At 31.8% G+C, this 122,545-nt stretch overlaps 1 protein-coding gene across 6 annotated transcripts; it reads left to right on the forward strand.

The window, feature by feature from the left end:
• Positions 1-7,213: 7,213 nt before the first annotated feature.
• LOC143255903 (calcium/calmodulin-dependent protein kinase type II delta chain-like) lies at positions 7,214-110,790 on the forward strand. 6 transcript variants are annotated; one of them, XM_076512293.1, is made up of 20 exons: positions 7,225-7,385; positions 10,527-10,621; positions 18,176-18,235; positions 62,770-62,824; positions 67,071-67,136; positions 68,776-68,848; positions 70,847-70,949; positions 73,312-73,395; positions 73,929-74,023; positions 76,865-76,987; positions 79,314-79,397; positions 80,109-80,151; positions 82,906-82,926; positions 86,829-86,918; positions 90,841-90,891; positions 94,746-94,778; positions 98,442-98,517; positions 100,154-100,248; positions 103,938-104,052; positions 105,354-110,790. In XM_076512293.1, the coding sequence occupies exons 1-20, from the start codon at positions 7,258-7,260 to the stop codon at positions 105,481-105,483; spliced, it is 1,620 nt and encodes a 539-aa protein (XP_076368408.1). In that variant the 5' UTR covers positions 7,225-7,257; the 3' UTR covers positions 105,484-110,790. The 6 variants fall into 6 exon arrangements, with proteins under 6 accessions (XP_076368412.1, XP_076368408.1, XP_076368410.1 ...); XM_076512295.1 differs by lacking the exon at positions 94,746-94,778; XM_076512294.1 differs by lacking the exon at positions 82,906-82,926.
• Positions 110,791-122,545: the final 11,755 nt, after the last annotated feature.

Raw genomic sequence — 122,545 nt, forward strand, 5'->3', positions numbered from 1 at the left:
TTATTACAAGTGAGTACATGATTTTCGTGAGGGTATTTTTTCTTGCACATATTGTTGGGAATATGGTTATTTTCAATCTTTGTTTTTCCTTAAAATGTAATATTGTTATTCCAAGTTGTACAGTAATCTGAAACGTTTTCCCAAAAATAGGAAGTACATGACACATTAAAAATACGAAGAAACGCTGTACAAACCAACTGGCAAGAGTCATTCAGATAAGGCTTAAGAATAATTTATCTATACCTTTATTATTTCTTTGTATGACATGCAGGTAATGAATAATTTGAATGAAAGGGGTAAATAGGTATTTATGGATGTCCTAATTAGGACTGTTGGGATATAGAAAAGATCTCTGGTGAAAACCTAACACCAACTCCATCACAATGTGTTTTGAATAAAATAGGAGTTTCGTTGTTTTTTTTTAAAAAATAGTACATATTTATTCTAATAAATATGTGTCAACTTTTTTCTAAATATTCTACGGAGCCAGATGTACGTTGAATTTTATTGAATTGGACAAAATTAACGGTTAAACTTGATTTTAAGTGTGATATAAACAAATGTAAAAATGTAATCACCTGTTAAATATTTTTATTCGGTGTTGAAAGTGTGAAGATTTCTTTAGACGTTTATTGTTTTGTTTGTGTAGTTTGTTTTTGTTGGAATGCTTTAAAGGGTAAGGAATAATGTTGTAGTATTTTGGTTGTGTTGAATAAATCATTAAAACTACTTTCCCGCTGTTATGATAACTATGAACTAAAAACATCATCCTTCGCTTTTAGATAATAAAGTGTGAAAAGACGGCCTTTTCACTCCCAATAATTATAAAAACTTTGATCTTAATCGACGTTTCGCCTTTGCTGCTTCTTCGGGGCTACTACATTCATTCAGAACGCACCATAAATTTTGTTTGTTTGTTTTTGAATTTCGTGCAAAGCTACTCGAGAACTATCAGCGCTAGCCGTCACTAATTTAGCAATGTAAGACTAGAGGGAAGGCAACTAGTCATCATCACTCACCGCCAACTCTTGGACTATTCTTTTACCAACGAATAGTGGGATTAACCAATACATTATAACGCCCCACGGCTGAAAAGGCGAGCATGTTTGGTGCGACGAGGATTCGAACCCGCGACTCTCGGATTACAAGTCGAATGTTTCAATCCACCTAGTCATGCCGGGCCTACAAATTTTGCAAGATAAAATATTTCTTTCACTTTTAGTTATAGTTTCGCTAAAGAAGATGTAATATAAATTCATTATTACAGAAACTGAGCTTAACTTACTAATTTTGGGCATAAGAATTAAAATAATCAAAGAACAGCTATGATGGAATAGTTTCGTTGCAAACATAAATATTGTTTCGTTTGATTTTTTTTTTCGGAATTAAATAATTAATATTCAGAATCGGAAGTTTTCCGATGCCAAGTGTGCTGATAAAACTAGAATAAGTCGAAACTATAGTACGTTATATATCATGACATATGACCTTTTCTATGTAAATAATAATTACGCTATTTCTTAGACCATGCAACTGAAAGAGGGGGTGACATTATTGCTAAATCGATCAGAGAAAATGAGCAATTTCAAACACCCATTCACAATGAAATAGTATAATGTAAAGATGGCCGCATGAGAAAAGACTATTTTAGTCTGGAACTGGTGTTGAAATCCAGTTTTAATGGCATAAGCAGATGGAAATGATGAAGCAAAACTACCAGGATGGGATACCAATATATTTTCTAAGTTACCTACTGAAACAATATGGGCAAAGTTTCGTGTTCAAAAGTATAACAACATAGCACGATGAATCTCCGAAGTCGTAATCGACTACGATACCAAAGTACTAGCTACTGACGCCATTTTGCAAACATCCTAACAATGATAAACAAAACAAAAATTAGAGGTGATATGAAAACATAAGGAAACGAATTATTATAAAACTAAGATATTTACAATGTATTATACGAAAACTAACTAAATTCAAACTGATTTAATTCGTCCTGTAACACGCGTGTTATGTTTTATTATGTTTATATATTGGAAAGGGTGTATGCGGTGTGAAAAGATTAACTTTTTAAAATACTAGAAATGTATTTTCAAGTATCTTTTCGTCCATTATAATTTTGGGAAGAACCAGAAAGAATTGTTTTATATGCCTCTGATACAGCTGCATGTAAGATAACTTATTCACAGATATTAATGTTTTAAGTGCTACTATCCTCAATCGAACCTCTGATTTTAGCTTTGTAAATCCGTATACTTACCGCTGTCCAGCAGGAGACTGAACGAAAACACTTTATTATTATTATAATTATTACTATTACTATTATCATCCCATATACGTTGCTTTGACACCTTACAATAATAGTGTATAATGGTAAATACTATTATTATGTATAAAAACTACATGCCTTATAGGGTTGGCAGTACGTTAAAGGGTATACAACCCAAACATCTGGGGCTCAATTTCTTCCGATGGGCAAAATCCAGTTAACTTTTTTCACAGCTTTTCACTAAGAAAATAAAGAGTGACAACCGCGTAAAACTTCGTTAAAATAAACTACAAATGTCTGTTATATACACTTAATTCCAACGTTGGATCTTTCACAACCATCTCTGTTCTTCTCGAACCGTACCCAGCATGGCCAAGTGGTTAAGGTGCAAACTGAGGATCGCGAATTCAAATCACTATCCCACCAGACATGTTCGCCTTTCCAGCCGTGAGAACGTTATAATATAACTGTCAATCCCACTATTCATTAGTACAAGAATAGCTCAATAGATGGCGGTAGTTGATGATGATCAGCTGCCTTCTGTCTGGTCTTGCACTGCTAAATTAAGGACGACTAGCGTAGATAGCTGTCGTGTAGTTTTGCGCTAATTTAGAAACAATCTTCCTGAACTTCTTTCAGTTGTCTGTAGGTATTTTTTCTCGTTAAATAACAGTTAGTTTTTTGCGAAAAAATTAAACATTTTTTTAATAACCATTTCTTTCACGATATTCTGAAAATTCAGTAATTCCTCTTCAACCAACTTTTGAAAACACGATTTATTCCAAGATTTAAGAAGCAAGATTAATGGAAACCACAGCGTAGTTCATATACAGTTATGTTAGTGAACTTGTAGATTTTATGGTTATTTTGCAAAAGAAAAAACAAAAATTAAGCTTTTCAGAGCAACATGCTAAATATATTTCAAAAATCTACACACACGTAAAATATCAAAAAGATCTAATTTATTTAATAATGCTACTATTGAGATTATAGAAAACACAAAACAAACGCAGTCTCACACACACACATACACACTGCTGGCCAAAATCTTAAGGTCAATGAACATAAAGAAAAAATATTCATTTTGCTTTGTTAGACTCAACCACTTATTTCAGTAGAACTTCGAAAGATGAAAATAAGAAAAGGGAAAATAAAAGTAAATACCTTCTTTAGCATTTAATAGGGAAAATGTAAACACTATGAAATTAGCCTAAATACTAGCTGGTCAAAAGTTTAAGACCATACAAAAAAAAGTCCTAAACAGGGTAGGAAATGTCTAACAAGAATTCTCAGTGGTGAGTTGCATGCCCGTCATTGCGAATAACTTCAAACAACCGCTTTAGCATGGTTGATATAAGCGTTTGCAGAAGACTAGCTGGAATGTTATTCCCAGTGGTGAAGATGGCTTTATGGAGATCACGCTCTGTTTGAAACTGACGTCAATTTCTATAGACTTTCCTTGCCATCCACATTTTCAGTTGGGTTTAGTTCGGGCGAACACACTGGTTGGTCCAAAAGAATCACGTTAGTCGCCATGAAAATGTCCTTTGTCCTGCGGGCTTTGTGGATTGCAGCGTTGTCCTGCTGAAAGATCCAGTCATTTCCACACAAGTGAGGGCCTTCAGTCAATAAGGACTTCAACATGCCAATATAGCAAGTTGCTGTTTGACGCTCCTGTATAACCTGAAGCTTCATTGTTCCATGGAAGGAGAAAGCACCCCAGATCATGATGGAACCTCCTCCACTCTGTCATGTAAAAAATGTCTCCGGTGGGATATCCTTATCGTGCCAGTAACGTTGGAATCCATCTGGACCATCAAGGTTAAATTTTTCTCATCAGAGATCAAAACCTTTGTCCACTTTTCTACGTCCCATGTTCGGTGCTTCTCAGTAAAGTTTAACCGAGCTGTTTCTTGGTGTGGAAGAAGGCGTGGCCTTTGAAGACATTTATGGTTTTTAAAGCCTTTCTCTCATAGATGCCGTCTTATTGTCCTTGAGCTGCATTCTGCGTCCGTAAGGGCCTTAATTTGGTTCAACGATCGGCTGGTGTCTTGCCGGACAGCCTGTCGAGTCCTCCTGCTTAACACCGGCGAAATTTTCTTGGACTAACCACTTGAAATTCTCGTTCCGTATCCCTCAGGGTCTTTTAAGAAATTTGCAACAGCAGTTTTACTACGCCCCATCTCACCAGCGATGGCACGTTGAGAGATACCTTGCTTTTGCAGCTCGATAATTCTGCCACGTTCAAACTCTGTCAACGTTTTAGCCTTTGCCATGTTTTTACCCAATGTAACACAGGAGATGTCAGTGGGAGATGTTGACAACGCTAATGCTTGAACACAAATGATTAAATTTCGTTACTTGTTTACCGATTAACGCTTTGTTTCAGTATGGTCTTAAACTTTTGACCAGCTAGTATTTAGGCTAATTTCATAGTGTTCATATTTTCCCTATTAAATGCTAAAAGATTTTTTATTTTTATTTCCCCTTTTCTTATTTTCATCTTTCAAAGCTCTACTGAAATAAGTGGTTGAGTCTAACAACGCAAAATGCCTATTTTTTCTTTATGTTCATTGGCCTTAAGATTTTGGCCAGCATTGTATATATATATATATATTCAATATAAAAGAACGAATTTTATATTGCTAAATAACACATTTTTGTTTGTTTCAAAACTTAACATTTACACTTTTCGTTATTTTCAAGTTATGTTCTTGTAAATAATTACTAATGTCGTTTTCTCCCGTTGAGACACGCTGAAGAAAGAACACGTTATCACAAAACAAGAGGGAATTCTCAATATCCGCGGCTGTTGTTGTTGTTTGGAATTTCGCACAAAGCTACTCGAGGGCTATCTGTGCTAGCCGTCCCTAATTTAGCAGTGTAAGACTAGAGGGAAGGCAGCTAGTCATCACCACCCACCGCCAACTCTTGGGCTACTCTTTTCCAACGAATAGTGGGATTGACCGTCACATTATAACGCCCCCACGGCTGGGAGGGCGAGCATGTTTGGCGCGACTCGGGCGCGAACCCGCGACCCTCAGATTACGAAGCGCACACCTTAACGCGCTAGGCCATGCCAGGTCCATATCCGCGGCACTTGAAATACTTCCAGACAGGATTAAAGTAAATTAATCTATGATACCTTGGGCGTGGTCAAATACGTTTAGCAAATAGATTTGACTTTCTGAGTCCAAAACTGAAATTATTTCTCGAATAGGTCAAGAAATGACGGATATATGGCTAAATCAAACAAAATCAGGGCCATTCTGCCCGGCATGGCCAGATGGGTTAAGGCGTTAGACTAGTAATCTGAGGGTTGCGGGTTCGTATCCCCGTCGTACAAAACATGCTTGCCCTTTTAGCCGTAGGGCGTTATAATTTTACGGTCAATCCCACTATTCGTTGGTAAAAAAGTAGCCCAAGAGTTGGCGGTGGGTGGTGATAACTAGCTGACTTCCCTGTAATTTTACACTGCTAAATTAGGGACGCTTGGCGCAGATAGCTCTCGTATAGCTTTGCGCAAAATTAAAAAAACAAACAAACAGAGTCATTCTATGAGTCGTTATGCCGCGACTAAAAATAATAATTAATGACGTATGGCGTTAAAATACATAAATAACACAATGATGAAATTCATGATGATAGAAAAAATATATGTTCAAGAAGCATTGATAGAAATTAAATAAAAACCCTATAACCTTTCGAAAGGTGGACTTTTTTTTTTTTTTTTTTGAGGGGCAATGTTAAAATTTATACCAAATTCTTATATTTTGTAAAATAAATAAAATTGATGAAAAATCATATTTTATCAACTTAATCCAGTTCACACCACAACAGTTAGTTTCTGGAACATTTGTGATTATTTTAAGCTCTAAATTTAATTGTTATTTTTTAAATCTGAAATCCACCTTCAACAGAACAGACCACTGTATATCTCGTATCACAACCGGCTTGAAAAACACGTGTATTGAGGAAAGACCACTCATAGATTCCAAAAATCGATAAGAAATACAAGAAAAGTAAATTTGTAGAACAGACTAAGTTATTGTACACTCTTTTTTTCCTTTTAATAATTTAGTATGAATAATCTTATTTCAGATTATTTCAACTTTTTTTTTTCAATTAGAAGCTTTAAAACATATTATCACTCACGTGCAAATTTAAACTTAAAAGAAGAAAGTAACAGTCATCTTTACATTTTTCACGTAATTACTAACCACATGTGCTGCAGACATTAAATATTGATAGGCTTTTATTTGGTTTTTGCTTTGAGCTAAGCATATTGCTCAAGATAATTAGTTTTTACGTGCTTATGTTTTTTAGTGGATATTACTCATTTTTTGAAATATTAAACGATTTTTCTTCATTATGCAACCGTTTTGTATATCCGAAGTATTTTAAAATCTACCAATCAAGGAACCAACGTTTTTACGTAGAAAAAATCAAATATACCTCAACAAAGAGATTTAGAACTACTTTCAAATAAATAAATCGGCTTGGCAAGGTCTGGTAGTTAGAACACTCAATTCGCAACTTGCAGATCATAAGTTTGAATCCTCTCATTGGACATGCTGGCCCTTTCATCTTTGGGGATGTCATAAAGTTCGATTAAATCCTATCATTTGTTGATAAAAGAGTAGCCCTAGAGTTAGTGAAGGGTAGTGTTGACCAGCTGGGTACTTTCATCCTAGTCTATCACTGCCTTAGAATTAGTAAAGGGTAGTGTTCCTTCATTCTGGTCTATTACTCCATAACTAGAAATAGCTAGCGTAGATAGCCTTCATATAACTTTGCGTGAAAATCAACATACAGAAATATAAAATACTAATTAAATCTATCATGCTTTTTCTATCCTTACACTCACCGTATTGAAAGAAGTTAAAATGTGTTTGTTTCGTTTTGCTTTTATAGACAAATATTCAATATATAAACGAGCATGCGCATTGACAAGACACCATTTTCTTTTCTAGATACATGCAATGCGAGATTTGACGAAACCTTGTCATTATAATTGTGTGAGTAGATCGGAAGGTGTTGTTATGATGGCTGTTCCTAACATCTGCACGAGGTTTAGTGATAATTATGAACTTAAAGAGGAGCTGGGAAAGTAAGTATTATTGTATTTTCTTTTTTATCATAAAAGAAGTAGTACTGCCAGTACCGAAGTATAATTTAAATTTAAGCTTGAACTGAAATTAAACTTCTAAAGTGGGTGTTTTGAACTATGCATTATAACCTAATCGTTAACGTATGTAATATGTAAATTAAATACTGACAGTCGGTATATTTAAAGTCAAACTTAAATATAACTTTATAGCTCTGACCGTAAGACTAAGAGTTTGAATAAAGTTGCTACCGTACTGTCTGTGGAGTGTGATGTAACTGCAAGTTACTGAGGTCATATTACTATTAGTTTTAATTATTTGCTAGGTATGTGACTAGACCCTACACTCCACTACAGCCTCCAGTTAAAACTACATTTTATATATCGTATAAACTCTTACGTGCACGCGAAAATAGATGAGTGGGCCTAACCCCTGCCTTTCTGTTGTTGTCTCCAAAGTGCCTTTTTTCTCGGATGCATATTTTCCATAACTACTAAAAGATATGCCTTGTCCACTTCTTGACACTGCCACCAGATTTAATCTTATCTTAATTTTATCTTAACCTGAAATAAGATAATTTTAGGATTGGAAATTTAAGCTTGAGGTTACCTGTCTGAGTATGTAGCATACTTTACATGTAATAAACCAACAATTCAAATATAGAAAAATAAAATAACTTTGATAAAAAGTAAATGTTTATTTGTATCTGTTATGTAGTAACCAAAGTAGAAAACGACATTTATTTACTGAAAAACATAACTAGAAATATACATAGTTGTTGCATACTGTTGTATTCTATTTAATTTTTTAAATTTGTGTCTTAATAACTATTTTATATTAGATTTTATGAAACCATTATAAGTAAAAGTTTGCTTATAGTGGATGGGAACTTGTAATAAGGTATACATTAATTTATTTTTATGTAGTCTGCCAATCTGTGTGAGAATTATTATACCAATTAAATCCCAAGTTTCTAATGTTTTTCATCAGTTTGAATATAGATCAAATATAGTATTTTCAACTTATTGGGATACATTTTGTGTCATCTAACAACTTGGCCAAGAGGTGTTTTTTTTAACTTTATTGCTTAGCAATTAAGTTGTTTATGTGTAAAAAAAAAATCTATGGCAGACCTTACAGTATCAATATGTGTGTGTATATGTATATAACATTATGTGAAACTCATAAGAATAACTGTAGTAGAAGAAATGAATGGTTTATAGCTGAATGTGATATCTCAGTAGTAAAGAACAGTAAACATTTTCTAGGTAAAGGATTTAATATTATTCAGTAAAAGCCTGTTGATACTGTGAGAGGGCATACAATACATATTTTATTTGTGAAGAGTCAGAAAAATGATTTAACAGGAAATAACTGAAGATGAAATACAGTTAGATATCCATATATGAAAGTAATGTTCACTTTTTAAATGGTATTCCTATGTTTAGAATAGTAGTACTTGCTTTTAGTTCAAGTTGATCACTTATTAATGCTTTTAACTCATAGACATGTACTTACTCAACAATCTCAAGAATTGATTGAAGTTCACCATTTTTGCTGACTCTAAGAAAGTACATCATACTTTATCTCGGAGTGAAAACATGAGACATAGAATAACACTAGTGTTTAAAACCCAGAGAAATGTCTAGTCCAATAAGAAGAATGATGGGTTAAAAAGAACAGATTTTATGTTACAAATATAATAACCAATAATTGACAGAAAGAATTTATCACCGTATTAAAAACAAACAGTGATGGAGAAACACCAACCTCATCAAGTTCACTTTTTTCCTGCCAAACTAACTACTTAAGTCACCATCCATATATTACCAACATCAATACCATACCACATTGTGAGACAAACTATACATAATTTTATAATGAGTAGTTTTACTCAAGAATAAGGTTATATTTATGCTATCTCTGATATCTAGGCCTTATACTTACAATATTATTTCACTTTTAATATATATAGCCTATAGATAGTTTTAAAATGTCTGAATTTACATGAAAGTAGATCTTATCTGCACTCTTTTGAACTAAATGAAACATTTGTCTTCTACTTTTATTCAAAAATAACTAGTAGCAAACCAAGCTGACAAACATCATCCAATAATTCTGGTTTGTTTGTTTCTTTGTGTGTTTATTTTTGTTGTAAGCACTGCATAACATAGTTTCTTAGTTTTGGAGTTCTATGTTCTACCTTCATTTAAAGTTCAATCTTTCTATAATATTTTATAAAATATAAACAATTCACTTTTGTGGCAAAACAAAATTATTTCTCTTGTTAATGTAGGGATGTTCAGAGTGAAAAATGTGTTTTTATTATTTTAAAAGAGCTTTACTTCTATTAGCTATTGTGTGTTAATTACATTTCAATTTTTATCTTATAGGGAACAGGTTAAGATCTCTTGTTTTGTTTTCTTGAGAAAAGAAGAACCAGAGGTTATTTTATTAAAGTTTAGATGGTTATCCAGGGATCTGAAAGAATAATGACTTTTGTGCTTTATCCCAAAGATTTGAAAAAAGAAAAAAAAAAGAGCAGGCTCTGGTTAATTTGTTAGTTTTCTAACAAGGTAGTTTATGAAGTGAATGATGATTACCAACATTGAAGGGTGGGATCCTTAAGGAAGTGTAAAAGAGGAATAGCTACAATTATGAAAAATAAAGTAAAAGTTTACTTAAGAGTGAATGTACAGGGATAGTCTTAAAGGACCAAATGATTCTTTGCTGTTCATAAATTGTGACAGTTCCACACTTATATTTTAAAAGATTCTTGACAGGTAGACTTTAATGTTCTAAAAATTGACTTTTATTATCTTGCTAACATTGTTTTATAATTTTTTTTAGTGTATTTAATCTAACAATGTGCAAATTCAGATAACTCATCAGTCTAGAAAATATTTTTAAAGTGGAGTTGAAGTGAAAACTGACAAATATATAAAATATTTTAAAAATTAGTATATTTCAAATGTAAATCATATCTTTCATAGAATTATTGCAAAATAAATTGTGCTGATTTAAATTTTCTTCTTTTGTTAAAATAAAGCAACTGTATAGAATAAACTTGCATCTTTAACAAAAGATTATTGTAGATATGTGAAACTGAAGAAATGGAGAAAGACTATTTTCTTGTCTTACAGGGGTGCTTTTTCAATAGTAAGAAGATGTGTTCAGAAGTCTTCTGGATTAGAATTTGCAGCAAAAATTATAAATACAAAGAAGTTATCAGCAAGAGGTGAATGATTATATTGAAGTTTTTTTGTTTTAAATATTATTTTGAGGTGTAGTTTAATTTTCAAATGTTAATATGTTAACATGTGTAATTATATATATATAGTTTTTATTTATTTTTTAGATTTTTGAAAATGAATTTAGAAAGTAGGTTATGTAAAAGTAATGAAGTTTATTAATTTTAATAAGAAAATAGAAAAGTTTATTCCTACTTGGATAAATTGTTTTATTTTGTGTGTTTCTAGTGCAGCAAGCCTTTTTATAGCTTACATCATCCATTTTTTTTTGTTTTTTATTTCCTTAATCAGGGAAGTTGTTGAAATTTACAAAACATTTAATTCAGAACTATTAGCAATGTCGTTGGTTTATGTACAGTACTAATGTATGTGTGTTGGTAAATATTAAGGTAAAAATAAAACAGTTTTGTCTTGTCAGGTTCAGTTAAATAATTATGAACATTATATCATTAGAATACATGTTTTTTCTCTGTGTATGTGTGTGTGTGTGTGTGTGTGTCTTATGATGAAAATATTTAAATGTTGTCTGAAAAAATCATCTTTTTATTGATATTTTATTTAAAAGAATTGGTAGCTGATTTTGCTTCAGAATTGGATGCTTGGATATTTTATAAATTTAGTAAATTACTTGTTTTAAAATATTCAGTTGAAATTGTTACTACATGCTTTAGGCTAAAGTATGTGTTTTTATTAGCTTTGCTAAGTTAAAGATTATGAGTTGGGAATTTGAGAATCAATATGTTTGAATTAATAACTTAAATGTTTTGTTTACTAACATTTAATGTAGTTCTGTACAACTTAAAACAGAGTTATAAATTATCACTGCATCCTTAGGACTACAAAAAATATTTTAATATATTTTAAAGTAATCATTTATCAGTATAAAATATCGTGTATCCTTTTACAACTTCTAAAGCAGTTTGCATGCAATACATTTAGTTGTATCCTCATGAAATAATATTCACTTCATATTTGTGATTATTACACAAATAATTACACAATGATGTACAACATATTAAACACTTTTAACTTTCACATAAGTATACAATACTTGTATATCATAGTTCTATAATTACATAGTTAAATACAATTGTCATGTAAAGTAGATATTAATGTAAAATATACTCTTGGGTTGTAAAATGTTTGACTGTAATTTCATTTAAAATTGTCTTTATATTTCGATGATAAAAACTGTATGTATGTTGTGTGTCAAATGTTTGGTTGCATAATGTATAGTATGAATTATAGTTAAAATGTGATTACATCTGTTTTAATTTTATGTACAGATATTTTTATATTGATGTGACAGTTAAATTTACTTTTTTATATAGATGTATCGTGCACTAAAAAAAAAGTGGTTAATTTTTATTTTGTACATCTAATATGTATAAGATATTAAAATTTGCTTGTTATAGTACCAAGAACAAAATTATTATATTTAGTTCTTGTTATGAATATTTGTAATTTGTAACTATTATACAGTTCAAATGACAAGTTTCATTTGATTTGTGGTAGTAATTATTTTTTATTTAAATTTGTGTGCTGCAAAGGCTATATTCACACTTGGTCTTGTGTGATTGAACCATAACTTCACTGCATAGGTGTACTGTACAGGGTACTACTAGTTTGGCAGGGGCCTAGCAGCATGAAACTGTTCATAAACAGAATTGTGTTAATGCTTAATGGAGTAACTGTGATACTTGGAGTAATAATAGCTGTGCAAGAAACCTTAAAATGCTAAATCTGAAACAAAAGTGTTGTGCTAGATAAGCTAATTTATATTAGAATGAAAAAAAAACAATAAAATAATTTAAACATGTGGCAAAAGAGTTTGTTTGATGTGGCCTTTTTGTCCATCAGTTAGGGAGATATTTTTGTTATAAAATTTAAATTTTTTCAATAAAATGACAATGCACATTTTTACTCTTACATGTGCATAGACATAAAAATAAATTCACCAATGTATTAACCATAGTTTTAGGTTAAATACTTTTCTCTTGTTTTTGGGGTCAGAATTACTGACCTTTGGAAATAGTTAAAATTCTTGAACAATTTCACAAATAATATACCTTAAAATGCTTCAGAAATTCAAATTATCATTAGGTGTGCCATCCAGAAAAATAAAAGTTTTTCAAGTTAAAGTACTGATGAAACAATGACACTTTATTTTTGTAAACCCCTCCTTCTTTGTAACTGTTTTATTAGATTTCTAACTTAACTTAAAATTCTACTTCCTAAACTTGCTTAAAATGAACTAAATCATTAAATAAAATTTGATGATAACTTTCATAGGTAAAATTTGACAATAAGTTTGTTGTTTTTCCTGCAGCTTTCTTGTGGGCTTGTAAAGATCCCATTAAATAAAGCAACAATTAATATGTACATTGTAGGTTAACTGTGTTTCGTTTTGGTATTTGTTTTATTTATTGATTACTTTATAGGGAGATAATTTGATGCTTTTGTTCAAAAAGTAATTTAAGGTAAGATTCTTTAATTGTGAAATTATCACATTTTATTTTTAGAAACTAAAATTCTAGACAACAACAATTCCTTGGACATATGATTTTACCAATAGAAACAGTTTGTTGGGTCAAATGAGTATCTTTAAAACATCACGTCATACTTGCTCAACCTCAGGATAAAATTATTCTAAATATAGTTTTTTTTCCCCACTCTCGCCCCAAAATATATTCAAGTTGTATGTTTTAATGTCCCCCCCCTTCACTTTGAATTATTTCTAATAATGTTTACCGTGGGTACCTAAAACATCAGCTTTAGAACCAGACACCTTTTGCGAAGTAAACCATGCATTTACTGAGGTTATAATTTAATCATTCATCTAAACATTTCCAAACTATTAATTCTATTCTGTGTGAAAATGTAAACAGTTTTTAAAAGTTAACCATTAGAATATCATATTCCAGAAACATTTTGTTCTGTTGGTTTGTATGCGAGTAATGTACTTTTGGTTGCATAACCAATTATACATTATTTTCAGGTCGGCGCCAGCTAAATAAATAACCCAGCAGGTAAATCCTATTATATATTTTACCAAATACTCGTGAGTAGGAAATAATGGTCTATCTGATATTGATCGAGCGGATGGATAGGTGTTTCAGTGCTGTCTCAGCGTTGTTTATTTGTTAGCTCAATAACTAGACGGCGAAATTGTTGAACTTTCACATCTGCTGTGTAGTTAGTTCAATATTGTACTCTGACCATAATATATCAGAATTACATATTTGGTTAGGTTTTTCAGTTAATGTTTACTTCCATTGCTGTTGCAGTAGTCCTAAAAATTACTCAGAAAATCTGTTAAAGACGGTATTTCTTCACTATAGTTCACGTTTCTGTCCCATTAATACAGAATTTGAAAACATTTTATTCTCATAAATGAATAATTTCAATGTTCATTTTCTTGAGCAATTCCGTTTTATAAGACCCTCTTTTTTTTTTTAATTAAAATATTGGTCAGAACACACGTGAAAGTAAAATAGAATGTAACAGCATGGACGACGTCTTAACTTAATACCAGGGCATTAGACTAATTAGGAATCCCACACACGACAGTCATACTAGTGGTGGAGACGGTTTTTGTATCGGCAGTTAGTTGAACAACTGTTTGGGTTTGAACTTAATTATTATCAAATATATCATTACGCATCAGCATGAGGTTTATGATTTTAGTAGCATGAGGTGTATTTATTTAACTTCATTTAATATTTAGAAAAAAGCTAATGACTAGAATGTAAGCAGTAATTTTTAAGTTTTTCCTAACCCTTTAAATACAAATACATAAAATTATTATCAGAGATAACCACTGTAGGGCAAATCGAAAAGTTTTAGTTATCCTGTTGACATAAGTAACGTAAGTATATTAAAAGTATTGTATGAAAATAATGTTTCACAGGATTCAGCAGTTGTCACTGAATTATACCAGTTTAAGAGAATGCTATCCATCGTCGATCACTATGGAAAAGGCCTAGCATGGCCAGGTGATTAAGGCGCCCCACTCATAATCTGAGGGTCGCAGGTTCGAATCCCGGTCGCACCAAACGTGCTCGCCCTTTCAGCTGTGGAGGCATTATCATGTGACGGTGTAGCCCAAGAGTTGGCGGTGGTTGGTGATCACTATTCTTACACTGCTAAATTAGGAACGGCTAGCGCAGATAACCCTCGTGTAGTTTTGCGCGAAATTCTAAAGCAAAACAAACACTCTGGGAAAAAAGAGAGAAGACTAGGTTTTTATAGATTTGACTTAGTACCTTAAACAGCTTACTTTCTGAACAATTTGGAAAAATATATTAGTAGCATTAGTGTTACTTATTCTAATCCTATATAAATTTTACTCAGATATTATACAGATATCATAAGTAACTATAAATTATCGAAATAATTTATGAGACTATATAACATCACGTGGAAAATAGAAGACTACCAACAGAACCAATTAAAGAGAACTTTGTGTTTACAAAGAACATTTTTGTAAATTTAACAAATTACGTTTTCCGTACTGCTTAGTGAGCACGCTTTTTTGGGGTAAAAAATTTTAATTTTTGTATCGTCAGAATTTGTTGAGTTTTGTAACATGTAAAACCTACCTCTTTGGAATAGTTTTGTCAATTTTATCAGTAGTAAAATGGTAGGTTTACTTCATGAATACCAAGGACGTCCTCATCAGCCAAGTGAACATATCGTAGATAGCTTCCATAGTTATTATTTTAACTTCATTAAGAAATGCTGTTTTTATGTGTTGGTACTAATTCTTAACACACTAAAGACAGTTATGTTATGCTGTTTATTTTAACACCTGTATATAATCGCTCGCCAGCGAAGTGGTCTAGAACCGCGTGCGGTCGATGAGATTGACTGTTGTGTTTAAGCTTCGTTTACATTGTTTAACTCGCGTTACGGTTAAGTGAGGATTATGAAATGGAAACTAGTTGTAGATACACGGCTTCCAGGTCTGTCTCGCATAAAAATATACACGATAATAATTAGTTTTCAACACCGATTTCCCCAGTGGCAGTACAACTCAATCATAATCTAAAATTTTCGTTTTTCTAAGAAAGTTCGTGACGAGCGTTTCAGTAATACCTACAAACAAATTGTTATTCTGTTAAAATGAAGTTAAATCTTGTGAAATAACTTTATTCGGTACCGTGGTTTATTTGGGATTTGACACACTTGTGGGAGTTTTCACTGAGAGACTAGCTTAGTGTGTTAGATATGGCCACAATAGGCTTGTTTTTTTCAAAGCTAGTTGTTTCATGCTTTCTTGTAAAGTTTTAATAGACAGTTTCTTATTATTTCCCTACAGTACTTTTATTTAAGTTATTGTTTTACAATTTTCACAGTATATTTCTTAGGGATAGTTAATTTACATTATGCGAACAATATTGCAAAGAATACTTTGAACGTATATTATGTATTTTGGAGGGAAAAAAAAAGTCAGTGCTGAGAAAACGTATAAAGAGAGTGCAGCCGTAAAATATTTTTTTCAAGCAGTGTCTGTTATACATGTGGATGAACTTTTCATATCGGGAACAAAATAAAGCAGTATCGATGTGGTATCACATAAAACCACCGTCTTTTAAACAGTGTAATTATTTTTGAAATTTTCCAGTCAAAATATGTGGAGGAAATTTTAACAATAAATGCAAAATTTGTGGAGAAAATAAAGGAAGTTCTTATGGTAGTACAAGTGGCAGGAGTAAACCTACTAGGTGCAGTCCCACCCCACGTTTGTTTGTTTTTTTAGCTATTTCAATTTTTAGAAAAATAAAATAAACGCACCACGCATCCCTCCGTACTAATGTTGAACTTATTGGGACCATATTCAAATAACCTTATTAAATAATTTGTTTCTTGAATTTCGCGCAAAGGTACAGGAGGGCTATCTGCGCTAGCCGTCCCTAATTTGGCAGTGTAAGACAGCTAGTCGTCACCACCCACCGCCAACGAATTGACCGTCACGTTATAACGCCCTCACGGCTGCAAAAGCAAACATGCTTTCTTTGATTATTCTAAATTTAGAACCCGTTTTTAGTTTTATTTTAGCTCTCTTAATTAAAGGAATATAGCAACTAGACGGCATTTCGGTAATATCGATCAGCAATAAGTTTTTAGAAAAATCGATGTTTAGACATATCTTTCGTTTCAGAGAAATTATGTTGGTGATTTTGTTTTTACTGGCCGGGCGCGCACAGTTGATCTATGCTTTTCAGTTGAACATTGTAATTATTGTAAACCGTCAGATGTCTAACGATTTCGGATGCTTACAAGAACTACAAATGTTAATGTTTCACAAAACACCCAGATAATCGAAACAGAATTTTTGTATTATTTATATATTTAAGGTGAAAGAAAACTAAAGAATTATAAATATTTCTTCACTAATGGCAAAGCGCTGTAACACTAGAACCAGAAGCCAAACGATAAATACTTAAATTTTAAGAGCGGAAACCGTCAAATTCACAACCTTGATGGTTCTGGTGCCCAACAGATCTTTACATATAGTTAGTTATGAAAGCGGTATTACAACATTTGTATACAGTTAACACATTTTTTGTTTTTATTTTTATTTTCACCAGCCTTTAGGAGGGTTAAGCAGTAGATTTATTTTAATATGTATTACAAGATTTGTTGTAATAAGTAATATGGCTTAAGTTTATAATTTACATAGTGTTTCGGTAAAATACAATTAGTTAAGTATAAAATATAGACTATACGTATTGTTTATAGTTAAGGTCAGTGTTTTCAAAGCAAAATGAGATCAGAGTTTAAAGTACTATGTCCAACAACCCTCTGTGAATTAACAATACAGAAATGAAATTGCTACTGTCACAATTTATCGTTCAACAAGAAATGGTTACCTACAAAGAGTCAAAGTGGAAAACACTTCGCCCTTATATTGCAAAAAAAAAAAAAACAGAAAAGAATTTGGTGTTGATGTTCTATTATTGAAAGCTTAAGTGCGAACTTTGTCACGGAACCAGCGATTCACAATGGGATGCCTGAAGCTTGTTATTGAACCGATGCAACAATAAGTTTCCTTAGCGGTCGTCAATGCACACGATCAGTTGTTGGGCGGTTAATGTAGCTAGCCATGGAAAACACGACGTTCATTAGTTCAGGAAAATGTTTTCAAACTTTATTTTTTGTTATTTGATACATCTGAAAAACGTTTTATAGAATGAAATTGGATTTATATTTTAACCTTTTAGAAAATTCTCTATTTTCATCACAGTTTCCTTTGTTTTAACTGAATTTAGTTTTCGCTTTGGGTTATTTTTTTTTGTATCAAGAATAAACAGTATAAACTATATGTAATTAACACGCTTTGGAGGGGTATGAAAATAAAATATGTTTATATTGTACAACTTAATAAAAGCCACATATACTGTTTATTTACAATGTTATGTCATATTTCTAAATGTGTGAGTAAATAGTCACAAATAATTAAAAAATCACTATAATCAATTTTCCATTTTTGACTTTGATTTCCATTTAATTATTTTTGTGTATGTTCTTTCTCATAGACTTCCAAAAACTTGAGAGGGAGGCGAGAATTTGCCGTAAGCTGAATCATCCAAACATAGGTACGTTTTCATTTTACTGTAATTTTTTCAGCCGTGACAGTTCAAACGTTATGGATTGTTCCATAGTATCTCCTGAAGCCGTAGTTCTTTTGTTGTCATGGCAACGTGATCTTAAAGGTGCGAAGCAACGATTCTTTTGTGGCCACGGCAACAGTCTGAAATGTGCAGGTATATAAATAAATACCTCAAATATTTTATGTTTTACGAACTTGTTCCAGTAATGGTAATGAACCTAAAAGAAAAAGTTTGTAAGTAAGAGGTGGTTTTCCATAGTACCCAGTAGATTTTATTAAAATGACTTCAGTGTTGTGTTACCATACCAGCACAGAGCTACCTGAATCTCACAGTAGTATTGGAGATTTTACGTATATCCTGCCACGCAAGTATCAACAATACACTGTCAGATACAACGACCCTGTTGGTATGAACTCTCCGTTCAATACATACATATGTATAACGTGTTTCTATACATTCACACATGCATTTATATCTTTAGCCAATAAAAAAGATAGAAAAGAAATTGATTGGAAATAAAACTGATATTTACAGACGTAAAGCGTCTGTTGCCAATGAAAAAAAAACGCACATTACAATCAGAGTACACGTATTGTTTGTGTAAATGGTGGGATAGAACATTTTTGCACCAATTCACGATAACATTAATCTCTTCTTGTTAGTCGTCGTGTGCAAACTTGGAAATCGCATCGAACGATAACCTCAACTCGCAGCTATTGGTTTCTAAGCAGCAGGCTGGCACGTGCCGAGTTTTAACGACTTTCACTGTATCGTCGTACAGGAATGGCTACTTTCAAACTGGAAAATGTGATGTAACATCGGACTACGTTGTCTTTATTGTTTCAAACACTGTATACTTAATCCAGAATAAATTTCCCATTGAAAAGAAGTGAATTACAGCCCTTTAACGCTTTATCTGTATGTGTTTTTTTTTAATTTTGTGTTCTAATCGGAAGCTGCCGTTAATAATTTTTGACAGTGTTAACAACTTCCATTTGTTAACAAAAATCATCTGATAGTTCTCCTATCTAAAGCCGTATTAACAATGAAGAATCAGCTAATGTCACGTTAAACATTTAATCATTGTTGGGGTGGGGGAAAATTGATATTCATATGGTAAGTTTATGAGGTAAAGATTAATTTGGAAAATATGATTTACGAACACCATGTTTAATTTCTAAAATTTGTTCTACTTTTTTAAACAAATCACAAGCGAAGTTGAAGGTGTGTCATATTAATGCTAGACGATTTGTCTGGTAGCTAGCAGGTTTAAAATAAGAACAATTTTTACATTAGGAAACTGAATGCTTTTTTTAACATTACGTATATCCAAAAAATACCAGTAACACGTTAGTTTCTTAACTTCCATTATTGGTGCTGCAGAAAGACATTATTTTGTATTTTTAAATTTAAAATGGAAAAAGGTGTCTCAGTTTTGTTTTCTAAACAAAATTCTAATGACTTTTGGAACTTAAGTAATTTCTCAAAGTAAAAGTTCTCTCAAGACGTCATTGTTACACCAGTGATCACTTTGATTTCAGGCCTTGTATCTTTACCAGTTAATTTTTGGGCTAGTTAAATTATACTGATTGCTTTTTTCAAATTTGGTCTCTGCTTAAAAATGGAGATGGAGGGTTACACTGATTTATACAAGAGAATTTCCACTCATTACCATTATAATATCTGACCATTGAAAAAAAAATGACAGTAGTGCAAGAGTTATTTTATATTGTACCATTCAATTAGATAAAAAAGAAATATTAACTCCTAAACACTGATGTTATACTGTCATGTTTATAAGGTGCTTCCAGATTTTCCTATTTCATGACCCATCTAAGAAGCTGGGATATTCTCTGACACCCATTCTTGAATTTAAGGTGGGGTGAGGGAGATACTGTTGTGATATATTTCGGAAACGGTAGTAATGATCTGTATTTTATGTATGACATAATTGTTTTTTTGAATAAAGAGAAATAATTAAGGATCGTTATTATACAAATAATTTGACAGTATGTGTATATTTAACTGTTTCTTGTTTCATGACCCATTGAACACTTCTTACAACCAACCAGTATTAAAAGTATAATTACCAATAAAAACGTAACTACCACATTTGTTTTTCATTAAGTTTTGACTTATTTCAACATGGCTCACTTGTACTTGAATTTTGTACTTGTATCCTAATTTATACTGGCCCGGCATAGCCAGGTGGGTTAAGGCGTTTGACTCGTAATCTGAGGGTCACGGGTTCGCTTCCCTGTCACACCAGATATGCTCGCTCTTTCAGCCGTGGGGGCGTTATAATGTTATGGTCAATTTTACTATTCGTTGGTAAAAGAGTAGCCCAAGAGTTGGCGGTGGGTGGTGATGACTAGCTGCCTTCTCTCTGGTCTTACACTGCTAAATTAGGGACGGCTATCGCAGATAGCCCTCGAGTAGATTTGCGCGAAATTCAAAAAACAAACAAACCTAATTTATACCATATGGCTTCCATTGTAAACGTTGTTGGGTGGATTGGACATCATTAAGAGAAGGTTTGTAACCAAAAAAAGAAAGTCAATTATGAATGAGTTTTCAAAATCTTTGTTGAAAATGATTGTTTATTTCATTAAAATACTACCTTGGAACTCTGTTTTCGATGCCACTGGTGTAAGAACAAATAGAGCTACAAATAAAAACAAGAGTTAATCCTCAATAGCTGCGGTATGTGAAATTCATTTATGCAAATTTAGAGTAAATTAATGTGACACCTTTTTGTTTTCCTTTAAATTAACAATATTTTCAAGCGTTTGTGATAAGAGTGGAACGCACATGTACCCTAATCAAATGTATTGCTCATCACGGTCTCTACCAGTCTACCCTCAAATTGAATTTTTTCTTAGGGCAGGACTAAAGTAAATGAGTAAATAAGACCTTTTGGCTTGGTTAAATACACCAGTCTTAAAGGGTTTGACCTCCTGAGTCGAAAACTGTAATTAAATCTCAAAATGGTCTAGATATGGCGCGGACTATGAACTAAAAGTTTGTACTTGTATAATAATAAAAAAAAAAAAAAAAAACGCAAACAAACTCGGAGCTGCTCAGTGAGTCGCGGCTAAAAAATGTTTATTTAATGAAGACAGATGTTATATGAAATCCTAAGAAAAATGAAGGGATACATGGAAGTCAAATTTTGTTCTACTTAGCTTTGTTTTGATATAATACAACTGTTTGTTGTTGAAAGAAAATCCAAGCAGCAACAGAAATGTGCTCGGAAGTCGGTGTTTAACAAGTTAACAAGTATAACCTTTCTGTCGTTTTACACATTATCACTAGATTTGTTGTGTATGTGTGTGTCTTTGGACTAATCTATACGAGTCACTCATATCATGTTTACCATAGCAACAAATCAGTACTAAAATCGACATATTAAAAAATTTACGAACGTCACGAATAGTCTGATTAGTTTAGTAAAAGTTCCGTAGCCATGAGATGTGGGATTTAAATTCCGTAATAGAATCTGTCAAATAACTTATATTAATCTGTATATATCCCGTACAAATAATCCAGATCGTAGTGTAGTGCTTACTTTTGATTTGTATTAGATAATTTTAACTCCATCGAAGCCACCTTGCTAGCATGTAGAGGTTATTTGCGTTCTCACATTATTTTCGTATGGGCTGACATGTGAAACATGCATTAATGGATCTTATTTGTTACCATAGTAACTTTAAGTTTTGGGTTTTGTAACAAAATATATGAATAATTTAAGACTGGTTATTTTGTACAGTATATTTCATAAGTAACTATATTGCAACAAAGCATTGCTTTAACTATACTCTTTTATACCTCGTTAACATTCTTAATGCACCCTAAATACGTTGTTGTGTAAATTGTACGCCATAGTGATTATATTGAGCATAAATGTGATGGAACTTATTCCATTTTTTGGCAAGTACCCCTCTGTTGTTGTTTTTCTGTGTCCCGTATCAGCATTCCTGAGCGAATATTTAATTGTATAATGTTTTACATTTGTTTGTGTATTGATGTAGACGTATCGATGTGTTTTACAGAACTATATATTATCTAATTTTGTACATGTGCATGTCGCACATTAGTGACCGTGGGTATAACATGATATGTAGGTAAGTAATAATGCCGTTTGTTGTTTAAACGTACTGACTGAAACGTGAACCAGTTACAGCTAGTCTTGGTAGATGGAAATGGTGTGTGTGAACCTCTGTGTGAAGTTGGAAAACAAATTAATTACATCAGTATAAATAAACCGTATATCCAAGTTTTGGAGGAACACGGGTACTGGTTTGTATACAATACCAGCACCTTCAGTAATTGTTTTAATTCTGAGAAATCAGCAGAACTTGTGCATTAGAGTTAACACGTTTGTTTAACCCTTGCCCTATATAAAAATATCTGGGGATCTGTCCATCCTGCATTGTAATGGCCAAACCGTGGCCATCGTCTGTTTCTGTAGTATTATCAGCAATTTCGATAACATGTCGATTCCATCTCAAGTGTCAATATTATTGTGTTTACATTTGATCAGCTTGAGATGTAACGTCATAATGTATATATAACAGTTTTGTTTCACAAGTTTCTCGCTTTTATTTTGCTTCAGATAATTGACGTTATCTCGTGTCTCACTGACGTCACTTCACCTAGTTAACTTTCACTCGTGTTAATGTACTTCATTAGTTCTTCTAAGACAGCGGTTCCCAACCTTTTTTATGCTCCGCACCCCTAAAAAAATTTAATGTTCTCGCACCCCTCACAGTAATTATTTATTTAAGAATAAAGGTGAAGGTGGCCAAAACAAATGTTATCTCGCACCCCACCCCTGGTTGGGAACCACTGCTCTAAGAAACGATTTGTTAAGGAAACTGAAGCTTCCTATAAAGTAGCGGTACAGACGTGGGTTTCCAAATTTGGCTAAGGAGCTAAATGTTCATTTCATTATCTGAAACGTCTGTTCTTCAAGCAACTGACGATATTAATAGTGGGTTTACTACTGATATGCCTACCGTCTTCTGGCCGGCCTGATGAGACTTGGTACTGGACAAAAGGCTTTGTTAACATTGGAAATAGAAGGTGTAGTGCAGCTTACATGTATTTTCCGAAAGGGGGCAGAAGGCCGTCTGAAGGGGGGGACTTATTTCAACCACTCTCACTGCTATACAGTAGTGTATTATCTGTCAATAAATCAGCTACTCGACACTAAGATGAAGTCACATAACTGATTCTTAATGTTGCAATTTGTACTGTCGTGGCGTTAGGAAAAATGTGCGTAATTGTGAATCACGAGAAAAATTATGCACTGTAGGTTACAACACAGCATGACATAGGAACGTCAAAAGCAAAATATAGAAATATTTGTTGTTCATAATTTTGGACTTATTTACTCTGGAAGAGAACACTCGGAAACCCTGTGTAACTACATCTAATGCATAAAGTTAAATAATATACCAATCACATTTAAAAGTTTAGTCACATGACTGATATGTTGTAATAAAGTGGAGCATTTATTGAGTATTTTCACCATATAATCCATTTGTAAGAAAAAGCTGAAATGCAGACATGTTTTTGTGATAATACGTTAGGATTCGTACGGTACATAAAAACATAAGAAACTGGGATGGCTACCGGAGGTGCATACATCCGCCATGTTTGAAATCATGTGACTTCGTATGCTGATCTCATTTACCATTTTATTATCACGACATCAAGCAGGTAAAAAGCGGCCTTGGTAAAAATTAAATATTTCGCAAGTAAAAAACCTATGTTTACAAATTTAGTATATACCAGTTAATGTTAATCACACACGTATACAGGAGATTTAGTAGAAACATTCATTTTTGTACATTTTTTGTAAAAAAAAAAAAAATATCCTTATATAGCTAAAGCTCAGATCTTTATTGCATTTAACGTTTTCACCTTAGTCTATATTTTACTGATGAAGCATTAGCGTTTTTTGGCTTAAAATAGTCGCATACAATGGCTTCTGTTGACACTTTGTAATTGAAATCTGAAGCCGTATTACTACTTTACAGTAGGTGTCTGTGACTTGTTGGCGATAAATTTTAACAATAAACAAACAGCAGCACAGTATACTTACTTTAAAACTATTATTGTAACAACTGTTTAAATCTCCATAAATATAATAGTACTTTCTGCTGTATGTCCATGTAACTACTTTGCAAGATGCGAATGGATCTTTACCAAAATTTATATGGACGTTCATTAGGTCCATGCAGGGGGACATGCAAATTTTTAGTTTTGCATTGAGTTTTTTTTTTTACTTTTATGGACTTTTTTACCAATTCTTTGCCCACGGTTGACGGATCTTCACCAAATTTTGTATAAAGCACAGAATAAAATGCACCTATATTTGAGGTTCACATTTTGTGCTTTGCAGTTTTTATAGGCGTTTTTGCGTTTTTGACAATTGCGTACGAGGAAAGTAACTGTCCTAAAATAACCTTTAATTAATAATGAATTTACATATCTTTCATTCAACGAACGGATACTCCAGCTAGTTAGTGGTATAAGCTAACAATTAATAACTACCCTGCATGTAGATAGTACAATACTTTACTATTATAAAACAAATGTTTATGCCATCTTAAGTGGCCTGGTATGGTAAGATGGTTAAGGCGCTCGACTCGTAATCCGAGAGTCGCAGGTTCGAATTCCCATCAAAATATGCTCGTCCTTTCAGCTGTGGGAGCGTTATAATATGACAGTCAATCCCACTATTCGTTGGTAAAAAAGTAGTCCAACAGTTAGCGGCGGATGGTGATGACTAGCTGCCTTCCCTCTAGTCCTGCGCTGCTGAATTAGGGACGGCTAGCGCAGATAGCTCTCTTGTAGCTTTGCGCGAAATTCAAAACAAACCAAACCAACTTAAGTCTAGCTCCACGTGCGGTGTTACAACAGAATGATGATTTGTTGAATTTTCATTGGACTTTTGTGCATTTTATGTGAACGCCTTTCGTCTTCAGGTCAGACCTGTTGCCGTCCATTCTAAAAAGTCAGCCAAGCAGTTGTTTGAGCTATATTTCAACAGAATGATGATTTGTTAACTTTTCATTTGATTTTTATAAGTTTTTCTTGAACAGCCAAATAGTTGTTTAAACTACAATTCTTGCAAAATGGCTTCCAGATTTATTCTCACTTTCATGCTTTTAATATAAATTGTTATTCGCATATTTATTTTGACTTTTGATCTCGTAAGTTAAAATTCTACTTTCAGACATTCGGCGTACAGGCGTATTAATGATTATTGTTATATCCGTGTAAAATTAGATTGAACTTATAGAGCAGTACCTTTAAAATATCAATAACTAGCTGAAGTACATTGGACAGAAGCTGTGTAAATCCATGGTTAATGGAAGGCTACCTTTAGGACATGAAAACTCTCTCACCTTATTTGTAATTTGTAAAAACAAAACAAAAACACCATAAATCTGCAAAACAAAACACGAAATGTAAAACCGCAAATCTGCACGTATCTTCGTATGGACCCAACAACCCTTCATGCCGAATTTAGTGAAGATCCATCTACAAGTAGTGGTTAAAAAAACGCAACAATGAAAATTTGTATCTTTCCCCCTACGGACACATAAACCTCCATACCAGTTTTGATGAAGATCCATCTGTAAAGTAAAACTCCCTTACAAAAAAAATGCAAAACTGAAATATTTTATTCCCCATCAACCCATTACAGATCACACCCTACAAAATAGTTACGTGGACAGTACTATCACATTTATATATATATAAACTGATTTCTATATTTCATGAAGCTATTATGAGAGAAACTATAACTTAACTAGTTTCAACGTTTATCCATTGGATTGGTCTATGCAAATGTTGTACTGATTGATTTCAATGATACTGATGTAAATCAGGTTAATTGTATTGAACACAACTGGAAAGAAGTAATGTTTTGCTCCCTGTGAGCCAGTGGTCAGTTTATGAACTTGCAACGCGAAAATCCAGGGTTTGGTTCCAGGTCAGAGCATAGATAGACCATTGTATTGCTTTGAGCAATAAAAAAGTTAGTCTATTAATAGTTTTGTGAAAATGTACCAACGTTTAGTATACATGTTTAGCGTCAAAACCCAATTAATCTATTGTTTTTTATACGTAGAATAAAAAATACCCGTTCAAAATAAATAGTAAATTAAAGTGGTATAACAATACAAGTGCGAAGACCATGCGTGAGTCATTTACGACATGACTTCCAGTTCATGTAAGGTTATAGTAGCACGTGTCCCTGAATATTTGAGATCATTCTCCATGTATTTTAACTGTGTGGAAGAGTGATATTTAGGTCTGTAGGGTTAACTTTATTTGTTTGAATCCCACGAGAAACGTTGAACGTAAAATTTGCGCCAAGTTGAACTGACGTAAAATATGATAATTACCATTTAAATACAATTTCCATATAGATTTGTAAATGTGTTATATTTTGTTTCGTTTTCATAATTTTCAGTTGCCTAAAATTATTAACGAGTCCAATTAATAACAGTTTTACGTAAGTCAGACAAATCTAACTATATAAATAAATACCTTGGACATTCACCACACTTAAAAACTGAAGTAACGTAAGTTGAGAACTGAAATAAGAATAAGCGTGCTATATATATTGAATGTAATTAGTCAGGTTAGAAGCTTTGTTTGGTTGACGTATTACTTGTTTATTGTAAAGTCTTTAGTGAATCTTTTTCTCTTGTTTCTTATAATTATGACATAATTTGAAGTGTCCACACATTTTATTGTCCATAAATACGTGTGTAAGTGTTTGCTTGTACGTGTCTGTGCAAATATTAATATTGTAATGGAGACTGCTTGCTTTCACAGTGTGCTAATGTCTATACTCCCACAGAGAGTGTAAACCCGTAATGTATTTTTCATGTTCTACCTCTGGGAGTGTATAGAGGTTTACTTATTCTCTTGTGGTTTCTTCAGGCTCTGTGGTGCTGTGAAACCCCCATTTACTACCCCCTGTATCAGCCTCAGACATTGTCTAGGTCGAAAGAAGAAAGATCGCTGATTAACCAATGGAACTCTCGTAACTTAGATATAGGTCGATAAATTTTAGTGTTCGGGCTGGCCTGGATTAAATTCCTGCCAATTGGTGAGAAAACGACAAGCTTATGCATATGTATTAGCTGCGTAAGACATTTAGGTCTATTAAGATATTCTCGTTTGCGTATGTTTTTTTTTTTTTTTTTTGAAACCTGAATGTATTTGTTACAGCTTTACTAAATCACACTTAACGATATGGTGAAACATTATCAAGGAGACCAAATTCATTAGACGCTTTACAAGCTGTAACAGAGACGTAGAACATAAAGCATTTGAAAGTGATAAGGTAATGCAAATAAAGTGAAAATTGTGGATCGGTTTAAGTATGCGTAAAATAGGGGAGACTAATTGTTGTGGGGTGAGAATATTGTGGATTGTTTTCATATGTATCTAAATGGTTCGTGACTATTTTCTTTTTTAAAGTTGTGTTCCGTGTACAACACTGTGAGCATAGCCACCTTACTTCTGTTTTATAAAATCGCACAGTAAACTTAAAATAGAACTTTAAAGTATTTTTATAGATATAATCCTTTAAATGCGCGATTGGCATCGCTAACCATCAAATCCGTTTTTCGACTGTTTTCGATTATTTATTTATAATTAAAATGTTTAACTCGCATACAAGAATCGTTGAAAGAACCTTTTTCATTCATATTTTGTAAAAATAACTCCCCCTTGCTTGTTTTTCTACACGGTTCTGTAAAAAAACTTGCACTACTTTAGGGTTTCTGACATTTTCAGCTACACATGCTAAGCATCTGAAACTATAATACGTATTAATGTCGTGTGCGATTTTAAATTGATGTAAAATCTATAAATGATGCCCTGCTGGCCTGTTATAGTGACGTCATGGTTGGTAAGGAATCTGACGTGCCGTCATTTATATTGTTTATTAAACGATTAGGCCTACGCTGAGTTAACATACCGTGACGCTTAACAGTTCCCCAGTTGGACCACTTAAACCAGGGGTTCCTAACCAATGAGTCGCGATCCCCTAAAAGGTCGCGAAGCCTTGGCAGGGGAGTCGCGTTGCCTTGTTAGAAATAGCTAGGGACAACATTATTTTTATTTCATCAATTACATTTTCATGCTCTTACATTTTTTTTTGTTTTGGTGCAAAGCAAAACGTGTGCTACGTTAGTTCAATGTCATTAGGTGGTATTATGGGTGTATGTATGCGTGCCTGTGAGTGAATGTGCCTGTGTGAATGTGTATGTGTCTGCAACTGTATGTATGTGTGTACTAGTGAGTAGCGAGTATGTGAGTGCTTGTGTGTCTGTTTAGCCGTGATTAAGTGTGTGTGTGCTCGCTGTCGACACGTGAGTCACATGTCCGTTGCTGATTGGTGGATGACGAATCGCGCGACTGGCCACGCTCCCTTCCCTCCCAATACTTACCCCATCATTACTCTACCTGCACCCCCACAAGTAGTCAGTGTAAGATCTACAGTTGCCAAAGCGTTCATTATTCAACATTTTTATTTTATTTTAACAAGGAGATAAGTAAGCAGTAGAGGTGAGTTGTGTCCATGGCTAAACGGCGCAGATACTCAGAATGCTACCTCAACATTGGCTTCACCACTGTGCTCGCCAACGACGACATCGAGAAACCACAGTGTGTTTTGTGCCATGCTGTCCTGAGTGCAGAGTTAATGAAACCATCAAAACTCAAGCGTCATCTCGAGACGAAACATCCAGAACACGTAAAGAAGGGTTTAGATTTCTTCAAACGGCATGAACGGTGTCTTAAAAGCCAAAGAATCGATAGAAGTGGGTCGTTTCAGCAGCAGAGTGCAGCTGTAGTGGAAGCTTCATATGAGATTGCATTCGAAATTGCTAAACAAAAAAAAGCCTCAAACGATTGGAGAAACACTTCTTAAACCCTGCATGATGAAAGCAGTAAATCTTATTCTTGGAGAAGCCAGTGCAAAGAAGATGCAGCAAGTATCCCTGTCAAATAATACTATACAGAGGCGCATTTCTAAAATGTCGATGGATGTGAAGGAACAGGTTTTGACTGAAATCAAGGGTTCCCCTTTGTTCTCCTTTCAGCTCGACGAGTCAATAGATGTAAGTTCATGTTCTCAGGTGCTTGTCTTCGTGAGATACATTAATTCAGGTGACATCAAAGACGAATTCTTATTCTGCAGTGCACTTGAAACCACAACAAAAGCTGATGATGTCATGGAAAAAGTTTCAACTTTTTTTCAAGACGAAGATCTTTAATGGGAAAACGTGTGTGGGGTTTGTACGGATGGGGCACCGGCTATGCTGGGATCGAAATCAGGATTCCAGTCGAGAGTGAAGAAGCTAGCACCTCAAGCAAAGGGCATCCACTGCATGATTCACCGATATGCTCTCGCCAGTAAGACTCTCCTGCCTCTCTGCAGGAAGTGCTTGAATCTGTAATCAAAATTGTAAATTATGTGAAGACTCAAGCACTCAACACTCGCCTATTCAAAGAACTATGCAAAGACATGAATGCTGACCACGAAGTCCTTCTCTTCTACACAGCAATACGTTGGTTGTCGAAAGGAAACGTTATTAAAAATAAGGCTATTCCTGGAGACTCAAGAAAGGAAAGATCTTGTAGCTCACTTCGAAGGTGAAGCATGGAATAAAAGGGTTGCGTACCTAGCCGACATTTTTGACCAGCTGAACAAGCTCAATTTGAAGCTTCAAGGAAGGGAAACACATGTTCTCCTTTTTCAAGATAGTCTTCGGGCCTTTGTTTCCAAACTGCAGAATTGGCGTCAGAAAACCAATCTTGGAAGCATCGCTATGTTTGAAAAACTTTGTGGAGTGACGGATGAGTCTCAGATCCAACTGGATCAGTTCCTCAAAGATGAGATTACCGAACATCTTCAGTCTCTAGATAAGGAAGTCGAGCGTTACTTCCCTGAGCTATCACAGGAACAGGAGGCCCTGGTAAGGAATCCATTTTGTACTGAACTTGATGTATCCAGCATCCCAGATGATATCCAAGATGAATTTCTGGATCTAAGGAACGACTCTTCAGCTCGTGATCTCTTCATGGTGAAATCCGTGACTCAGTTCTGGTGCGCTATGTATCAGTCATACTCCAAAGTCAGCATGATAGCTTTACGTGTCCTTGTTCCATTTGCTTCTACCTACTTGTGTGAGGCAGGATTTTCCACTCTTGTCAATATAAAAACAAAGAATAGGAACAGATTGGATGTTGGAAATGACATGAGACTGGCTCTAACAAACGCTCGGCCACGAATTTCAAAGCTTGCTGCTGAAATGCAACATCAGGCATCTCACTAGCTGGGTTGGATAGCTGTTCAAACCTATGTTAATATTATTTTAAGAAATACATGTTCTTTTTGTGAATTCAGGTTGGACCAATGTGATTTAATTTGCTAATAAATAATTGCAGAATTTTTAAATATTTTTTTAAGATGTTTCTTTCCCTCTCCTTCACAGACAATAAAAGAAACATTAAGCTGCTGATAGTAAGCCCTAAGTAGGGGGTCACATGGGTTTCAAACTTTTAGGTAAGGGGTCGAGAGTGCCAAAAGGTTGGGAACCCCTGACTTAAACTTTATGGTCACCGTAACCATGTGTAATCCTAGAAATTATTTTTAAATCTTCCTTATATAGCACCATTAAATTATTAACTGCTAAGATACGTTTGCCACCGTGTGACCTGGTAAATATATTGTTTTATATATCACCATTACTGGTGAGAAGTTCTACATATAAATTAAATATTTTTATGTGTTATGTTTCACCATCCAAGAATATGTAATTTTAGAGTATCTTACGTCACATAATATTGTAAAAGATATCTCTACAGTCCCGTATTTATTACCGTTACAACTTCTAGTAATACATTTTATATACTGTCACTCTGTTGGTCCATACTTTGCATTTTTATTTTAAGGAACTTCCTAAAGGACGTAGTTCTATACACACATTTTTCTGAAGCTTATGTTTTACCGTTACAGCCACATGAGGAATTTTCTAGAACAGATTTACGAACTATTTCGTTATTGCCTCACGTTTTATCATTATGACTCATTCGCCTGCAACATCCATACGTTACTACTGTTCCAGAATTGTTATACAAAAAACAACAACAACCAACAGATATTTCACTTAGTCTTATAAAATATAATTTCATCATATTTCCGCATTTCCGAGATTTCTGACAAACTACGTGATCCAAAAGTATTAAAGAACTACTAACCCTTATATCCCAAGTAATTATAGTTGATTTTGTTGTTTTTGTTTTTGTGTGTAGTGTGAAATTATAGTGGTATTGTATAATTAAAATGGAGTTTACAGTTTGGGGGTTCCACCAGTTTATCTGAATTACAGTTATTTTGTATGTGACTGTCGTATTATCACGTATAACGAACGAGATAACATTGCTTGAGAGTAACGTCGGTGTAACTTCTAGTGTGTATATTGTTAATCTGACACGGGTTGTCTTTTAAGCTATTAGCGTGTCTGTTGTCTAGTGTGTGATCCTTTGTCTAACAATAAGAGTTTATAAATATTTGTTATTATAATAGTCATTGTTAATGAGATATGGCAGTATATGCAACGGGCTTTAAGCCCGATTCTTTTGGGACTGACAGGTGACTCAAAGATAAAAGCATTATGATTTATGAGTGAAGTACGAATAATTAATCAAATTTTAATGAACAAATTTCTTTGAAAGTTTTGAATTTGTTTTACACGGGCGTTAATTTTGTCAAGCTGTTACCAACTCATTCTTTGTGTTTTCTTTAGAATTTTAATCTACTTGGGGTTATTATATATCCCAGACTATGGTTCAGTACTTGTTTTGTATAACCTCAGAAAAACCCAGCATAACTGATGTTTGGACCATTAATCCACCACAGTGCACGTCATATGCTTTATCGTATCTATCAGTTAAAGTTCAACGTTCTGGAATTAATATGTGATATTTTCACACAATTCCACAATAATACTATCCTTTCGTAAGACAGCGTAAAGTCTGTAAACTTGGAACGCTAAAATCTGGGTTTCGATTCCTCTCGATGGACGCCACAGGTAGTCTAATGTGACTTATTATAAAACACACACACACACACACACACACACACACGTTTTCCTTTTCAATGATGTAATTACACCTATTTTGTCAGTGCTAGCATGCTGCACTACTTAGAGATGTAATGATCAAAGAATAAAATGCCTTCCAAAAATGATTTTATAAATGTTCAACGGATACTTTCCATTGACGTATGTGTATTCAATTAACGTTAAGAATTACAATCATTTCTTTAATAAACCAACCGACAGAGTTCACTTCAAGCGTAGATTTTTCTTCCGCAGTATATTTTTGTTGTATCACGTGAAAGATACATTATTTTAACAGCCTTGATTGGTTGTCAGTGTGGTTACAACTAATAATTACTTTCGTTTATTTGTTGATTCGTTGAAACTGTCTTCTCCCAATAGCTAAGCAAAAATGTAGAAGCTTATAACTCTAAAAACAGAGTTTCGATACCCATGGTGAACACAGTAAAGTTAGTCCATTATGTAACTTTGTGCTTAACAAAAAATAAAACATTGAAGTTATTAAATTCATCAAATTAGCATTCACGCACACATTTGGTTGTCAAGAAGTGTTGGTAACACAAACTACAATACCAAAGTTCGTTAAACAGTGTTTTGAAATTGTGATATAATCACGTTTATAAATTTTGCTCGAAATTTAATTGTTATAACTAGTTATGTTTTTTTTAATTTAAACCAAATCTTGTCAATAAATTGTGCAAGGGAAATTGAATAAAAAATACTTATTTGGATTCTCTAAAGTTCCGGCTGAGTTTTTATTGTTTGTTTTTTATAGTTATTAACAGTCTGGTTTTAGAGCAATGAGATTAATATTTAACAAAAGTGGAAGTAAATGTAATCGAATTCTAAAAGGGAAATAAAAATTCTGTTTTACGAACCCCACCCCGCTGATATTACATTACAATATTGTACGTTCACTTTTGGTGTAATAAAGATTTCCTCTCAAACTGAGTTCTAATAATCTTAGCTTGTAGTTTTATAAATATTTGAAATCAGACCATAGAAGTTAGGCGAAAAAAAAACTTATCGTTTTCATTTATTCTGAAGTAATTTTCGAGTTCCAAGCAAAGCCGTAGGTGTAGCTAGTGACGTGATACAGACAAAAGAATAAGCAAGCAGACGATTTGTGTGGTGCATCAGCTGTATTCTGCTTTGTATAAATAGTTGTCAACGATTTTACTTTGACTTCTTTTTTATAATTTTGCGAAAACCAAAACGAATAAAGAACAATGAAATAATTATCTGATAAAGTTTGTAGTCAGTGATTACATTTTCTGATGCTCCTGCTGAGTGTTATTCATAATTAATTAGTTTAATTACTTTAGTGTTGTAGAACGAGAGTGGCCTAATAGTTAACGTTCCGCACTTGGTGAGTTATAAGGGTAACTGTCAAATGCCATTAATCGATCAGATAACGTAGTCTAAAAACTGGCGATAGGGTGCTATTGACCATCTTCCTTTCTTGTAATTTATCAGTTCAAAGTTAGAAATTGCTAGCGGGTATAAAAGGAAGAAACAAATACATCAGCGTTATACATTTTGAGCATATGTTATTGTTTATCTGGTAACGATGGAATAGACTTTTACCACCCCCACCTCATAATGTTCTCGCAAGCCGAAAATGTTCGTGTAAACGTACTGCCGTTCAACGATGAAAATTGTGTATTTCAGATGTAGTGTAGCATGTCATACTTTTAAAGTAACGAGCCAGATTATCAATCAGCTGTGATACAGACATTGCCTCCCCCCCTCTCATCATTAAGGACCACTATAAACAGCTGCAACCGCTGTCAGAACCAGCATGTGTGCCTGTTGGTAATCGAATTTTAAAAGATATCTGATCAATCTAAAACACGACATAGAGGGCGCGTTAACATTTTTCTTTCGTGATTTTCTGAAAATAAAAATTAGTGGAAAAGCCAAACCTTGTATCGTGCTCTGTGACGTAGCATGTTTGATTGTTCTACGATTAGAATGTGAGAGTAAAGAAACATTGCGAGTTGTATGTTACCACACAGGTATACACTATCTGATTCATACTATAGTAACATTATTTACAAAGAGACGGGAAAGGGTGCTCCTCTTGTCTTTACATGAGTAACAGAGATATCGATTGGAAGTAGCATTCACCAGGGAACCCATACCAAACGGCAGGAGTAACTTTCATTTGATTAGACACTGACCGCTAGTTTACGAGATAAAACCAGGTCTTGCAGGTTTGCGCCTTGTCAGCTGACATATGTCGTACAGCTGAAAAATATGTTGTCTTGCGATGTGGTTGATATTCGTGTAACCTTCGTAACGCAATTATTTTCATACATGTGCAGTTGTTCCCTTGAAACGGCTATCCATGATTTTAAGTGCACGGAACATAAAAACAACAAAACAGGAATGTCAACAAACTCTAGGACAAAAACTACATTAAATATAAGTAGAATTAAAATGTTAATTTATTATTCTAAAAATTGTTGTTGTCCTAAAATAGAAATTGTGTGTAAAAGGAAGTTACAGCCTGGAGGTTTTTCATTGGTTTGTGTTTTTTCCTTTATTTTCCCAGTATTCTGTATCGTTTGACCAAGCCTAATATGCATATACAATATTAAAGTATCTAATTATGAGAGGGTATGAAAAGTGAATTTGAACAAAGGCAACTTTACAGTGAATGAGTTGTATTCTAATCCATTCAGTATGTATTACAATATCGTATAATCAGGGTTACATTTACAGGATCCTACATCTACACACACACACACACAACATGGCCAAAAGTATGTGAACACTGACCATCACACCCATATGTGCTTACTGGACATCTCATTCCAAAACCATTAATATGGAGTTGGAACATGGCTGTGGGGATTCGCTCCTATTCAGCCACAAGAGCATTAGTGAGGTCGGGCGAGAAATCCTGACTCGCAGTCGGCGTTCCAGTTCATCCCAAAGGTGTTCGATCAGATTGAGGTTAGGGTTCTGTGCAGGCCAGGTCAAGTACTTCCACAACAACATCAGCAAACCATGTCTTTATTGACCTCAATTTGTGCAAGGGGGCATTGTCGTGCTGAAACAAAAAAAAGTCTTCCTCAAATTGTTGCCACAAAGTTGGAAGGACACAATTCTCTGGAATGTCATTGTATGCTGTAGCATTAAGATTTCCCTTCACTGGAACTAAAGATGCTAGCTCAAACCATGAAAAACAGTCCCAGACCATTATTCCTTCTCCACAAAATTTTATAGTTGGCACTATACATTCAGGCAGGTAGCATTGTCTTGGCATCTGCCAAACCCAGATTCGTCTGTCAGACTGTCAGATAGGTGAAGCGTGATTCATCACTCCAGAAAACATATTTCCATTGCTTCAGAGTCCAATGGCAGTGTGCTTAACACCACTCTATCTGACACTTGGCATTGTGCATGGTGATCTCAGGCTTGTGTGTGGCTGCTCAGCCATGGAAACCCATTTCATGAAGCTCCCAACAAACAGTTCTTGTACAGACGTTGCCTAAAGAGGCAGTTTGGAACTCAGTAGTGATTGTTACAACTGCAGACAGACGAGTTTTATGCGCTTAAGCACTCAGCAGTCCCGTTCTGTGAGATTGTGTGCCACATTTCGTGGCTGAGCTGTTGTTGCTCCTACACGTTTCCGCTTCATAATAACAACACTTACAGTTGACCAGGACAGCTCTAGCATGTCAAAAATTTGACAAATTGGCTTGTTGGAAAGGTGACATCCTACAACAGTGCCACTTTGAAAATCACTTAGCTCTGTAATACAAACCATTCTATTACCAGTGTTTGTCTATGGATATTGCATGTCTGTATGCTTGATTTTATGCACTTGTTAGCAATGGGTGTGGCTAAAATAGCCAAACCCACTGATTAGATGGGGTGTCCACATACTTTTGGCCATGCAGTGTATATTAAATGATTTAGAGGAGAGAGTAGAGATTCTGGTTAAATAACATTTGAAAATTAACTGCATATCAGGCAGGTTTGAGTGAATAAAGTATCATATTGACATTATATATAAACACTGGTTGCATTTAGAAAATTTGTCATTAAAAAAAAAGTTAATTTCTTTATATTTTTTATTTGACTAGATGTCATTACCTGGCATTGTCCAGGTATTACCTGAACAGAGGACTGATGTTTAGCTATTCTTATAAAAAAAAAAACCAAGGACCACAATTTTGCTCTTCTATCCTATAACAGTACATGTCAGATGGTCATAGTTCTGTTAGATAAATGGCTCAAGAACATAAATTTAAGAAAATAAATCTTAGATTTATTATATATATTACATTGCCCTTAACAGTCACAGCAACGCCTTTGGATAAATGACATTTTCAGTTTCTTGTGGAGTCTCATTCTCCTTTTCCTTCTTGTTGCATACATTTTGCTGCTCATGATTAGCAATAAGAATTGTTTCCTTCTTTCTCTGATTATCTGACATTTAACTCTTGGGTACATAATCAGTGTCAGAAATGGTTATTGTACCCAAATTGCCTCCCAAAAGAAAGTGATTAAAAATCGATTTATTTTTGCAGCATTTTGCTTTTTCAAACTTGTTTATTGTATAAGAAAATGTTAGACTTGTTTGTCCATAGAGACAACACTGTTTCATGGATTTTTATTTTGACACCACAACCACATGATGCACATTTTTCTGATGTCATTTCCACTTAAATCAGACCAAAAATTTGGTGTGCCACTGTATAAAACATTGTAGCCTGCATTTTACTGATAAGACTTTTAAAGGTTACTATGGAACCTGACATGGTAATTTTTGTTAACACAATGGTAGATAAGTTTAGATTAAGTATTTCAACTTCTTTGTCAGTTGAAGTTAAATTAGTTTTATACAAAAATGAAAATATAAGATATTTAGGAATATAAATTTTAAGCCTGTTATCAACATTTGGTCTTGTATATCCTTTCCTCGTTAACTTGATTTATGGTAAAAAAATTAAAATTAGCAGAAATCAACAAAAAATAAAATTCTGTACTTTGAAATATTAAAGGTTTTTACTTTATGATTTTTATATTTTTATATTTTTTACTGTAATGATTTGTACTTGTTATTTCACCTAATTAATTTGTTGTATGGGATTGTTTTTATTAATTTTATTTTTAGTTTTATCTGTAGATATTACATACTGTAAACTTGCTTTTGATTGTAGCAGTTCTTAATTAATTAGTACAATGGTAAATTCCTAAAAAAACTTTGGGTTTTGAAAAGTAGTTTAAATTGTGTGGTCAAGATGATAGTGTATTAGCAGTCTGCAAAGGAACAGTAGATTGCTTATAATTTACATTAAGACTTTTATTTGGTATGTTACATTAAAATATTACAGTAATATCTAGAAGTTATGAGTAAAGTAAAGATTTGGAAAGTGAGACATTTTGAATATAACAAACAAATTAAAAGTGATTTTTTAAAGTTTATTTTTAATACCATTAATGTCATCAGTTTGTTTAATTTGATTGTTCAAAGAGAGAAAACTTGAACAACAAACAATATTCTTGGTACTGCTGAGAACACTTTTTAATACTGTATAATCTTTAAAATATTTTTTATAGCTCAAAACCAACTTTCTTTTTTTCAGTATGAATATATTTAGTTTCTTTCCTAAATAATGCTAACTTGTATATGAACTAGATTCCCACATTGTTAGAAACCATCTTTTACAAATTATAAGCCAAATTTAACACCAAAATTCTCTTCTTGAAATTGTATGTTTTCCTGGGATGGTAAGTGCAAAGATTTGACAATTCAGGTAATCAGGAAGGCATACTTTTCTACTGTTCCTGTTTTGTTTTTAATCACAGATGGATTACTGTAAGAAATTGTAACATTTTGTTTATTTTGTTAAAGCTAATATTTTTACAGCTTAAAAAGCTATCTTTAAAAATAATACACTTTAATGCATTTTACTTCTGGAAGTATAACTTGTTTTACTTAGAAAATAAATCTGTTATTGAACTATTTGATTACAAAGGATTATGATATTGCTTTTAAACACTTATTTTTAAATAAAAATGTTAATGAATCCTTCAAAGGAGCACAGACAGTTTTATTCTGTAGTGTTGCCATTAAGACTGTTTTAAGATTAATATATTTGAAGCTTCATATATATATAATCTGTAAAAATTATTTCTTTGCAAAAAAAAAAAAAAAAAAATTGTTCCACACTTTATTTCTACTATTACTATTAAGCCTATGTATTTTATAATAATAGATTCAATGAAAATTAACTATCAGAAAATTTTTTTCTTTTTCAACAATTCTTACATTAACTACAACTTTAATAACATTTAAGTAAAATGTAAAAAAAAAAGCCTACCCTTTCAAAATTTGTACTAAATTTAGTGCATACTGCAAGATTTACACATTGTGATAATAAAGTTAAAAAACATTAACTTTACACTCCAGATAACCAAAAACCAACTTCCAACCAACATTTTACCATTACAGCATCTTTAGTGCTAATACATGAAACGTATTTGCTACTATGATTATAAATCTTCCTATGCTACCTGCTTACAGTACCACTAATTCAGTGTCACTACAGACGTGTTTTCTAACTTGATTATAAATCTTTCTACACTACCTTGTTACAGTTACATTACAGTGTCACTACAGACAGTAGTGAATAAGTAATTTCAGACTACAGTTTCTGACTATATACCTAGTACTGGTAGGAATCATAATTTTTATTTGTTATGAGCTAATTATCAAAACTATTTGTAATTAAAAACATTTCCTTTTTTTTTCCTGTATGTATGTGTTGGGGATAGACTAAAACCCCCAGGAAAATCTCCCCCCAAATATGGCATGCTACTGTATAATAGTTACAATACTTTTTTCTTTTATGCAGACTTATGATATAGTAAACATTTTACATGTCAGAGGAGTATTCATAAGCCTTAAATAATGAAATGAATAAAAATTATGACTTAAAAATTTCATGTTATTATTTATCCTATGGAAATTTTGTCCTACACTTCTGTGTGTTCCATTCTTGAAATATTATTTATAACTTGCAATGGTAAGGTGAATTTAAACCCACTAAAGTAAGATAAAACTCCCATTAGCTTATCACGATCGAGCACACAACAGAAACATCTTGTACGAGGTTTAATTAAACAAAATATATTAGTGTTTCTTCTGGAAAGGATATAAGTTGAAAATTACCACAAAAATGTAATAGTCTACAAAAAGTCATACACGTAAATTTTATGTGGAGTTAATTTGAATGCTCTGTTAATTTTGTTGTGAAGTCATCTAGTTTTTACAAGTATATAGACAAAATGAAAAATGTGGTAATATTCAACTTAAATGAGGTTTGTTTAACTTGATGCCAGTGATGAGCAATACAATGTTTTGAGCATTTCCCCTGGAGCTGAACACTAGTAATTTTAATTTAAAAAAGAGGGGGGGTATCATGGCTTTATTAAAGTTTAAAGCTACACAAGGGCTACCTGCACTAGCCATCCTTAAGTTTCATCTGATAGACTAAACTGGGACTTTTTTATTGGATCTCTTCCTCTGTAAAAATGTTTTGGATTGTGATGACTTCCCCCACCTCCACATATACACAAACATGAAGTTATTATAAATTACTGTATGTACTCAAAAATATTCATTATCATAATGTTTTATTTTGCAACTCTTTCCCCCCTACAACAGCCTCAAGACCCCAGTTTGAGAAACACTAAAACAGATTAAAAGCAGCAAGTGATAACCACCCACCTCCAGCTGTTGGGTTACTCTAATACAATAGGGAAATTTCACCATTGCCCTTATAATTCACCCACATCCCAAAAGTATGGGTGTGATTTTGTGGCAAATGGATGTGAATCACATGCCATCAGATTCAGAGTTTAGCATGCTAACTACAAAGCCACTTGTGGCCTTTCTCCTAGAAATATATCTTGCAGTGACTTTCTTAATTTTTTTTCTAATTTTCATATCAGGTTAATTTTACAACAATGTTATTTATGGCTGGAAAGCTATGTTATGCAATAATTGTAAATGTATGTTTCTATACAATCTTAGCTACTATACAAACAAAAAAATTTTCTGAGACCTCCCTAACTGACTGTTTAGTGTGAAAGCAACTCAGTGTCTCCTGGTGTGTCATTTGTGAACATTGTAGCTTAATCTATACTATATTCTTTGGGTTGAAATTGTTTCTCTGCAGAAAACTGATAAATTCATTTATGAAATTATATACCCAGTAGTGAAACTGGTTGAACTTGCATTGTTTCAACATAAAATTGTAAGCTCTTGATAAAAAGGAACCCACTTTTTATAAAATAAAATTTGAGATGATTTGATTGGATAATGAAAATCTATTATAATTTCGTGTATTCATGTTGTTTCACTCCAAATTAATACCATGACTTAATGGGCCTTTTATTAAAGCCTCTTAGTACTAACCAAATAGTATGTATAGTTGCATTACTGATGTACTTTTGCAGAAGAATCTTTAAGTTATAGTGTTTTGGACCTTTTTTAATATCTAATTTTGGAACGAAAATGTCTCTTGAATTGCATAACTAATTGCATTTTCAAAATATTTGTTTATCCTTTACATTGCTTTGCCTCAAAAAATGCCAACTAACTTTTTTCAGCAATACAATTGAAGTATCTTTCCTTCTCCCTAAAAAACATTAAATTGACAGTGGTAAAACATGTAATTCAGTTTATTTTTTATGTTATCTTTTGTTTGTTTACTTAGAGCAAAAGAGGATTTCAATGAAAATGTTCAACTCATTTACATTTCTTAAGTTTTAATTTTAGTGAGTCTCAAATTATTTTTTAATAATAGGAGTTCAGCTGTAGCATTGCTTCAGTTTACCCAGATAATTCTGAAAGAATAAGAAATAATCATTAACATTGTACCCTACTTCTGGAGCATCAGTGAATGAAAACTTGGAGTACGTATAGTTGAATTATGAGCGAAGTTCTAAACATCTTCCATAACATACAGTTTTGGCATATTAATTCGTATTCCAACGCCAGTTGTCAAAGCTCTTGACTCGCAATTTCAGGGTTACCAGTTTGAATCCTCTTCGTCGAACGTGCTCGACTTTCCAGCCATGGGAGCATTATAATGTGGTGATAAATCCTACTGTTTAGAGTAACCCAAAAGTTGGTAGTGTTGACTCGTAATCTTCCCTCTAATCTATTCCTATCAACTTAAGGACGGCTAACATAGAAAAATCTTCTGTGTAGCGTTGCGCAAATGTAAAAAAAAAAAAAAAAAAACTCAACAAAATCCAACACCTGTTGTCCATACTGCTGTTGCATTCGTGTTCATAAAAGGTTTTATATAATACCAGTATGGCAGCTAGAAACGGTTTTTGTGTACTCGGAATAATTCTGTGTATGAACATGCAAAATCGAAACGCCTGGTTTGTTGCCTTCGTCCTCGACCACTTTTCATTAATCTGCAACATTATTCAATAACTAAATAACGACTAGGACATTAAAGTACACCCTTTTGCTGAAACGCGCGCGCACGCACACACACACACACCCATATGCAGTGTTATTATACAACCTGATATAGATTTAACGATATATGTATCTCATGATATTTTTCATCATAAGCGTGAGAAAAATTGATTTTGACATAAATCATTGTGAAGGCTAAGATAAATATACTTTAAATATTTTTATAGTTGTACATGCATACGGCATACCATGATAAATTAGGCTTTCATGCCAGCAACTAAGCAACACGAAAAAAAGAGTTTACTAGGGGTCGCATGCATCATTTCATGTTTGTTTGATAGATCGTCTACATGCGTGGTAAACTTGCACCCGTTAACCTTGTCGTATTCAGTTGATGTATCTTTAGTCAAGGAAGATAAAGTAAGATTAGAGGTTTAGAATAATATTTGGTCTCGTAACTACCATCAAATAAACGTTAATTACAAAAATTGCTCACGAACCATCAACATCAGTTTTACTGTAATGTTTTCAGGTTTAAAGTGAAAAATAAACAAATATATAGGTACATTGGAGCAGTTGAGTTGTATTTAAGAAATAACATATAATAGGACAATTAGACATTTATTTGCTTCCTATTAAAATTAGATTAATATGTAGGTCACTTTAAAAAACATGTTTTATAGCGTTGAGGTGAAAAATTATCGTCCTTTTACCAAAACGGATGGAAATTTAAAAGTTCGTAAAATACAAGCTAGACAAAAATGAAATCGTTTGTCTGTTCTTAGTTTTTTAATTATGGTTGGAGGAAATGTGTATTACAGCATTATTGTGTTTTTGAACCTAAGTATCGTATTATGTTATAGCTTTTATACAAAAGGAACTGATAACTTTAAAGACAAAAGTAGAAGGTACTAAGTATACACATTTTGTAGTTTCGAACTTAATATCTAACCTGGGTCATACTTGTACAATATTCAAAAGTTACGTAAACTTTGTTCAACTGTGTGAACTTTTGCCAAATATTGAATGTGGATATGAAATTGAATTCTGTTTTTGTCGTCCTTTAAATGAAAATATAATAAAAACTTGGCGATTGTTCAAACTAATATGTTATTTAATAGATAATGTAATGCCAACAAAATATTCTGGTTTAAAGGACCACGCAATCGAAGATATAGGTGAATATTACAATATTACATTTATCATAATGTAACACTGCTATAGGTATTCAATTTATCGACCGTGAAAGGAAGAATGCGTCTTGTGTGAAGTTAAACGTGAAAAGTATTTAGCGACTTCTTCGTAAAATATCATTCATCAGTTGCCCCATTCTGCAGTATTATCATCACTATTACTGCAGGTAAATCAGATTGAACAATGTTCTAAAAAATCGTTTTGAATGACAGGAAGTCCTGCGTGTAGTTCTACACTCTTTTTTTTTTTTGGTTAATGGCCATCACATTACAGTCGTAAAAGCATTCCGGCCATATTGTTCGCTTATCTGTAGGAACGTTTAAGGAAAACTTGTAACGGTTAATAAATATTCCATTTTCATATAACTGGAAACAAACAAGTAAAAACGAAAGTGTTTTTGTTTTTCTTTAATTTTCAAAATTTTCGGAACCCTGATTTGTGAAAACATTAATTTTTGGGTATTTTGATTTTTTATGGCGTTACATGTGCAATTTGGTTTTTTATCTTCATAAAAATTGTATTATATGAAAACTTTTATTTTAGCTAGCTTTTACAAAAGTCAGCTGGTTCTGATAGAGCGTAAACACAAGAATGACTGTCTATACAGGTGCATTTAAGAAGAGCGCATAACCTCCGCCACTCAGCGTTGATTGTATTCGGCTTTCAAAATATTAGAAAATATGTCTGTACGTCCGGCGTTACCAAGAGATGCCGACCATTTTCAGCAGTACAATGAGGAATAGCATTATACGTTGCCCCCCAGTGGCTCAGCGGTATGTCTGTGGACTTACACGCAAAAATCCGGGTTTCGATACCCGTGGTGGGCAGAGCACAGATAGCCCATTGTGTAGCTTTGTGCTTAATTCAAAACAACAACAACAACAACATTATACGTAAGTCTACCAAGTTTCATCATTTTTGCCTGAGTTCTAGAGCAAAAATATCGTAAAAAAAAGTCGATCTTCGTGTTAACAGATAGGCATGTTTCAGATTTTCGTGACCTTGACCTTATAAAACTTAAACACTTCTAAGATAGGTAATAAATAGACCAATTGTATACCAACTTTCGTCCACAGCAATTCAGCTGTTTTTGAGAAATATTGCTAACAAACAAACACACAGAGATGAATATAAAACCTCCGTCACCGAAAATAAGGTAAAAAACTCAAACCTTAACAAATGTTCACGCAGTAATATACGTATATATAGCATGAAAATGGTATCGAAACGCTTTTTATTTCTCAATACTCCAAAACTAACCCAAGTGGTAATGAGTAGACAACCGTCGTGAAAACTTTGTAAACATCAGAAAAGCCTAACTTGCTTTTAGTAAAATATTTGCTACAAGCAATTTACGAAAATGAAAGAAATGATACGAGCTCTTTACTTTCTGTCGGTGTAAACAAAATACCAGAGATTTCATAGCTATGAAGTATCGATATACAAATTTCTTTTACACGTTTGTGTGTGTACTTATATATCACCTTTCTTTGTCTGGATAGCCGTTGTCTTTTGTGAAAATTAAGTTGGCTCTATGTGAAACGAAGAGCGTAATACAGTTAACATTTTGAAATCCGTGAAATGATTTAAAATGATGATTAAACTTTTCGCGTCACTGGGGACGGGTACTCTTGGTTGTTTCTCTGTATACGAGGATTAAATTAACTGAACTGTAATTCCACAAAATTATCTGTAGTTGAAGGAAAAACGAAACGTTTGAAATCTAGTTTATAGTAGTAAAACATTGTCCAGCTAACTACATTAATATCTTTAAGGGCATACAGGCATTTGTGGTAGGCCTGATGGTTAGGACACTCAATTTGCAACCTGTTGGTCGTGGGATCAAACCCCAGCGTCGAACTTGTTCTTTCTTTCGACCGTGCAGGGATTTATGGTGTGAAGGTTAATCCTACTCTTCGTTGTTAAAGACTGGTCCAAGAGTTGGTGAGTGATGCAAGTCGGTTGCTTTTCCTGTGTTTTCCAGTTCAAATTTAAGGAAGGCGGCAAAGATCCTTTATGACGTGTCAATCAATCCATGTATTCATTGGTGGAGAATTTGTGGCAGGAGGTGTTGACTTGGCAACTTACCCTTCAGTCTGACACTTCAAGATTATCGCAGATTGTCCTCAAGTAATTCTGCGTAACAGTTCACCAAAAAACAACAAAGCATGTGAAACCTAAATAATAACGTTGAATTTGTATATTGAATTCGGTTGATAAGGTTATTTTTTACTATTTTCGTTAAATTATTTTATTATTGTGTTTAAATATTCGGGTTGATATTTTTTTATTTCACTGCTCAAAGTTCACAGCAGAAGTTTCAAGTCATATAAACGTAAAAACGTGGTAAGATTTAGCACTTTGAATGACTTTATTGTCTTTAAAAATCAAGTTTATGAGAAAAGTGTAGGAATTTCATTGTCAGTTAATTACCCAACATGTATTGCTAATTTGTGAAAATACCTCAGATATTGAATTATTTGAAGTTACATGAAGTTAAATTATATATTTAATTGTTTTAAATATATATAAATAATTATATTCCGCAAAGCTCTAAAAATATAGAACGCTTCTATTTCTTTGTTTGAAACTTATTGCTTATATTTAAATATATTATTTATTTCTTTTGCAGAATATAATTTTTCTACTTACTGACTTATATCGAAGTTACAACATGTTGCAGAATTTGTAATAAAATAGTTATTTTACATTAAATATTTAAGTTTTAGTTCGTAAATAATGTTTGATGGGTTTGGTCGTTTTACCTTCAGAATATTTTATTAGATTAGATACATATTCGTATATTGCACATACTTGTACAAAACAAAAATAGGCCATCCGGTCTGTATTTAACTGTAAGTCGTTAAGGACGGAGGATTGTGTAATATTGAGAACCTTAGCTGGAAATGTTCTAATACATATTTAATATAATAGTACTAGATGTACATCTGCAGGGTCCGCTAAAGTTTTTTTTTTTTTTGTTATTGTTGCAAGAGTTAATAAAGCCAAAATTACAAGTAACGAATATGTGTATTTCTCAGTTTTTAAGCTCGTGTCATGCTGTGTAATAATAGCTTACAGACTGCATAATTCTTCACACGATTCATGGCATACGGACGTTTTGCTGACGTTGCGACTGCATAAATTGTGACTTTAATCATCTCTTATGTAACGTAACGCTAGTGTCTACTGACTGACAATACACAAGTGGATAATGACGCGAATAGTTAAAACAGGTGGACATTAGTATCGATGATTCAGTAGTTGTTTACAGGTTGACTTATTTTGTTTTTTTTACCATTTTGGGAGAAGAAAAACATACTTAATTGGGATAATCTTTACATATTACCCACAGTGGTCCGTTATGATAATCCTCACTGATTTTACCTGCAGTGGTCCGTCATGATAATTTTCACTTGTTTTACCCACAATGGTCTGTTATGACAATCTTTACTTATTTTTCCTGCAGTCGTTCGCTATGAAAAACTTCACTTATTTTACCTGCAGTGGTTCGTTATGATAATTTTCACTTGTTTTACCCACAATGGTCTGTTATGACAATCTTTACTTATTTTTCCTGCAGTCGTTCGCTATGAAAAATCTTCACATGTTTTACCTGCAGTGGTTCGCTGTGAAAAATCTTCACTTATTTTACCTGCCGTGGTTCGCTATGAAAAATCTTCACTTATTTAACAGCAGTCGTTCGCTATGAAAAATCTTCACTTATTTTACCTGCAGTGGTTCGCTGTGAAAAATCTTCACTTATTTTACCTGCAGTGGTTCGTTATGAAAAATCTTCACATATATTACCTGCCGTGGTTCGCTATGAAAAATCTTCACTTATTTAACAGCAGTCGTTCGCTATGAAAAATCTTCACTTATTTTACCTGCAGTGGTTCGCTATGAAAAATCTTCACTTATTTTACCTGCAGTGGTTCGCTGTGAAAAATCTTCACTTATTTTACCTGCAGTGGTTCGTTATGAAAAATCTTCACATATATTACCTGCCGTGGTTCGCTATGAAAAATCTTCACTTATTTAACAGCAGTCGTTCGCTATGAAAAATCTTCACTTATTTTACCTGCAGTCGTTCGCTATGAAAAATCTTCACTTATTTTACCTGCAGTCGTTCGCTATGAAAAATCTTCACTTATTTTACCTGCCGTGGTTCGCTATGAAAAATCTTCACTTATTTAACAGCAGTCGTTCGCTATGAAAAATCTTCACTTATTTTACCTGCAGTCGTTCGCTATGAAAAATCTTCACTTATTTTACCTGCAGTCGTTCGCTATGAAAAATCTTCACTTATTTAACAGCAGTCGTTCGCTATGAAAAATCTTCACTTATTTAACAGCAGTCGTTCGCTATGAAAAATCTTCACTTATTTAACAGCAGTCGTTCGCTATGAAAAATCTTCACTTATTTTACCTGCAGTGGTTCGTTATGATAATCTTCACTTATTTTACCTGCAGTGGTTCGCTATGAAAAATCTTCGCATGTTTTACCTGCAGTGGTTCGCTGTGAAAAATCTTCACTTATTTTACCTGCAGTGGTTCGTTATGAAAAATCTTCACATATATTACCTGCAGTGGTTCGCTATGAAAAATCTTCACTTATTTAACAGCAGTCGTTCGCTATGAAAAATCTTCACTTATTTTACCTGCAGTCGTTCGCTATGAAAAATCTTCACTTATTTTACCTGCAGTCGTTCGCTATGAAAAATCTTCACTTATTTTACCTGCAGTCGTTCGCTATGAAAAATCTTCACTTATTTTACCTGCAGTGGTTCGTTATGATAATCTTCACTTATTTTACCTGCAGTGGTTCGTTATGATAATCTTCACTTATTTTACCTGCAGTGGTTCGTTATGATAAACTTCACTTATTTTACCTGCAGTGGTTCGTTATGATAAACTTCACTTATTTTACCTGCAGTGGTTTCCTATGAAAAATCTTCACTTATTTTACCTGCAGTGGTTTCCTATGAAAAATCTTCACATATCTTACCTGCAGTGATTCGCTATGAAAAATATCCACTTATTTTACCTGCAGTGGTTCGTTATGATAAACTTCACTTATTTTACCTGCACTGGTTTCCTACGAAAAATCTTCACATATCTTACCTGCAGTGATTCGCTATGAAAAATCTTCACATATTTTACCTGCAGTGGTTCGCTATGATGATATTTACTTATTACCCACAGTGATATAATATAATATTCTACGCAGCAACCTTCCCACAATTGGCATATATGTAAAGCACGTGGAATGAGTTACCAGTCAGGAAATCGATGTATGCCTACACCACTTTTTAGGTCGTATTGTGCCTAAGATACATATTGTAATTCCCCATGCTGTAGCTTGTAACTTCATGTTATTGTTTGTCGTTTTCCTCCTGCTTCGTTCATTTAAAACTGATTTGCATAATCTACATAACTATATGTCCAATTAACATAAATACCAAATGGTTATTGATAACACTCCGTTCATCTGTGTCGCTTAACAACAGAAATATAGGTCTGTCTGTCTGTCTGTATGTGTTAGTATCGAAATTTAACACGCAGAAAACTGTCTTAACTGTGTAGGTCACATTCACTTTCAGGGGGTAAAATCTATCTTGACTACTTAGGTAAATCAACTTTGTGGATTTGTGAAATGTTATATTTACCATAATGTCGTTTCAATAAGACAGCTTCATGAAATAGATTAATCAGTTATACTTCAACAGTTTCTAATGGAACGTTACTCAACAAGATTTAGGTGATAACATTATCTTAGTGTTGTTTATTACTAACCTAGGTAAGTAGTCTAGTCTATTATATAAAACTAAGTTTGTTTCTGTCTGTTCACACCTTTCAGCCATCTGTTCCTTAAATGTTTCCACATTTCTTGATCAGTCAGCACCTAACCTAACTTGATACAGTGGCACAGGATAATATGAGGAAGGCCACGGGAGAGGGAAGTTCAACATCCATCCTTTTTTTATAAATAAAAATATATGTATCTGTTCCTTATATGTTTCCACATTTCTTGATCAGTCAGCACCTAACCTAACTTGATACAGTGGCACAGGATAATATGAGGAAGGCCACGGGAGAGGGAAGTTCAACATCCATCCTTTTTTTTATAAATAAAAATATATGTATCTGTTCTCTATATGTTTCCGACCAGCCAGCACCTAACTTAACAGTGATTTAGGATGATATGAGGACGGTTTGATCTCTCATCTGATTTCATATTAATTGAAATCTTGAAAACAGTATGTCTTTTCACTGTTGGTACTTTTATGTATTGATAGTGCATTTTAGATGTTTATTATGTTAAGAAAAAATAAAGTACAGTTTCTTATCCTTTGTTAAAAATGAGTTTTTATTTCACCTGTCTATCGGACGGTTACTCTAGCTAGTATATGTAAGGCCCCATTGTCAATATTTGTATGTGTAACACTCATGTTATGAGTAATTTTTAGGTTGCACCATTCTTACAGATCTTTTGTGAGTGTTCTTAAAAATTGTTTTTACTTTAACATGTAATTGTTTTTCTTCTATGATGAACCCCCAAGATTTTTTTATTTTTTTTTGCAAAACTCCAACCCCAGGTTAGACAAAGTTAGCATGGGTGTGGGTGTATGTATAAACAATATTCTGCAGAAGTGTTTGGACAGAGTCAAAATTAGACATCAGGCTTTCCAAGAACAATGGAAGGTAAATCACAAGAGAAACATCAGAAACTTAGTAATCAGTACAACAGAAACTCTGTGGAAGTGCTAGACATCAGAAACAGTTGATATTTTGTTTCCCCTCTCCTTTTTGCTTTAAACTGCAGATATTCTTCCAGGTCTTGTTTCAACATACGTAATCTAAGTGTCCTTTGGGATTTTACTTAAAATGTCTAATACATCCAAATCAAGGGTTTGGATTTGCTGTTTTTAATGCAGCCCTTCCTTTTAATTTTGTTTTAGTTCACTTGACTGGTGAGTATTAATGTTCTATATGTAAAATACATACAGTTTTATTTATGCAACAAGGAATTGAAAGGATTATTAAAACTATTCTAATCTGAAATTTACCATAGTTAAGTATAATATAAAGTCCCCTTCTCGTATAGTTCAGCTGTATGTCTGGGTCGTATAACACTAAAAGTCGGTGGGCAAAACACAGATAACCCAGTTTTTAGCTTTACACTTACCACCCAACAAAAATATAAGTTGTGTCTTCGTCATTTGTGGACTCGTTTGTTGGTACTGCTTGTAGTTTTTATCTGAATTGTAATTACACATCGTATGAGATCCACGATGGCTAAACTTTTATTTTTGTCTGTAATGATGATAAGTGATACTTAAGGAATATTCTAAAGAATAAAGACCACAAATTAGATAAACCGATAAGTCACAGCTCCACCCAAAGCTATATTTAGTTTGGTTTAGTGACGGTTTTTTCTTTTTATATCGTTTATGATACTTGATTGATATGGATTGGAATTCCCCTTAAACCGTGTTACATACTGAGAGAGGCCTTGTATGTAGTAAATATATCAATATGAAATTATCTATCATGGCTATTCGTCCACTTTGGAATGTGGTTGTTATGGACCTAGAACGGGAGAGAAATGGGCTACATAGAAAATGAAGTAACATAAAAGGAAAAACTATTTAATGTGGCCTAGAAACTTGTATCTTAACGGAGTTTCAGAAAAAAAGTATATATATTTTTCATTTGATCTGTAATGATATGCGCAGTTATTTTGGTGCATTTTGTACTTGTTACACACACTGGAATGGCCTAGCGCGTTAAGGCGTGCGCTTCGTAATTTGAGGGTCGCGGGTTCGCGCCAGAGTCGCGCCAAACATGCTCGCCCTCCCAGCCGTGGGGGCGTTATAATGTGACGGTCAATCCCACTATTCGTTGGTAAAAGAGTAGCCCAAGAGTTGGCGGTGGGTGGTGATGACTAGCTGCCTTCCCTCTAGTCTTACACTGCTAAATTAGGGACGGCTAGCACAGATAGCCCTCGAGTAGCTTTGTGCGAAATTCCAAAACAAACAAACAAACACACACTGGAAAAAGTTTTCCCTCTCTATATCGTTTTCAAATTTGAGAATTTGCTTATTTGATGTTTCGATTATAGTTTTAGTTTCGACTGTTGTCACAGTATGATTGAAAAATGATGTACTGTTAGGGTTAGGCAGGTTTTTCTTTATTTCTTTTTTTTTACAGAAGTGGAGGCTAGGAAAAAAAACAGCCTATTATTGCATGTAGTTTCAGTGTATTAGTGACAAAGTTGTGGATACACTATCAAACAAATAAACTATACGTTTGCTAGCGAAACTAGGTGGAAAGTCAACCAAGTACTCTTAAGTAATAGTTTCTATCAGCAGAAAATTAAGTATAATGCTGACATTCCCGTAATTTGAATATCTTGTGAAGAACTTCTTGATCACGAGAAATCCGCTTGAGATAAAAATGTATCTCAGAACGGCGGGTATGGGTATTAAACACTTTTAGTAATAAGAAGATAACAACGTTTCGACCTTTCTAGGTCATCTTCAGGTTAACAAAAGTGACCTAACGTTAATATTTATACCAGTCGTTCTGTGGTACATTGTGAATAAATTGTTTCATAAATTCATCGGGGAAAATAAAATCTTCATACAATAATATGTTTGCTACACCTTAGTTATTGCTGTATTTACTATTTTGTTTCTTAGTGGACTGTCGATTCTGTTTTGTTTTGTTTTTACATAGTGTGAGTGATTTTATCTGTCGTACAGAATTTTCTACTAAACTTAGTCTCTTCCCAGTACTGTTCTGTAAAGTATGTATTTATCCAGTTACATTTCATCATTGATTTATAATCTACACACATTTCTAAAGCCAGTGGTATGAAGTATACCATATAAATCTGGTTTGGACGAGAACAGAGTTGGAACTGATTGTATACCAGTAACCGAAAGAAATTTTACGTTTGGAGAAAATCAATAGGTGGTGATCATGGGATCCACAATCCGTGTCTACAGCCATTAAAACTACATATGTATGGAACAAAAGAGAAACCTAAACTTTAACAGCCATTTCTTATCTACTTACCTCCTCGCGCAGAAACCCGCCCGTGAATAAGAAAGAGTAATATGATAGTAAATTGAAAAATAACGAATTATAATTAAAATAAATCTATGTAGACAGTGTGCTTTGTTTAAACAAAACATTGGTCTGTCGTATTTTTTGCTATTGCAACAGCGTAATGTGCTTTCGTACGTGTGATAATATGCTGTGGTAAAAGTTATTCAAGGTAAAATTCTCTCGGTGTGACAGTTTACAGGTTACTTCAATGTGGGGTTGGTATGGAGTTTGTAATGTATGTGTTAAAGTTCCTATAATTATTTATAGTAGTTTCTGTTTCCCAACAGAGGGACAGTGAATTCCTTTCTTTCAACACGTTATGTATTCAACTTATTGAATCTTAATCTGGTGTTTTAATTGGATAAAGGGGTAATGAGTAGAACGTGTACAAGTTAAGACCTATGGAAATTAATTTTCAATTGTCCAGAACCTGTTATTTGTTCCTACCCATTCTCATAGGTGGGAAGGCAAAGCTTTTAGTGGTAACTTATCAAATTTAAAATATTTAAATTGAACCCACTTTTCAAATCCACACTATAATAACGAATCATCAAAACTAGCTTTACCAGCATTAAGTCTAACAACATTTATGTTAAATTTGCTCACATAGTAAAATTTCTTGGACCGTAAAACATAAAACCAAAAATGTGTTCCACAGGAATAGAATCAATATATTGTCAATCGATGTTATAGATGTTGATATAGCAAAACAAAGGAAGTGAGTAACCATGTAATTCAAGTAAGTTACACAAATACTGCTGCTAAGCATAGCAACAGTTCTGGATGGAGTCTTATTGTTGGGGGCAAGTGGGTATTTTGGGAGGTCCTGGACGAAAGAAAACAATTTTCCATGTCACTTTTCAGTTAATACAGTAACTTATTAGATATAGGCGGGGATGTGCAGCCACATTTTTCACTGCTTAATATTGAATAACTTTGTAAACGTTTGTAATTTCGACTACAGTATGGAGACTATAGTAGGGGAAAAGAGGCAGGTATCGTGTTTTTCATCCATATAAAGACGTTTTTGACTGTGCTATGGTTGCAGATAGAAAAGTGAGACAAGTTTACGCGATTTCTTTTTGTGGTAATTAAAAATTACATTCTCAGTGTTTTCTTTTTTTAAGTAAGATACAGTCTGATTGAGTGTATGTGTCGTTTTGGTTTTTTTTTTGTTTTTGGCAAAATATGAAAAACCAATATTTTAGATTAGGAACTATTATAGTGAATATTTGTGGCACAATTACATCGTGTTGTTCATATTACCTTTATGTATTTTATGTTTCTTTTTAACAATGAGTAAGTGATGTAAGAAGATTTGACTGTTCATAAGATGAATAAGGAATTGCTGGCCTTTCTCTGACAAGACAACTAATTATTTCCATCATTGAGAACAATAACGATCAGTTGTTCTTTCAAAGTTTTCAAATTATTATCTAACTTGCAGATTTTAAATAGTTGTTACACTGTAGGTATACAATATTTATTTATAGCAAGTAAGCATTAAAAAAGGTAACCAATACAAGCTGCCTTTACTTAGGCAAAACATCTATAAATTTCGTACTGAATGAAGACACTCTTTTGTTGTTGTTTTATATACCTGTATTTGTTTTCTTGAAAACATTACCTCACTATTTTTGTTGGTCCGAAACTTTAAACATACTTTTGGTAGGTTAAAACTTTATGTGAACGCGTTTTTATGTTTTAATGCTTTTATCTAATGTTACTGACCTGGACTGTAGTTGTACTCACTTTTACTGTTAGTCATTGTATGAACCCCTTCCCCTCTGTCTTTATGAAGTAGTGCTAGTATGAATCCCTCCCCCTCTCTCATTTTCAGCCATTAATATGTGAAATCTATCTTGGAAACTTGTTCACTTCTCATCATTAGCATCACCACATATCTGTTTATGTACGTGGGCTATAAAAAAAAATACCTTTTATATTTTCTTGGTTTTAAGATTTGGCAAAACTAGGCCTATCTAGAGGGCAGAGGTTGAGGAAATTTCACTTGAGCAAATGGATACAACGGATTGTTCCTGAGAAATTATTATTTGTTCACTAATATAATACACCTAGCATGGCCTGGTGGTTAAGGTGCTTGAATTATAATATGTGGGATTAAAACCTGTCCTCAAACATACAAGCCATTTCATCTGTGGGGACGCGAAGGAATAGAAAACAAAAATAACTGATTTCCTCCTTTAGGCCTCGTATGGCTTTATAGTTGGTTATTGGCACTCAACTCGTAATCTGCAGGACCTGAGCTCCAATTCCATCGAACATGCTAGTTTTTTTCAGCAAGAAGATGTTTCAATGTAATAGTAAATCTCATTATTCGTTGGTAAAGAGTAGCCCAAGCACTTGTGGTAGGTGATTTTTGAGTAGTTGTATTCTCTCTAGTTTATCATTTTAAAATTAGGGATAGCCAGCGCATAAACCATTTGGGTAGCTTTTCGCGAAATTCAACAGACAATCTGTCAAATGCTTGTGTTAAGTGACTTGGGCCCAATTTAATTTTTACCAATTATCCATAAACATTTCTGATGTGAGTATTTGTACTTCATTTAGTTAGTTTTATTTGTGTATTTTGGTGCACGTTATGTAGAATATATATTTACAACAATTTGGGGATATGTTATTTCTGTATGCCTTTACTCAAGTTTTTATTTTTAATTGAGTCATGTAACACCCGTTTCCCTTCATCTTAGGTACCGTTACATCCTCTCTTCAATCTGTTTTAAGCAAACTTTGATCTTTTCGTTATATTCAGGCTTACAAATATGTTGAACATTTCTTCATGTACTCGTAATTAATCTTTAAATTACCGACTTGTTTTTCACACCGTTAACTATCAGTGGGGTCCACGTACTGTATTATATTCAGTAATTTTATACTTTTGTTTAGTGAAATTATAAAACATGTTCTTCACACATTTCCATCATTCTTTGCCAGGTTTATTGACTACAACATTTACCTTTTCACAAGAAAGCACTGAACTATTTCATCAGTTTTTTTTAAAGGTTATCGCACATCGCTCAAATATGCCTTCCAGCTAGCTTTCAAACAAGAACGCGTATGTTCTATAGACCTTCACGTTGACATTTCAGAACCTACGCTAATGCTAAGAGTACATTTTACTAAAAGCGTGTTTCAATTTTCGCATGTTAATTTTCAATTACATCACTAGTAAATACCAACTGAGTAGAAATGTCTAGTGCAACATTATTCCTCTAAGTTTTAAGAACTACTGAATAATTGTGACCTTAGTGTATACTAATCAAAATTATAAGTGTAACTCGTACATTAATTAAACCAATTCTGTACAGAAGGTTGAGTGCGTTATTTTAAAACGATTTTGAATTTATAAATAAGTTACGTGACAATCCGTCGATACAAATTCGCGGTAGATTGGCATTTATGTGTGTCGCTTTACGTAGTTAGTGTGGTATCGCCGAAAATTTATCACTTGTGGGAAAGATGTGTGACAACTCTTTCCGACTTGATTTTTGTAGTCAAGTGTATTGAGATGGGGGTTTTACAAATTCCCATACGATGATATTCCTCGTACCTAATAGCCCCGTGACCATCCTAAAAGAAACTTAACTCATTTGTGGTAAGCAAATTTCGATGGCTTTTAACACGTGAAATTTCATGAAGGCCAGCAACAAAACCTGTTAAGAATCCTAGGCAAGGCTATGCAACACAATAAAGAATGAAAAGACAAAAGATATGTGTACACAAGTTATTTTCACAGCATATCTGTTCCACCATGGAGACTTGGAAAATGAAACAATTATTCATGCTGTTTCATACCAAGTCATGCCTGTCAGGTTGCTAGACTATGGATTTCTGTGGTTGGAAAATCAACGTTCTTGGATTATAAGAGGAATAAGTGGTATGCTTTGAATGTTTATATCCTTAGGTGCGAGAGAAACTAGATGTCAGAGTTACTGTCAAGAAAATTCCTTGTAAGATATAGCATGGCCATATGTGGTGAAGGATTTTAAGGATGTGATGAGGTTCAAAAGTTGTTTTAATGTAACGTACCTATTGTTTGTGGTGTATAATTTAATAATTTTTTAGGTTTCTGCAAAGCCTAGCATATGAAGTTAACATAAGAATGGTTTAAGGGATGTTTCTCAAACTTTCCAATCATGTGGTGGATTTCATTGAAGAGTGAATGATTCAATTATTTCTCATTAGATCAATCAGAATATTTAAATACATTTATATTGTTTGTTTGAGCTTACTGCTCCAGTTTTCAAAATATATTGCTGGCAAGGCCTAAAACCAAAATTTAGGGGAGGAAGAAAAATATACTGAAAAAAGTTAAGCAACTTTCATGAACTTGGATATCGTTCTTTTATGTTTTGAAAGTGTGTGTGTGTGTGTGTGTATATATATATATATATATATATATCCATATTTTACACACAGACACACAGTTACAAATCAGTTTTATTATGTACAGGTCAAAACTACAAAGTTTTTAAATCACAGTGACACTAACAGGTTTGTTTATTGGTTTTTTTGTAACATTATATATAATAATAATAATATGTTATGGTAATCTCAATGACTGAGTGGCATTAACTTGAAAAATGTTAAACTGATCTCATAAGCTTCCCTGTTAAATGAAACAAAAGGTTTTCTTATTAATAATTAATTTTTCTCCTCTTAATAATTACTCTATTAAAGTAATATTTTCTTAAAAGGAGCAGATTTGAGATGTTAGCACATTAAAGAAATTAAATGGGAGGATCAAATGTTTGTTCTCTATGTATTAAACTAAGTTAGTGCTATAACTGACTTGGGAACATTGACCTCTGCCCTCAGTTTATAAATCAGCACAATCTCATTAGTTTGGAAACTATGTTCATTATTAGTCCTAACCAAGGTTTTAAACAAACTATAAATGACAAATATTTCACATTCATCTAGAACAGGTATGTTAGATCTGTCGTAAGCATGTTTTTGTAATGTATACAAGTTATTAACTTTAATTTGGTGCAACTGACATAACCCTGTTGGAAGCAAGGACCAGGAAATTTATACATAACTGTCTTAGACAGGAGGTGTAGAATTTGTTTTTTAAAAAATGAACTAAGAAAACAATTAGGTTTTAAAATGCATTTCAACTTTATTTGTGGGCATACCCTGTGGATGATATTTTTCAACTGACTTTTGATAATCAAACAATCTTTGGAAATGTTAGGTAAACTGATAACAATAGTATATTTAGGTAAATCATATAAGTAGTATATGGAGGTACACTTTGCTTACTTAAATAACCACAAAGTATAATATCAACAAAAATAACTTGGAAAATAATCTTTACCTAAAAATTCTTTATGTAAGTTATCATACTTGGTTAGATATCTTGTAAACATGATGATTTAACTAAATTTTCCTTAAGAACAGTGGGAATGAAGCTCTCAGAATTAAAGATTGAACCAGCAAAAGTTTTTATGATTAAGCTTCACATATATACTATCTGTTATTGTTGTTTATAAGTGTGTCCAAAAATGGAGGTTTATGATCATCCTGTAAAATTATATTTCAAAATCTCAAGATTTGGTCAGAATTGTTAAAGATAGTAAAAGTGTCTTCAAAGTACTTATGATTTATAAACTTGGCCTGAGATTAGTGTTCTCAGGCTAGCTTAGAGATTGCTGTTTTACATTCTATAAATTTGTGTATAAAAGGAAGAACAAAAGATGAGTTCAATAAAGTTTTTTTTTAATGTTCAGCATGGTTCATGTTTTTGTAAATTACTTGACAATTATAAGACTAATAAATATTATTTATTGCTTAAATGTTTATTTTCATTGGCTAGATCAGCATATTGTTTAACTTGGTTATTTAATAAAAGAGTTGATGAGGTAAATTCTAAAGCTGAAAACTAGCTTATAATGTTGTCTTTATTGTTATCAAAGGAGTAGGAGAAGTGAAAGCATTGTAACAAAATAATAAGGCATTTTATTAGGTACTTTGTTTCATAAATATTACTGTTTGCTATTTTTTGTATGGACATAAATTATTGTAAACATTTGCATCACTGTTTTATATACTTATTTTCTCTGATGATGTTATTTTTGCATTGTTTTAGGAAATACTACATTTACTAGTTTTCCACAGTCTCCATGTATGTCTTGTTATTCTTATCACTGTGCTGGATAGAACAAAGTTATCAGTTCTTCATCCCAGAATTGGTTATTAAGAGACACATATACACTTTCCTGGAGTTATCAAGTAGGATTAACAAATGCATTATTGGATAGCTGGAAGAAATGTAATGAAAGATATAAAATCTAAAGAGAACAAAACAAGCTTATCTTCTAGGTCTTTAAGACAATAGTTACATTAGATTTGAGGAAACAAAATAATATATACTACATTTTAGTAGTGTGGAGTATGTTTGGTATAGAGCAGAGTTGCATGCAATTGCTTATCATAGCCATTTTATTTATATCGTGAAACAGAATACTCTAATCTGCACATTGTTGCATTAAGTTAATTAGTTATATTTTAGGTATTTCTAATTACTTCAACATCATGTAATAGTGTCACATTGATCAGTGTTTGTAACTCATGGTAAAACTGCCCTGACAAAAATATTCAGATGGCCTCAGTGGTCACTATTGAAATGTTAACATACCACCCTGAACCTGAATAACTTTCTATTGTACAAGATCAGGTCTAACTTCATTTAGGTTTAAATTTTAAGTGTTTGTTGCAGTTGATTTTATTATTTGTTGTGAAAGTTTTTGGTCAGCTAATGATGGCTGAAAAGCTATGATCTGGCTTTTAGAATCACTCCTTCAGACATTTCCAGATATTGTCTACTGGGTTAAAAGCTGGTTTTTGGTGAGCCATTCCAAGATATTAATATTATGAATCTTGTGTCAAGTATGAGTTTTGTGTATATAATTGTAAGGCAAAATTATGCTGTTGGAATGAAATATTCACTTACTGACTAGAAATTTTGAGTTTCTGGAATGCCTTGATTTGTTAACCTGTAGATGACTCCTAGGAATTAGATGTAATATTGCTCCACAAGTTCAGTGTATTGTATGTAGGCAGTTTCAGGTCAGTTACCTCTTTCTTTCTTTGTGAACCTGAAGATGACCGAAGAAGGTCAAAACGTTGTTCGCTCCTCTACATAAAATATTTTCTTAACCCAAACGAGCCGTTTTTACATATACAGTTCACTATAATTTCATGAGGCAAACTATAGCCTGGTGGTTAATGCACTGAACTTGCACTCTTTAGGTGACAAGATTAAATACCATTACTGAACATGCCCACTCTTTCAGCCAGGATGGTAAAATAATGTGAAAGTCAATCCCACTGTTTGTTGGTAAGAAACTAGTCCAAGAGTTTGATGGTGGATGATGTTGAATAGTTGACTTTCCTTTAGTATAATACTTCAAAATTAGGAACCGATAGCTCTAGTTCCTTTGCACAAAGCCTAACAAACAAATAATTCATATATTTATTAGCTGCCATGCTCCTTTGTCATTACATAATCTCTCTAATTGCTGTTTTCACACAAAAATGTTAACCCTTACTTTCTTGTTCATTGTTAAGTGTTGCTAGTTATATTAAATTTCAGAAGAAAACAAAAAATAAGTTTCTTGGAACAATAGCTTGAGTTTTTGGAATTTCACCAAAAACATGTTGCAATGACCAAAGACCAAAAGCAGTGTTTTGGCTTAATTTATTATTTCTATAGTGGTAACAGTTGTTTTTTTTTAAAGAAGTATCGTATTTGTTTTCAAAATTTGATGAAAGCATAAATATTGATCTTTTTTATGATCTAACTCTAGAATCACTAATGATGGATGAAACTGGCCTTTTAAACATATTTTTCTAAAGTGTGTTATGCTCATGGTTGTGAGTCTGATTTTCATGGTAATAGGATTTCTAATAATGTACAAGTCATACAAAAATATGTATGAAAATACTATTAGTATTGTTGTTAATTCCATTAAAAATTGCTTGGATATGTATTTTGTATAAAATGAGTGGTTTCACATTTTTTTTGTTACTTGTTTGAACTGAGTGCTATAACAGATAGAAAAAAACAAAACTACTCATAATGCAGTATATATGGACCTCTTGTTTCTATACAGTTCACTACTAGAGTCAGTAACTTAGGTTAAACTGAGTACATATACATGCAGCTCGAAGATGTTATATTCCACATTTTATACATAAGAAATTTAATTTGATATTTCTAACATAAAATACGAGATGTATACTAAAAAAAAAGTCATTATATTTATGTATAGTTTCTTATATTTTACATAAGTTTGTATCTCAAGAACAGGGTTGTTTCATTTTGTATAGTAATAAGACTTGACAGTCATATGTGCTATCAGTAGCAGAGTAATAGTTTTTTTTTAAAAAAAGTTAATTTGAAAACCCACCAATAACAGATCTCAATACAATGCAGTATATATGGATCTAATTTGCAATTTTATAGTTAGGATGCTTGATAAAGTAAGAACCTGATGGAATAATGAACTGTACAAATTGGATATTTATTTGATGAAAATTTGTACTCTGTATAAAAAGTAATAAAAATGTTTATAATGATTACAGCCAAAGCTTTATTCTCTAAGTAATTCAGTGTTCCATATTTAATTTGCTTAATGTGACAAGGATGCAGGAATGGATATTACATATACAATAAAATGGTAAAAGGATATTAACATGCTTTGTACTTTTGGATGTTTAAAAAGTATCAAATATTCATGAATATATAGTGAAAACAGTTGTAAAAGGGTGTAATGAATTTATGAAAGGCATACTTTTGTGTTGAAAGAACAATTAAAATATTATTTAATTATTCGTGTAATTGCGTACATATTTTAAGAATGCATACTTTTAGTTTAGTGGGCTGGTTTTGTTACAGATTTAACAAAAAGGCATATTAATTTCATCTTTTGACGATATCAAAAGAAAAGTTATATACTTCTGTTGCATGAGTGTTTGTATTTTATTTTTAAACATTTGCAGTAAACCAGTATGAATTATTTTGGAAAGATTTTATACAGGAAATGTATTTTTTTTTTAGTGAAGATGGCAGTTGAATAGAAAGCTACATTGGATAATAGTGTTGTTACTTTGCAGAAGAAAGTATTCCTATGTGTGAGAGTATTAAAAAAAAATTTTTTTAATTCTATCATAATGATATTCTGTACCATTTTTGTGTTTAATTCTTTGTTATTTTAAGGTTAAGCATGGCCAGATGGTTAGGGCACTTGACTGTCCCACCAAATATGCTTGCTCTTTCAACCATGAGGGAAATTATAATGTGATAGCTAATCCTGCTGTTCATTTGTAAAAGAGTAGCCCAAGAGTTGGCAGTGGGTGGTGATGACTAGTTGCCTTCCCTCTAGTCTTTCATTCCTAGATTAAGGACAACTAATGTTGCTATGTGCAAAATTCAAAACAAATCACACTAAACCTTGTTATTTTAAATGAAATATTGTTGTATATTTTTGGTTGTTTTTTATTGATATTACCATTATATGAGATAGCTAAAAATTGTACTGAGGGTATATTATTATTTTTACTAGATGAGTCCTCAAAGTGAAAATATCTTGGTTTCACTCGGTGGTAAAAAATGAAAAATTTTAATTTTAATATCACATTGTTTGTGATCAATAGTTTGAGCTCTTTTGTTGTCTTTAAGCTAGTTAAGAAAACTTGTAAATCAATTAATACTGAGTTCATTTTGAATTGTACTGTAAAGATTCTGAAACAATTTTGTAGGTATTTTTTTGTTTGGTATAATTATTTTTTGGCTTTATATAGTTGATCATAAAGAAAAATTGATATAAAGTGTATTCAATTGAAATCTTGTATCACTGAACAAAAAAAGGCATGGAAATAATGATTTACACTTTGTTAGTAAGCATAATGTACATATGTAGTTGGTGACATTGCCAAAATTCTTAAAGCCTGTAGTTTGGTCGAAAACTATCTTTAGGATTGTTATGCCTCTGTGAGAGATTTTTGTGTTTGTGTGTGTAGTTACTATTTATCAAAATGTTTTTTGTTTTCTTTTCTAACTTCCTGTTATTGACTAAGAGTAACAAACTTTATTAATATACTTCATGCCAGTGTAATGATTTTGTAATTAATCAATTAGATTAAATTTTAAAATTCCTAAGAAAAGTTACAGATAAACTTTTAAAAGTTATGAATCAATCTTTACTACTTCTTGGCAAAATAATTATTCATTCAATTCATAGAGCCTTTTTGTAATTTGGTAACAAGTGTTTTCATTACATAAGAAATTACTAGTTAAATTACTTTACAAGTTGTGAAAATTAAATTTTGTATTTCAAAAAATAATTGTATTTTCACTTGTCCTTACGATGGCTTTATTTGATATGATGATAATTTAAGAGTTCTGTCAGTTAATAGTTCTCTGTTTTGTATTTATTTATTTTAGGTAGAGTGTTAGAGTTTATTAATTGTCATTAATAAAAAAAGAGTTAAATAACAATACTAAACCTATGTTATGTTACACAGTTGGACATTTTTTTGCAGTATTTGTTTTTATTTCAGTACGTCTTCATGACAGCATACAAGAGGAAGGATGCCACTACTTAATTTTTGATTTGTAAGTTCGTTCATTTTGGTTTCAATGTTCTTGATGGTTTCTGGAGAGATAAAAAAAAATTCAAATTGTATATGTCTGTCACTGTGTCATGAAAAGAACATTAATGTTTAACTTGAAGGAACCAGATGAAGAGCTGGATGATTAATATGGCTAATTGATACAAGTGTCTATGACCATTGATTGCATCAATTAATACCACATAAAATAATCAGTTAATCAATATTGCAAAATAAAATTACAGAGATGCCAACCATTACGATTTTGGTGCATACATTACGACTATAAGCTCATACAGACAAATATTACGACTTGTTGCAATTCTCAAATTATTATATATTATATAGGCCTATACAATAAAGTGATAAATTGTTCCCCCAGGGCTTGAAAGGGGTTAAAAGAAAATTTCTAGTGAGATACAAATAAATTTTGATAATAAATAAAAGACATAGTCTAAATGGCTACTTGCAATAATCATGTTTGTGCTTGAAATGATAAAAAAAATATTTGTATCACCGACATCTATCAATAGTTTGAGTGCAGTGCTTCTTCATCTTGGGTACGTGGAGAAATCCATAATTACGTCATCAGTGCTTGTCAGCCAATCAGCTCTCGCGTAGATGGGTATTTTTTGTTTTCTAAGCAGCATAGAAACACCAATGCAATCGTTCACAAGATGGAAAAAAAGAGGCCTCGTTCACCAGATTCTTATTTCTGGCAAATCTAAAAGGACTAAAACTGTGAATCAAAAATTTAGGAAAGAGTATAGTGCAAAATATCCGGTCATTGCATCAAAAGTCAGTGACAGTCATGCATTTTGTACAGCTTGTCACATCAATTTTTCTGTGGCACATGGCGGGATAAATGATTGTTCCAGACATACAAAATCGGCATCTCACCAACAAAAGGCTGAGGCGAAGACAAAAACGAAGCAGATAATGACATTTATGAGTAAGAACTAACATACTTACTAACAGTGTTTACAGTTTAGCCACAGATGGATTCACAGACATGGATGACTCAAAACTGTATCCAGTGGTTGTACTATATCTTGACCCTTTGCTTTGAAAAAATTGTTTGTTCTATTTTGACAATGGTGGAATGGAAAGAAGCTTCAATGGGAGAGAATATTTTCAAGCTTTTGGACAACAAACTGACAAAGAGGAAATTTTCATGGGAAAACTATCTAGCTTTTCTTCAGACAATGCCTCAGTTATGTCTGGTACAGGTAAAGTTGTGATGGGACACATATCAAGACAACAGCCTAGCATTTACTTCATGGGCTGTGCCTGTCACTTCATGAATATTGCTGCACAGAGAACTGCCCTGCCCAGTTTTTCATATATTGATAGATATCTACTATTTTCTGGACAAAAGTGCTAGCAGAAAACAACATTTCAAAGAGCTTCAAGGATTGTATGACAAAAAAACAAGAAAAAATTCTATAACTATCACTTGGGGTGTGCCTCAACATAATATTGGACATGTGGAAGCCATTGAAAAAGTATTTTCACTCTGAAAAGGAAAAACTAGATTCAAAAGGATCTAAACGTGCAGCTCAGTCAGGCAGCAAGAATTTAACAGTCAAGACACCCTCTCAGCTACATAGGGACACAGTCAAGACACCCTCCCTCCCACACAGGGACACAAGACAACAGTCTCCAAGAGCAGACAAAGAAACATTTGATATAACTCAATATATGTTTAGGCAGTCTGACCTTGAACTAAAGAAGAGACAATCAATGAAAAAAAAGAGAAGAGAACAAAAGCTAGCAAGGAAGTAACCAAGAAAAGTTATATGCAGAGCAAGTTAGATAAGTTAACAGTTTTCTTGGACAACAAAATAACTTGTTATTTTGTCTTTTTCTTCAGTCTACAATTCTTTTATTTGAGCAAGCCAATTTGATATTGCAAAGAGAAGAACCTTGCATACACATTATGCATAGAACTCTGATTACAAAAGTTAAAAATGTACTTGTCAGATACATTAAGCCAGAATATCTTGAAGGCAACATCACTGAACTGGACTACAACAATGAAACTTTACACAAATCTGATGAGACAGTTTCTGTTGGAAATGCTGCCAAGGAATACATTGTTAAATATGAAAAGGACCTGGACCTGATCAGCTTCTACACCAGTGTCAAGAAATACTATATTGCAGCTACAAATGACATGATGAAACATTTCCCTGTAAATGATGAACTTCTGATTTACGCAGAGGTTGCTGATCCAAAACTGAAAGTCGGCAAAGATTTCTCTTCTCTTCTTCTTCTTCACAGATAGGTGTCCTGTCCTTGTCAATACACATGAGCACGACACTATTGACAGGTTGGAAGGGCAATATTTGAACTATCAAATTGATACTTTCTCAGAAGCTGTCCTTCAGTTGAATGTTGACAGATAGGTATCCTGTCCTTGTCAATACACATGAGCACGACACTATTGACAGGTTGGAAGGGCAATATTTGAACTGAAGGACAGTTGAATGTTGACAAGTTTTGGGCTCAACTGTCTACAGTTAAGGATGGAAATGGCAACCAGAAATATGACATTCTGTGTAGGGTTATGCTTGGAATTCTTACAATCTTCCATTCTCATGCTGACAGTGAAAGGATATTTAGTTTAGTGACTAAAAACAAAAGCAATTTCAGACCAAACTTGAGTACCTCAGTTTTGAGCAGATTTATAACACACAAGATGTGTATGCAGTCAAATGGACAATGTTGTTATAACTCCCAACCCTCCAGAGACATTCTTGTGAAAGCAAAGGCTGCAACAGCTGTAAAACTATTACAATAAATGTTATAAGCATGATATAAACTAGTCCTTACACAAAGACTTTTTCTGCTTACTGTTTGTGCATGTTCCTTGTTGTTTTACCAGTATGTTTGTTTCTCTGAACTAAATAAAAGACATTATTTCAAAATAATGTTTTTAAATTTATTTATTAAATACACAAAACAGTCATAAATGAGCAATCTATGGCAGTAATAAATAATAATAGTTATAATAATAATATAATAATAAACAGCTTAGAGACATTGGTCAGGCCAAGTAGCTGCAAATGATAAATAGCTCTGTCTACAATCATTATGCTCAGTCATTTGAAATAGTTGGCATCTCTGAAATTAGTATCATAGATTGCAAAAGTGTCAATATGTAGAAATTAAATTTTCTAATTATGATATTGCTATTTTTTATTACTTCAGCTTTCAAAGTAATCAAAATATTGCCAGTAAGTTTGTTTCTTATTAAACATAAAGCTATACAATGGGTTGTTTTGTGAGTCATGGATATAATTATCCAAAATTTAGTTTTATGAGTTAATTTTCTCAGCCATGGCACAAGAATAAATCTGTTTTCTGTTTTGTTTTTTTAGCCATCTAATATGAAAATCAGCCTTTAGTTGAATATAATTAATTAATGAGCCCAGAAATATTCCAGAACTTGAGTGTTGTGTGTTTAATCAAATGTAAGTAGCTTTGAAAGAACCTACCTCCATATGTAGTTGAGCATGTACATTGCTTTCCCAAAGAAACATTGTGAACAAGGCAAATAATTGTGTTGTAACCCTTGGGAAATTATTTGATTATAAACTAACTTGTTTTAAGCCTTGGATTTAATTGAAACTTTGTATTCACTTTGAACATAAGCAAGACTTGTTTTACAAGTTATGTTTAGGAAACCATAAGTTCATTATATAATTGAAGAACGTTGTTTAGATCCAGCCTTAAAAATTTTAAGCTATTTAGCAGTAGGTAATTAAGCTTGTGTTCCTCATCAACTCTGATAAACTCAGCACATTTGTTAACAATATTAATCACACTTAATAGGACTGCTAGAATAAAGATGGGCATTGTATTAAAATAAAAAATTAGGGTTACATTTAATTTGTAAGAGTAATGTATTGTACATATGTTATTTAAATAAAAATATAATATTAAATCTTCTTTTCCAATCATACAAATAAGTGTTACTATAGTAACAATCAGTATACAAAGAAAAGCTAGGTTAGAAATGTTAGATATTTCTGCTGTACCTTGTCATTAGGATTACAGTGTACGACCATGTGTTTTGATCATTTAAAAGGGTATGGATGCTTGTGTCCTTACATCAAAAATAATGATGAATTATACCTTAAATATTGATGCAAAGCAGCCAGATAAAAACGTTTTGTTAAGTTTAAAGTTATGTGTGAATTTCATTTATGGTTTAATCTTACTAAAGTTTTTCTTATTACTCTCAGAGTCACAGGAGGAGAACTGTTTGAGGACATTGTAGCAAGGGAATACTATAGTGAAGCTGATGCCAGGTAAATGTATTTGTTTGTGGCAAGTAAATGATACAAGGGATTCACAATTCTCTAGGACTTCATCATCTTGTCAAATGTCTGAAAAATGTGAAATCATTGGAACAAAATTAGTTCTGTTTTGTTCATGATTTAGATCTTCTGTATGATGACTACTATGAGGAATGTACTGTTTGATTTTAGTCTTATTGCTAATAATGAAAGATGTACATGTTTTCTTTTTAAGATTTTATTGAAAGATGCTGTTTTAAATTATTCCATTTTCCATCAGTAGACTTTGTATATAGACTTTTTTTATATATACAGCCAGTCTTCTTTATTCATTGCCTCATTGTTTGTCATTTCATTTATTTGTTGTTTGAAAATAAATTAACTCCTATCATCATGTGGTTTGTTAATTCAACAAACCTCATAATAACTCTGTACTCACCATAGTTTCCACGTATACCTTTTAATATAGTACATTTATCTTCACAAAATTTGACAAAATTTTAGAAAACATTAAGTCTTTTGTACAAGTCATGATTTTTAATGAAGTATTTTTTTAAAGATTTGTCCATGGATATACAGAATATTAAAAACACTTTTCATTGTCTGAGAAACCTCGAGTTTTATTTGGATAATCTCTAAAAACCTTCTCTGTATGGATTTCAAATGTTGTTTAGTAAAAGTTTGTATTTTACTATTATTTTTTTTACCCTAACTTTGTCTTTACAAGTTTGGTCACTTTGATATATTTTTGGTATTGATGCACAGTAGTATTTTGTTGTTTTTGATTTTAAGAATAACTTTTAAATAGAGTATTACAATATTTATACGATTAAGTTAAATAACTTAAGAAAAACAAATTAAACTGTAAAACATTGTATTGAATATGAAATAGGTAATTAATCTCCAGTACTTTTTTTTTATTAAGAATTCTCGTAGAAGCATTGTTTGTTAATACGTAATTTATTTATTGATCAAGAATATTTACGCAATCTACGGTTTTTATCTTTTATATTACTTTTCTCTAGTTGGTTATATAATTTTGATTATCCTTCCAATGTAGTTGGGTTGTGTAGTGAAGGTTACTAGACTAAACATTTGGTCAGATATCTTGAGAATACATTGTTTATTAATTTCTGTTTTAGATGTATTTTATCATTAAAGTTTTTAAAAAAATTAATAAATTTGAAAGCTCGAACATACTTGTAAATTTTCTGAAAAATACACATTGTTGGCAAGATTGCCAAATCCAATAATGTACACTGTTTAACCTAAAAAATAATTTGTTTTATTACATGTCCTTTAAGACTATTGTCAATCATACATAAAGTACATATAGATTTTTTCTCAAATTTAAATCACTATTGCACTTTTAGAGCATTCTTGGGAATTTTTTATACTAATGTAGTTCTTTATTTATTCTTTGTTGTTTATGTGCAGTAAAGTTTCTGTGTTTATCCTATGACAAAGTAAATCTTCTTCAGTTTCACACAAATTAGACAATGATTTATTAGATGCACCTGAATAACTTACAGCATCCATCATAACTTCAGGAACAAGTATTTCTTTGGAAAATGTAAAGTAATTGTATTTTTAATATTTGATTTTAATAGTGCATTAGTAGGTAATAAAATATACAGTTTTATATTTGTAGTCACTGTATCCAGCAAATTTTGGAGAGTGTAAACCACTGCCATCAGAACAGTGTTGTGCATAGAGACCTCAAGGTGTGTAGTTTCCTTGTGTGTTTTAATTAGTGCTAGAGCAAATGTTAAGTTTTCATTTTCTTTTGGCTAGTGAATATTATTTTTATTTGAATATGTAAATTGTTTTTTGATCAATACAATAGCAGTTTGATTAAAAGTTGGCTTTTGTATTTGATAACATTTTCATAACTTGTGAAAGAGGATATAAACTGGTAGTTTTTAGGACTAGAATGTATTTTAATGTTTAAAACTTTTTGATGATCCTTTTATATAGAAATAACATATTTCCATCCACTGAAGTTTTCAATTGAACAACCTAGTTATTTTTAATATTTAATTACTGTTCATAAATGTTTACCAGCTTTTATAAAACATGTTAAATCCTATGAAACATCCAGAACATCCTTTCTGGATGTTCTGCTGTTATTTTGAACTAAGTGTTAACTTATTTTGCTTCAGTCACTTTCAACATTGTTGTAAGCTTGGTAATTTAGTTTATAGAAAACATGAGTTTATGCATCTAAAAAACAACAAACTTATTTTTGTAAAAAATACTAAAAATTTAACGTGTTTGATCACTTTAAATGCAGTTATTCAAAGATTTTTTCAAGTTAGATAAAATATTTTCACTTAGAGTTGCTGCTGTTCTTCATATTGTCAAACTAAATTAGTTAAGAACCAACAAAATTAAATTCAGTCTGTTTTATTGAATAAATTCAGTTTGATCATAACATCTTAAGTTGGAAGATAATTTGCCACCCACAAAGTTATGTCTTATATAAATGTGTTGATGTAAGGAAGTCAGTTTATTTTCTTAATTGTGAAGGAATAAAAACAAAAATAACTTCTTTCTTTTGTTAGGCCTAGTATGGCCTAATAGTTAAGACACTCTGCTCATAATATGCAGGACATGGGTTCCAATTCTATCATTGAACTTGCTCATTATTTCAGCATGAAGACATTTTATGTAATAGTAAATTCCATTATTCATTGGTAAAGAGTTGACAGTGAATAGTGTTAACTAACTGCTTTCCATAAAGTCTATTACTTTAAAATTAGCGATGGCCTGTGAGAATAGCCCTTCTAACTTTATTCAGAATTCAACAGATGAACAAATAATTCCTCTTCTTTAACAGTGTTAGTCTAATTTTCTGTTTCCATGTTAATGTTTACTAATTTTTAATTAGGTAACACAGAATTTAGTTATCAAGTTGGTGCTAATTTTGAAGTAGATATTATAAGCAGTGTTAATATCTGCCAACTTTCTGTTATTGCTTTTAATTTTTTTCTTACATTCTGTGGTAGAACAGTTAACTATCAATAAAAAAAAGTTTTAGATTATTCTTTAAATCATAATTTAAAAAAAATGTCAACTTGTACAATATTACATTAGTACTGAAAACAACTTTGTTTAGTTTTAGTAAGTCTCTAGGATATTATGACTTTGGTTGCATGTGAGGATAGCTTTACTATATGCCAAGGAAAATAGTCCCTTTCTGGTTGTTATTTAATTTTGATAGTTTTTTACAGAACTTATTTTTTTTACACCTGATATTTTGCTGAACTTGAGTGTATTGGTGTAAGCTGCCTATGTTAGGTTTTAACTTGATTAGGAGTAAGAGAAATGTTCTCAAAAGTAATTTTCTAAAAATTTTGCTATTTCCATTACACCTTGAATATCTGTGTAAAATCTGTATGAGTAAACTAATTAAACTAAGTTCAGATGAAGCATATTATAGTCTGCTTGTCCTTTAGCAAACTTTATATTTTCTTTGTAAAACAGTTTTATCAAATTCTGAGTGTGTAAGGGATTGCTTATCTTGTAAATTGAAAGGAAATTCCCCCTGTTTATTATGCATTAAAATTCACACCTGATTAAATATTAAACCTTGTTTCCTTCTATCAGAGTACATGAATTGTATTTGCTATTAGAATATAATGTGATACTCTTGCTTTTATTTGTATTATCTAGTAAATGTACATTATAAAGTTTTTCTTTTTCCTCTCTTTGTACTTTAGCCAGAAAATCTTCTTCTTGCCAGTAAAGCTAAAGGTGCAGCTGTCAAACTTGCTGATTTTGGTCTCGCTATTGAAGTTCAGGGAGACCAACAAGCCTGGTATGGTAAGTAAAGAAAGAGTACACAGAATATATTGTTCATTGTGATATATATATTGCTCAGTTCTCTAAATTTGAGCATACTAGGACTATTATTCGTTTGAGATTACAATGAAATTTTTCTTTACAACTCTATTTTATTAGTCTATGTACATGAGAGTTAATTTGCTAATTAACTAATTCTTTCTTCAATTAATGGAATGAATATTGTTGTTTAATATAAACACAAGGCTAGGAGTTCACAATGTTGGAAAGTAGTTGTGTAATAACTTCAACAAGAATGGTTAAGTGATGCCTTATAAAAGTTTCAAGCCAAGCTCTTCTGTTGTTCTTGTAACTTAGTCTTTCTGTATGAACATGTTTAATAAACTTTATTGAATTTGTTTAAACATTAAATATATGTCCATGGTCTAGTAATGGTTTAAGTAGCTCCAAACTTTAACACAATTAACCTTTGAAGTTCAAAGATTCAGACTTTTGTGATTTGGGTAACTTTTGTAGCCTCCTAAAAGAATGTCAGAAATTTTTAAGGTAAAGTGTATATTTTATCTTACTTTTCCATTAGCAATGGCATATTACTTGGAAGTAGATGAGGGTAACCTGACCTGTACAGAGATAATTAGTTGTTTATGTGAATTTTTGTATTTATTTATTCTATAGTTTATGGGGAGACAAAATTATTTATACATAAATTACTTAAAATACTGTGCCCTGTAAAAATTAGAAAGCATTGGGTATGCATTAAATCTTGTGAAGGGTACTAGAAGCAGATATATGGAAATTACTAGAATGTAGACTTGAACTGTTTTCTAGAACTTCATTATGCATCTCTGTCCAACACATTAACAAAGTGTAAATCTTTATTTTGTTTCATGTTATATTTCACAGGATTATGAATTACTTTACATAAGAAAGACAGTGAAGGTTTGTTCATCATTTAGAAGATAGATGTGTAACGTATTGTGTAAAAAATTCTGCTGGTTGTTGTTGACTGTTGTCCTTAGAATACATATGAAAATCTTATCAGAATTAAACAAGGCAGAATTAATATAATTTTTGAAAAGAGTTAACTGGGACATGCAGATTGATTTCATTTAGAAATGCATACATTGCATGTTATATTAATGCTATATTTTTTATCTTGTATTTATTTCTATTGTGGTAAGTTCAGTAGAATATATATGATCCTGTTTCTGATTATGTATCATGTTGCCTGTGTGTATACACTGTGTACAATAAACTACTAAAATGAAGATAAAATGCATCAGGGGCAAGATCATATAGTTACAATCAGTGAAACATGATTTGAGGTCTGTTCTTTAATATGAAAAAGTCATAGAGATGGTCACCAACAATGTAGAATATCGATTCCTTACATGGTGCAATGTCAAACTCTGACATTATATTATGTACTTAGGCATTGATGAAGTTAATGTTCAAAGAGGTATCAAAGATATTTAAGAATGTTCAGGTTAGGAGTTTTTGCCTGCTAGAGTTTGGCCTCTGGTTTTTCTTGGTTAGGGTGATTCTTCATAACCTTTACAGATCTTATACCAAATACTACCCAGTTATCAAGTGTTAAAACAACAGGTTTAATTGTAAATGTTAATATTTCATCAAGTTTGTAAGTAATGTCCTTAGATGCACATTAAGATTTGTATGGTTATTCCCACTGATGTTTCCCCGTACTATACCTGAATTTCCACCCAAGCAGTCATATTTAGACCTAGCATATTGTTCACTTCTGGCTGCCCAGTATTATAAACTTTGCTCAATAAACAGTGATCACATATTTTTACAATTTACTGGTTGGATGATGTGCCACATTCTTTAGAATTAGGATTTTAGTAGAGTAACCTCTGTGTTCCTTAAATACTTGAAAATATTAACCTATACAGCTTAAGTTTTATCATTCTATTCATACACATATGTAACAATTATGAAGCTAAACTGCTAATTAGTTTTACTTATCACCCCCCACCCTATTCTACAATAATTTGGCAGCCACCTTCCTGTAAATAATTAAGATATTTTTAAGAAATAAAATGTATTCTTGAGCACCTATTTATGAATTTGTAAGTATTAGTTTCATTTCAACAATAAGATGTGCATAGAAGTTAGATGTAATGAACAGGGTATTTATCCTGCTGTGCAGCATCTATTAGGATACATTTTAGATGTATTTTTACCACTGTTTATTTTGATAGTAAATGAAAGAAATGGGCAAGTGAAAGAAACTAAAGGTTTTAGAATATAAATGTTTGGAAAGTTTTCAAGACAGGATAATAGAAAACAAAAAAAGGCAGCAAAACTAGTGTTTTACATTTAAATTGTACATGAAGTTTGCTCTACTGTTTTTCTTTCTCAGGTTTTGCTGGTACACCTGGTTATCTCTCACCAGAAGTTTTGAAGAAAGATCCATATGGAAAACCAGTTGACATATGGGCATGTGGTGTGTACCTTTTTTATTCCTCTATTTTTTTCATGCTTATTAAATTAATAATTTTTTAAAAAAATATTCTTCAGGTTGAGTGACCATGTACATGTTCTACAATAAAAATATTACAAATGTATAACATCCAGCTTATGATTATCTATCTAAATATTAAAAAAAATTCTCAAGTTTATAATTTGTTTCAGTGACAATTTAAAAAAGTCAGAATGATGGTGACTAAATGTATCATAATGCTCTTTGATCATACATTTAAAAATTGTATTATATAAAAACTATTTCCTCACCTGTGATCATGTCTAAAGATGGTTCAAAAGTTTCCACCTCTGTAGTAATGTATTTAAAGGTAAAACAATTAAGGTCTAGGATATAAAATTCAGGATACCATAATATATTATTTTTTATGTAATCACTGTATAAAACTAAGAGTCATAAGAAAATAACAGAAGAGTTTGTATTTTTGTCTATTCGTGGCCAATCTGGCAGTGAATCTATTAGCTACAGTGACATCTTATGTATTTGGTTACTTTCAGGTGTAATACTCTACATCCTGTTAGTAGGATATCCTCCATTCTGGGATGAAGACCAGCACAGGCTGTATGCACAGATTAAAGCTGGGGCCTATGATGTAAACACATATTATGCAGATATATCATCTTATTATCCACATTCAACATAAAATAAGGTTTTACACATGAAAATATAACAAACTGAATTTCCTTAAAGATGTGCTTTTGGTCAGTCAAACCAATCTTTTTAATATTTGTTTGATACTTGTTTGAACTCTAAAGAAAATGAGACTCTGTTCAAACAAAAAAACTAAGAATACTTCTCCACTGATAACACTATGTAACACAAATTTTGTTCCTGGATAGTATGCATTATTTCTTAATGCTTATGTTGTAAAAGTACAGAAAATGACCATTATTCCCTTCAAACTTTGCTTTTGTAACCTGGATAATGAAATTAATCTATTTTCTATGCAAAAACGGGCAAATTTGCACATTTTTATTTACATAAGGTCTAAATATGAATCAAGATTTACATATATTTATACTAAAGTTATATAAAAATGAACAAAAATGTTTAAAAGTGAGTAGTTTTTTGAGCAGCCCATTTTGCCATAGTTTGTCACCAGAGCCTCAACCCATTCCACATAATTTTTGGCCATGTGATTGCCCAAGAAGACCCAAACCACTGCGACAAAGCTTCTGCAAGCATTTTTTTTTCCTTCCTACTGAACTACTTGGAGAATTCTGTGCACTCCAGGATTTTCTTTATTTGTTGTCCAACGAAGACACCAGCTTTGACTTTTGCCTCAGACAGCTTAGGGAAGAAGTCTTGAAGGCTGCAGATTCCTTATTAAGAGCTGTGACAAATTGTTTCATAAGACCCAATTTTAAGTGCAATGGTGAGAAAATACCTTCTGGAGGTTCACTAGTGGCTCACACTTGACATTGTGCCTCCCCACAGAGAACTCAGTCTGTTGTGCCCAGTGTTTCCTGTTGTAGTGTGCTGCAGTGGCCATGCTGTCCCAACAGCAAAGATAACAGGGAAACTTGGTAAAGTCTTCTTGGAGACCCATCAGGAATGCCACCATTTTCAAGTCTCCAATAACCTCCCAGCCATATTCATCATACTTCAAGGCTTCTAGAAGGTCTTGATGTTGTTGTATTCCTCTTTGAGGTGCACCAAAAAATATTTAAATTTTAAAAGGTCTAACTTTTATATAATATAAAATCTTACTATTCAAGCAAGCAACAATTGTCCATCTTACCTTCTAGAGTTTTTTTGCAGTGCTCACATGTAAAATGAGGTGCCCAAAGTTTGTCTTGATCCCTGACAGACATGCCAAAATATGCCTTGTAGGCTTCACATGTTTTTGCAGATGCTGTCACAGAGTACTTTTTGCTCTTATCTTGATAAATTGGCCACATGCACAGCAGAATGCATCTGGAAAATGCTTGCAGCTTCTTAATGCCATCTTTGATAAAATCAGATAGGTCTGTGTGTTCACTTAGGCAGCTGGAACTAAACTGAAGTGGTGAGCCCCTGTATGTATATTACTATGGAAAGTTCTTGAAAATTCTCGTAAGTTCTACAACATTCTAGAAAGGTCTCGAAAATTCTTGTAAGTTCAAGAAAATTCTCTGTCAGCTACTCAGCACTGAATCTACCTGGAATGTTCTGGAAAGTGGGTAAATTAAAATTTCATTACCCAGGTCACAAAAGCAAAGTTTGAAGAGAAAAATAGGTCTTTTCCAATTACTTTAGGCATAATCAATTGGGAAATAACACTTTCTGTCCAGGAACAAGAAAGAGTAAAACTTAGTTACATAGTGCTATTCATGCATCCAGTAATTTTCTAAGTATTGAGATAGTTTGATGTATCTATGAAACACCAAGATATGTATTTATTGCAGACAAAAGACTGATCTACCGTTAAAAGATAAGTATACAACAGATAACTTGCCATGCTCACTATATAGAGAAGTAAACATTTTTGTTGAAAAAAGATTTATTAAAGATTTACAGTCATTTACTTTTTATAATTTTTAGTATCTCTAAAGCTGTGTTATCCTAAACCATTTTCTGATTATTGGTAGCTAAGCAGTTACTGGAAAGTCTTGCTAGAAATGAATACTAAGTTCAGTAGAATTTTTTGCTGTTTTGATTTTTGGAATTCAAAACTAAATTATTTAGTTAGACTTAAATTATATTAAGAACATATAGTGTTTATAATTTAACATCTTAACATATCCTGATGTTTAATATTGCAATACATTCTGATCCTAATGCTTATTATTATATAACAAATAGAAATATTCAGGCATTAAGATTTAAACTGAAAAGTTTCCAGAGACGTATAAACAAAAGTGTGTAATTTTGAATAATGATATGTGAGAATTGATCTTGCAGGAAACTGTTCCAACATGCAGATTTCTGATATTGAATCAGTTATTTCTAACATATTGTAGCTTTCTAGAAGTATTCTAAACTACTCCAACATTTTATTAGTTAACAATGTATTGTTATGTTACATCAATCTTTTTCCAGCAATTTCTAATAGATACATGTAGTTATACCAGTTCCAGGGGTATTTAAACTGTACATTAATCCATTACAATATATAATTTATTCTGTTTTTACAATATTATATGACAAAATATTCTGATATCGCTACAGTGTTTTTGAGTGTAACTATAAATTGAGTGCAGGTGATGTTCAAAAGATAATGAAGTAACAAATTGTCATGATAAAAGGTATTGGTGTTGTCAAAATTAGATAATAGACTTTGAGACTGGCATGTGAGTCTCCAGGTATTCTTATATTTAAGGTTCAAACTCCATATTCCCTGCACCTTTTGAAGTTTTTATATTAGTTCATTTTTTACTCTATTTTATTTTGAGGAAAATTCATTGTTCCACTAAATGCTTTTAACACTTGATGGAAACATTTTCTTGTGTAGTATCCATCTCCTGAATGGGATACTGTTACTCCTGAAGCAAAGAATCTGATTAATAGCATGTTGACTGTTAACCCAGCCAAGAGGATCACGGCATCAGAAGCATTGATACACCCTTGGATTTGTGTAAGTTCCTGTATATGGATGATCACATTATGTACCTATTTTAACGTTATGTGTTATTTTCACATTGTACATGAGTAACATTAAATAAGACTCTTTAGTCTTACAATTTTATATAAACTAGTAAAAAAGACATAAGATTTGTTTTTTTAAGCTTCTATTGTTTTAATGTCATGTTGAAATAGTGTTGGACTAGTGTTGCTTACATTTCTATTACTAAACAGTCTTGCTAAGAGAGTGTTGGACTTGTCTTACGTACCACTTCAACATGCCATTTAGTTTTTAGTATGTTAAGATTTAACCAACATTTGTTTCTTGTGTTGCTAAGTTTAGTTTCAACACTTCTTTCCTTGTGTTATAGTGATACTGGTCCTGGTTAGATTTTTAAAGTGTTTTAATGTGTGATTATTATTAGATTTTGATATGTTTGTCGTGTCTTTTTCTTTAGTATTATTATGGTGTGAAGTTAATAGCACTGTTTTAATTTGTTTGTGTGAATTTCTAAGATGTAGTAAACCTATCTCTGTGTTATTCAGTTTGTTTTTAATTTTAAATCTGTTGTATCTCAGCTGTATCTTTGCATTATGGCATAGTAATATTGATCCAGTTTGTCTGATTTCTTTTTGTTCAGTCAGCTTGTACTTCAGTAGTTTCCTTTGTAGAGTAAATTCATGCTAGTTTTATTTGTTATTAAACTGCACTTTAGAGCTATGATTATTTTATGTAACACAGTGTGAAACTGATTTCATCTCATTTGTCTATAGGTTGGTCAAGCTCTTCATCATCTGTGTGATTTTTTTCATGATTTGGCAAATCTGATCCACATTGTTGGATATTTGGTTTGTTTCTTGCATGATCAAATTATATTTCAGTTGTTTTGTGTCGTAGAGACATTTTTTTCTAGTTTTTCTAATTTGTTACATTGCCAAGTTTAAGTTCAGTTGTATGTAATTGTTTTGTTTTGTTGTTTTTTTGTGTAATATCAGAACTTGAAATTTAAATTTTTTAATTTGTAACAATTAAATGTTTACCACCATAACTTCATAATGTTTGGTTATGAGAATACAACTAGTAACAAAATTATTGTACTAGTGATAATAAATGACTATTTAGCTTAATGTTAATTCATTTGCATTTTTTGTCACTCTTCAAACATACTATTACAAGCTTTGTTTTTCTTGTATTGTATTACCTTCAGCTAAATACAGATTGACTTGCTGCCTTCCATCTAGTTTAGCATTTCAGAATTATTGAGGTTTATTCAAGAAGTATTTTGCACAAAAAAGTTGGATCATATGAAGCTTAAGCAGTGCTCCAATTGTACCATCTATATTTTGAAGGCTTTGGAACTGGTTGATGTTAGTTTTAAAACTTTATTTTTTTTTAATGTTCAGAAAAAGATGTCCCATTTCTCCATATTTATCATTGTAGAATGTTTTTGATTTCCTGGCTATGTGAGAATTTGATGGAATGTGCTTGCTGAGTTTGAGGAAAAACTGGATTCCACTTAGTGTCTACAGAGCTTTGCCTATTTATATTTTTGCCTTTCATTTAGACAAGGTTTCAGGCTAGTTACCAGATGATTTGAGATGAGCAGTGACTTAATTTTATTTCTTATTTATTGAGGTAAATCATGCTGTACCTGATCGACCATCTAGTTTGTAAAGGAAGTAGAGAGAGGAAGTTGTCCTTGCAAAACTGTATTAGCCATACCTTTCTTACATGTTGTCTTCTTTTACGAGAGTCTGATCTTCCAATGTGCAAGAATTGTTACATTCCGAGTCCTAATTGTTCTCATTTACATTCATGTTGTTGATTTGTTACTGAGCAGAAACACCATCGTAAACATATTTTAAGACATTGATCATGTTGATATTGAACTTTGCCAGTGACAAAAATGACACTGTCCAGGTTGACAGTGTTTTTAGTTTCTTACGTGTCATAGACAATTTTAATTATTGTTATAACTTTTACCCCCTAAAATAAATTTTTATGTGTATTTTATTTTCTCAGTGTTTACCAACTTGAATGATACTGCCCCTAGTGAGCATATTTAAAATGGGGGTAGTAAACTTTGATGGGGCAGCAGAGAAGTGGAGAGAAGCTTGAGGGTTTCAAAGTTATATTTGATAAAATTAAACCATAAAAATTGTGAATTATTACCTTACTATTTTCATTTTAGTAAAATTGTCTTAAAGTTTATTAGTAGGGGCTGAATGTTCATTGTTTGTGAAAGAGGGACACTGGGGTAAAATGATTCAAAATACTGTTTTATTTATTCTTAGTTTTTTAACTAAACGTTATTTATGTTTTTACTTTTTCTTTCTAGCAACGTGAAAGAGTTGCCTCTACCCTTCATCGCCAAGAGACTGTGGATTGTCTCAAGAAATTCAATGCTCGCCGAAAACTTAAGGTAATTATCTACTAAAACTGTAGAGTACATAAAGTTTGTCTAGGTGAATCTGTTTGATTACTGTGAATGATGTAACTGTAGTAATATACTTAGAGTAATTATTTAATAAAACTGTGGAGTCCATGAAGTTTATCTAAGAGAATCTTTTGATTACAGTGAATGATGTAACTGTAATAATAAACTTGCAACTTCAAAGTTAATGCCACACTAGCAGTAGGTAATATTTGAATGTTGATTAAAGAGTGATTGCTTAATTTCGTGAGGCAATGTCTTTGCACAAATTTATATAAAGAGTTAACAAAAATTTTTTATGCTGCTTTTTTAAATACCACATATGTCTATTGTTCAGAAAACAGAAAATTTGCTATGTGTACCTGAGAACCACCCATATTTTTATGCTTTTGGTTATTAGTATGCTATTATTTAATATGTTTGAATCATTTTTAAGTAGTTTGAGCACTTTATTTAAGACACTTTTTAAAGCTAAATTTGTCAAGGAAATTGTACTCTGAGTTTAATGATAAAGATTATAAGTATAAAGCATGTTGTGTGCTAGCTAGCTTGGTATGCTAAAAAGTAGTTTTTAAAAACGAATAGAAAGCTGTTTGAGTAAAAGAACATTAAAAATAATTTTCATCACAGTGGGTACATGGAAAAGTATTGAAAAGTTGGATATTTGGTATTCTTGCTAATTATTATTTCTTTGTATAGGGAGCTATTTTGACAACCATGTTAGCAACAAGAAACTTCTCTAGTGAGTGTTTTCACTTTGAGTGTATTTTGGTTTGTCCCTGGGTGCAGGAAGTGTAAAATAGCAACAAATATTTGTTCTTCAATCTACAGTTGTATTCTCAAAACGTTTATTAACCATATAATGATTAAAATAATGAACATTTCTCTTAAGTGATGATCTATAATTAATAAAACATTATTATTGATACTAAAAGAATGCCTGTAAATATTTTTTGCATAATTTGCACCTCTGTTAATATAGTAAAGTTATAGACACTATAGGAAGTAATTTGTTAATATTTCTCATATATATTTTATGAATTAAATTTCTTTTAATGAGAGTGTGAAAAAGACTATCAAAAGAAAATAATTTTGAGAATTTGCTTGTAAACATAAGACACTTTTCCAGAAGTTGACAAAACAAGTAATTTCTTATACAAGCATTTTAGTAATGGTCAATAATTAAAGTACTGAGATGACCAATTTGGTCTTTACACTAATCAATTTTAAATTTTAATTTGATTCCCTGTTTATTGATTGGATCTACTGATTTATCTTTCATACAAATCAGTTTTGATTACTTCTTAAATTTCCATTAGATAGTATGAACTATGAATTCTGTACTGATTATTTCTGTCTTTGCTTTGATAAACTTTAAATAATGTTTTTCATGTATAATGATCAATTTGTATTTGTGATTTTCTTTTTGTACTGATCACTTTTCACAACTAATTTTTTGTTTTGTTATATACATGTATTGCAGTACCTTTCAGTCTCATCAGTTAATATATACATTATTGAACTGTTGATTTGATTTTTTGTTACAAATTAGTAAGAAAACAGTTTTGACTTGATTGTTGTTCACTTTCTCATCTCACTGAATAGTGTGAAATACATTTGTGGATAATACTGCAATCATCAGTGATGTCAAGAAAACCCACTTGTAGAGAAATATATATGTAAAAACAGCTCGTTTGGGTTGAGAAAATATTTTTACATAGAGGAGCGATCAACATTTCAACCTTCTTTGGTCATCGTCAGGTTCACAAAGAAAGAGAGAGGTAACTGACCGGAAGCTGACCACATGTTTGAAAGGGGTTGTGTAACTGAGTGTTGGAATGTAGAGGGCAGTGTTAGATGTTTGAATATATAATTTTATATTTATTATTTTTAATATAGGAATAAAGGTGTTCCTTTGTATTGGTTTATTTTGGGCTTGAGTTGTATAAGTAAGGCTTCTTTAATTTTGCATTTGTTTATGTGTGTTTCTTTATTTAGTGTTTGAGTGTTTTCTATGGTTATGTTGTGTTTATTTGACTTGCAGTGTTCTAAAACGTGTGAAGGTGACTTTTTGTTCATTGAATCTGGTTTTCATTTTTCTACTTGTTTCTCCGATACAGAAGTCTTGGCAGTTATCACATTGTATTTTATAAATAATGTTGGTGTTGTGTTTGTCAGTGTAGTTTTTACATAGTATAGACCTTAGTTTTGTGCCTGGTTTTTGAATAAATTTGGTATTAACTGCCACGACATTTATATTGGAGAAACAAGTAGAAAAATGGAAACCAGATTCAAAGAACATAAGTCACCTTCACACCCAAATACAAAATAAAGAAACAAACATAAACAAATGCAAAATTATAGAAGCATTACTTATACAACAATTCAAGGCCAAAATAAATCAATACAAATGAACACCTTTATACCTATATTAATAAATGTCCAACATCTAAGCACACCCTCTACTTTCCTACAATCAGTTACACAACTGCCTTCAAACATGTGGTCAGCTACCGGTCAGTCACCTTTTATTTGTGAACCTGACGATGACTGAAGAAGGTCAAAACATTGTTCGCTCCTCTACATAAAAATATTTTCTCAACCCAAATGAGCCATTTTTACATAAATACTACAATCAGTTTGAACTATAGGTTTGGCATTTGTAATGATTAATTTAGGCTCTGTATTTGGCTTACACAGTAACCAAATTAAATTTACTGGCTTAACATTCTCTATTGGTTAATTTAAATTACTCCTTTGATTCTGCATTATAATTTATTGATATCAATTTGACTTTCACATAGATAAACTTGGGCTACTTCTTTAGCTTGTACATTTAACACTTTTTATATTGGTGTTACTGTAGTTAATCAGTTTTTCTCTCTCATCAGTTTTAAGTAGTGTTTTATCTATATCATACAAAGTGCACTACTAATTTTATTCATACATTGTGCATTTCTAGTGGTTTTTTTTTTATTCAGAGGTATAATCACTAGTTAAACAACTAAATGTTTTTTTTATTATATAAATCATATATTGTTTATAAATTTGGTTTTTGAGTAACTGTATTAGTATGACTTTATTTGTTTTGTTTCTTTTCTATGAAAGCTTGCTATAGGACATTATTTTAACTTTTTTGTGGTATTTACTATTCAGTATAAAATTATAATTTAAATGAAAATATTGTCTGTTTTGTTAATTATGTTGTTGCTGATGTATATAAGTAGAATATATTTTGTTATATATTTTGTTCATAGAAGTTCCAAAATTTGTTTGAGAATGTCATTAATAAAAAGTTAGTCTTATATTGACTAAAGAATAACAAATATTATTTTTTACATTAAGTTAATATTGAATGTGTTTTAACATTTCTGTATTTTTTGTAATGGAAATCAATCTTCTGTTAAATGTAGTAACTTATGATAACTTTGTGTAATAATTTTGCATGGTTTAAGTGTTATTACTTTGATTTAATTTTCACATGCTTTGCTCACAGGCAACGTAAATTCCAATTCAGGTAAACATGTACAAGTTTTGTTTGTTTTTACCCTTTAATATATGAATTTGTCACTAACATTGGTACTGTATATAATATAGCTATTTAGATATTTTTATTTAACAAAAAAAATACTGGCAATACAGCTAAGAATTATTAAAGTTTTTCACCAAACTTACATTTTCAAGTTTTTTCATTTAGTTTTAAATTTCAGTTTTTGAAAATCACCATATTTTGCTGTTTCTTTTTATTGCTGAAGTTTTTATGACCACAAGTTTTTTCTTTTGTCCTTTAGTTTAATATTCAATTTCTTTAGAATAAATTGAACATCTACTATTTTCTTGTATAATTAACTGTTTAGCTGAAATGTTGACAAAAGAAAAACTGTTACACTAACATGGTTGTAGTTTCAGTATACATCCACTGCCTAGCTTATATTGTATCCTCACATACAATTAATTCAGACTTTGAAATAAGTGCTATAAACCACCACTAGAATACACCTCTTTTGAAGTTGCATCAAGTATTCCAACATATTAACCCTTTTCTTGTTTTAGGTCATTTAATAGTTTTTATGTAAAGTAACTTTAAACTATCATTATTCACATGTGATGCTCATATGAAGCTCTCATATGGTTTCATATATTGAACCAGTTTCTGTTGCCACAGTCATGAAAATCATCTGCATATCAGATAAATTTAGCTGTATACCATATGATACTCGATTGCTCTACCATTGTGTCATGTGATGCACAGATCAGGGATAGGGCTAAGATGTTGGCATCCACATCACTGTTGTTTTCTCTTAAGATGTATAAATCATGAATCAGTTTCTAATTTGCATCTTAAGGATTTTATTTGTTAAGGAATATCAGATGCTTACATTGTACTAGCTATTGCAGAATGGAAAAAAATCTTTCTTTGGTAATCGTTCTAGCAACATTTACTCCTGTATGTGACTGTATCGCAAATTACATGTATCTTACCCAAAAATATCTTGATCTTTTAAATATCCTACCGTACGTTTATCTCACAGCAGTTTTTCTCAATATGTTTAGTCTTATATTAATCTGTACTGCTATTTGCTGGCCCTACAGCAGTATCTATACATATCTTTAGTCTTATATTAATCTGTACTGCTATGTGCTGGCCCTACAGCAGTATTTATACATATCTTTAGTCTTGCTTGTTTGTAGTACCTCCTTTCTGTATGCATATCTCATGTTATCTTGACTTTACAGCTGCATTCTGTTATATCTGATTTTTAAAGAAGGGATACCCAGTTTATTTTCACCTTATGGTAGTCTGTCTTGATCTAATTTAATCTTTTATTTACTTGTGCATCTTTACCTTACAATAGTCTATTCTAGTATATCTTTATTTTTATATAATATCTTCATCTTATTGTGGCCTATACCAGTATATCTTACTATTGGGTAGATTCTTTCATATTGTTATCTTACTATAACTTATCTTAGCATGCCTTGATATTGTATAAACTTCTTAATATCCCCAACTTATTTATTCTTCATTAACATGGTATGAATGTCGCAAGTTTGTCTTGACTCTTTGATTTAACTATTCTTATTTTTCTTAATTTTCAGCAGTCTTTCCCAGCATATCCTGATTTAACTCTAGTATTTTATGTATAAATGTCACTTTGAACAAAAGTATGAATGTATGAAAGTGCTCACATTGTGTAAATATGTTTTGTTTTCTTAAAATGTTTTCTTTATTCAGTTACACAGGTGTATTTTGTAATGGTGTAACAGTAGACATCTTCAGAATATCTTCCAAGCTCTTTTCAATATTTTTATGTTTCTCAATTTTCCAGAATTTTAACAGTTCATCTTCTGTGACTCGCGTGATGACAGTAAATGTCTCGGTTGGTAATTGATTAAAGCTGAATTCAGGCCAGCAGTTTTAACAATTATTAAACACACAGGAAAATGGTCAAAATATACACTGGTGAATAGAGGCCAAAAGGCTTTGATGTTTAAAAACTTGCATATACCTTTCAACAATATAAAACTTTTTTTCTCTCAAATTCATTTGGTATAAACTTAATGCTGGAAATCATTTAACATACAGTTGTATCACACAATGCAACTTAAAATTATGAGACTTGTGAGTTGTGTAGTAGTTTTGTTACATGACTTGTACTTTTACAAATTAGCATCATGACATGTCCAACCAGACTGACCCTGTGCACATTCAGTTAAATATATGTATGTTGTTTTGTATTGTATTACTTATTTTTTGCTTACATGTGTGACTTAAAATTACTTTTATTTTATTAGTAGTAATATTTTTTTTTAATTATTTATTGTTATATTTTGTTGTATTTGTAATGTATTTTACCCACTCTTTTCTGATTATTTAATATTTGGTTTTTTCCTTATTGGCAGTATTGTACTAATATACTGTTATTATATAGCTTTTGATATTATCCCCCAAACCACTATTATAATTTTATTTTTTGTTACTTGTGTATCTATAGTATATGTACATTTTAGAACAAAATGACTGTGATAAAGGAAAACTGCTTGAGTGATCATAATAAACATATCTCTTGACCAGTGTTTAAACAAACAAACATGATTAAATGTAACATAACTGTAAGTCACCACAAATTTTTGTAGGTAAAATTTGTAATTGGCAGAATATTAGGGGAAACAAACAGTGGTGTAGAAGTTAAAATAAAATGGCAGGATAGGCAGCTAGTGATGTCCCAAAATATTCAAACCTCAAAGTTAAATTTTATTTTAACAGTCTTACCCAACCACAGCTTGTTCCAAAGTATCTTGATCTTTACAACAATGTATGCCATAATAGCTTGATCTTAAAGCAACTAACAGAGAATAGTTAAATACACAACATAATGTAAAGTAATTTACAATAAAATGTATATGCAAACTAATGATACGATACAAAATTTAAATGGAACCTAGGTTTCCTTTGTTTGGTATTGTTCTGTTAGTGTGAATTTAAACTGTTGTAAGTTGCAACTGCTTATTCTATAAAATCCTAATCTTACAGCAGCTTATCTAAACATATTTTGTTCTTACATAATTTACCCCAAAATATCCTGATTCTACAACAGTTTATTTCACATATCTTTACATAATTCTGTCCACACGTCCTAATCACTGCTTTTTATCGTAAAATATCAAGTTTTTCATTGAGGTTAAAAAATTTAAGTTTTATTTTTGTATTGTTGAACAATAGTGCACCTTACATTAATAACAGCTATTCCTGATTTCAGGCTTTTTATACAAAAATATGCCATGGGAAATTGAATTATATCTACTATTAAAAAAAAAGTTTTAATTTTAATTGGAAAAAACATGCTGTTACAAAGATATACATAACTAACATTTATGTGCAGTTCATGAACAATGTTTTTGTCACTTGACATCAGATGTAGATGATATTAATACTTTTCCTTCACATGGTTATGTTTATTTATATGAAACAATAAAACAAATCTGAGAATTGTGAGTGGGTGTACATGAACATTCTTTTATGTAAATGATTTGTGATAGCATTAATTTATTAATTTTTCTCCTTACATATACAACACTTCCTTTAAAATTGTTACATTTGTGGCTACCAATTACTTCAAAGTAACACACTTGTGTTAAAGAGCAGAAATGTGCTTCAGAAGATAAAAAGCTGACATTGTTTATTGTACGTGCTTGCACATATTCAAAATTACAATTACAAACAATTGACAAGAAAGCTTATCAATGGTTTAGTCAGAATATTACTTGCTAATTTACAACTAATCCAAATTATTCTTCAGTTGTTGATAACCATAAGGTTATTTACTTTAAAGAGGTGGTTATGTTTTGTGTTTAATGTATAAAAAAAAATAATTTTCAAGTTTTTTTTTTGTCTAACATTTTGTGTGATGTTTGTAGGTCGAAGCATTATAACAAAGAAAGGAGATGGTTCACAGGTAAAAGAATCCACTGATAGTAACACTACTTTAGAAGAAGATGATATTAAAGGTAAATATTTTGAGATTGAGAGTTTCTTGCCTTAATTAACTAAATTTATGATCATTCATGTATATACAGTATGAATAAATAAAGGGTTTGTTTTTCTGCTTTGTAATTATACAAATATTGTTGAGGTACCTTGTCTCATGTTGTCAAATTTAATATGGTAAAAGTTAACTAGCACACTTTCATGTACTAAAGCCAACAATATGTTAAAAATATATGTATTATTGCTTATTACCTTATTAGTGTTTGTAACCCTAGTTTTTTTAAATATTTATTAGAAAATATCATAACTTGTATGCATGTTGAATAGCCTGTAACTCCATAATTGTATAATTTTTGTGTAAAATGAAATAAAAGGAAGTTATTTACAAATTAGTTTTAAGATATTTGATTTTATAACAGATATTTTATGAAAATAATAAGGTTTTACATAAAAACAAATCAAAATATAGTGTTTCATCTGCTTTTTTTTGAGAAACTGTTATATTTAATGAATGTGTTACTAAACCTATAGGGAAATCTTTATTCTATACAAATATTTAAATATAAAAGTAGGATATGATGGAACTGGAAGCTCTACAGACTTGGTGTTTTACTAAAATCTTTTTTCGGATGTATGTTGGAGAGTATAGTAACCTTATGTTAATATCTAACAGTGTGTTGTGTATCATGTCTTCTTACATACAACTTTTAAAATTTTTTCTAAGTAAATGTTTGAAACATTAATATTATATAAAATTATAGGTTTATAATTACATGGATTTCAAGAATAAAGTTCCATGAAATGTGATCTGTTCATAAATAGTCTGTATGAATGCCTACTACAAAATACATTTATTTCAGTTGATCCTTATAACATATTAAAAGCTAATCTATCATATATTAAGAATGTATTAGCTAGTTAAACTGCTGTTCTATCATCAATATATCATGTTTCTATTTATGTATTTTTATTTTGTGAACTGATTCCACTTAAGTAATAATAGCAATGTTATTGACTTTGCTGTTGGTAAGTGCTACTATTGCTAACAGCTAATAACCAGTTGAAAATTAGTAAAGATTAAAGTAATTGTTACGATCAACTTCTCTTTTGCTCTGTAATTTCCTTAAAAAGTTTCAGTAATTTGACTGAAAAAAACCACACTAAAATGTCATCATTTTATTGTTCCTGAATATAATGGTATGTATTATATAAGATCATAAAAATGTAAATTTAAAAAGAGAAAGTATACTGTATATCTGAGTAATTATTGATGAGTTTTAAAACAATATACGTTCATAAATACATAAATCAGGTGTGGGTAAGTGGTAATATATTTGCATGTAAACACTATTTTATATATATATGTATTATCTATTGTAGGGTAATATAAGAAAGAGAAAGTTAAGTATTAGTTCTGTTTTTCAAAACATATCATAATGATGTAACTAAAAAGTACACATAGTTTGATATTCAGTGTTAATTCTTGTTTAATATTAGATGTATGTGTGTATTGTGTAATTATATCTTTTATGCATGTATTGGCAACCTACAATGTAGTATTTTCATTTACTGTATATGTAGAACATGCTGAGGAATTTTTTTTGAAGTTGTTTACTTGAAAATAGCCACCACTGAATACCATGAATATAGTTTGCATGAATTGTAGAACTGTATGTCATTGATATAGATTATTAGAATAGAAATTAGCCTAAAAATACAAATTTAATATGCTTTTGCATTGTTTCTAATTTTTCTAATAGTCGCAATACCAAGAAATTGGTCAAGTGGTCTTAATGTGTTTTTTCTCTCAAATGTTTTAAAAAGCACTCAATTATCATTAAGCTTTGAATATATGTGTTGCAAATCAATTTCTGAATGAGCTTTACTCTTGTTTGTATATGTAACTTATAGATAAACCTGTGCACGAACTTGGAATAACATAGTGTAGGTTGAATTAGTATGTTCAGACATTGTGTAGTAATTTAAATCATTTTATTAAAACTTAGTTTCCTAGACAGATCTTTGCTTGGAAAACGTTTTATTCACCTTTAGAATATTTTCTGTTTGATAAACACACACACAACTTTCTGTTTTCTCTATGCATTTTTATTGCCTTATCAAACTATGTTACAGAACAGTGTTTTGGGAAAATTTATGTGGAAAATGTGTTTATTGTTCATTACATTTTTTAACTAAAACACTTTCTGAAAAAGAAAACCAATATTTGTTTTAGATTTTCTAATATGAAAAATCTTTGGTTGCATATTCCAACTGTTCACCTACCATCACCTGTCAATATTTATGTACAAAATTATGAGCCACACTTTTTGTTATTCACTGCAACCTAACATAGTTAAATTATAAGCAACTAAGATAAAAACGTAGAAGATTTTCCATATTTGTACAACATTCATTTTAGTATATTGTTTTTGTTTTTATATATAATTATGCCTCATTTTTATGATTTGTACTTTTTTTTATAGCTGATTAGAAAGTTTAAAATAGGCCCTTATTTATTAATAATGTCACTTTATTTAATATAGTTTTGCATGAATGTTGTGAAGATTTGAAGCTATTGTTCCACAATAAGTAGTTTTTAAGTACTGTCTTTCCTAAATATGTGGGGTTATAGTACAAATAAAATCATAAAATTTAAATTGTTTTATAGTTGTGAATAATTCACTTCAGGTATGCCACCTGATTCTGGAAGTGCATGAAAGTTGCATATGTTTGTGTAAGGGAATTGATTCCTAGGGACAGAATTTTTTAATGTTTGAGAGCTTGATAGTTGTAAAGACCTGTTTTTACTTTGGGTTAATTGATCTTATTACTATTTTTGAAGTGTGAACCTTGATATAGACTAAATGGAATTTTGGTATCTTACTGCTTTTGTGTTCGCAAGAATTCCTTGTATTTTATAGGGATGTGTAGAATATGAGTTTCATACTTTTTGTAATTGTGAAAGATATGCATGTAATATAGGCTTTTTATATGTATTTTGCCCTTGAACTACTAACTGTTATGGTAGTGGACAGGAAAAAAATAGCTGAGGACAAATTGATTGATCAATTTACATGGTTGTACATTTAGTAATGAAGATTAGGTTTTTATATTATTGTCTTTTGTTGATAATGATATCTGTTTCTCTTTAGCCACTGGTTGTTGTACTTTAATGTTTGGTTGTCTCTGGTCACTGATTGTTATATTATTACATAAAATAAACTTGTTATAGGAGTAGTTAAGAGTTTGGTTCTCTATTGCCACTGGTTGTTTTACTATTACATTACATGCTGTAAGAGTTTGTTTTTTCTTGACACTGATTGTTATGCTGTTACACAACATGAACTACTATAAGAGTGGTAGGGGTTAGGCTTTCTCTTGTCACTGTTATGATATTACATTACATAAACTTGTTATAAGAGTAGTAAGAGTTTAGTTCTCTGTAGCCACTGGTTGTTGTACTGCTGTATTACATAAACTTTCCAGAAGAGTAGTGAGAATTTGGTTCTCTCTTGTCACTGATTGTTATACTATTACATTACATAAAGTGGATAGTGGTACTTAGGAAAGCTTGGATATCTGGAACTTTTTAATCTTTAAGATCTCTTAGAACTACTAACAAATTTTAAATGTCTTAGTTTATACACTTTCAAAAATGACTTGTATATACTTGGAGTATTAATCTAACAATGAAATAGAAAACTTTTGCACTTGCCTTGCATTTTGTGTTATGTTGTTTTGATGTTTATGTACGTGTACTGTATTTATGTCACATATGATATTAGCATGGCATAAACCCACTTTTATCTAAACTGCCTGAAAGTTTGATGTCTATCCTTCTGTTTATTTGGGAACATCTTATTTTTAACTGATGGATCAAACATTTGGTTGGATCTTTCTTTGCTTCAATACTCTCTGCCTTTTTCGTTCTCCTACTCTTAGATGGTCCCTCAGGGCCTGAAAGAAGTAAAACGGTTATTCACGTGGACTCAGGTATGTAGGCCACAACATTCCCCTATTTCTTAATCTTGAAAATTCCAACTTCTAACTGCCTTTTCATTTATCATTTTAAATAGCTCTTGATAGGTATATGTTACATGTGTAAAGCTAATTAGTTTCCATAATTTGTCTGTGTTCCTTAGAAAAATGTTCTCACCTAACAAAATTTGTTTAATATACTTCTTGTTAGTTGATTAATTTTCTGTTTTTGTTGTTGGCAAAAAAATATGTCTTAATACAAATAATTTATCTTTTAAGATTTTATTTTAGTTAATGTAAAATAAACAAGCTCATGTTAATGATTTTAACTTTTGCTTCATAAAATTTACTGGTAATATTTAGTATCTATTTGTTCAGGTTCTTTACCATAGAAATATACAACAATAGATATGCACGCGCACGCACGCACACAGCTGATTCATGAAAAAGGGCATTTTCTTTTTATATTTTGATTTACTTTTGAAAATTAATTGGTTAGGCTATATTGTTTGAGTCTATAGAATTTATGTTCATTATACATCAGTATCAAGATATGAAGAATGTATTAAAAGAAATGTGATGCACCTTTGGGTTGTGGAGATATTGTCTGGCAAATATTGGACCTTTGCCATGGTAGTTATGACTTTTTCAGAACATGCATGACGAGAACACACTAGATAGAAAAGAGTTGAGTGTAATAATGTATTATATATTGTTTTCAGTTCAAAGCATACACACTGAAGTATTGTGAGAAGACACAAAATATAAATTGTTTATTAACAAAAATGTATGGGGGACTTTATTATCTTCTGGGGATCCCATAATAGAGAAGCTCTTACTGACAAAATAAGTATGCATTAGACCTCTACACTTGAAAGTTTAACAAACTGTCTTGTATCTGTTGTAAAACAAGGACTATAATGCAATTTGCATGTATGTTTGGGTTGTGTCATCAGTCTAAGGTAGTTGTGCTATCAACGAAATGACTGCTTCTGAAATGCTAGTTTCCCAATGGCTCTAAGAAATAATCAGTTACAGCACCTTTATGTATCTCAGCCACATCTTGATATTGACAAATTGACAGTGTTATTACTAGTACAAGTTTCACTTAGCAGTATGTTGGTATCTTTTATATACTTTCAAATTTGTTTACATATTAATAGCTTCAGTTTCATAATGTGCTATATCCCTGGCAAGACATTCTCTATCCTGTCTTGCACATTTTGCCTCATCATTCAATTTTATCCTGACATTGGTGAAGGATGCTTGGCACTTCTTGTGCTTAGCAAACAATAGTGTCATGTAGTTTTATCAGAGAAATAAATGAAGTTTGTGCTGGTGTAAATGATCTACTTCTAATTTCTTGAATATTTTCTCAACTAAAGGTTTGTATGACTTGCCATTCTTTAATTTTAAAAAAAAATGCTTTGAATTTTTTTTTTTTTTGCATGTACTAGTATTTTTTTGTATCATACATAGTATCATGTTTTAGATATTTAGCCCATCCCAGTGTAAACTCACCCATATCTTCTAATTACCAAATATTAATTATGCTAACCAAATCACTTTTCCTTCTTAATATAAGACCTAGAATCTGGTAGTACAAGTGCACACATTAACAATCCTGATATTTCTGTATTACTTGTATGCTATTGTACATGTCTAAAATGTTTGCGTAAACAAAAAAATTGATGGCCAAAATAATGTAATTTTGTTTTGTTCCCATGTAAGCTGAAAAGTTTATTTACATGCAGAAAACATTTATTAATAATATTTTTACAGTTGACTTGCAAAAAATAACAATAAAATAAAATGGACAGACATGGATGCCTTTTCTCGTGAACTGTCTTGTTAAAAACGTCTCTTATTTTCTTTTTACCTTCATTCTTTTTCTCAATTAAGATGTCAATATGTAATGATAGTTTTTGTTGTAACTTATGGTAGGATCTGGTCAAACAGACCACTATTAGTAGGTAAAAGGAGAAGTTATTGGTTAGGTTTCATCAGTTACATCCTGCAATTAATTTAAAAGATAAAAACCACATTTAATAGAATTACTAATAGTAAATTGAACATGTAAGTAAAAACTAAGGTAAAGTTTGATAGTCAAGATTAACACCACAATAAAAAAGAAATTTGTAGGCTGAACTATTAGTAAATTTGTTTTACATTAATACACATCCCATTTCAAATTACATTAAAACAATAACACCTTGTGTGTACATGAAAACAAGTTTGAACTCAACTTTACCATACACAACAATAAAAGATAGTATGAAGTCAGCCATGAATTGAACATTTAATTTGTCTTTCATCTTATAGGTTAAATCTTTACCTATGTTGTCATACAAAAAAAAAGCAAAAATATTTAAGCTTAAAAAATAAATTCATAATTTACTATTTTCTGATAAACTGCAATTCTTAGTTTTATTTTACTTCATTTTCAAACAAAGATTCAGATATTGTACTACTTTATATATAAAAGTGTTGAAAACTGTGTTTGTTTAAATTTAGCCTAGTAGTAATGGTCAAATAAGGTTTTTAATATTTCTTTAAGAAATATAGGTTTTAATACATATTTCAATTTATGGTTTATTATGTTTAGTGACTACTTTATCTGTTAACATGTTATTTCTTCATTTGCTTTTGTGATAAAAGAAAAACTAACATGCATGCTTTTAATTTTTTCTTTGTTTCAAATCTCTCTCTGGTTTTCTGGTGGGTTAATGAGTAAATGTAATGATTTGAGGTAATTTTGAGAGCTACATTTACTGTTCCATGTTGTATTGGTGTTAAAAAAAAGTGTGCAATAATACCATGGAATGTAAATAACAAAAATCCAAATAAATGGCCTCATGGTCTTGAACATTTACAAAGGTTGGTGTCTTCCTCAACACAGAGAAAGTGGGTAAAGGAAAGACTGTTTAAACTGATCTAAGCAGGAACTAACAGTTACAATGTTTGTATAATATGACTAATCAGGCAATTAATAGGTGATTCTACAATACATTCTCAGAAGATGAGTACAGCAGATAGCTTCTAAAATATTGTATTGGAAGAAAAATATGTAACATGAATGTTAAAGAAATTAACAATAAAAAAATGAACAGTGAAAAATATAAATTATAAAACTAAATAATATAGTTTCAGCTTTTTTCCTTTAAGTTGTGAGTAAAATTAACGTATTCAGTTTTAAAAATATACAGAAAGTGGTTCCATGTCCTCTCATTATTCTTGTTATTTCCACTTGTCAGTTAATTTCTTGCGGGTTTTTCTGTAGCTTCTAACTTCATTTTATTTACCTTTAAACTGTACTGTCCAAGATCTTGAACCTTTTTTCACTGCCTCTCAACTCAAAGTACGAATTACTTCATCACACTTTATTGGTTAACTGGTTAGTTACTTATATCTGTGATAAACACTTCTTGCTTAATTTAGTTTACATGCCTCCACCTTCACTGATAAAGAAGGGATCATCTTTTTAAAACACTATGTCATAAAAAGAAAATGTGTTAAAAACTGTGTTGAGTTGCTGTGTTCAGAAAATGTTTAATCAGGCAAGGTAATGAAAGAATTATGTATTGTCAGTTGCTAGTATTCACAGTACTAACATTGTAATATTTTGCTATAGCTAAGAAGCCTGCTTTTGACATCAGGTTTTAACCAGTAATGCAACAAAAGTAATTTAATTTATTAGGTTCACACAAGTTTTTATTTACTCAATAAGTGAGAGTTTTCAACACATTGTATTCAGGCTCTGTATAATAATTTCATAGTTTTAATATTCCAACTTGTTATCTCTTTCTTCTTCTTCATTCTTATTTGTCAAATGTTTTTTATAAACTTTCCTGTCTCTCTTGTTACTGTAGCCATAAGGATCAATAATGGTTATACATCAGAACGTGAGTATAATGTTGTGTAACAGTTTGCACTTTCATTATCAACAGCTTGCAACACTTGTTGTTGCTTTTTGTGAGTCTGTCTTTTTCTTTCATATTTATCCACAAACAGTTACTGTAGAGTTAAGTAAACTACAAAGTGTTGTTCACTTTTCTTGACAAAGATATTTTGCGATTTTGGCATGCTACCTTTACATTTGATCTTTTGTTTTTACTGTTTAAAATATTTTAACTTTTTTATGTCATTAAATTAATTTTTACCATTTTTCTGTAAGCTGGGGTTGATTTTCCTACCGATACTTTTTCTATTTTATGTAAAATGTACACATTCTAGATTTATGAATACAAGTTTTAATATATTGGTTTCATTTTTTTCAGAAATATAAGAGATTGTACATTTAAGGTTGATAAAATAAAAGTATTATTTTTGGAGTAAAATAAAACTAATGTAATGTTTGTTATTTAATGTTCTTTACTAGTGCTTGAGTGTTGTTGTTGTTTGTTTTTCTTACTTATTGCTATTTCAGATGACTTATGTATATGACTCTGATGGATTTCTTTCATGATTGTTGTTTTAAAAGTTTTTTTTTTGACTAAATGGAATTATTTTTCCTTAACAGCTATTCTCTTGCATGTATGGAAAGAACCAAACATAAACCTTATTACTTTAAGAAGTAATACAATTTGTATGATTACAGTTTAATATCTGCAATTTGTCACTACCAAATTAGCATTTCTGTTTTCAGTAAGTAGTCCACTACTTCTGTTTGCCCAACATGTACTCTAAAACCATTTATCAGATAAACATCAGAGATTTTCCAACATGACACTATTTTCACTTTTGTTTTCAGATAAGAGGAGCAAACCTGTTACTATTATATATTTAAAAACATCTTATGTGGGTAGAGAAAGCACTAGAGGAGTGAACAACATTTTGACCTTCTTCAGTCATCGTCAGGTTCAAAAAGAAAGGGTTACTGACCGGTAGCTGACCACGTTTGAAGACGGTTATGTAATTGAGTGTAGGAAAGTAGAGGGTGTGCTTAGATGTTGGACATTTATTAATATAGGTATAAAGGTGTTCCTTTGTATTGAATTGTTGTATAAGTAAGGCTTCTTTAATTTTGCATTTGTTTATGTTTGTTTCTTTATTTAGCATTTGGATGTTTTCTATGGTTATGTTGCCTTTATTTGACTTGCAGTGTTCAAAAACGTGTGAAGGTGACTTTTTATGTTCTTTGAATCTGGTTTCCATTTTTCTACTTGTTTCTCCAATATAGAAGTCGTGGCAGTTATCACATTGTATTTTATAAATAATGTTGGTGTGGTGTTTGTCAGTGTAGTTTTTACATAGTAGAGACCTTAGTTTTGTGTCTGGTTTTTGAATATACAAAAGTAAATATACCCCATGATTTAAAAAATCACAAAACCATATACGGGTGCATACCATATATTCCCAACATCAACAAAAAAATAACTAACTTTTGGCAAAAAATAGCAACAAAATATGGCATTCCAGTTAATACTAAACTTATTCAAAAACCAGACATAAAACTAAGGTCTCTACTATGTAAAAACTACACTGACTAACACAACACCAACATTATTTATAAAATGCAATGTGATAACTGCCACGACTTCTATATTGGAGAAACAAGTAGAAAAATAGAAACCAGGTTCAAAGAACACAACAAGTCACCTTCATACGTTTTCAAATAAATACAACATAACCATAGAAAACACCCAAATGCTAAATAAAGAAACAAACATAAACAAATGCCAAATTAAAGAAGCCTTACTCATACAACAATTCAAGCCCAAAATAAATCAATTCAAAGGAACACCTTTATACATATATTAATAAATGTCCAACATCTAAGCACACCCTCTACTTTCGTACACTCAATTACACAATTGCCTTCAAACATGTGGTCAGCTACCGGTCAGTAACCCTTTCTTTGTGAACCTGACAATGACCGAAGATGGTCAAAACGTTGTTCACTCCTCTAGTGCTTTCTATACCCATACCAGCCATTTTTAAATATATAATTTTCTCTATAAGTGGATTTTCTCATCATTGTGGATTATTAAACCTATTACTATTTTGTTTAGAAATGTACAGTTATTACCATACCAATTATGGATGAATATTTTGAAATAAAACATCAAGCCAGTCAGTTGTGCACACAACTGCTGGTTTAAAGATTAGATTTTTCTCAGTACTGGCATTTGGAGAATAATGTTACCACTGGCCACCAACTACTGATAAATGGATGACCGTTATGACATTCCCATTATAATATGGGAATCAAATCCATCATGAAATAGTAACCCAGCAGTATGTACAAAGGCTTGTAACTTAAAACCCTGGTTTAAATACCTGTGATAAGCATAGCACAAACAGCCCAATGTGTAGTTTTGTGCTTGAAAACAAAGAAACAAATATATGTAACATATATAAAAAAAATTGTTTTAAATTATATGCTGCTAGATGTCATTTGTAGGAAGATGTGTTATAGATTCAGTTTGGAAGCATACTTAGTCTTAAGTACATTGTATATGATATTTAATGTTTACATTAGAACTCTATAAAGAATAACATATTGACACTTAGTATGTGTATTCATTTTAAATTCTTAACGACTGTTAAACTTAAACAAATTCTCTACAGGTTAATACTGACATGTATACATATATATTTACCTAAAAAAATTAAACTCAAAACTCTCTATTATGTATTTTATTTAGTAAGCAAGTAAAAAAACAAGTAAAATGACATCTATGAAATTGAATGAAGTTTCAAACTATTAGCTGCATTTTATTAGTGGATTATCTTCTATTGGCTACTTTATAAAAATTACTACGTGAATAAAACAGCTAAATTGTGTTAACTTATTTTTTTACATCATTCAAAGCGACAATATTTAAATGGAATCATCCCAGTTATACATGTTTTGTGATTTTCACATAAGATGGCACAATAGTAAATCAGGTTGAATATATAGTGGTTGTTTCAATAGAAACATCAGTCAAAACAGTTTAAGTATGTTTAAAGTCCTGTAATTTCAGAAAACTTCATATTGAGTGCAGATATGTTTTAGCCATATTTCTCTTGATTTGTCCATTGCAGATTTAAAAGTAGATGAATCTAGGAATATCATTTCAGATTTTTCTTTTACTTTCTACATGTCACTGCCCAAGAGTCTCTTTTCTTAATACGAAAACTCACAAGTTGGGTTTGTAGATAAGACATTTGAGAATCATTTTCTTACTGTGTCTTGTTTATATGTTCATGTTATTTGTATTTATAATTTAACTTGGTGCAATTGTAAGTTATAGTTTCTATAAGAATATTTAGGCTGATGGCATAATTATATTTTAGTTAGTAGAGTATCAGCATGTGTTTAACTGTATGTATGCCACTATTAATGCTATGTAAGTTTATTATTACATTAAAAAGTCCAACTAGTATGTAATGAATGTATTACTTAGAATACATTTAGTTGAATGATCTGTACTTAAGTGTCTTTCACAGTTATGTTCTTAATAGTTATGATTTAGTTTTACAGAATGAGGAAAAATCATTTGTAGATAAATGGATATTTTGTGTGACTGTAACATGAATGAATAAAATAGTTGTTTCTAATTGTAAAAAATGTTTTACAGCACGCAAAGCTGAAATCATCAAAATTACAGAGCAACTAATTGAGGCAATCAATACTAGTGATTTTGAAAGTTACACGTAAGTTCAGAATGTATAATATTTTAATGTTTCAGCAATTGTTATGTTATCACATATAGGATACTATAAAGTGTGCTCTATTGGCTATCTTAAAACTATTTTCTTAATCACAGAAAGATTTTACAGCCTTTAAATAATGATAAAAAAATAATTTGTGTTAAAGCTGTTAAATAATGCTGTTTGTATATTTAATGGAGAGTTTTGTTTATTAGTTTTTTGTCTTGAGTAAAAAAGAAAAGAATGGTATCTCTAAATAATGTTTTTAAGGACTTTAATAATTCTGTTGACAGAGTTATTCAGTAATTTTTTTGTTGTGTGAAATACAAATAAGAACAGTAACAGACCTGTTGGTTCATCTAGGCTGTTCCATCCATTAAATTGAATTTTAAAATAAAAATAAAACTCAAAGCCAGCCATTATAATTCAGATGTATATGAAAACTTCCCGTAAACTCTAAATTAGCAGTGTCCACCACTTATGAAGACAACCCATTCCACCTTGTTAGAAAAATAAAACCATTTTAGCTGAAGATGACTCCTTCTCTGCCATAATTTATATTTGTGTCTCCAAGTCCTATCATTCTCTGATGGTTTTCTCTGACAATGTGGTACAAGTCGTCCTGCTATGGATTGTGGTTTTTAAGCTACCTTGTAGAATTCAGTACAATTATAATTTCCAAAAAATAAAAATTAAACACAGTATTTGCACATATGAATTCTGATATTTCAGTTGTCAACAAAATGGCTAACCTGACCTCATTCACTCCTATGTTATGTAACATATCTCTGCAGTTGGGAGGGTCACTTTCCGATGGAACTTTCCATGTTTTTAGCTGCTGAGAGATGGAGATATTCATTTGGCATGGGGAGTTTTTACTAGGACTTCAAAGTTTCCATTTTTACTGATCTTGTGGGGGGGAATTTGGATTCTGTTTTTGACAACTTTCTTTACTTAATTTGATTTCATGAGTTTGATTTGCATCCATCTCCTTTTTTTTACAATTAATCATTTGGACTTGTGAGATTTTTGAGGCTTTTTGTTGTCCACTTTGAGTCTATTTCTCTGTTTTTGGTGGAAGGGGAGGAAATATTTAGCTTCTCCTTCATTGTTTTTCTGATTCGGGCTTAGAGATTTACTCTTTTATTGCATGATGGAGGTAGATAGATCTTGTAACTTCCTTTGTTTGTTTGCCTTGGTTTTCAGCCTCCTGGTGAAAGTATGTATATTTTTGGTTGCTGACATGTCTTTGATAAGTTAGAAAGTCCTACAAACATGCCAGTAACTCTCTCCTTAGAAATCCTGTGGTATCCTGATAGGTCCTTTCTTTTTAAGTCTTTGGCAACATGGGAAAGGGATGCATCCATCTGTGCAATTATTTTGCTATCTATTTCTCACCTCTGCAGTCAACTGTAATGAAGATGACATAGGAAGGTCGAAACATCATTCCCTCCTTTTCAAATAAAGTGTTAATGCGCATACCAGTCATTCTGAGATACAATATTTATTAAATTAAGTGTCGAAATAAAGAAGAGTGAGTTGACAGCTAAGAAGCTTGTGATAAGTGTTGACTTTTAAAAAATTGAAATAGAGTTGTTTTTGTATGGAGAGGGTATTATATTTATCTTATTTATTTCAGAAAATACTGTGATCCTCAGATGACTGCATTTGAACCAGAAGCTTTAGGTAACTTAGTTGAAGGAATGGAATTTCACAAGTTTTACTTTGACAATGGTAATTTCATAATCAACTTTATAGTATTTGGTGTTGTATTTGTTACTGTGCTTTACTTTGTGTTGTACTTTAAAATATCCCGATGTTTTAATTTGATAACTGTACTTCATCAGGCATTCTTTTTTTTGTTTTTTATTTGTTTTGAGGCTCCTTGCATTCTATATTATAATATGTACAGGTTTATAAAAAAACATGGCTGTGTTATTTAGACAGGTGTGGAGATGTTCCAAGGAGCTATTTCAGTTTCTGATTCTTATCAGTGGACTGTAACATTTTTCTACATGGATGTTGAGAGTGCAGCATTTTCTATTATTTTGTTCAAATGTTGTCTTAAAAGCTAAATATGACAAAATTATTCCATAGATTCATAACTATTATATGATTAAAAACACATTCAACATAAAATATTATCATGAGATTCAATTCAATCATAGTTATATTTTAATGTGATCTTATTCTGTTTGCAAGTGTCTTCTGTTTTGTTTATTATTTTATTTCATGTAAAGTGAAGTTTATCAACGTGTTACTTTTCACATAATTTTGTTCCATGGTTTTTCCAGATTTATTATAATGCTTTTTGTTTTGTCTTATAAATTTGTACTCCTTGACATCTCTTGGTTTATTCTCATTGTCTGGTGTTTGTATGTTTGTCTGTTGATTTTTATGGTAATTATATTGTGAGAATGACTAATGCTTCAAGAACTCATTTATATTATAATGATTTGGGCCAAAGAATACAACTCGTAGTGAGTCATAACAGCATTTCTTACCAAACATCGTCTTGAATGGCCACAGCTAAGTTGCACTACCATTGATTAAATTGTGACAAAATTTCTTCCAACTAGTAGTGTGATTAATCAACCTCATTCAGGAAGGCAGTGAAATATTTCTAGTAAAAATTCATCTGGAAGTTACAGATGCTACAGTAATGCAAAATCCTCAGTAGTCCACACACAAACTGGTTGACTAAATGGGTGTGTCACATAGGTATGTGGTCAGGAATTTAGTGATAAACAAGTTCCATCCATAAAAGTAAGAACCACATTTCTCAAGAATTTGTGGACGTTGACGCAGGCAGAGACAACTTGAAATTTTTTGAAAAGTTCATGATGTTGACTCACAGTTGCTTCTCTGACAGAGCATCTGTTATTCTCCCCCACACACATATACATGTTTGTCATAATTGTGTTCAGCTTGTTTACCTGCTACTTTCCATCATGGCCTGGCATGGCCAGGTGGTTAAGGCACTTGAATTGTAATCCAAGGATTTCAGGTTGAAATCCCCATCACACCAAACATGCTCACCCTTTCAGCTGTAGTGTCATTATAATATGATGGTCAACCCCACTATTTGTTGGCAAAAGAGTAACCCAAGAGTTGGCAGTGAGTGGTGATGACTAACTGCCTTCTCTCTAGTCTTGTACTGCTAAATTAGGGACAGATAGCCCTTGTGGAATTTTTACAAGAATTTCAAAAACAAACAAACTTTCCATCACACATTCAAAACAGTGACAATTTGGTGGCTCACAGTTGCTTCTCTGACAAAGCATCATTCTATATAAATGGAGAAGTGAATTGAACTAACTATTGCTACTGAAGTTAAGAAAAGATGCATCATGAGAATGGGCTACCATGTTGTTGTCCCTTTTTTTTTTTTATCTGGACTACAAGTTAAATGGACTGAAATATTTAGAGATGCTTCAAGATGAAATTATTCTTCCTTCAGGTAATATTTATCTGGATCCTAACCATGACATTTATTTCCAACAAGATAATGGTCCTCCTCTTTACAGGAGGATTATCTTAACCCACTGTGGCTGCTATAAATGTGTATGAAATATTTGTAAGCTATTCATAATATATGGCATACTTGTTTTCATAGAGATTAGTAGTTGGTAGGTTAATGGTGTTTCCTACTTGATGGAATGCTCCAGAGAGCCATATGAATGTCTGCAACATTCTTGTGACCTTGCTCTCTTTGACTTCTTGTGGGCATTTCTAAAAAAAAGGTTTTCAGCACATTACTAAGTAGTACTAGTGAAGAAGAAACAGTGAGAATAGTGCACATTACTAAGTAGTAGTAGTGAAGAAGAAACAGTGAGAACAGTGCACATTACTAAGTAGTAGTAGTAGTGAAGAAGAAACGGTGAGAACAGTGCACATTACTAAGTAGTAGTTGTGAAGAAGAAACAGTGAGAATAGTGCACATTACTAAGTAGTAGTAGTGAAGAAGAAACAGTGAGAATAGTGCACATTACTAAGTAGTAGTAGTAGTGAAGAAGAAACAGTGAGAATAGTTGATAAATTCACAAATATTACATCAGATCAGTTAATAAATGTTACAATATTTTCTGTGGTCAACTTGTCTTCAGGTTAGTGTAGTCCATGAATGGATGTTATAAATTTGTAGGTTAAATTGTTGGATATGTGCCAGATGTTAGCATAATATCATAAAATAAATCACAAATGTATATAAAATATAACACATTATACTACAGAACTATTAAATAGAGACTTAGAAAGAAACCATGTTATGTTTGAACTGTGTTTTTCCTGTTGTATATCCTTTTAAGTTATTTGCTTTTGCATTACTTTTCAGGTAAATGCAAGTAGAACATGTTTTATTTATTAAAGATTTAGGCCTAAAAGTAGAAAACCAACTGTGCACACATTACAATACATCATGTGTATATTTGTATATACAGTGTATTCCTGTTGAAATTGGTTTATGGAGTTAAGTTTTACACAGACGTTTCTAATTGCTTTTATAAAATGAAACAGTTGTTGAAGTATTTAAAAACATAATTTCATTAGCTAAAAAACAGGATAACTCATCAAATGATTTCAATTGTAACAATTTTAATTATTTTTAAATCATTCTCAAATTTTTATTTAATTGTGCTTTCAAAGTTGTTAGTTAATGTACATGAAATTTGTCAACTCTTTTGTATCCTCTGCTGTCAGTCTCAAGCTATACATTAAGTGCTTTTGTGTTCTTAAAATGCATTATTACTACATTTACATTAAAATCTTGTTCTTCTTTCTCATCATAATTTGCTAAAATGTGGGTTTGATTCCCAGCAAAGAACAGTGGTCAGATAATTCATTCTATGACTCTTCACTAAACAGAGTAAATTTGTTCTCTCATTAATCTCTCCTCTCCATACACACAGTTATTTCTATCATAATTAATGTTCAATTTGTTCACTCGTCAATCTCCCACAAACACACTTGCATGTCTATTAGTGTCCAATTTGTTCAATCGTTACTCTCTCACACAAGTTTGTTACTTTAAAACGTCAGTTTTTGTACCATGTATAAGACCATCTCTACATCTATATTTTATCTTCTGTTGCTCTTGCTGTCTGTTTCATATATTGTATTATCTTTATTTTTTTTTCATTTACCTGTGATGAAAAATATTGCCTTCATTAGTGTCTGGCTCACATGGCACAAATTTTTCTGCATACATTTTGTGAGACATGAGATCACACAAATTTAATTGAGAGAAATACTTGTTTCACAGTGGTTTGTTTTTTTAATCACCAAATTTCAAACCTTTTGCTGATTTATGTAATTAAATAATTATTTTTAAATTCAGACTCAGTTTTTACTGCTCACTGTTCTCTTTTGAAAAACTTGTGATCAGTGTTTTATGGCTTTTGTATTTGCTCAATTTATTATTTTAGCTTCGGGAAAGTACTGCAAAGCTCTCAATACCACTATTCTAAATCCAACTGTCCACCTTCTCGGAGATGATGCTGCATGCATTGCATACGTGAGACTTGTGCAGTACATGGACAAGTAAGTGTAAACAAAGGATTAATTTCTCATATTTTTATTTGATTACACTATGTAACTAATTTTTACTCTTTCTTGTTCCTGGGCAGAAAGTGTTATTTCCCAATTGATTATGCCTGAAGTAAATGGAAAACACCTATTTTTCTCTCCAAGTTATGCTCTTGTGACTAATTCATTAGTCTGTATAAGACCTGTATAACAAAATCATGATGGGAGACTATATTTGGGGGCTGATACATGAAAGTGATTTACATTACAGTCACAAATCTCAAAAAACTACTCACTTCTAAACATTTTTGTATAACTTTAGTATAAATACATGTAAATCTTGATTAATATGTTGTTTTTGTTTTATTCAGATCTTATGTAAATGAAAATGTGCAAATTTGCCCATTTTATATAGAAAATAGGTTAATTTCATTATCTAGGTCACAAAAGCAAAGTTTGAAGGGAATAATGGTCATTTTCTGTACTTTTACAACATAAGCAATTAAGAAATAACACGTACTATCCAGAAACAAAATTTGTGTTACATAGTGTAAGGTTAGATACTTTCAAGTAAACTGTGTCAAACACATAGTAATTTAGGAAGTAAGAAAAACATCAGGAAAGAGTAATACTCAAATGTTCATTAATATGTTCAACGTGAAAAGTGAATAATGTTATAAATTTCAAAATGTCTTAAGCAACAACTGAAGAACAATGTTTTATTAGTGTTGTTAATCCACTTTCCATGAGATTCTTTAAAGGAAAATATAATGCTATGGAATTTAAAATAAAAGTTGCTACCAAATAAAGGTAAACATTAGTTTAACCAGAAAAAAAAATAATGTTGTTAATATTGATACAGAATGTCCTGTGAAATATCTTTTCACAAAAAGGGAACTTAGGTTGTGGTTTTATCAATGTCTAACAGAATGAGAATTTGGTAACAAATGAATAATAACAAAAAATAAACATAACCAAAAGTGTGGATTTAGTCATTCATATAAAGTTCAAGTGAGGAATATTTCTGATTTCTACCAGTGTTTTAAATATTTTCAGCATTACTCTTATGCTCGTCAGCAGGTATTTCAGTAAGTATGGAATATTGCTCAATGGTTCTACACATATGACACCAGTTTCATAAACTTGATATAACCTTGATGCCAGAGAAGATTGCATTTTTCAATGTTTTGCAACTAATAATTTAGATGTTTAGTAGCAAGCCAAGTTTGTGTAACACAAGTTAAGATTTTTTTTTTTAAATAACTAGATTCAAATATCTCATTTTTGTTTAATAATCTATTTCTTTTCTCTGTTAGGTCTGGAATTGCTCATACACAACAATCAGAAGAAACTCGGGTGTGGCATAAAAAGGATGGAAAGTGGCAAAATGTTCATTTCCATCGGTCTGGTTCTGGATCATCCCAGTATACCACGGCCCACAAGTAGACAAGGAAGTTATAAGAAACTTCTCTTGATTAATTCATGCATTTTTGCTTTTTGAAACTTCAGCTTTGCTCTGTATTTTGGATAACACTATGGAACTGTTTTTATTTTCTGTTTGTATATGGTAAACTGAATTTTAATTGCAATTTTACCAGCAGTTTATCCTGGAATTTAAGCAAGAAAAGCACAATTTTCTAAAGGCACGTATGACAAGTGACAAGCATTTTTTGTGTGTGTGATCTTATTTCTTAAATTAATATTTTTACTCAGCTTTTTTTTTTATGAGAAATAAAGGTGATGTAAATTCCATAAGTATAACTCTTCTGACAGAAGACAAAAAGGCCTGAATCTTTATCATTAAATATTACAATTAATCATTGAATATGAAATTATCTGGTGGTTATTACTGGCTGTTATGATTGCTTAAAACAGAATCTCATATCACTTCATAATGTTGTTCCATTATTGAACCAGATTTTTAAAGGTTCTCACAATATGTGTATTGTGGTGTTAAATTAGTTGTTTTGGAAGTGCTTAATCCAGTTGACTTTTGTTCTTTAATTAATAGAGCAGGATACATGACTGGTTTAAAGCAATACAATCTATTTAAAGCTTTGTTTCATTCAGTAAAAATATGTTCTGTATTGATTTACATCATACACTTTACTTTTATACATCACATGTGACTTTTTTTAAAACTTGCATGAAGTTTTTTTAAATAATTATATGGATTGTCTTAAGTATCATACACTAATTATTTAGGTAAATGTAAGTCAGTATTGGATATTAATATGTTAATGTTATAAAGTTTCTGAAACCTTTTGTTTAGAAGGTGGTTGCTAAAATATGATGTATGGTATTACTGTGATATTTTAATCAACAATTATCAATTTCAAGATTGGTTTGGTTTCTCATTATTAGAATTTATGTTCTAACACTTGGTAGAATATTTCTTAACGTGTTTGAGAGCATAGTTCATCTGAAAAGTTGCCTACTGCCAACACTGGAAGTTATCAATGATTCAGTTGAATATATTTATTTGTTAAGTATATTTATTTTATATTTTCTTTTTATTCTTAGGTAGTTATTATAAAATTGAATTTTATGGGTAAAATATGTCAGTTTAGCTTGTTACAATTGTTTGTAACATAAGCAAGATTTTCTGGATAAAATAAAAATTCAACTGGTTTATTATTGTAACATTTAAGGTGTAGGTACTAAGTATACATGAGTTTTGTAGTATTCTTAAAAATTATAAGTTATACAACATGAATTACAGTGACCAAAACGTTGTATTTATCAGGTTTAAAAACAGAAAAATAATTTTGAAAATTGATGAGAGCAGAATACAGTATGTGAGTGTTGTCTCTGCAAAGACTTTTAATAGAACATAGTACAAATAAACCAGCATAGACTACATTAAGACCTGAAACAACAACAAGGTTATTATGAAGGTGATGTTTGTATTAAGTGGCTATTACATGAATTTTAAAATCATTTTCAAATTTTTGAAATTCCTGGAAAGAAAATTTGAAAAAATGGGATCATTTCAAATCTCATAGCATGTTTGAGTATGTTAGTCTTAGGAAATGCAAGACCCTGAGCAACAGAGTATTTGGATCAGTGGTGCACAAGTAAGTTGTATGCAGCATAAGGTTGAAGGGTGATTGTCCTCCTCCCCTTCAACAAAAAAAACGTGTATTATTATTATTATTATTATTATTATTATTATTATTATTATTATTATTGAAACTCAACTTACTGCCTGTTTAGGAAATAAAAAAAAACTATCAGATAAATATGGGGAGTAGTTATTATTCCTTTGGAGTGGCATGAGGCAACAATTACTTGTCTCTCTTGTGTTCAGGGCCAGCAATGATGATTGAAACTAACATTACAATGTAGTGCTGAAGTTTGTTGTTGAGAATGTAACAGTGTAGTATTAAAGACTGTTGTTGGGAATGTATGATGGTTAAGACTTGGGAGCATAACTTTATGGTGTAAAAGAGTATTATGAATATAACTGTATGGTGTTAGTCTCATGATGTTAAAGAATGTTGAATATTTTACTCTATAGTGTAAAAGAGTATTGTGAATATAACTATATGGTGTTGAAGACTTATTGAGGGTGTTACTGTGTGGTGTTAAAGAATGTTGAATATGTTACTGTATAGTGTAAAAGAGTATTGTGAATATAACTGTATGGTATTAAAAGCTGTTGTTGAGAATCCAGTTGTAAAGTTTCAGGATATAACTAGTTCATAAAATTAAACAATGTGGTTAAAACATAACTACTTTGAAAAATGCATTGTTTAAATAAAAATCTAATATTACAAGAACATTTTTATTTTGTTGTCAAATATAATGCTAACACATAACATGAAAGTGTATAATCAGTTCCTTGAAGTGTAACAGTTTGAAGAAAAATGAAATTTATTTTAAATTTAATGTAATTATTCAATTAAAAGGTGAACTATATTATGTTTTGAAATTCTGTTAGTTATAAGGTGTAATGTGTTTTGTGTCTACATTTTTAAATGTGACAGGAAGGTTAGATCTGTTTGTAAAATGCAACAGTTAGGTTAAAAGGTGAACTGGTTGTTTTTTAAACGTTTTTGTAAGGCTTAAAGGTACAACTTGGTTTTTGAAAAGTAACTGTATTGAAGTAAGAAATATACAAGTAGTCTTACGTAGGAAACGGTAAGATAGTAAGATATGCATAATTTTGTTTTATTTATTTAACTGTAAGAACATAGTGACTGATAAAAATTTTATAATTCAATGGACCACTAATATTATACATGTTACATTTTACAATAAATAATTTTATAGGTTCCTGGTACATTATTTTACTGATACTAGTTTAAACAGAGACTAGTTCTAGTTTATAGTTAAAAATATATTAAATATATATGTATGATCTTTAACTCGCAAACATTCCTTTTCAAAATGACTTTTGAATGTTTGATCAGCCATCTTAATGTGTTATGTAGATATATTTGTGTATTGGGAACATCGTAATGACATATCTTTTGAACTTTGGAAATTCTTGTGTGTGTGTGACTTTGTAATGGTTATTTTTGAAAAGAGAAACTTATCAGTGAATTAAACAGAATGAAAACTTCATCTTAAATATAGTTTATTTCTTTAAAAGTAAATTCATTAATTATTGAGAAGTAGTTTTCATACGGTAGTTTTGTAATCTTTCCCATCTACTATACTATTAGCAGCTGCTATTTTGGCAGATGTCACTAACTGGTCAAAAATAATAAACTATTATTTTGCATATGCTGAGAGTATAATGGCAGATCTGCATGCATAGCCCTATATTATCTAACTTAATTAGTGCAGCTATAGGCTGTTAGGAAAATGGTGGTTGCAAATGGATGCAATATTGCCTTTTAATGTCATGTAAGACCCTCTAAATATCTCTAAAATATTCTTTTTGATGTAAATTTGTTGTTAAATTGATGGGGAACCAAGTGAATGATTAGTAACAACCAAGAAATAGTGGTTATATATGTTTTATGTAGTTATTTTGTAATGTTTTATAATGATTTACCATAAATATGTATACGCTATTTTATTTCCATTCCTGTATATTTTTTAAAAAATGCTTTCACTCTGTCAGAGCCTGAGTTTGAATATACAAAGAACTGTATGGTAGCGTTTGTGTTAAAGATTTTAACAGTTGATATAAATATCGTATAACAGGTATCTGTCTGTATGTTATATATGTAGTAGTAACATATGTTTTAATATTTACACAATGCTTACCTCTAGTCATGCTTTTTAACCGAGGTGAATATTTTCATAGATTAAAATGACTGTACTTTTTGCAGCTTCTCTTTATGTATTTTTAGTTCCTTGTATCACTATTTTTTTATAGTGTGAGGGTATTTTACACATTTTAAATTTAAATACTTGGTTACTTTTTTAATCTGCTCATCTTGTAAATGACTGACAAGCAGGTTTTGTTTTATGAGTTTTATTTATCTGTTAAATTTAAGTATTGCTTTCAATCTACTCATTTTGTAACCTGCTAGTGAACACTTTTTAACATGTGATTCAAAAGTACTCAAATCATTTTATTTAGAAGTTACTGTGGCATATCTACTCATGTATTTAGCAGTATTAGCTTATACTAATTCAACAGGAATATTGCTTGTATTTTTTAGATTTCTTATCAACATTGTTTGTTTAATATTTTTGTCACTATGTTTGTTGTAATTCACCAGTACTTAACATCGTTTGTCAGTATCTGTATTTTTGAGATGTAATATTTTTTTGAAACTATTAAACTGTGGTGTATTTGTTTTTGTGGACTTGCAGAGTTTTGTGATTTCTATTTTACAGTTTTTGGTCTTTTCTGAAAATGTATTTTGTACAGATACAGAAAGTTTAATTTTATTAAGAGAATAATGGTATTCATTTGTTTTTTTTGTGGCTTAAATAATGTTTGTCCTCAGATTGTTGAATTTATTGGGTCAGAATTGTTGGCAGTGCTAAATATGTAAGCTAATCTGTTTGTCGTTTAAACCAAACAAACTAACATAATTAGTTATAAGGTTATTTTATGAAGTAATATGTTATTTTGTATATAATTTGTATTAATACACCTATCTTGCATAACATTCCACTGTTTATCATCTCATTAGCGATTTCTTTAACTAATCTTATTAATTTACCTTTCTTGTGTGTGTTTATAGACTAGATATGTCATCATTAAATACCTGGTTTGGATATAGTCTGTAGACTTGGATTTTATTTGGATGTAAATTTTTAATAAATGGTCTGTGTAACCTCACCTGACTGGTAATCAGGTTGAAAGACTGGAGTTCCATAATTTCTGTAGAAGTTTAGTCACAGAACAGCCACAAGGTGAGTAAGTAAGAAATTAAAAGTATTTATTAAAACCACCAGTTTTGATATTATGTGTAGTTTTGCCATGGACTTTGACAGGTATTTATGAAGACAATCATAAAGTTGTTACCACATTGAGCATGCCAACTTTTCTGGCCCCCTGGTGTGAAGGTGCATTTCCAATGAACTGTTACTTGATCAATAAGAAGCAGTATCATTAATCTGTATTATTATCTTTATAACTGTTAAATTCATAATTTTTAGTATTTTCATATGTCTGCAATGATGGGTACAATTATAAACTGTTCATTTGTACGAGTTCTTAAGATGTAACTTTCTGTGTAGTGTGGAATACTTTTTCCATTATACTAATCTTTACTTACAATGTACTGAACTTTTTTCATCTTGTAATTTAGTTGTCAGTTCAATAAAAATGTTTAGTGAAAATGTTTGTGTTTTATTAATGTAGCAAATGTTATGTAAACGTGTATAAAATAAATACCTGATGCATGAAAAGACGAACCATTAAAAGAATTTGTTAGAATTGCAACTTTTTAACCATTAGATTACCTCTATTGTTAAAGTAAGAAAAAATTATTATAAATGAGAATAATGTCGCTATTGAAAAAAAAATGGAACGGGGGGTATATGAATGGGTATATAGGTGATAAAATGTTTTAGAAGGTTTGAAAAGGCCTGAACAACAGAAATCGCAGAAAACCAAAATAAGAATCTTTCATAATACTCGGTGAACTCAGCAGATAGCCCGATGTAGCTTTGCTATAAGAAAACACGCTCGCTCTTCGATAATGCATGAAAAGAAAAAAACAAACTTGACAATACTCAGAAGAAGAAACAACCTATGAAGAAGCTTACAGATGAAAAGGTCGGGATGGATGACCTTACAGAAACAATTTATCGAGACACAAATAACAGGTTCATAATACCGTAGTAACATTTTCTTCACTGAAGTCGTAGAACAGGTAGAATCTATAACGACACGCTTCACTTTCAGAACGAGATAATGAACACTCAGAATTGAATGAATAGATGGTTAAGTAAGTGACATTATTAGAAACACTTGGGGGCTTTAACAGCTTTGTCGATGTGTGGAAAGGAGCCAAAAGGGAACAAACCTCCTGCGAACAGACAGAAGGTATGCCCTTGATTTCCGGAAGAAAAAGCAGCAAAAGTTAAGTGAAACTCTCAATGAATTCAAAAATTAATTACCCCATCATTATTGACATTTCTGCGATGCAGTACTAGAGTATTATTTGAGGCAATGAATAGCGAACATATTGCATGATATGGTGAATAAGGTAGCTAAAATGAAAACCAAATGGAAGCAGCAGTGTAGTTTTTTTTTTTAATCAAGCTTCTTACAAGACATGACTAACCCTTTAAGTTGTAAAATATAAGGAATACAGACCATCTTAGGATAATAGGATCATCCAGAAAGAGGTCTGTAACAAGTCGTATCCTGGCTGTAGTAAGTAAATTGTGGTATTAACAGATGATAAATAAGTACAAAGGTGTGTGTGTGTGTTCTTATAGCAACGCCACATTGGGCTAACTGCTCAGTCCACCGAGGGAAGTACAAAGGTAAATGATAAAAGCTGTACATGTGTCACAAGTAAAGGTACACAACGTAATCAAGAAATATTTCCATCTGTAAAAGTGACAACAGCTAAGTATACACATGTTGCTTCCATAACATCCATTAAACCATCGTACAGGTTAAGTAGATAAAAAATGAATCAAGTATTCGGTGTTTTCCATACGAAAACATACTGAACAAGTCCTCATATACAGCTCTATGGATTTCTGTGTGATTGGACTTAAAAAAAATAACTGTATTTAGCCAGTCTCTTAGCAAAACAACCAAGAAAAAACTCATTCTCAACAACAAGATGAGAGTCAAATGGGCCATAGGAATATGGAGCAGAAGTGATCTTCTCAGATGACCCATAATTCAACGTGTACGGATCTAATGCAAGGTACTTTGTACGAAGTCAGTGTGTAGAAAAGTTTCATCCAACGTGTTTGAATGCAACTGTGAAGCATCTGTAGGTAGTGTGGAAATGCCATCTCTGTCTAATGTCTGCATTTTGCAAAAGGTACTGTCGAGATCCTCAAGTCTCATTTATAGCCAACAATTTCGGATCACTTTGGTTTAGCTGATCTGTGCACATTCCAGAATGGCTCTTCACCATGACACAGGGTTTAAAATATTAGTAATATTCGTGCATTCTAGTAGCGAATATAAAATAAATAAGAAATTATGAAAATTGTTAAAACATGAAATAGACTCTGTGACCATTTTTACGGGAAACAGGAAAAGTGTGAAAAAATTAGTTGAAGCAATATTTTCCACTAATGTACACTGATATTGTCAGTGATTGGCATGACGTCGACATGTTACTGCACTAGCGTATACAATTAGTTCAAGTAAAGAATAATTACAATTCTGCGTTGTCGTGAAATATCCGTAGTGTTTTTAGTGGAAACTTTGATCATAATGACATGCTTATTTCTTCAAAAAAAAATGTTGGCTGTGTTATGCCTCATCAGAAAATCTATTTCAAAACATTTCCTCATTAGTTTGAACAGTAATTTGTCTTTCTTTAATCTTAGAATATCTTCAAAAAATCTACCTGGGTTATTGCGTATCAAACAGAAAATCTTAGCTAAAAAAAATTTACTCTGATGGTTTTTAACAAAAGTTGTCACCATTATCAATTCTTTTATCTTTTGCTATGTCTTCTGAAGTAAAACTTAGGTGTTTGTAAGCATTTTACTTGAACACACACACAAGAATGCTTGTTTATATTGTATAGGTAAGATAAACCTTTTTATAGCTTGTGAAAAATTTATTACCTCGACAAATTTCCATTAGGGTGTTTTACATAATACTTTGCTACGACCGTATTGGACAGTTGTGTACCAGAAAGATAATCAATGTTAGTGTTTACGAAAAACAAAAGCCATTATTATTAGTGAATATTTTAATCATATTTGCATTCCTTTGTCTTTTCAAAGAAAGATTTTATTTGTGGCTTATTGAAAAAACATATTTCATAAAATTTTCAAAGGATTAATTCCTGGTATTTTTTCAAAAACACTTGACCTTGTTTTTATTAGCAAAGGACTAATTAGTTAATTCTTCATTACAAAATGTACTATCTTGTAAGCTTTCTGTGGTCTTTAAGTTTCATGAATTCGAACAATTTTTTGACCTGCTTGATATTTTCGTAAATGTTTTATACCAATAAAAGTGGGTATAGCTTTTAAAATAACAGTTACTCAAATATACTGACCTGGTGTTTTTAGCTACAAACTTGGTGGACTGGGTGTAGGTAGCCTAGATATTAAATTGTCGATTTGTAAGTCAATGTGTCCAAAGTTCGAGACGTGATGCCGCTGAATAACGCTCCATACTTTCACCTGTGAACGCATTCTAAAAATAACAATAAACCTCATTCGATTTTTAAAAAAACCTTATTGAAGAGGGTGCTGATGGGCAACCACCTCCCATTTTGCCCACATAATTTAACGCAGTGAAACATAAGGACTATCTACTCATAGCCATCTCTAGTTCTGAACTGATAAACTAGAGAGAAAACAGCTCTAAACAACACGCAACGCTATCTCTTAGGCTATTCTTTGTCTTAATAAACAGTCTCATAGTGCAAAGCGTGTTTCAGCGACAACAGGTCGCGAACATGATTCCAAGTATTCACTGTCTGGATATGTTCACTACAAGGCTACACTCTACCACTTCAGATTAGAAATATTGATTTTAATTAAAGGATTAACCAACATCAAAACTAGTCATGCACTCCTTTTACGAACATTCTAACTACAACTGAGTTTGTCTGTCTTCTGAAACAAAGATTAAGTACTTCTATTTTATAAGAAAGATTTTGTGTTGTTACGTCTTTTAAAGAACTGACTAAACTGTCAGTCTTTAAATAAAAGTTTTAACCACCTTTATATCTGTGTCATATAATAGAAAGACTAGTTTTTGGTTCGCCAATGTGTCTAAAAGTTTTAACCACCTTATTAGATCAGTGTGTTTTGCGGTTCATCCAAATATCCGTTTCTGTTTCCCAATTTTTTCCGTTCACGTTGAATTATGAAAATGCAGAACTAAAGATATTCCATTCCCATAGATGTCTTTGAATCATCGTTATATCCTCTCTAAAATGTAATTCTTCCAGTTCATTCAGATTTGCAGAAAAGTTATAACCAATAATTTAAAATTACTGATTTACTTAATTCAACATAGCTTTTAAACGGCGCACGTAGCTACTGTTTTTTTCTTCAAAAATTATTTTTGAACGTTACACAGTAAGATAACAAAATTAGATTAGCTAGTAAACCGTTTTACACGATACTTGAGGACAATTCTTTGAAATATTACTTTATTTTTCAGTAATTCTGTGACGTTTGTTATATTCTATCAGACAAAATGTATAATTTTTGTGATTACAAATTTCTCTGTAATATATAAAAATAGATTTAAAAGATGAAAAATGGCTTAAAATGCATTTAGTAGTAATTTAGTCAAAGAGGAGAAAATTGCAAGTGTTGTAAGATGATGCACTGACTGTCTATGATATTTTAGAGTTTTTATTTAAATATGGGTGAATGGTTAAATTTATTGTTTTGTTTCATTCATAAATTAATTAGCAATTGCTAGAGATTGAAATATTATTAAGTAATTTTGGATAGAGGGTGCTAATCTTCACTGTCGAAAACAACATAATGTAACAAAGAAGGATATAAAACAATAACGATCGCTGTCAAGATGCAAAGGATCGAATATGAAGGAAGTTTCTGTGAACAACTTTTGTCTTGTGATTATTAGCGACTTCCTTTCGGAATTCGTACTAGGTCTTTCTTTAAAGCTGAAGCCCAAAACTACGTCAGCAACAAACAAAGCAGAAGTTGTCCACAGTTTAAAAAGGAACAGAAAATTTTCCTTAAATGTCGATCACAATGTCTAAAGTTCATTTCAAAGAAGAAAGTTTTACGTCTTATGGTTCGTTTTAGAACGAAGCCAATCGATTCACCGATTTCAGCATTACAATTTCATAATATTACAACTATCCAACTGGCGCAACCTGTTGTATAAGACCAACTTTCCTAGTACGTAACTGCAATATAATTATCTCGATATATATATATATATACATATATAAATCTACAAACGTTATCCTTCATCAACGGGTGCAAGAAAGCTCCCAGGAGAAATTAAACTCATTGGAAAACTTTTCAGCGAATAGCAGACGTGGTCACACACACAAAACATGTTTTCTTTTGAAAGTAATGATGAGCCTAACCTTAGCCCACAGCAAAACTGTAGCATTTAATAATTATATCAATTATATCAACATTTTGTCAAATCATTTGACTTCGAATTTTGCAAAATCATAGGAACGTACAGATTGAAAACTTGCCTATAACAGCAAAATGGTTATAAGTTAGACGTAATGGTAATAAAAGGGCTATAGGTTAAACGTCATGGTAATTTTGAAATACAGTTAAATTGTGATATTAAACATCATTCAACAAGAGTTTCAAAATGTCAGCGTAGATCATAATAGCCAACCAGCGGCACAGGAGTAGGTTTGTGGAGTTACAACCCTAGAAATCGGGTTTCGATACCTGTGGGTAGCAGAACATAGATAGCCCATTGTATAATATATTATGCGAATAAAATAAACTTCGCGTAAGTGAAACCAAGTTACCAGTAGAAAAGCAAATAAAGAAACATTAAATACGTGTTACACTAGTTATTGCAGAGAGGTCATTTATAGTGGATAACGTCTTTGGATGTAACTACTGTATTTTTTGTGGAAAGAATTATAAAGAAGAAAACGTCACAGGTGCTCAATGAAAATTCCAAGAAACATCACAATTAAATATCTCTACTATTACGCAGGCGAAAGTCTGGGCCAAAACTGGGATTATGTTTCAATAAACATGCTATGTATCTCATTGATCTCAGTCGAAACTAAAGCTGTAATAATATTCGAGTAAATACGGTGTAAGTGTAATACACTGTATTATTTTATGAATTATGCTTGTGTATAATACGTGTCAGATATAAAAGACTGTTTAGTGTAGTATAATTAGTTTATTCATTTTGTATTTGTAATTAACTGATGCCGAGGCTATTAAATATTGTGTTTGCAGTCTAATGATGTCTAAACTATGGAGATTTCTATAAGGCCTAAGTGATATACGTATAAATAGCATGCCAGACGAGCGGAAACAGAGTAGGGAGTATAGTTTGTTTGTTTGTTCTTGAATTTCGCACAAAGCAACATGAGAGCTTCTTGCGCTAGACGTCCCTAATTATGTAGTGTAAGACAAGAGGGAAGTCATTACCATCTACTGCCAACTCTTGGGGTATTCTTTTACGAACGAATACAGGGATTTATCGTAACATTATAATGCCCCCACGACTGAAAGGGCGATCATGTTTGGTGTGATTTGGATTCGAACTCGGGACCCACATATTGCGAGTCGAGCGCTCTAATCATATGGTCATGTCGGGCCATGAGTAGAGAGTAGAGGTAAAGCCATGCGCAAGAAGTTCAGCCAGAGAGAAGTTAGGAAACGTAAAGTTAACTGTCGTGTGAGTGGATGGCCTAACGGTTGATATGTTAGAGTGAAATTATTAGTTCGAGAAAGATAAGAAGAATAATTTTTCTCATCAAAAGATGTTTTAAACTAATTGTGGACTATGAAAAAAGGCAGATAATTATTGGAAGTTCAGGATACAACTGTAGTAATTCACGTGATAGCAAAAATGAATTATAGACCGATACTATAGACGGATGTGATAAAAATAGAGAAAAAATGTTCGACTTCTCAACTGAATTCTAAAGCAATTGAACTGGTCTAAGTGTACTTTTAGACAAAAAGAAAACTGTGTAGTGCTCAAAATACAACTAGGATCGCTATAGTGTAAAGAATTGTTGAACACACGCTTAGCGAGTTTTAAATATATATATATATATTATTTTAAAAACAAGTGGAGTGCATGTTGTTCATTTATCATAGAATTTATCGCCAACAAATCACAGACACCTACTGTAGGAGAATCCTTAGACTAACACATCTATATAATAATATTAATATATATACTTATTTAACAAGAGGCCCGGCAAGGCCAGGTGGGTTAAGGCGTTCGACTCGTAATCCGAGGGTGGCGGGTTCGAGTCCCCATCACGACAGACATGCTCGCCCTTTCAGCCGTGGGGGCGTTATAATGTGACGGTCAATCCCAGTATTCGTTGGTAAAAGAATAGCCCAAGAGTTGGCAGTGGGTAATGATGACTAGTTGCCTTCCCTCTAGACTTACACTGCTAAATTAGGGACAGCTAACGCAGGCAGTTCTTGTGTAGCTTTGCGCGAAATTCAAATATAAACAAACAAATACTTAAAAAGTAAAAAGCCTCGGAAAATATATATATATATAGTAATATGCAAAAGTGTTAGGACAAAATCAAAAATTATATTTCAGACTACTTTGAAAGAACAATGGAAGGAAAATCACGGGTGAAATTTATTAATCTTCATATTTAGTGCCAAAAAAACTCAGTGAAAACCTGCGAGCTCAGAAAACAAGGTAATATTTTGTGTGTCTCCCTTTTGTTTAATAACTGCAAACAGTTTTTAGATATCGTTGCAACATATCTAGCAAAAGTGTTCTGTATACCATGACGGATCGTATCTGATGGTATTCGCACTGGTCTATTATTCCATCCATTTTGTAAATATCTCCTGTCGCCTCAGCAAAAAAACAAACAAACTTCCAAACCATCACACTGCCTTCCCCAAGCTTCGTAGTAGATGCTATGTATTAAGGTATGCGTCTTTCAGCTTTCTTCAGCCGGATGTACAACCTACGCTTTGAAACAAATAGTTCAAACTTGGACTCATCTGTTCGTAACATCCTTTTAACTCTTTAGCAAATTTCAGTCTCTTGACAATATTTGAAGATCGAAGTAAAGGTGTTTTTTTAATTGCTATGTGATCAAATATTTCTATCTTGTTGAGTTTTCTTGATACCTTAGGTCTGAGGACTCTTCTGTCATTTGGTTCGTGGTCGTTTGTCAAGCATATGCTTGATATCATTGGCAGTCTTCCTTCTGTCCTGAAGGTTCCATAAACAAAGATACTTAACATCAGTACAATTGAGTTTAGATGCTTTGTATCTTCCTTTCTTGTGTTCAAATTTACCTGTATCGGTCTCACGATCTAGGATTTACTTGACAAGTAAACATTGTTAAGTCTGCAACAATTTGTCTGTGAGTCTAAACAACATCACGTAAAGTTTTTATGCGAACTCGCTGTTCTACTGGCAATTTTCTATGTTTTTTGGGCCGACAACAAAATTTAATATGCAGTATTAAATACTTTTTTATCCATGTTTATTTGTTGAGTACTATTAAATTGTTTTCTTCTAATGTATATCGACACCATATGCTGAATCCTTGCTAGCTTCTTTCTGTATAGTTAAACACTGCATGGGGTACCATGACAGTTATTTTATACCCTACATTTGATTAGTATGTTCATTCAGACAGAACTCTTATAATATATCCTTGGTACAAGTATACGATAATACTAAAGAATGATAAGCATTCTCTCTCTCGCTTATTCAGTTGTCAACAGGGATTAGTGAAGCATTACCATAGTGGTGAAATTTACATTCTGTAATGGCGTGTAAGAATTAGCTCCGGAAAATGGAAAGAATGATAGAATATTCTCTTGTCCTAACACTTGTGCACAGTACTGTATATATAATCAAGAAGTAATACTGTTTCCACACAGAATTAAAATGCTTGAATTTGTTGCATAATATACAGAATAATGGGTTATATTACCTTTAGAAAACATCACAATTTCTCAACTGATACATGGAAGTAATAAATAAATTAATAATTAAAGTCTTTAATGTAAGTTATTTTGATTTTTAATGACTAATGACCTTTGTAAAGAGAGATATTTGGTATTTTCAACATTCACGACACTTTAAGTGACACATGGACCAGACACCCTTAAGTTGCATCAGCGGCTTTCGCTAATTTATAAATACTGGCTAAAGGTATGGCATATAATTAGCAGCTACGTCGCAAATTATTCAGTTACTTTTATCCGATTAGCGGAATTTGTTACTATAACTATAACACTAACAGTTGAGAGTACGAAGCATGTTCAACGGCATATTAGGGCTCAAACCTTGGATTTTTAATTCGTAGTTCAACAAGTCATACCAAGCCATTGTCAAGATGGATAGCGTGTTAGGCCGGATATATACAAACTTTCGAAGGAACTTTCCTTTTAAAAAATGTATTTCAAAATTTTCATTGAGACGTAAACGTTTTTATTTTACATAAACAAATGTATTTAAATTTAGATTATATCTGTTCATATGATTTTAATATTTCGTATAAGAAAATAACTTTGTAATTAATCTGTAGGCAGGACAGTAAAGATGTTGTCAAGCTGCACAATAAGCTATTTATAATGAGCCTACCACGAGTACGTAACCCGTTTTTTAAACAGTGCGCATTTTAGAGTCAATTTGCTAATAGTTGTAAAAGATAATTTTTGAGAACTACAAGCAGGGTATTTTTGTGCTATGCAGGTATTAAAATAAATTAATGAATACAGCTTTTTCATTCTTTAGCGCTTCGTGTTTATATCGTTTTACAATTACGTATTTAGTATTAATGTTCGTCAACAGATGGCAAATGATCAACTTCTGCTGCTAGTAAGAGTTTCCTCATTCGTCATGTCAGTGATAACTGAAATACTGAATCATTTAAGAAAGTGAAGGTAATGAATTTGTATGTAGATATATTAGAAAACATCTGAAACACATGAACATAAAGTGAAGACGTGGGTAGCCCTTTCCAGTGGCACAACGGTGTATTTGCGGACTTACAACGCTAGAAACCGGCTTTCGATACTTGTACTGAGCAGAGCACTGATAGCCCATTGTGTAGCCTTATGGTTTATTACAAACAAATAGACAAAACGTAAGTATACATTTCCTCTTGTGTTCAGGCCAAACTATATAATGGAGCTTTTAAAACTCTTGGGAACGGAATATTTGTTGCAAATTAATATATTTATAACCTGTACAATAAAACTGATTCAGTAATTTAATGCAGTTAAATAAAATTGTTAAACTCACCTTCAGAAGGAAAAAAAAACAGAGAGAGAGAGAAAGATTGATATATATATATGTATATATAGTTTTCAATGTTTTGATAGTTTTATTTTTCCTCTTTTTATGAACTAAACTTCTCTTACGAGATTCATTCTGATTCCTTTATTTGTACGTATGGTAAAACACTAGTATTTATGAAGGTTCAACAAAAATCATACCAACTGTTTTGTACGACTCATTAGTCTTAACTCTGAACTTCAAGAAACAAGTACAATAATAATAATTATTATTATAAAGATTATAGCTAATTATAGTAATATAGAAGACCGGTCTTATAAAATGTGCTGGGTCAGCGGGTTAAGGCACTCGACTCTTCATCTGAAGGTCGGGAATTCGAATCCCCGTAACACTCCATACCTGACACAACGAAATGAATTGGCTGCGAAACCTGAACACGATCTATATGAGGGTATGTTAAAAAGAAGTGAGTTACTATTACAGGCAGAAGTTAGGAGTGATTACTAACTTAGTAATTTGTACTTGTTTTTAATATAGTTGGCAGTGGGATAGTCCTCAAAAGTGAGTCTAGGGGCGTTATATGTGACGGTCAACCCACTATTCGTTGGTAAAAAAGAGCCCAAGAGTTGGTGGTGGGTGTTGATGACTAGCTGCCTTCCCTCTAGTCTTACACTATTAAACTATGGAATGCTAGCGCAGATAGCCCTTTTGTAGCTTTGAGCGAAATTCAAAAAAACAAACAAAACGTATTGAGGCAAGAAAGTCAAAAACTACAAAAATTGAGTTATTAAAAAAAAATCCCTACTTTCACAAATCTATAACTAGCTAGGCTACTTACATTTCGATCACTGCTTGTCTTTTTAAAGTTTTTTATTATACCTGTTTGTTTCCTTTTTATTAGCTACATTGCTCCAGCAATATCAAGGAGGGGGCGCGCGTATACTCGATTTCATTTTCTTACTCTACTAACGTACTTTCAAATTTAATTATATGTCCAAAGTAGCTATATCTACTAATATCCTTTTCGGTATAAAAATGAGCCACTGGGACCCCAAACGCAAGAGTTCTGTGAAAAAAATTAGAGGGATATAGTTTGTCTTTTATTTCTGTACGCTTGCCCAGACTTTGAATTATTTTCATTAAATAATTTAAAAGAACTCGCTTAACGAAAAAACGATGCTACGACAATATTTTTATTATATTTATCGTGGAATCTGATTATGTCTATAAAGGGAATTGGATTCTTGTTGACGGGTGTTGAGAAGTGCATTTTGGAAGATAACAATTTTAAACTTTAATAAGCCTATTTTCGTGGAACTTGTGGAGGAGAAATAATCTAGTGAAATTACTTCAGTTGTTTATCAAAAAAAGTTCAGCCGAGACATTTTTAAAATTAATTACAATGTTTTTCCTTTTAATTTTTAAAAAAAATCTGTAGAATGCTCCAAATCTCAGATTTGGATAGATTTGGAATAAATTAATCAATGATGACATCTTAATTTGTAAAACCATACCATTGTAATTAATTATAAGCTCATAATAACATTTTTCTTTATAAATATAAAGCATTTTAAATTATCAGACATTTATTTGTTTGTTTTTTGAATGTCGCGCAAAGCTACACGATTGCTATTTGCGTTAGGCGTCCCTAATATAGTACGCTCCCCTCTAGTACAGTGGAAAGTCGACGGACTTACAACGCTAAAATCAGGGGTTCGATTTCCCTCGATGAGCTCAGTAGATAGCCCGATGTGGCTTTGCTATAAGAAACACACACCCTAATATAGCAGTGAAAGACTAGAGAGAAGGCAGCTACTTATCACTACCCACCGCTAACTCTGGGCAACTATATGTAGAAAGTTACCAACGAACAGTGGGATTGACCGTCACATTATGACACTCCCACGGCTGAAAGGGCGAGCATGTTTGGTGTGATAGTGATTCAAACCCTGAGACCTCAGATTACGAGTCGAGTGCCTTAACCACCTG

Source organism: Tachypleus tridentatus, chromosome 7, assembly GCF_004210375.1.
Source record: "Tachypleus tridentatus isolate NWPU-2018 chromosome 7, ASM421037v1, whole genome shotgun sequence".
NCBI lineage: Eukaryota > Metazoa > Arthropoda > Merostomata > Xiphosura > Limulidae > Tachypleus > Tachypleus tridentatus.

Coding starts and splice junctions, on each gene's coding strand:
- LOC143255903 (XM_076512293.1), top strand. CDS start 7,258: ATGCGAGATTTGACGAAACCTTGTCATTATAATTGTGTGAGTAGATCG. Junction 79,398..80,108: donor ATGCTCGCCGAAAACTTAAG/GTAATTATCTAC, acceptor TTCTTTGTATAG/GGAGCTATTTTGACAACCAT. Junction 86,919..90,840: donor AGAAGAAGATGATATTAAAG/GTAAATATTTTG, acceptor TCCTACTCTTAG/ATGGTCCCTCAGGGCCTGAA.